General features: G+C 47.9%; 3 protein-coding genes across 5 annotated transcripts; 1 reads left to right on the top strand and 2 right to left on the bottom strand.

The window, feature by feature from the left end:
- Positions 1-73758: 73758 nt before the first annotated feature.
- CST7 (cystatin F) lies at positions 73759-78796 on the top strand. The gene is made up of 4 exons (XM_054196054.1): positions 73759-73902; positions 77379-77551; positions 77859-77975; positions 78460-78796. Exons 1-4 carry the CDS (start codon positions 73827-73829, stop codon positions 78535-78537), a joined length of 444 nt encoding a protein of 147 aa, XP_054052029.1. The 5' UTR covers positions 73759-73826; the 3' UTR covers positions 78538-78796.
- Positions 78797-78946: 150 nt separating this feature from the next.
- APMAP (adipocyte plasma membrane associated protein) lies at positions 78947-101364 on the bottom strand. Of its 3 annotated transcripts, none has more exons than XM_054196052.1 (10): positions 101227-101345; positions 99810-99915; positions 97203-97319; positions 94294-94409; positions 92439-92531; positions 90433-90549; positions 88991-89165; positions 88401-88535; positions 87828-88020; positions 78947-86746 (listed from the first exon to the last, which is right to left on the bottom strand). In XM_054196052.1, the coding sequence occupies exons 1-10, from the start codon at positions 101312-101314 to the stop codon at positions 86537-86539; spliced, it is 1350 nt and encodes a 449-aa protein (XP_054052027.1). In that variant the 5' UTR covers positions 101315-101345; the 3' UTR covers positions 78947-86536. The 3 variants fall into 3 exon arrangements, with proteins under 3 accessions (XP_054052027.1, XP_054052026.1, XP_054052028.1); XM_054196051.1 differs by having other exon boundaries at positions 101155-101329; XM_054196053.1 differs by lacking the exon at positions 99810-99915 and having other exon boundaries at positions 101227-101364.
- A 2539-nt stretch (positions 101365-103903) lies between these two features.
- Positions 103904-142737, bottom strand: ACSS1 (acyl-CoA synthetase short chain family member 1). The gene is made up of 14 exons (XM_054195368.1): positions 142389-142737; positions 138785-138881; positions 127681-127880; positions 126024-126199; positions 123182-123334; positions 121315-121462; positions 120873-121010; positions 120218-120310; positions 115314-115426; positions 114287-114413; positions 112505-112632; positions 110882-110945; positions 110186-110304; positions 103904-108397 (listed from the first exon to the last, which is right to left on the bottom strand). The coding sequence occupies exons 1-14, from the start codon at positions 142708-142710 to the stop codon at positions 108224-108226; spliced, it is 2052 nt and encodes a 683-aa protein (XP_054051343.1). The 5' UTR covers positions 142711-142737; the 3' UTR covers positions 103904-108223.
- Positions 142738-143205: the final 468 nt, after the last annotated feature.

The raw sequence follows: 143205 nt of genomic DNA, 5'->3' as shown, positions 1-143205 counted from the left end.
CTCTATTGAAACACTGGAAAGCCAGAAGGGGTTGACCTGTTGGATTTCAGTCAGAAGGCTGGGAATCCCAAGCCCCGGTTCCCTGTGCCCCTGAGGACTGGTCCCAGGGACTATGGGCTCCAGTAGCCCCAAGAAACTCCCATGAAACTCCCCACACCATACAGGTGCGCAAGGAACAAATATTGTCGGTAGCCAAAGGCAACTCACAAAACTGCGCCATGAAACAAGTAACCCAAAACATCCCGTGAAGGCTGAACACTTGCTTGTTTGCAAGAGGAAAAGAATTTTTAAGATGACATCTAACAGTGGCACTTCCGGAACAGTCGATTAAGTAGAAGAAGCTGCAGAAAAAGGTCATGTCTGAAAGTAATTAGGTGACCTGAGCCTTGAGAACGATGGTTGGCATTGGATCTGGTAGCAGACTGGGGTACCTCAAATCCTTGTTATGCCAACTTCCCTCATCACATCAGAGCTGTGGACACCCTCTCTAACCAAGAAAGGAGACATATGAAAATGCAGGCAGTCCTTGGTTGAGCAAATTGCGACCTGTCCTCCCCTTCCTTTATTATTTCATGTGATTAATTAATTCATTTGACCACTTCTGGAGCTTTGCCTGTGAACTCTTACCAGGGACTTTCGAGCAGCCAGTGACTTGTTGAATCACCAAATAAAAAAAAGCCCACACAACCTCCCTTTTCCTGCTGCCCTCCAAAAAAGGGACCTGTTGGCATACTCTTGGCACATAGCAGCAATTAGAGCTGGTCACATTTTCTAATCATTTTATGTTTGCTTAGAACATTTTCCATTAGAAAAATGTCATTTAATCAAAAGGAAAGCTTGGCTGCAGGAAGATGATTGTTTCAAGGACATTTTATAATTAAGAAAATAACAAGCGAAACCCTTTCAGAATGGCAGAATATTTCACACTGACCTTTGTGAGATGTAACACAGACTATTTTATTTTGAAATTATTTGTCTCCAAAACATTTGATACTGATCAGACTGCAGTCCAGCTGGCAAGAGCACATCTTGGATTTTCTTTTAATTAAAACTTTGTTTGACATATCCAAACTGAAAATGTTGAAAATATTTTGTTTATTTTTTTTTTTTGAGAGAGAGAACTGCCAAAATGCAATATTTTGCTCTGTTTCAAGCCAGAAACAGATGTTCAGATCGAAATATTACCTATCACACAGGATGTCCCATTCCTAGATTTTTATATTCCATTGTTCTGCAGAGAAATTCTCCCTGGCCCCTTGAAGAATAGCTGCCCGAAGCCCTCTCCATTGAGTAATCTATCCTTGGAAGCACATATTTCTCTTTTTCTGCAGTGAAGACCATGGTCCTGGAGTTGAAGGGTGAGACAGTCTAGTAGACTGATGCACAGATGCCCTCCTGATACAGTCAGGCAGAAAGAGGACAGGTGAAAAATGTTGAACCAACACAGACACGGTTACATCAAGAGGCAGCAGAGCGTGTCCCGAGCCACCTATATCAGATCCTGCGTGTGCTGTGTGTCCCTATCAGCAGGGACATGGAGCTGGGTTTCTGTTATGGCTCCTTTTACCCTCCTTGTGCCACCGTGGTGCAGACCACGGGATGGTCTCCTAACACCTTGGATTGTGCATTAAACTGTGGAAGGGAAGCAAAGACAGCACATCTGGCCACGTTACCCAGGCTCAGCCTGCACCTGGTGGAGAGACAGGCAGGGGCTCGGAAGGGAAAGAAAGAGCAATGGAGTGAGCTTCTCGGTCCGTGGAAGATGTAAAGGGGAAATCAGGCTACTTCCAACCCAAAACGCGTCTTGAGGCAGCATCAGCTGGCCCCATTCAGCAGCAGTGTGAAAGAAGGACTGAGAAGCCTGCCCGTGCCAAGATTTGGCCTCTGTTACCTATGTCTGCAGGAGTATTTGCTTCTGCCTGGGAAAGATGTCCCAGTTGTGTGATAGCAGAACCTCTTTGTGTGCTATCATATACCTCACACACTTTCCCCTACCCTAAAGACTCCCCAGGTTTGAAGGGGAGGACCTAGCCCTGCCAGCAGGGGCTTGAGCGCCATCTGTATGGGGAAAAGTCTCTAAGCTGAACCCTTTGCTTATGTCCTTCTCCTCATCTGGTCTTCTCATCCCCTGGTCTCCCCTCACAGAAGCTGCTCCCACACAACTGGAGTGAAAACAGAAGCTCAGAGAAACAAAACCTCAGTGCTGGTTGATGGGGCTCGTGATGGACAGAGCCTCATGGCACTGAGGACACGGTGGACCTGCTCCATGCTGGTGCTCTCAGAACAGACACCAGGACACACACTCCCTCTGTGCAGCCCACGCTGCCCAAGCCCCTGGCTCCCATTCAGTCCTGACATCAGTCTTCTTTTGAAGGTTAGACACGATGCCCTCAGCTGATCTGGCTCTGCAAGGTCATAGAATCATAGAATCATTGAATGGTTTGGGTTAGAAGGGACCTTAAAGATCATCTAGTTCCAACCCCCCCTGCCCTGGGCAGGGACACTTCCCACTAGACCAGGCTGCCCAAAGCCCCATCCAGCCTGGCCTGGAACACTTCCAGGGATGGCGCATCCACAACTTCTCTGGGTCAACAGGCAGAAGCCTTTTTCCTGCCTTTGGGATCTCGCCAGACCCTGAATTCCAAAGACTTGCAACTATATCAGGAACTAGTTCAGCATCCTTAGAGCTGAGATGAAGATCATGCCTGTGTCTCCGGCACCTGCACTGCAGCAGAACCTGTTGGACTCCTGTTGGACTCAATCAGGGAAAGGGATTCCTGACAACTAGCTTCAGCCTGGGAGGGGTAGTCTCTGCTGACTTCTGCATTAGGTAACAGATAGAAACCAGTGCCTCCTGAAGGAAATTCAGAGCAAGTGATTAATGCTCTGAATTACGTGTTGGAGGGCTGTGATTCTCTGCTGGCTAGAGAGGAAGCCTTGGGAGACGTGCCCTAGTGTGCTCAAGTTGGGCTCTGTGCATCTGCAGCACCATCGAGATACTTCCTCTCATTTCCTGTGACCTGTGCTGTAGTCCTTCCCGAGCCCCATGCCCAGGTGTGTTTTCAGACTGTTCTTCCCACCACATATGCCTGGGCCTTCCCATTCCAGCCATTTCTGCAGCTCAAAGTTGCCCCTGCAACACTGCAGTTACCTGGGGACTATTGGGTGCAACTGGTTAGGAACCCATTCCCAAATTCCCGTGCCAAGGTGCCGTTGGCATGCGGAGGAAGGCACTGAAGTGCCATCATTGCTTGTCATCGTCAAGGGATTGTCAGCTGGGAGGCAGCTTAGGGAGGTCCCTTTGGGCATAGTAAGAGGCATGAGCATTTGGGAGGGACTCAGGGCAGGGTGTGACAGGTCAGAGTGGAGTATCCTCCAAGAACCGAGCTGCGGAGCTATGACTATCGCTTAGAGGATCTTTTAAAATTGCATTCTTGTTTTCTTTGGCAAGGGAGTTCTCTTGAAAATCAATTTCCTGTTATTTTCACTTCTTCCCTTATCCATCAGCACAAATTAGCTTTTCTTCTTTCTTCCTTGGCTTTCCTCACCACACACACTGTTGGCCAGCTTATTCATCTGGAATCTGCCATTTGCTAACTGATCTGATTAGAGTTAATTACTAATTATTTGTATTACTACAACCCTGATGTTATACGCACCATGGGAATATAATTTAATTACAGCATAATATCAATCAGATGCATAAATTAAAATGTTCACATTTTAATATAAGCCCATTTTCTACTTTCAGCCGTACGAGCTGCCAAGCTTGGAGGAGAAAAAAAGCTGTTGCTCCAGGCTGTTGCGCAGTGAGAGATGGGCAGTTCTCCCAAACCACGTGGAGGAGTGCGGCTCACAGTTCCCAGGTGCGGTCACCTTTAAGAAGAAGTCTTTCTGGAAGGATTTTTAACAAGAAAAGCTGTGATTGTACACCATTTAAGTTCTACAGTGTCCAGGAGCAAATAGTTTAACTACATGGTCTATGAAGAACGACCTCTTTGTGTTCACTCTGACCTAGACAACAGCTGGGTCTTTCGCTGGAAGTAGAAATGCAGGTCGGTCCCTTCATGGCCTCTCCTTGACATTCATCATTCTTCAGATCCCTGGCATGTCTTCCCTCAGCCATTTTTTTTCCCAGCTGAAGGGATCTAGGCAAGTTAGCTTATTCTTTGTGCATGAGCTGGTCTGTGGCTTTGTTCCCCTTTCTGAGCTGTTTCCAGAGAGAGGAGCAGCACTGCAGGCACTTTGTAAGACAGTGGACACGCCACCCACCCACACCTTACACAAAAACCAACAAGCCTCAAGGAAGCCAAATTTTTCCTGGTGCTTTTAAACTGTCACGCTTGAGCAGGGAGAAGAGAAAACCTGGGAGGCGTCTGTGTGTTGGAGGGGGGGTGGTATCTTGTCTATATGGATATATATAAACATGATGGGAGGGAGGGAATGAAGATGAGGGCACCAGGCCCTTCTCAAGAATGTGAACCAAGAGGACCAGAGGAAACGGGCACAAATTAACACACATGATATTCCAGCTGCATATGAGAAAACAACTTTTTCCTGTCGGGATGGTTAAACCCTGGTACAGGTTGCCCAGGGAGGTTGCCTTGGAGATGTTCAAAACCCAAGGGGAGATGGTCCTGGGCAACCTGCTGTAGGTGACCCTGCTTGAGCAGGCAGGTTGGACCAGATGAACTGCGCAGGCCCCTCCCAACCTCAGCCGTTCTGTGTGATTCTATGCTTTGGTTTGGCTCCTAAAGCTTCTGAACTCAGTCCTGATGCCTGCTGGAAAGGATTCTGGGACGAGGGATGATCCCAAAGTCCTCCCTGAGGATTCATCGCAAAACAGCAGCTCTTGACTCCAGAATAGTCTACGGCAGACACAGTCAGAAGAGAGAAAACATAATTTTACTGGGAACAGCAAGCACGGGAGCCCGAGAGTCACGGGGGTTCAGCCACTAAGAGGCAACTGGCACCTACAATGACAGAGTCAGAAAGCACTGATAAACCCACAAAGGCAGGAAGAGGCATGACTTGGTTCCCCTTTCTTTGGGAAGCACAGTTGACAAGCTGTTTTCCCTGGAAATACGCACCGTGGCTAAAGACGGAGTCCTCTCGGTGGACACCAACCAAGCTGGGGGAATGTCTCTAGCACGCATGCTGTGCCAGCTTTCCATCCCCAAGGCGCTGGAAGTAAGGCAGGTCCAACAGGAAGACAATTTGCTGGTTTTCCTGAAAGAGGGAAGGAACCTCCAGCACTGAAGAGCCGTTCGTATCCTGCCAAGAGCCTCATGGGAACGGAATGAGTGACGGGCTTAGGCAGGAATGCTCAAGAGCAACACAATTGGGTGTTAAAGCTTTATCACGCTCAGGTGTTAAGGCTTTATCATTGGCATACACAGCTGGAGGAGCACCAGAAAGGAGTCCTGCCCTGTTACCTATGACCTTCACCCACCGAGCGTCCAACACATCCGGGGACATGTTTGTGCGCACGGCCCTCCCCGTGGCAAAAAAAAAAAAAAGGATCCAAAGCCAGCTTTTGATGTCATGTGCTGGGTTTAATTGTTGACACTGAGCAATGCCTTGATTAAAATAGAAGCGATTAAGGGCATTAAAAACCTGCCCTTTTCAGGAAAAACGCAGGAAATCAGAGACGTTTACAAAAGTATTTTTTTGGTATTTCACACCCCAGCGAGAAACAGCATGGGGTCTGGTGGTGAATGCTCTAAAGGAAATTCAACACTTTGGGAAAAGGGGTGTAAAACCACTCTCCTGGGCAGCAAGTCACACACACACGGGGTCAGGCTGGGACTGGAGAGCCTTGGAGGGTCTCCAGGATCCCAGCTTTCCCGCAGTGCTGACTGCTGTGGCCGCTGCCTGTTCTTTCTACAACGCTGACTGCAGCCACCCGGTGGGGCCGTCCTTGGGGAGGGCACCAGAGCTGAGAAAGCCCCTGCGAGAGGTGGGGAGACAAGCTCTTCTCCAGAGATTTGCCAGAAACTCTCCAGAGCACCCCTTGTCCAGCCTATGAGATGCTTTGTGTGACAAGGGGAGGTGCCCAGTGGTCCAATGTATGACACTCTGCAGGGCTTCCATCAGGGTCCTTTGACCTACCCATCCTCCAGCCGCCACTTCAGGGGCTGGGGGTCTCATGCAGGTCCCCTGACACATTCCATAGCCCCACTCAAGGTCTCACGCCTCACAATGTGCTAGCAGGGCATGTTTCCTTCCCGCTGGCAAGGGCTGAATTCCAACTAAATGCCCCTGGGCAATCTGGAGCTAAGCGAACCTTTTTTCTACGGGTCACATTGCTTTGCAATCCATGTACGTGATTCCTCTCCTGCATGGGAGCCGAGGACACGAGCTGACCTAGTTTGGAAACTGGCCTTTCTCCAGGCAACTCCAGTCCCCTGCTTTTCCCATTGGCTTCTCCGTCTTTGTGATTTCCATCATCATCTTCTACCTATCCTACGTTAAGTGTCTCTATCACAGCTATTACTACAGTGACGCAGCACTAAAAATTGCACCAAAATTCAAATCACTAGTAAAGAAGAAGAAGGACACAGGAAAATAAAAGTTCTATTTTTCGAAATAGAAAAATCCCTTTTTTTCTACCAGTGGATGAGGAAAAGGGGGAAAAAAATCAGGTCAGCAACAATGCTTGGTTTTAACTCTGAGCTTGTAATTTTGTGGCTGTTCTGGAATGTCTTACAGTGAAAGAAGATTTTTAAATTAAAACTGGCTTCCAACTTCCCTAGAAATGACTTTTGATTTATTTTGATGCCCTCGAACCTAGAATGGTTTCGGATGCCTTGATTAATTTTCCTCTAACACAGCAAAAGAAGAAAAAAGTGACGGAGTCACAAAAGCCTTTAGAGTCACTAAAAATGTATTCTCCTCCTCAACACGGGCAGCAAGAAAGACAAGGTTTGCCTGGCTTTTCTGGTTATGTCAGCCCTTGAAGAGCTGAGCACTGCACTGTTTCCTTTCTGGTTTGTGCCAGTAGGGAACCAAAAGATCAGACAGGAAAGCCAAGGGACTGCTAAGCGACCTGGCTGGGATGAGAGGAGGAACCTGCAGCTGAATTCACAATTAGGCACAGGCTTTCTAAATGTGAGCCCAGGAGAGAGCCGGAGCACTGGCCTTTCTCTTCTAACTGTCAACTTTGACGAGCCGTTACGTCTCGCTATAACAGTTACCACAGCTCAATACCAAGTGGTGTTAGCATCCCAGATAGCAGACCACAAGTTATTTATGGAACAGATGGTCAATGGGTTGTTTCCTGCTCAGGTTCTCCCCGTAGCCACAGTTTTACAGGGCTCCACCATGTTTCCCAGCCCTGGGTGCTGCCGGGACAGCTGAGAATCCATCTCTGAAGACCACCCCATCTCAGCACTGCAGTGATTCAGAGCAGCACTGGGCCCCCACAGTTGCTCCAGTACAACCAAATTATTTAAGAGTACGCCCCACTGGGGGAAGAGAGAAAGATCCTGTCTTCCAGGGCTGGGGACAGCCCCAAGTTAGGCTCAAATGAACCATCACACCAGTGTCACATCTTTAACACCATCTCCACTCATCGGCTCCATCTGGCTCCTTTCTCTTCTCAGCGAGGCAACTGAAGGCGGTCAGTGGCCAGGCAAGTTACAGACCACCTCAAATAGGGGTCCCCAGCCACTCCACTATCTCTTAGCAGGATACACGATGGGTTAAAAACTTATTATTCTGAGAAAGATTGCAATGAGAACAGAAAATGGCATTGCATGGATCCATTCTTTTGATAAAGGTTGCAATGAGAAAGACAGGAGCGTTCAGGGTTGCTGTGTTAGTGCTGCAGGTCTGTCCTCCTTGTCCTTGTCAGCATTAAGAAAGAAAATAACAGTCGCAACTTCTTTGGAGCAAAACAGATTTCTGGTTAGTTTCGCCATGAAGGAAATGTAAATATCTACAGATTTCTTTCCACAGAACTGTGGAAACACTCCTGCAGTACAGCTGAAAGCCACCGATGTACTGGCAAAGCCAAAGGAAATACAAACTCCAAAGAGAAGCTGTGCAGCAGGCATCAAGCCTACCTAAGCAGCACCGTTTGCCAGACACCCACTTTTCTGCCTCCTCTGTGACGTCATGTAATTATATGACTCGGTGAATGACATCATCTTTCCCTGTTGTTTCCCTGCTTGGAGTGTGGAGCTGGCACCTCTCTCGCTTTCTGCAGCTCTCTTCCCCCCACCACGGCCCACTACAGACCGCCAGGTACAACTGCGGCCGCGTTCTCAGCCAGCTCCTCTGCCCCTGCCCGTCCCCTTCCACCGCACAAGCTGCAGGCACGCTGCCTGCCTGTGACGTCCTCCAAGCTGTGGCAGACCCAGTTCGTGGCAGGGTGGACTGTAACCCTCTTACCACAGCGGTCGCGGGAGCTGAGACTAGGAACGGCACGCCAGGGTGTAGTGAGAAGACTAGATACAGGAGAAAATAAATACAGAAAGCGCGATGACGAGATGTGAATCCAGAACGAGAAGAAGGAAAGCTGGTAGAGGTCCATTCCTTTCCCCCATCTCTATGCCCCCAGTGAAACATAGCCAGTTTTAGATGGCGCCCAAGACATATTGCACGGTATATTGTAGAAATAGTGTCACGCACTTGATGGTACAGGCTCCTACTCCTTAGTGGCAGTTTTCCAAAAAAAGGCAGCTGGTTTTGCTAGCTATCAGACTGCTGGAAAGGCTTGTAAAAAATCTCTCTGCGCCTGCCTGAACACACCCGGAAGCCCTGACTCTTAAATTTTAAGGAAAAACTGGAAAACACAGCCGAAGTCAGTACAACTTTTCCTTAAGTATGGACAGATTTCAGAGAACCCGGATTGTTGTACAAATACCTCCTGCAGGCTGAAAAGATATCAAGACAGGACTCTGGGCTGTAATCCAGAAGCATGGGGAGCGGAGTGATGCTGGTATAAGGCTGTGGGTGGGAGTCTCGCACGCTCTTGCACTCGCCTAGGGCAAGGTTTGCATTGAAACCCACGCCTGGGGCAAGCTGGGTGAACAGCCACGGGTCAGGGAATGGGCCAGTTCAGTGGCCCCCTTTCCAACCACGCTTTTTGCACCCAAAAGCCAGTGCAACAGCTAAAGCAGGTTCCCAGCTTCTCCTGGGAACGGGGCAGCCTTTGCAATGCTCTGACCCCATCTGCGCTCCCAGTCTTTTCGGAAATGCGGAAACCCGTCCTTCCAGTTGACTTCCACTGACAGTTTGCTTAGGGAGTTAGCAAATCTACATAACCACGTGAACACCAATTTACCTTTATTGTATATTGCACTGTTCGTGTCTATTGACGAAAGGGGCTATGGAACAATACCAGGTAATGAATATATTGAACCCAGCAGTAGATATATCTGGAATGTATAACTAGATTCTGCTTTGACTGTTCAATTTTTCTGCACAAGCGTGGGAGTGCGGTGTGCATTCATCATGTACAATAGAACTAATACCAAGAACTGTCTGTTTGCAACATTTGTTACCTCTGGAGAATTTAAAAATTGAGTGAACGGAAATGTACTTTTGTTTGTAGAGTGTCAGCTGAGTCCTTCTGAATTTCAAAAGCTCAGACACAGGCAGGACCCGAAACATCAGCAACTCCTGCCTCTTTCTATACCTTGTTCCTTTCTTCAGAATTCAGATTTTTCTTTCTTCCTTTGTGGCTGTTGATTTCCTCCGCTGTTGCTGATGTGGGTTTCATCAGCAAGAAAGCTTTGAAAGCACCAGCATGGAGCTTGGATAGCCAAACACTCCAACCAGGGTACCTGTAGGATACGAGTGCCTGGCAAGAAATAGATTGTTCCACGCAAGTACACATCAACTGTGATACCTTGTTTTCTCTGGGTTTCAGAGGGCTGGGTTTTTTTTTTTAAATAACAAGTTTTTGTCCTTTGGGCAAAAAAATAACGTTCCTCTGTTATGAAAACAAAGTATTTCCTGAGCAGCTTCCACTTAGCTGGAAAGCCATTTGCCACTGAGCAGTATTTAGATGGTCATCTGTCCTGCTCTGCCAGAGAGCTCATGGCCTGGGTTTTTCCTGCTGTTCCTGGCTTACGTGAGCCACTCAAGCACAGCAGTACAGAAAGGGATCCGTTTGCTGCCATCCCTCGCTGGCCCCGGGAAGGAGGACAAACAGGTTCCACTTGCTGTGCCTTCCCTCCTGCGAGCCAGAGATGAGGAGAAGCACATCTGGGGAGGAAGCCAAAGCCGTGCTTCCCACCCCCAGCCTGCGGAAGGGATGAAGAGGAGGCTTTGTGGGTCATGCTCACAGGAGGATAAGGAGAAAAGGGAGAGAGGATGAGTAGGACCAAGGGCACGGCCTGCATTTTATCCCTGGGACAAGTACATCAGTGCCTTTAAAGGCTCCAGAAAGCCTCAGTGGGGCTTGTATCAGTTTCACACCCCCACCATCAACCTGAAATACTAGAAAGGGGCTCTTTGGCAGCTGTCTCGATTTGGATGAGGCACTAACCCATGTCAGACAGTGCTGGGCATGGCCAAAGTAAGCTCAGGCCGGCTGCTAAAAGCCCTGCGCAGCAATCACCGCTCTCCGGTTCCTGCTCTCTTCCCCGCCTTTTGTCTCTCGCCTTCATAGTGCCAACCCCAGACCCACAGGATGGGTGCTCTGCTGCACGCCCCGCTGTCAGCAACACTTGCCAAGCTAATAGAAATAAGAAACGTCTCTTTGCCTGGGGGTTTGGATCTGGTCACTCAAGAACCCAAGTTATCATTATTTAGGAAAAACAAACAAAGCAACCAAGGAAGCAGAAAGAGAGTCAAGCAATAGCAAGGCTCTGGGAATTTTGAGTAAACCACCTGGTATCAGACACGGGGAGAGCTGTCTTCCTCTCCAGCCATCAGCTCTGTGGCGAAAACCTCAGGGAGCTTCTGAGCATCCTTATATCCTGCACGCTGCAAATTCCAAAGCTAAAACAGCCCACGCTTGCAGAGGACTTTGAAACGCTCGGGTTTATTTCCATGCGCTTGTGCTAAGTGTTTTTACTCTTGAAGATAATGGCTATTCATCCCAACGCAATTTTGTAGAAATCCAGTCATGGGAGGCAATCTTATCTCCAAGGATACATAGGTTTTTGTTTGAATACGATAAAACTACAGAGAAATTGATTTATTCTCTTGAAATAGTCTCTCTTTCTGTGTATATATGTACAGATATATATATATGTATGTATGTATTTTTAGCTAATGAAACAAAAAGTACAAAGTTAGTTTAAAAATTCAGCTAACAGCATTATATGGTTTTATGAAGAGACAGAGCTTTTCAGCTCCTGCTGATTAGCATATCTCTGACTCTGATGGGGCAGTTTCAACTGGCTGAAAAACTAGCCCAAAAAAAGTGGCATTTAATTTTCTAACTTAATTTCAAGCTACAAATAGGACTCTCTGTTAGATTATTTACTTTTATTTTTAAATGATAAAGGAGTATTAAGGACTCGCGTTTTCCAAAATTTGTGGCTGCAGAAGTTCCTGAGACAAGGAGGCTTGGTTTTATCCTGATTCCTTCATGCGTTGCTTCTTGAAGGAAAAAAAAAGACACAGGGAAACGAAGTTACTGAGGATAAAGCTTGAAGTGAAGATGAACACGCAACAAACGCCAAACAAAATAAGCAGAGTACGGCAAAGGAACTGCCAAGGTTGCCTTCTACAGGTTCTTAACATAAATAAAAAAGAGAAGTTTTTGCATCCTTACCTATTTCTTCTCCATGCTCTCTGTGGTGTTCCTTTGTGCCCAAAAGTTATACTTCTCAAACATCTCCCAAAATAACTTATTTCCCTAAGTTTCTCCAACTTTGGAGCTGCCAAGTAATCTTGTTCTCAGTATTAGATAAATTTTCAAAGTTTAGATATTTGAAGTCATAGAGTTCACCATGATTTTGTTGCAAAACTTCAAACTGCACGAAAATCTGCAAAACCCTCTGGTAACTCAGACCAGTAGAGGGGAGCGTGGACAGAAGCGCCCACCAAGATCTGAGCACTTGGTGCTGTGTATGTGTTTAGGAGAGACCGTATCTTCCTCCAAATAGACAGGAAAAGCAAAATAGTGATGGATCCAAGGACGTAATACCGCAGCTTTGTAGACAGGGCTTAGAGACACCAGTCACAAATAGGCTTCTCAGAAATATGAAGTTTGAAACCAAAGCCTCAGTCTCAGGAGTCTGGAAAACAGAGACTCCAAAATCACCCAGATTCTGCTGTAAAATGTCACCCCAAAGTGGTCCTCCTTTGCTTTACTACTCAGATGCAACACAAGCAAACAGGCTGTGAAGGCTTCCAGTCAAACCAATTCCACTTTCCAAAACAATAAAATACATTATGAACACACTTATATTCCCCCACCTTTCTTTCATGAAAGGTCATAAAGGTCTGGCTGTGCAAAGTCGGTTGAGGACTTGCTCCACCACCCAGTTTCTGAGGACCGCTGCCAAGAAAACAAGCAGAACTGCAGTTGTTTTGGTTAAACCATGCCTTTCTGATGCCAAGAGACGCTGCAAATTAGCTAAGCCTCATTCAGAGGAAATTTGTATCAATTTTCTGTCTCCAATGAGACCTGCGTGAGCAATTCCGGCTACATGAAAAGGATGTTTGGCTGACAAATATCGTGGGAAGACAAGGGCCAAATGGAGCTGGCTCAGGCACCAGGTGAGGTGGTGGAAATATCTTCCCATAACACAGGCTAGCTGGAGTCCCACCAGGCTTTCCCCCTGGTTCTACAGCTGCCACGCGTGAACACGGCAAGGAGCAGACCCTGTGTCAGTGCCACTAAAGCAGACAAAACGCTTAAGAGATATTAGCTAATGTGCATGGGCAGCAGTGTGAAGAGCTGGGGCAGAAGTGTGCAGGGAAAGAGGGACATTCCCAAGCAAGGACAGTCTCCAGATTTTCTCACACAAGGTGGTAGATAGGGTATAAATACCACAGACGTCTAGATATCTGTATAGATGTGGATATCAACACAAAACACACAGCATGGATGCTGCAGGCCTCCCCCCACTGCCTGAGGGATAAGGAGAAAAGCTGTGTCCCCTGTGGCGGTGACACCCAGCTCTGATGTATTTGGCCACCAAGGCTGGGCTGAAGACAGGCACGAAGCATTTAACAACAGAGACAATTAGTGATTTGGGGGGAGATATAAAAAAAAAAGGTCATTCGAGGAATTTGAAGTCACCTGCAGCTCCGTTTCCTAAATTGGTCTTGGGAAATTTGGCTGAAGTTACAGTTACTGCATCCAAAAGATGAACAAACGGGATTTCTGAGGTTGAAGGGAGGTGGTCTCCGAGGTGTTACCCACAAACATCAGCCTGTTCCTCTCCCTCCAGCTCCGCTATTCCCATGGGGCAGACTTCTGCTGAGTGAGAGATCACAAGCCCTCCAACCAGGCCAGGGAAGAAACCTGGATGTAGATGGGTACATGACAACAGGGTTAACTGGCTGGAGGCACTGCTGACCCATGGTTTTCAGTAATATCCACAAACAAGAAGGAAAATGGGTTTTAAAGTCCTGAGCTAAGGTAGCAGCCTCAAATTGTAGCCCTGCAGCTCCTGCAGGAAGAGGGGCTCGTAGCTGGTCAAAACCCCCATGTCTCGGGGGCAGCTGCCCCAGTTCCAGCTGTTCTTGGTGGCATGTTTTCCTCCCATATGTCCTCTAGCTCTGGTGTTTGCGGCTGCTGCCCAAGTTAGGACGTACAGGTCATTAAAACTGAGCTCAGCATCATCAATATAAACCATCTGACAGTAATTTAGGCCATGTTCATCAGCAGTGGAGAACAATCGGTCATAGTCAGGTTATGTCTCACCCTGCAGACAGGGTGTCCTCTGCAGTCAAGTGCCTTTCCTCTCTCCCAGGCTCTCCCTACGCCCTGTGGGAAGCTCTGCTCCTTCTCAACTCCATGTGACATCTCCTGTTTGCTGAATAGGTGAAAGTGGGGAGAACTCTGTGCTGACCTCCACGACGCCACATTCAGCTGCCTCTGACTGATGCAGGATAAGCCACCTCCTCACCTGTGAGAAGAGGCAGCTGTGGGGCACAAATTCCTCTCATCCCTCCAAGTGGCATGGCTGAGGCCACCTACACAAGACAGACCCTCTCCATCTAACGTGTTTCCACCTCTGTAAGTTGGCTGAACCTCTTAGAAGGGGACCCTGTCAGCATTCAGGTCCGACCCAGCCCACCTGATCAAGCTACGGGGGAGGCTGAATAGCAAAAGCCTTTGACTCCAGCATGAACATCAGCTCCAGCCTCCAGCGCAGCACTGCTGCAAGACATTTCCCTCTAATGTCTCCTCTACTGTGCGCCTTTCTCCTTCCCTAAGCTGCATGTCTGGAAATTTTGACAGCCCACTTGCAATGAGAGAAGGTTATAACATACGAGACCATTCCAGTAAATAAGATGGGCAAAACCTGACCTCCTTTTGGCAAAAAAAAAAATAAAATCCACAAAGTTCTTCTATGGGAGACAGCCATCCCTGGTTAGCCTCCTGAGTGAATTTCCACCTTTCCCATAGCATCTTTTCCTCTCCCCTTCTTGAAAGGTGAAGGTATCTACCTGCCCTGCAGCCATTACCTCTGGTCAGAGGAGACTGCAGGCAGCGACACTAAGGAGGGTGAGAAGCTGCTCCGCTGAAGCAGCCGTGCCATGCGTCAGTATCTCAGCTGCCGCGTTAGAGCACATCAGCCTTCCTCATCTTTTTAACCACTGACACTGTGTACAGTGAGGAAGGCAACCTCTCTGCTCAGCCCTAGGAGGCATTATCCCAACGCTGGCATTTTTATGTAGCTTAGGGAGTAATCCAAAAGGATAATAGCACAAGTGGACAAAATAGCAGATTGGAAGAGGTCAGGTTAACAAGGGATTTCCAGGGAAACCTGGGGAAAAAAAAAAAGACATGGTCACAGGTGAACTTAGGGAAGTCTACACAGTAATAGAGGGGTGTGTAAACTCACCAAGCCTCCCTATACTGCTTATCAAAGCTGTCTTGCATCAGACAGCTGGGCAGTCTGCATCGATCGGGGTATTACTTTTGAACACACTGTGATCTTCCCTGTGCTGACTTATCATCCGGCAGGCAGGCAGAGAGCACATTATCCGTGAGGCATTACAACAGGTAATCTTTATTGACAGCTTTTAGAAGAAGGTCTCCTTAAGGCTGGCTTCCTACTGTCACTGCTAATGTGTTGGGCTTGGCTTTATTCTGGGCAGGTAATAAAGGTAAAGATGATGAGAAACTGCATTTAGCGCCTTGGTTCCCATCAAAGTGAGCACCTTCATCTGGGTTTTTCTGGTTCACGCACTCCAAGAGACTAAGGACAGCTACAAATTGAAGAGCAGTCACATGAGTTGTCGATAATGCAGTAACCACCCATCATCCCCATCCCACCCCAAAGCCCCCGGGTTCTCAGTGCTATAAAAACACATCTCTGAATTTCTATTTCCTGCAAAACAACTGGCTTCAGTTCGGTTCCTTTCCATTCTCGGTGAGCATGAAACAGGTCAGATCACGATTCCACCGCCTAACTAAGCCAGTCTCCTGATGCGTCTGTTTGTCTTTCTAAGCGTCCGTTCATAGGTTACGTGACAAAGTCTTACCTCCAGCTCACAGAGGAAGAGTGGCAATAGGAAACACCAAAAGATACCCTTCCCCAGTTCCTCCCAGGGCTGTCGCAGGAGAGCCATCAGCTGGGGGGCAACCATCTCTGGGAGTCATAAGGGGGCTTACTGCCCAGGGGTACGGGACTCATTCAGGGTTGCAGAGAAAGAGCATTACCTGCTCTGTGAGGAGCCACCTGGCTCCTAGTGCCTTGGTGGGAGGTGCCCTGTGGGTCCCTAATATCAGGATGGACCATTCTTGCACCTGGAGGACGCTGTACTTCAAGACATGTCACCTTTCCTAAGCTCCTTTGCTCTTCAAACTGCCTCCCATGGCATCCCTTGTTCCGCTGCTCCGAGGCACTTCAGGGAGTCTGGTTTCTGAGAAATTACTTCTTCTGTCATCTCAGAGCAGCCCAGCCCACCCAGCAGCCTTGGAGGGAAGTAACGTCTTGCCAATGTTGCAAAAACACGAGCAGAGTGAAAGGGGTATGTAACATCAATCCAGGACAATGTTGTAGAAATCTCCACACAGGAGCCATTCTCTGAAGAATTAAAGAAGGGAATACAAGGAGGCAAATCAATCTGTTTTCATGGAAAATAGGGCTTGTCAAACAAACCCAATTTCACTCTGTGATGAGATTACAAATTTGGTTGATAAAGGGAACTGTCCAGATGTAATAGGCTTACATATTCTGAGGGCCTTTGACTTAGCATCAAATGACATTTGGTTTTAAAAAATTTGTACTATATAGCATCAATAAAGCATGAACTAAACAGATTAAGAACTGCCTACCTGACAGATATCAAGGAGCAACCAGCCAGGGGAAACCAGCATTAAAGAGGAACGGCGCTAGTGAGGTGGCACGAGGAGCAAGACTATGCCCGGAATGATTTGCTGCTTTCAGCTGTGCTCGGGGTGTCGATGCAGATAAAATTGGCCGGTGATGCAAATGCCAGCAGCTCAGCTGCTGATGATGACAACAAGGCTGCCATGCCAAGCCACCTGGGTCACTGGGGGAGCAGGGACCACTCACACAGAGGTGGTTTGAATACGCAAAGTCATGTGTCTAGCAAGCAGACACACTTAGGACTGGGACCGTACCCCAAAAGAGGGATTGCAATGACACGGGACTGAATGTGACCTCCCAGTGTGAGGAATTGGCAAAGAGACAGAATCCTTGTCTACCGATAGACCACATGTGACTTTTCATGCTGTGATGAGGAGACCAGTCCTGGGACACTATGCAGCCTTCTGGCATCTGGAGATCAAGACAGCACAGAAAAGTCAAAGACAAGGTGGAAAAGAAGTCCAGGGGCTGGGGGACAGGGAGAGGAGTGCACTAGCAGAGAGCACATACAGCTCAAGCTGCCAAGACCTTTGTGGCAGGCCCTCACCCTCACCATACGCATCCTCATTTCTTCTGAGCATTGCCCTTCAGCTTCAAGGACTCCTCTTTCTTCCTGATGGACAGCCAAGACGGTGACCAAAGGCCGTGTCCACCCACAGCCCTGTGACCATATGGAGTCTGCAGACCAGACCCAGCCTGTCACACACAGCTCCTTGCTGCAGGTAGGGGAGATCTACGGACGTCACTCGGAGCGCCTTGGTGATATTCAAGCATCAGCAGTGCCCAGTGTCACACAAGCAGGACTGGGAATAATGGGCTGTGCTACGTCTCTCTAATTTGCAGCATCGTAGCCATTCTAATTTGCAATTTTCCCCAAATGAGACACTTGCATGTCAATTGTCTGCTACCAATTACAAGATGGGCAGTGTCTGCCTTGAAAATGTAGCATCAGCCTCTACTGGGATCGTTAAAAGACAGCGTTGTAATCTCACCCAGGCATTTTAGGTGCTTAACAAACCAAAAAGGGCAGACTTTCCTGAAGAAAAGCAGCAAGAAGCTGCCAAATGTGTCTTTTAACCGAGTGGAGCTTGCCAAGGTGAGTTTAGCAGTGCTGTCTTGAGACCGCCAGACTGAATTACTTTGAAGGTTTCGTTGTTCCTTTGCTTTTGTTACTTTTCTAAGGAAAAGGAAAAAAAAAAAGATTAAGATAAAAGAGGAAATACAGTAAGAAAAGAGAAGGAGAATAGCAACCTACAGCCCTTCACTAAGAGAGCTGCAGCTCTTTGTTAAAAATACAAGCAGGAGGCTTTCTGGAGGACGCACAACAGCATCACAAGCTTGGACCCTGCAAATCGTTGTGTCCCTTATGTCATTCCATCCTTGCCATCCAGCTTCTTTACTTCACTTCTCCCACACACTCGTCATATCTATGTGCCCTTCAGGAAGAGTTTTCCCTGCCTCAAGGCCATGAGGAGAGTGGAAAAGCCACCCTCTTGCTGCAGGTAGCAGAACAGGCTGCGGGGCAGGCAGGATGGTGTGCGCTTGGGTCACCTTCCAACACAGAGCCTGCTCACTTTGGTTGTTTGGGATGTCATTGCCCCTTTCTGCTAGATGAAAACTCAGCTGTGAGGAGGCATCCCTCTTCCCACATGGATGGCCCTACCTGGGGAGCAGCCTTCTCTCCTTCTCCAGCTGCTGCAGGGAACAAGCCTTTAAGGTCCCCATGTGTGACGTGAGTCTTCCACTCCACTGGGCAGACCTCATGGATGCAATACGAAGCTCCTGGACCCTTGTTCTGCCAGAGAAGATGACATAAGGGAAATTAGGACCTCTGTGCTCCTCTTTACAGAAGTAGAACACTTCATGGATAGGGAGGCTGGTAATCAGCACATTTAAAAGGACAAGATGATTTTTCAGAGCATCACCCATGCATGGCTCGAGCTCATAGAATCATAGAATGGTTCAGGTTGGAAGCGACCTTAAAGGTCATCTAGTTCCAACCCCCTGCCCTGGGCAGGGACACCTCCCACTAGACCAGGCTGCTCAAAGCCCCATCCAGCCTGGCCTTGAACACTTCCAGGGATGGGGCATCCACAGCTTCTCTGGGCAACCTGTTCCAGTGTCTCACCACCCTCACAGTAAAGAATTTCTTCCTAATATCTTATCTAAATCTCCCCTCTTCCAGTTTGAGGCTGTTCCCCCTTGTCCTATCGCTCCACTCCCTGATAAAGAGTCCCTACCCATCCTTCCTGTAGACTCCCTTTAGGTACTCACCAAAGTCCTGGGCTGTGAGTCATTCCTGCTGGGCCAGCTGCTCCCCCAAGAGTCTGCGGGTCAGCGTGGCAATAACACTACAGTTCTTCTCCTTCTGGGCACAAAACATGCAACTCATGCACAGCAAACAAAGCTGAATGAGGTCTCCAGCAGCTCAAGCAATCACTGCTGCAAACTGTCCCCAACAACCGAAATGACTTGGAGCAACCCAAAGGAGGCTGAAATAAAACAATTGCAAGTGAAGGAAAAACGGGCACTATAAAGCCAAGTGGCTGCTTCTTCAAATATTTGAGAATTAACCTCCTTGTCACAGAGTCGGACAACAGAAGAGGTGAAACAGCAGAGGAACTTTGCTACCAAGCAGACCATGCCCAAATTTTGGCAGCTCTTCTTAACTGCACAACCAGGGACAAGGTCCTTCAGGAAGCTTTCATGTTTGGCCCTTCCTCATCAGCTCGCTGTTTGGTACCAAGCTGTCTGCCGTCCATATCTTTCTCTCATTTCCCCCTCCAGCACCCAGGCTGCAGTCAGCATTACTTATGCAGGCCATGTTTTGCAGCAGACACCGACAACAGTTACTGTCTCAGGGAAGGCTAAATTGCAGTGGATCTGCGGAAACAAACACGCTTGCTGCCCCGCAGTAATTATCAGGCATCACATCTTCATTATAATCAGGCCTTCATTGTTGGTGAACAATGAACTCATCACACTAGGGCACGTGTAGAAAATATCTCTGTTATGTCGGAGATCAAGAGGCTTTATTAAAAAAAAAAAAAAAAACAAAAAACAAAAAAACATTAGAAATCCGACAGTTGCATTATCCCTGTCCGCGTGATTCAGGAGGGAATCGCATCAGGACTGGGCAGGTCACAGGACTGTCCATCAGGAGGAGTCTGGGTGGGATCTGCCAGAATTCAAATTCTAAATCACACGGTGGGGAAAAGCTGTCTATGGAGATGGCCAGGATGTTCTTCCTGCATATGGGTCAGCAGGGTTGAAATGGCAGCTGTATGGGATGATGCGGCAAGCTACGTCTGCATGCTCATAACCTGAAGCATCGCTTGGATGAAATCTTTTTTTTAATCATACTTCTCATGAGAACAAACAGCTGCCCTATCGCCAGCCCTTGGACTTCCAAAACACGTGGCACAGATCTTCCCTCAGGAACCTAAAGTGTAGAGCGCACAACACTGAAACTAGATGTTGGCCTGTACTTTCAAAATTCTGATTACAAATCCACCAAAACATTTACAGAGGAAATTCTGAACATAATTATCACTGTAACCCAGGTCTCTTCTTGTTTCACTCATTTCTTGCTCAGTTTTAAATCTAGCCAACAATATTCACATTAGAAAAACCATTTAGAGCCATATTGGAAGTAAAAATATTACATTTTAATAGGGGACAAACAGGAGGAAACTTATTTTTCTTTACTTAATTCAGCGTGTGAAATCTATCATGCATAAAAGTCTTAAACCACTGTATGGTTTCGTATACTTAATAGGCAGCAACAGTAGACACTCCTGCAGGCTGGGACGGGTTTTTTTGACACCTCAAAGAAAAAGAACCTGAAAATATGAAAAATAGCTCTGAATTACAATAGCTTTTTAATGCACACTTCTCTCGCAAGTAGATGGCATTTATGAAACATGAGTAAATACACACATCAAAAAAGCCTGCCTACTTCAGTCGTCGAGACTGAGCACGATTGCTTGTGAAAAGACCCTGCAAATCTTCCTCAGATGTTTGGCGGCCGATCGGCCTGAGAGTCAGCCCAGATTTCAAGTTTGAAAGCGATTTATAGGATGCTCGTAGAAGCTAAAGAAAGCGGAGTGCTAATTAAGTGCCTTTAACTGTCTGAACGACAGGTAGAACACAAAGCGACTGCACTGCAGACTTGTTCCCTGCAATGGCCCACTGACACCTCCTGAAGGCTCCGGATACAGCCAAGCTGAAAAACATATTTCTGCCTTTTGTGTTGTTCTTCGCTGGCTGAAGTGGCGGGGGCTGTGCAAAGCTGCGGCGTGCGTAAAACTGACTGATGCTCACCTACAAGCACAAAGGGCGGCAATTGCTCCTGAGCCATCGCGGATGGATTTCCCCTGCCGGAAACAAACAGCATCTCTATAGGTCTGAATTGCTATTAATAATGCGGAGAAGTCTCATTGTACACCATAAGGGCTCATTTGATCATGATAAAGACAGTGATGAAAGGAAGCACAGAGGCTTCTGAGCTCAGTGTGAATGCTGCGCTTTAAATCACTAGAACAAATTAAATTCTAAGGGAAAAAAGCTATAAGGCACTCGGCCAGGGTGCCTGAGCTGGAGGGTTATTTACACAGTTTCTTTCTTTCAACAAGTAAGTTTTCTGAGTGAAGCTAAGGCAAATATTCCCTGGAGAAACTAATTTGTAGTAGATCTTGAACACTAAAAAAAAAAGGAAGGCAAAGGAGATCAGACCTGCCAGAAAGAGATAGCTTCATCCATGTTTAAATTATTGAACCACTTTCTTCTGAATAAGCTCTCAAGAACAAGGCACAAAAGTTCAAACCAGGAAATCCAGACATGGGGGACACATGCCCCTCACACCATACTCTATCCACAACCAACACGCTGCATTAGTGTATAGGAACTGAAGAAAGCGGGTGACACTCTTATCTTCAAAAAAGAAAAGAAGGGGGCTCCAGGGAACAACAGGTCAGCCTCACCTCAGGGGTGTTCCAGCCACCAGAGTGGATGTTCCCTTGTAGCCTGTGGAGAGGACCTCCGTGGAGCAGGTATTTTCCCTGCACCCCGTGAAGGGGGCCACGCTGGAGCAGATATCCACACCGCATCCCATGGAGGACCCCACATTGGAGCAGATGGATATCCCCTGAAGGAACTGCAGCCTGTGGAGGCCCCATGCTGGAAAAGGTTCTCCTGACAGGAACTGTGGCCCATGGAGGAGCCCACACTACAGCAGATTTTTCGCGAAGGATTGCAGCCCATGAAGAGGGCTCATGCAGGAGCAGCAGGAAAGCGTGAGGCGGAATGAGGGGCAGAGAGGAGCTGTTATGACCACCACAACCCCATTCTCCATCCCCCCTGCACTGCTCTGGGAGACGGGGGAGGCAGACGAGTCAGAAGCTGCAGTAAATTAGTTTTCATAAATTTGAGTCTATTTTGCCCGAAATGGTAACTGGTAAGCAATCTTCCTGTCTTTATCTCGACACACGAGCTTTCTTTCTAGTTCCTGGGGGTTTTGTTCTATTTTCTCCCTTATCCTGTTGGGGTTGGTGGGGGGCGAGCGCTGGGTGGGAGTTAGTCTGGGAGATCTGAAAGAGCAAAACTACCATCCCCTTCCTCACTTCAGAAAGAAGCGGATTATGACAAAAACACAACCTAAAACAGGACCGCTTGCAGGCTGCCTCTGAGGAACAAAAAGTCAGGGGCAAATAAACATGGTCTTCACAGGAGATCGAATAAGAAAGACCAAGGGCTGGACCAGTACACACACGTAAAGCAGATTGTCTCTGGATTTGAGCGATCCACATTGAAGAAAAGGGAGACCCAACCTGGATCTCAAAGGTTCCCTCTGTTTCAGTGTTTCAGACAGCATTGGTTCAGGTCACACAGCATTGAGCACCTTGGTCATTTTATCGTTTGGCACGGGGCAGGGCTCCGTTCTGTAAGTTATCCGTTTGGGTTTTTTAAAATCGGTCTTCATCGGTTTGCTAAGGCACTTGAAAAAAATAAGTTGAAACTATTAAAAAATGTCAAGCCAGCTGCTTAAGTGAATCCAGCAACTACAACTGTCAGCCTCAGAATAAAAACATGCTAACATGTTAAAACAACAACACAGCCTCAAATGACTCATATTCATAGAATTTTAGAACAGTTTAGGTTGGAAGGGACCTCCAGAGGTCAGCTAGCCCATCCATCTGCTCAAAACATGTCTAATCAGATCAAGGAATGCTTGTCAGCTCCTCATGCATATGCATTAGAGTCTATGTTTTCTAAAGTCTTTTCCACCCTCTAACTTCTAAGTTCATTACCAAGGAGAAGTCAGATACTATCCCTGCTATTTACAAGAGGAAACTGAGGAAATTTGGAAGAAACACAGTTTGTCTCATCAGAGCTGTAAACTAAACACAGGCTCTCCCCATGGTTTTATGTATCATCTCAGTATCTGGTTGTTCTGGGTCATCCTTCCAAGATGACTGCTCAACATAAGATGGAGCTCAACACGGGGTGGATGCAATGACACTGGAGATGCTCTCTGGTTCTGCACCTTCTACATGCCTATCATCAGGCCGTGACATGACACCCAATGCAAGGCCTAGCACTCTTTGTGACCAGAGAAGATGACGGAGAAGAAAATCCAGACGTCAGCCTTTCATTTGATCAGAGCATCTCTCTCAGGTGCTGGTAACCACTAAGTGGGGTCCCAGAGCACAAAGGACTGAGACAAGAACTAGTGCTGCGATCACATGCAGCAATTCAATCTCCATCTTCTCCAGAAGAACTCAAGGTCATTAGCTAGTGTTGTCAAGGTTGTTAATGAGCTATTTACTTTCTTTGGTAATATGCCTCCCCACCTCAAAGACAGACTGGCAAAATGAATGGATCAAGAGAGGGAAAACAATGACCCAGTTATTTCACTTTTCTAATAGACAATGTCTTGCAAACCATGAGAGAAACAGAAAGGAGATAGAGAAGAGCAAAGAGCTCACCAAAAATAACCCTGTCTTCACAGAATGACAGTTTTCAGCAAAAACTTTGGCTGCCCTCAGATGAATTTTTGACTACAGAAGAAATAAATTCAAATCCAAACAAACAAAAAAAAAAAGAAAACACAAAACCCCAAACAATTTCCTGCTACTTCAGGCAAAATGGTTCTTGTCCAGCCGTAGGGAATACCAGATAGGAACAAAGCAGTTCTTCTAAATTATAACATATCCTGTATCTGTGTTTCCAGATGGAGGTTAAAGAAGAAAGAATTATTCACAAAAGAGCAAAAAAGCTCGTCAGACTTCTGGAAAAGATGCTGTATAAAGAAAAATGTAGACCAAAGCTCTTGCCTGTATTAAATTATTTCGATGTGGATTATAAAAGTTACTGAGAAGTATGGATTCTTCCCTCTCCAAAAAAAAAACCAACCCCAAAATACAGGTCAATACTGAAAGCTGAACACATCTAACAGTGAGGTAAATTGCTCCCTTGGCAGCTTCCCTCGGGACACAGCAGAATCACCATCACCTGAGGTCTACAGCCCGCTGGCTAAAGGATGCGTCCTAACTAAACCAGGAGCTATGGGCTGGACAGAGAAATTCCTGGGTAAAGTTTCAAGGCTTGAATCACTGTAGAAGGGCAGGATACAGACTCACAATGACCCCGTCCAGCCTTGAGATCTATGAACAATGCAATTACTTCTGCTTTCGTTTTAGCAGCTGCCATTGTCTTGGATGCAAGTCCCCAGCGCTCCACCGCGTAGACTGGATCTAAGCTGTGCAAGTGAGGATACCAGCTGAGGATACAGCTCATGGGATGGAAATTTACAGAAACGAAACAAATTAACAGCTTCCCAAGCTCAGCAGTATTCATCTGACTCTTCTGCTCTGAGTGCGCCGAGAAACACTTGCACTTTTATGGCTGTAATTATGCAGCCCTGCTCGTTGCTTCACTGCCTAGCCCAAGGTTTATAGAGCAACACGACATTTTTAGTTGTTAATCCTGGCTGTTAGTTACTGCTTTCATTTCATCTTACCACACTCACAACTGACGTTTATATTTACTACGTGCTTTATGAGGGTTTCGCAGTACTTTTTTAGGCACGGTTTCGATCTGGCAGCATTGCAGGCAAACCATCGTCCTTCTCACTTGGTCGGACCCTTTGACTCAAAGACAGGTTTGGAACCACAAGTTGGGGAGATCAGCACAGATACCCCATTCCTCAGGCCAACCTTGCTGGGCAAGGGAAGGTAATTCACCCTCTTTCCCATAGTCCAGTGTCTCTGACACTTCCTTTGGACCTTCTCCTTTCACCTAGCAGTTCCACAAGGTGATCTTCAAGGCACCCAGGACTGCTTCATCATTGCTTTGTAAATGGACACTTATCTTTTAATATCATGTGGTGATTGTACTGCAAACATGCATTACTCTTACATTATCAGCTGCCTCTGATTTATCAGCACATTTATTGCAGATCCATAACGGGCTCAGATTTATGCTTTCATCTACTTTTATGGCTTAAAGAGACCAGTGCAGGTTTCGTTTTGCTCCGCTCCTGCTCTTCAACTGAGAGGCACTTCTTTCCTGCCTTCCAACCAGAGTTCTCTTCCAACCAAAATTTCCCTTGCTGCACAGGTAGCAGCAAGAGAAACACAGCAACTTACCCTCTCAAACAAAATTTTGACTTTACTAACTTCAGTATACGCCACCGAAAGCAGTGCTTTTCTACACTGGGCAAATACTTTTGCCAAGAGACAAAAAAAAAAAAAAAAAAAAAAAAAAAAGGAAAAAAAGGGAAAGGAAAAAGAGTCAAATGAGGAAAAATCCCAGTCACCACCACCCTACAGGCTAATGCGCCTAAGATCAGATTTGGGAGCCGCCTTAATTAACCACATCCGTAACAGTATTAATACCTCTAATTCAGCAGCTATTTTTTCACACATAAACCCCTACCCCTCTAAACTTGGCAAGAGAAACCCAACACAAAGCCAGGGAGGGTTTTCACAACACATCTTCATCCATCGTCTCACGTAGCTCCTCAGCGTGAATTGCATCGGGAACCTCTGCTTGTTCCCATTTCCCCACAGTCTCACCTGAAACCTCATTTCAGCTGGGAACGGAAAAGAGAGCATAAAGCAACGGAGACACAAGCCCCTTCCTGGATGTTCCTGGATGAAGCCAAGAGCTGCCAGGAAAGGAATGTCTTAGTGCTGCATCTAACAAGACTGTACAACATCAATTCCGGGAGAGACTGCAAAGTTATCCATCTCACACCGCTAGAGCACAACTGACTGCCCTTGGTAAGCTTAGGTTATGGTTAATAGACTCCTCTTTATTAAAGTATTGGAAATTTGTCTTCATTGCGCTTCCAAAATGGAGAATGCCTTGATCGGAGTTTCTTCTCTGGCTTTAAACACTTCAGCATCTATTTCCAAGCACAGTTTGCTCCTCTTTCCCTAGTGATTTCTCACTTGAGAAACACTAAATGCCTCCCCATGCTGCTCCCTCCATCAGCTGAATCTTTTTTATATGAGCATCCATCATTTCTCCCGTTTGCTAGATGGGTTCGAAGTCAAAAGGCTCACTGCCTGCCTGACAATGGAAGGCATTTGGGTTTTTTGAGAAGAAGCACCAGGGCAGCAGCACTGGGGCCCCATTTCAGCCCCGGATCCTGCTTATCCTGGGTGCTGCCCACACGGTCCCCTTGCCCCGTTGGGCAGCGACTCTGAACATCACCACCGAGCTCCCCACGTACGTGCGGATTTTTGTGCACCCGTGGCTGCTGAACATGGAGAGGAGACGGCAGCGTGTTGGGCCCATTCCTGGGCACCAGCAGGAGATGTCCTGATCTTTGCTGGGCAATGCCAGATCACAAAGACTGCTTTTAGCATAGAAAGCACCTCCAAATTCAATACCATTGGGCACGGCTGTGCTCCAGGACCCGTGAGCATTGCAATGAAATTAAGTTTACTCTTGCACAAGAAGGCTCACCACCGCTGCAGGCTCAGCAGTAATACCCAGCCCTGAAAGAGAGTTTGGAAAATGCATTTACTCAGGGTCCCAGATGGGCCACGAGCCTCACCTCTGCGACGTCTCTGCTCTAGCAAAACTGACGTATTCCAAACCCACAAACCCTCCTGGCCCCTGCAAGGGACTGCCAGACCATTGCCACATCTACCAGCTGGTTCATACCGTTCCCTACCACTCAAACTGATACCGTTAACCCCCAGCTGGACACTATGGGCCACAGCAATCAGGACAACCCTTCCAATTCAGCTGACAGTGGTCCACCAGGCCATACACAACACCATGGCCACAGGTCTCTTGCCTGGTCTCCATTAGCTAGCAGCTGGCCCGCTTTCCCGGAGCATGGGGTATTTATGAGTCTGAGAAGGGAAGACTTCAGTGGCCTATCATTTTACACATCTGGGGCTTCGTAAAATTCTAGGCTGAAGGCTGATTGCCTCCAATCACCCTAGACATCTATTATTGGTCCATAAAAACACACAGTGCACCGCCCCGGAGTTGCTAATAGCAGCTCAATTATGAAGGAATTTGCACTGGAAGCAGAGAATCAGTCTCATTCTTGTGTGTGCCTCCACCCCAAAATTAAAGCACTTACTCGTGGCGCCCAGAATACATTTCCAGAGGCAGTCTATTCATTGGCATCTTACGGAAAGATTAAGAAGCTGCCTCTTTTGGGTCTTTCACTTGAACAAAGCATTCCCTCACTCTTGCTTAAAGCAAGCTGTGATGTGGGGAGCTGTCGTTTGAAATAGGACAGGTTCTAAGCACAAGAGACGAGGTAGGGCGTTTTGTCCACCCTCTGAGCTGCAATGCGCCGGGTGGAGGAAGCACATAACCAAACTGACAATAACCTCTGCAGCCGCCACCCTGAGACACAACCAATTGCACCCCATTGGGCTTCTGCTCTTCACCACCACTGCTGGCACCGGTGACAGACAGAAGTGTGAGGAGCAGGCAGCAGGCAACCACAAAGGAAAGGAAAACTAGCCAGAAATACCAATGTGGCAAGGAAGGAGAAAACAGTGACAACGAAGAGCACAACAAAGAAGTTTCTCCTGGGAGCACAGCAATGCAATACACTTTTTAGATGGACATCCGTAAGGCACATTGACCAGGTCCCTCTCTGAGGTCTCTCTCCACCAGAACAACAATAAGAGATAGGCAGGACATTATTTTCATACTCTTCCCTCCACCAAAAAAAAATTAGAGTTTATAACAAACCAAAAGTATTCTTAGGGAAAGAGGCTGTTTTGATAACACAACTGCCATGTGCTATACCCACTCCTCCCCTTCCATCCTTTGCTTTCCAATTTGGGATTGTTTCGAAATCAAAATGGATTAAGCTTCCTTTTTTAATCAAAGGGCAGGGGGGGGGGAATCAATGGCCAATTCCATAGCTAATTGATTTGGGGTGATTCAGACAACAGCTGCAAAAATCCTCCACATTTCATATACAGAAATACAGATACTTCGGGTATTTTCAGAAAACCTTTTCTCACCTTGTTTTATTTCCTACTTCTAAATAGAGGTTAGATTAGTTAAAATCAATAACACAGAACAAATATGAAGCGTTATCACCTTTCTTCAGCTGGCCTGAGCAATCCCTTGCCCTATTTCAAGGTGACAGGGAGTCCCCAAATAGCCCAGAGGGGGAGTGAAGATTGCTTCACCTTCTGAAGGGCTCACGCGTATACCTAACAGTGTGTATAACAAACTGTTGGATTTTACAGATGTTTGCATGCCGTACTGCGGCAGACACACAGAAGCTGTGCTTTCACAGGTGAGGATGCTGAAGCATGCAAAAACGCGTTTTCTTTCAACTATCTTTCCCTGCTGCACAAAACTCAGAGCAGAGTCATGGCACCCATGCAGGGCTTAATAGCTTCAAACAAAGCAGCTCCGGTGGCGGTCCCTTGCAGTGCCAATTTATTTACGGCGTGACGACACAGGTTCTGGGAGGTATGCGCTCCGCAGCCCAGGAAACGTAACCTGTCTCTCAACACCCCTGCGTTCCCGCTCCCCTCTGGCCCACGAGCACGTGCACCCTCACGTCTGTTCGCCTGTACAAGCTGCCACCAGGCTGTTCAGCCCCCTCTCCTCCTCCAGAAATCCTTAGCACAGTTCTTCCTTATTGCTGTTTTGGGGTCGGGGGAGAAAATTTTTGCCTGGCCCCCCCCCCTTATTTTTTTTTTTTTCTTATGCTTTGGTGTGTGTTTGTTTCAGTGTGTTTTGCTCACTGCTCAATCGAGCCCAGAGAAGCATCGGGACAAGCCATGGCAGAACTGGAAAAGAACTGCCCGTTGCACAGGAACGCTCTCGGGAGCCTGTATTTTACAGTGGCTGCGATCCTCGACAGGCACAATTAAATCCTGGGGAAGCATAAGGCTTCCCTGGCTTCATGAGAAACTGGGAAATACTGAGTTTACTACCACAGGTTAATAGGAAGCTGGATTCTGATGAGACTACAGCCTTCCCTGAAACAAAAACAGGGGATGATACAATACAACCCCATTTACGGAAACCAGATAACACCCAAGTCAAGTCAGAAGTCATGAAACGGGGACACTGCTGACAAGGGTAATATCCAGCACTGCTGTTAGTGTGCAGCAACTTGATGCTTTTGGAGCCCAGAAAAGCAAAGGGCCTGGGACATGGCCGTTTCCCAGAGCTCCCGTGAAGTCAGGCTGTTCCTCAGAACCTGTCAGCTACAGGAGCTACCAGAGGCTTTCCATTTTCAATCCTGCAGTCTGCCTTTCTCTCCCAGATCTTCAACCCCTCACCAAAACTCCCACAGCGGTGTTGTCCAGAGCCCCTGGGGCAAGATTTTCCACCTGATTTTTCTATCCTGTTGTTCCCATGGTTTTGCATGCTCCAATGTTATGAAGGGTTCCTCCTTACAAGCAATTGCCACTGGTGTGAGAATTACTCCCTCTGCCCCCCCTTTTTATTTGCCCCTTGTTTTGTTGCTTTTAGCTTACATTACATTAACACAAAAAATAAATCTTCGTCAGTAATAGTCATTTAAATCATAGAGTCATAGAATGGTTTGAGTTGGAAGGGACCTTAAAGACCACCTAGTTCCAACCCCCCTGCCCTGGGCAGGGACACCTCCCACTAGACCAGGCTGCCCAAAGCCCCATCCAGCCTGGCCTTGAACACCTCCAGGGATGGGGCAGCCACAGCTTCCCTGGGCAACCTCTTCCAGTGCCTCAGCACCCTCAGACTAAAAAATTTCTTCCTAATATCCAATCTAAATCTACCCTCTTTCAGTTTAAAGCTGTTACCCCTCGTCCTATTGCTCCACTCCCTGATAAAGAGTGTCCCCCCATCTTTCCTGTTGGCCCCTAAAGGTCAGTACCTATAGGTCCTAGAAGGCTGCTATAACTCTGTCAGCCTGTCATCGCAGAAGAGGTGCTCCAACCCTTTGATCACCTTCATGGCCCTCCTCTGGACTTGCTCCAACAGGTCCGTGTCCTTCTTCTGTTGGGGGCTCCAGAGCCGGACGCAGGACTGCAGGTGGGGTCTCACAAGAGCAGAGTAGAGGGGGAGAATCGCCTCCCTTGATCTGCTGGCCACGCTTCTTTCGATGCGGCACAGGATACGGCTGGCTTTCTCTGCTGCAAAAATATCAAATGTTTATGTTGCCAGCTTTTCCTGCAGGGTCACCCACACTTGCCCCTGTCTCCTGCCGCACGCTACGGCTAACGGGGAGTCAGCACCGGGATGAGAGTGGGATGAGACTTGGGGGCTGCAGTCCATAGCTTGGCTGTCATTGCTAAAAGCTGACAACACTCAGTTTAGCACTTGGCCAGCAGGTAAGTGTCAGCGTCCATTGACTTTCACAGGCTAATTCCCTGCCACAAGCCAACGCAAGAATTAAAATTCAACAGCGGATCTGAGCTTTGCCTTTCCTTTTTCACCGTGTGAATAGCCTTTCAATAGCCTGTGAAAGGAGAGGCTGAGAAAGCCTCACTGCGATCTGAGGGGCAGCACGGAGGCAGCAAGAGGAAATCAGAGAAAACAAACAACAACTAAAAAGCCAGTAATGACCAAGGAGCGCAGGGGTTGGAAAGGAACTGCTGGTTTGCTGAGGGAACGGGGGTTGTTTAGCCTGGAGAAAAGGAGGCTGAGGGGAGACCTTATCGCTCCCTACAACGACCTGAAAGGAGGGTGTAGAGAGGTGGTGGTCGGTCTCTTCTCCCAAGTAACAGGCGATAGGACAAGAGGAAATGGCCTCAGGTTGCGCCAGGAGAGGTTTAGACTGGGTATTAGGAAAAATTTTTACACTGAAAGGGTTATCAAGCATTGGAACAGGCTGCCCAGGGAAGTCATTGAGTCACCATCCCTGGCAGTATTTAAAAGACATTTAGATGTAGTGCTGAGTGACACGGTTTAGTGGTAACTTGCCCTCGCTATGTTAACGGTTGGACACAATGATCTTAAAGGTCTCTTCCAACCAAAACGATTCTATGGTCCTGGGTACCAACTTGACTGACATCCAGGCCATGCTGTGTCAAGCCCAGAGAGGTGAAAGTCAATGAGCAAAGGGCGTCTGAAAGCCAGTTTAGCCAACAGATGCAGAACATTGATCCCCAGTTCACCCCAGGCCTAAGAAAGCACCCTGCTTTGCTGAGACCACGGCTGCCTGGAGCACCTCTATGAGGAAGCGAGCCCTCATCTCAAAATGTCTGCTAACAGGGAGGAGCATCAAAAGGCCATACAGACAGCAGGGAACAACACTAATAGGGAGGAGGATGGTTCAAATCCTCCTCGGCCATCAGCGGATGCAAAGCACTGCAGGATTATTGGTGAAATACAGCAGCCGGGAAAGGGCAGGAGGGCCCATCAGGCAAAAGGGAAACACCGCTGGGTTGGGCAGAGGGCTGGAGTTGTGCCTGGCCCCATCTGATGGGACACACTGCTTGAAGAGGATGAAGGCCTTCCATCTTCTGCACCTTCTCCTCCCTCCCCTACCTGCAAAACCTTGCCCCAGGCAATGGCTGATTAAACACCGCATACTGCATTATTTAAGACACTGTTGCCGTGATACAAACCTAACTTCTTTCAGAGGCAACACTTGACAAAAACAAGCATACAGAGATACTTAGAGCTCCTGGAGAAGGAATTTAAATTGGCCAGAAAGAGCCTCCGAAAAATAAAAATCAATGACAAAATCCATTTTGAAAAGCAACCCCATGGAGAACTCTGTTTTTACTCACACGATCCTCTCCATTGGCCTAAAATACACCCAAATATATTTTTTGTTATTGATAAGAAAAGCTAACTCAAAAAAGCCCATTTGCTTATGATTTTCTGGGTTTTCTGTAACTACCTAGAAATGAGGGAGGATACCCAAAAAAGGGACATACACCAATTTTTTTATTTTTTTTTTTTTTTACTATGTCCACTTCATAATGCCAGTATTTTGGGAAAAAAAAACCCAAAAAACTTCAAGGTGAACCGACTAAATAAACTGCAAAGATTGCTGCAGGATTTATGATCCAAAACCCTTGGGGTAATTGCCAGGCGTGAAGGATGAATTCTTCCCTGATGTTAGGACAGGTCTGTTTGCTTCTGTGTGACCCACAGTCAAAGGGCAAAGGAAAGCTTATAAGGGCCAGGGTCTGCGCAGGACAGGATGAAGATGGGAAGCTGATATGGAGAAAAGGAGGGTAAGAGGGAAGGTGGTCTCCCATTTTTGTTGTGGGTATATTCTGAAAATCAAGCTGTCTAAAGGTTTACTACCCACCAGAAACAGCATGAGTAGCTTAAACAAATTTCAGTTCTGCTTTCCTGCCATTTCCCCATTACTAGTGGGCTAGCAGTCTCCCTGGAGGGGTAATCCCAGGAGACCAGCTCCTCAGGAACGGGGAATGCCAGCTGCACTTTTCCTCACCAGAAGTTAAGAAAATACATCAGACTATTTCTTTAAATCATAAGCTTTCCTTGGGTCACGACTGTCCCATCCTGAGCCTGCACAGCACTTATCACCCAGCTGCTAATTGCTAGTTTTGATTTGGGTCCAATAGAGACAGTTTGGAGGGGAAAAAAAAAAAAAAGTATTGAGAAGACAGTCACATTAAATTAGTTAGGTCAGCCTCTGAGAAGGGGCTGTAGCGCGCTCTGCACGGGTAATCGTGCCTCCCTCTCTCTTCTCCCTTTAACAGTTTTATTTTGTGGAGCTACAAGCCTTTTTTTCTCCTGCTGAGTGCTGGGTTAACAAATGCAGGAGGCATATATTAACAGTATTCTTTGGAGACCACCTACAGCACTGGGATGAACAATGGGCTTCGAACCGTTACTAATTTATAGCCCAGAAATATGGTGTATGAATATTTTTTAAATGTAAAACCATTAGTCACACTTAATAGTTTATTTGAACTAAAACCGTATTATTATCCCCTCATTATTTTACCTGGTATATTTTAGACCACTTATCTCAGGGGTTGCCATAGCTACCTGCTGAGTGCCTTTGACTGGAGTGTTTGCAGTAATCAAAATTAAAGACTTCTTACAAAAAGAAGTACGCTCTGACTAAAGAGGAACCTGGGCAAGATTGCCCATAACGGCATTCTTTCACTCAGTGCTGCAGCTGTTGGGTGAGCGGTAGCTTGGTCCCCTCATTAGTCTCTGAAGAAGTATCCTTAAGGTACCATCCTTAGGCACTGCCATAAAAATCACATGAAAATGGAAGTTCGGAAGGGCCTCTGGAAGTCTCTGGTCCAACCTCCAGCTCAAAGTGCGTCCAGCCAGGATCATGGCCTTGTCCAGACAGGTGTTGGAGATCTCCAAGGACAGAAAGGGTGCAAAGAAGATAGAGCCAGGCTCTCCTCAGTGATGCCCAATGACAGGAAAAGAGGCAATGGGCACAAACTGAAACACAGAAGGTTATGACCGAACATCAGTAAACACTTTTTCACTATGAGGGTGACCAAGCCCTGGCACAGTTTGCCCTGAGAGGTTGTGGAGTCTCCATCCTTGGGGATATTCAAAAGCCACCTGGATGTGGTCCTATGCAACCAGCTCTAGGTGACCCTACTTAAGCAAGGGAGTTGGACCAGATGGCTCCAGAGGTCCCTTCCAACCTCAAGCATTCTAAAATTCTGTGAGACTTCTAGAAACCCAAGAAGTCTATGTGAAGCTCTGCTCTGCTTTCTGAACTGACACAAAAAACACAGACATCTGATTTCCGGGAACACCTGCAAAGCAGCCTACACTCTCCAAACCACATTCAGCCTCTCCCCGCGCCACCCACCACATATGCAAGGACACAGTGCAGGCCAGTTCCCGGCAAGACCCTCTCCAAACATCATATTCCCGTCCCCTAACGCTAGAACTGAGCATCTGGGAACCTTTGTCTCTGCAGGAGCCGAGCGAGGTAACTACACCAGCAGAGGCGGTGGCCTCACCAACAAGGATGCAGTCCCACATCTCCTAGTAAGGCTGGTAGGACAGACCCGGTGAGACCTTCAGCTTAAAAGCCAAATCCAACCAAAGGCATGGGGAGTCCCCACTGAGCTTCTTAACAGCACCTCCTCCAACAGCTCTCTTCAAAGCCGAATGCCTGCACCTTACCTATGATGACCCTGAACCAGGTAGCCGAACCCCGAGGAAGAGGGGGATGGACTCAAGCCCTGCCACTGCCCTCTGACACAGGGTAGGTCCCGGCCCTCCTCTCTCCTTCCGTTTCCTCATCTGGCTAGCAGAGTGGACACCTCCCTGAGCCCTGATCAGTCAGCAAGCACTTGTGGGCATAGTGGGCAACTGCTTTTTTAGGCAGGGATTCCTGATGGTGTCCTGCCATCTGCCAGCTGAAACCAGCACCCTTCTTCAGGTTTAGAGCAGAGGGTCAGAAGTTCAACCCCCATCACTTGATGTCTTCCCCTGTCCCTTGGAGCGCTGGCTCTAGGACAGCCCAGCCCAGGGGAAGTGCACCACTCGCTTTGCTGAAGTGCCATCCCCTCTTCCTGCTCCCTTTGCTTCAGCCACCCCTGCCCAGAGCATTCCCCGTGCAACATGAGCTGGGAAGTGCTGGAGCCCAGTATCACAGGTCAGGGACCTGGAGATAGCAACAACCAACCTCAAGTCCCCCAAGGCAGTAAGAAGTGAGGTGCCTCAGCTCTTCAATCCATCCCATAGCAGCGTTTCAGGATACCCCAGCATTTCACTCATGCAAAGAAGCAAGAGGAAGAAACTTAACACTTTTGGAAAGAAACCAGTCTTAATCAGAGCTAGCAGGCACTACTGGAATCATCCAAATGAACTGCAAGCAATTAGACAATCAAAGTGAAGGTCACTAGAAGTACACACTAAGCAGACATCCTGACAGAGCATTTAAATACAGAAGAGCTGGATACTGCAATTAAAACACTTTGCACAAACACAGCTCTGTTGGATTAGGGACTGGCTTCCCTAAACCCTACAGGAACAAATCAACAAGGCAACAGGATTCACACTGGTCGTACGCAGAAGACAGACTCCTTCCCTGCTGTGGCTAACAGCAGGTCTAGGATTTAGTGGATTTGAATGCCAGCAGCTTCTCCCTCCTTTACACACCCGGTTCCTGCACTGCTGGAACATCGTTTCCTTAGACAGAGTCATACGAGAAACCTGCCAGAGCGAAAGGCATTTGTCCCTTCACAGTTAACCAGTCCTATTCTACCACGCGGAAGAGCAGGGTGGCCTTTCAAAAAAAGGGAAGATCGGGGCGTGGGACGCCAATGTTAAAGAGACGCTTTATCTCAAGTTTCACAGCAGACACCACTCCCCTGTTTGACCAGAGCACTTCTTCCCTTTTGCCTGGGGGGAGTGGCTTTGCACCCCCCCCCCCCCCCCGGTTTATCAGGAGGGGGTAAGTTCCCAGAATAACATGTAGGAAGACATGGAGAAGGAAAACTCTGTAAAATCACAGTCACTCTCTTCTGGAGGTGCCCTAACTTGGGATTGCTGACCCTGGATCCAGGCATCCGAGTAGCAAAAGAAACCACCATCTACAAATTCTCTTCATCCTGCCCTGCAAAGATGTGACTAAACACCCAATCACTGTGACAAAGGGCAGTGAAAGGACACCCCAGCTCCTGATTTTGTTCAGCCACCCTGCTTGGAGCTGTGATATACTCCATGGAGACAACAAAGCTCCCAAGAACAGGCAGACTTGACAAAGAGGAAATAATGTCAACACTTTTATAATTTTCCTTTGCAACATGGTTGCTTTGCACTATAAAAGTCCAGTTTTCACCATCATGGGTTATCAGAGGAAACACCAGTCAGGCACCAGGATGCTGTTGTGCTAAACACCACACGCATGCACCCCGAAACAAGACACATGGCTTGCTATGATTCCCCTTGGACAAACAAAACTGATATCCTCAGGAATACTTCCACCGACAGTGCCTGGATCCATTCACCCAGCAAGATGTGGGGCTGGATTCCACCCTTTCCCATCCAAACCAGCTTGCACTTGTCAGAACTGACATGCTGCCAAAGCACCTCTGAAATTCTCCCGCGGAAGCTGCAGAGCCCTGCTGTTTCCCCCTCTCAACTTGAAACCTCTCCGCACATCCTCGCTAGCGTCAAGGGAGCCGGGAGCAGATTCTCAGCTGGCAGATTCTCATTGCAAGAAACAAAATCTTCATTGCCGTCTGTCTCCTTTCCATCCCACAGGATTTAGAGCAGTCAGTGACACAGGGTTCAGATTGGGTATATATGTGAAGCCATGCCTGCTACCTGCGCCTATAGCACTGTCTGGGCAGCTGGCGCTCTGGCACGGGAAAGAGAAGACAATCCGTGTTTCTCCCCAGGAACTTCAAGGTGCATCTTAAATGGAGACCGAGCAAGAACCCAGGGGTCTTGGCTGGCCCCTCCAGAGGGAGCCTGTCTGCCAGCGGTCAGGACATCCAGTCCCAGTTAATGTTGTACATCGAGAAACTGTTAATCTCAGAGGCTGAAGAGTTCAGGCAAAGCTCCTGCTCACCAGTGTGACCCATTCAAGGAACCTCTCCTTGTTGCTGGAAGTCCCGCTTGTTCGTAGGTGCTAGGTGACCTATTGATTTTAGCACATCTGAATGTATCAGAGAGCCCACACTCCTGGAGAAGTGTCAGAACCCTTTTGTATGCCCACCACGCACCAGGCAGCACAGTGAAGGGAAGCCTGCATGGAGAGCTAACATTGATAGGCGACCCTGCATGGCGTTCACCTCGGGGAGCCCTGGCCAGTACCGAGGAGAAAGCAGCCTCCGGAAACATACCCTTACCCAGAGCAGGAGACATTAAAAGTTTCCTTAATTTTACCAGATAAAACGCTTCACGCAAACCATGACAAAGCAGCCAGCTGGCAATGTGGGCAAGCAGGGGATTGTGACTCCCTTGGGGGAGAGCAGTCCCAGCTTGGAATACTCGACAGGTCCCTTGGCAGAGAACCGGACCCAGGACTACACAGCGCTGCCTCTCTCTGCCTTGTTCTGGAAGGAGCCACTTGTTCTTTACCTCCATTCAGCCTTTTGGAAATTTAAACAAAAACAAAAAAACCCAAACCACAAAACAAAACCCAACACCTCTGCAGATTGTGTAGTTATGGGGCCTGACACATTAATAAGGCAGAAAAACATTTTCTGCTCTAAAAATCCGGAGCACATTTGTCTCCCGCCCACGTTAACAACCATTGTACCAGAAACAAACTATCTCCTGAAAGTCCTCTCCTCTGTGTGGAGTTTAGCAGCCCCAGCCACCTCTCCAGACTTGCAATCCCCAGCCGTCCTGGTCTCTAGACTGCCTGAAATTCCACTTTCCTCAGGCTTCTTAGATTACTTGCTTTAAAATTAATCTGAAGAGCACTACTGTGAATTACTCCTTGAAATGAGCTTTTTTGGAAAGTTAAATGTCAGCCTTTCCCAGTGCCCACTTCAGCACAGACTTTAAGAAGAGTTATCGCCTCCCCATACCAACGTAAAAAGCTAATAATCCTCATTCGGTTAACCCCTGCCATGTTGCCAAAGAGCCTGTTTGAGGGATTGTCCCAGTGAGGAAACCCTGGCACGTTCCCCAGGTCTTGTAGAGATCTATGTCCAAGGTACAGCTTGGTCCCAACAGCCGGGCGGAGGTTGTCACCCTGGCTGCCACACAAGTGCAAGCCAAGCGTGCAGCCCAAGCAGGAGTTCCAGCGCCCTCCCGTGTCCCCTTGGTCCGGGTGACCAAGGCAGAAGCAGCCAAAGGCCCAACCCTGCACATGTCCAGATTTACTAAAAGAACCCACTGACCTGGTTCTTTATTTCACAGCCTGTTTGCAAGAAGCTCGTATACCCTTTGCACAGAGGAGAAGAGGACTCATTCATGAGTCTTTCTGCTCCCCGGTTGGTCAAAGAGCCCAGGGCCAGACGCTCATTAATTTGTCCTCTGCAGAGTCACGTCTAGACTTGCAAACCAGCTGTGCTTTGCCTGTGACACACCAACTTCAACAATCTTGCTGGAAAGCTCAACCCATTTGGCTCACTCATGCCCCTTGAAGCAAAGGAACTTGCGCTTCTACCTTCTGACAGATCCCATTGACTAGGTGACCGACAGAAACTCCAGCCGAGCCTCCCAACGTGCGCGGTGGCGCTGTCGAAACCATCCTGCTCTGTAACGTAACAGCAACCCCGTGCTCAGCAAAGGAAACTGGGGTGCAGACTGCTACAGGGCATTTCAACAACGAAAGCAAGGCAGGGAAACCACAGCCAGCTGCTCCCTGTCTGGCATCCCTGAACCTCCCAGACCCACCTCTGCTTGCTTGTGCCAAATCGTGCACGGCTGCGCAACACAAACAGCCAGTGAACCATCAGCACGGAGCTGCCTGCTCTTTGCAAACAGCATCAACACACATGCAGCCAGTAAGACTTCAAACGGTGCCTGAAAATCCAGCCCAGGACGTAGCAGTGCTAGGGATGCCTTCTCATCCTACTTCTTCCTGAAAGCAAGGCACTGTCCCAAGCACAAGACCGATCTAGAAAGGTTTCTCTTCTCATCGTGCTCCAAAGCGTATTTCTTTGCTCGCTCACTGCGAAGAGCACAGCTCACTTGCTTCACATAATGGGATTATATGGAAAGACTGACACGTCGCAGGAGATGGATTTTCGGCACGTGCTCAGAGACGCAATTTGTCCTGTCATAATCAGGAGCTGCTCTACCACATCTCTCAGCCCCGCCACTGAAATGCTGTTGTGCACCGTGCAAAATCCAATTAGCCACAGCAGAAAGTGAACTGCAACAGGCGCTGAAAGGGCTTCATCCTGATGAAGGGGGATGAGCAAAGGAGACTTGAGAACTCATTTGCCGGTGGAAAGGTGCCTAATTAGTGTGCAGTACCAACGCAGGGAAGGGAGGCCGGACTGCATTTTCTAGCCTTGTGTACCAGGACTGCATGATAATCCCGATGGCTCATCCAGCTGCTGGCCAAAACCCGCTCCATGCAGGAGCTGGTGGGTCAATACTTCTGCTCGCCACGCTTAATGGCTGTGGGGCATAGGGATATTACTTGAGGGGTAGAAAACATCCCATTGCTATCCCATGCTTTTACCTCCCTAGACTATTGGAGCCACTGCTGAGGGAGCAGGAAAGCAACATTTTGAGAGCACTGCTGTCACTGTGGGATGGTAGGAAGAGCGTATTTCCACAGCTCCCACCAACTTCTGAGCCCTGCCCTGTCCACCTCAGCTGGACTTGCCCAAATTACTAGAAAAAAGTAATTCATTCATCTTCTCCACCATGGAGAAATGCACTTCCAGCCGCCAGTTCAGCTGGTACCAGCCGGACCCTGAACCACTGCAGGGGATTTCCATCTGTAAGGGCAAAGCTTGGGGCTGCATGCAGGAGATTCAGCTTTTGTCACTTTTGTCCCAGGCCTGGGTCTCACCAGCAGAAACAAGCATCTTCTAACTCACTCTCCATCACGGGTGTCAGGAGCTACCAGTGTCCAAAAGGAAAAGAAAGGACACTGAAAGAAAGGGCATCAGGAAGATTAGGGAAGTTTTCCTTCCGGCACAACCTCAGTGAGTGAATCAAAGAGGCAGTGAGGAAAAGACCCCAGGAGCCTTGAGCTGAATTTTTCAGCCTCCACATCCTAGAGAAATTGTTCATGACCACAGGGCAGGCTCAGAGGACAACCCCAGGCCACTGAAGTGGCTACAGAACTGATTGCTATCACTGAGAGTGCGAGGCTGGGTCAAAAGTATGGTCAAAAACTTCAGAACAGAAAAAAAACCCCAACACTGCAGCTTAAGTATTGATGGCCTTGCTTTTCCTCAAGTTGTCTTCCCCCTTCAGCCCAAGAGAGATTTGGAGATTACATTTTGTTAGGGCAGGAAGGTTGATCTATTCTGGTCAAGCCTGGGACCCACGACACCTGGGGGGGGGGTGTTTGATCCTGCTGCTGAGAAGATGAACTCAGATGCTCACGGGTGCTCGGAGGCTAGCCCTTGCTAACAGAGGGATCTCCAAAAGAAACCAACAAGGCTGGTCCCTTTTGGCTTGCCCCAAGAGAGATTTGGATGGAAATCTCCAAGAAGGGTCTTAATCCCTACAACACATAAGGAAAACAACAACAGCAAAACCCAGTCTGAGTTTTCACCTGAATATAAGGGAAAGGAGGTAACACTCAGGCCCTAAAGCAATAGTCATTCCAGCGGTCCATGCACACGACAAGAGTATTTCATGAAGATAAATGAAACGAGCCAGTGAGAAAAACTATAAATTTGTTCCTCTCAAAAATGTATACCTTGGATTCCCAAAGAAAAGTTCTCTTCACAGTTCAGAAATCACCCAGGCTAGCCTCAGGCACTGAGAGCATAAATCAAGATTTCTCCACTTCCAGGGTTTACACTCTTGAAACAGCTGGATCTAATGGCTAATCCCTAAAGCAACCTTATGTATTTCTCTTAGGACACATCATCACAAGTACTGAAAAAAATCACTTTGGAGTGAAACAGAGAGCAACTAAAATAAGAAAAACTGAGTTTGGTAAACTGCCAAGTGACATTACCATTACACTGATCTAGAGAACATTAGTTTCCAGCAGTACCACCACTGTAACCTCATCTTCAGCTGTTGGTTTTGTTCCACTTCTTGGCTCCCAAGGACAGACACACATCAAAGTAACTCGCAAAAACAGCGACGGAGGAAGAAATACTGAGCTACAAATAGATGGTAAACAAGCACATTTTTCTGGGGTGCTTTCCCAGGAGCTAAGGGTGTTCAGGCTTGGGATCTGACCCCAGCAAGCCCATGATCTGCAGTCCACATACCATGCAGTTGAGTTTCAGCCTTGCTTATCCATTCCCACACTTTCGAAACTGCCCCTTGCGCTACACTGGCCATCAATCTCTCCTTAGCCCTTGTACCTTACACAGACACAACTGTGCGTTTAGGCACCGTGGAAATCAGCCCCTTCTTACCCCCAACACAGCAAGGCAGCCACCCCCTGCACTCCATGGAGGCCCATGGCTTCCAACGCACACCCACCCTGAGCCCCAGCTTTGAGACTGCTGCAAAAGTCTTTTACCCTTGACTTCTAGAGAACGGTGGCCATGAATTGTCCCTGCAGGAATCATGAAGGAACAGATGCAGATGAAGAAGGATGAGTCCAGGCTTTGGCATACGTTTGGTCTCACTCTTAGGTGTCATAAGGTAGAGATAATAAAGCTGGTCTCCAACTCTGGAAAAGATCAGAGGAGAGGAAGAGTGTGAGCATAGGCTCACAGAAGCATTGGTGGGAAGGACATCTGCCAGGTCTCTAGTCCATTGTCTCTCTCAAAGCAGCACTAGCACCAAAACTAGATTGGATCAGTTGCAGCTTTGCCCAACAGAGTCCTGAAAACCTCCAAGGAAGGAGATCCCACCCCCTTACTCCCAGTCACCTGCCCCCAGGCTGATCCTGAAACCGACGCAACCTCTCACATCTCAACTTGTGGACACTGTGGACATTTTCACGTTGTCCGGCACTGCCTAAACAATTTAGCCCCATCATCCATGTAACTGCCCTTCAAGTAGCTGGTGGGGAAAATAAGACAGCAATCAGAAACTGATGTATATCAACAATCCTTATTATGAATAAACTATTCTTCACCTGTCACGGGTGAAAGTAGGACAGGGGTTCAGGAGAAAAAATTAGTCTTTAGTGAGCAATGATTTAAAGTAGCTAATAATTGTGACAGGCAATCCGCATATACACAAAGTATTTTGTATGTATTCAAGCATCAGCTGTTGGAAAACAGTGTTTTGTTTTCCACACAGGAGGAGGAAAAGATAAACCTGCGCAGTCTGTTAAGCGCCTCCATTATAGCATGAAAACAGCACGGCAAGAGAGATTGTTTATTTAAAACAGCTTAACTGTAACATAACACCCAAATCTTTTTAGCTGATAATGGAAATGGCTTGGGCATGAATATCCATTTTAAACATGTTTATGTCACACTTCACAGAAAGGTCAAAATTAATGTTATACCAAAAGAATTTTTCAAAGTACAATTATCTTGACTCTTGGAGCAAAGAACATTCCTATTAGGTTTACCACCTGGGGTTTAAATTTCACATTTTTTATATTTTTTTTTTTTTAAACTAGGTACCTCACAGATTATATTGGGAGCTGCATTAAAGAGATTTTATAGCTTCTAGCTATAAATGCCCACTAGCTGCTTTTCCCCACTAACCCACCAACCCTAATTCTCTGGGCGTTCACAAAATGATGTCTCCAAAGACCATGTGGAAGTTATTTTTTTGTCTGATTAGTCTGCCAGTCTCATTGCCACATTTCTTTTAGTTTAACTCAAAGACTCACATCTCTCCTCTTGTAGGCATTTCCCCAGAAACAGTGGGAAGGGAGCAGATTGAAAAACCAGACGAACCAATCTCACGAACGCAACAGCCACACAGAAAAATCGTCATTTTTTCCTACACCCTGGAGCTTGCTGTTTCCCTCCTCATTTTCACAAGCTTCTCAAGACTATTTGTTGACATTCTTACAGCGATCCAATGCTCTCTGTGAGCAGATGGCATCAAGCTCAGAAATCTTACACATGCCATGTTACATTAAGCCCTGGCTGACTCGAAGCTAATCCCAGCGCGATATTATTGACTTTCTTGGAGGAAGCAGTAAACCCATCTTCGGAGTTTTTCAGGCTGTTGTATTAGCAAGAGCAAGCAAACTCATAAGCCAGATTTTTCTTGGATGCTGATCTGTTTACAAAGAGCGTATCTCAACATCTTCCTTCTTCAAAGCATGGTTCAGAGAGAAAACAGTTTGTCTGCTAATTCCAAGCCTGCTTTTCCATCCCGTCCTCTGCCCAAAGAGTACGGTTGTCTTTCTCCGCTCGTTACTACCAGAAGGATTCTTCCTTGCCTGTCCTCCACCTCTCTCTCCAGATGAGTTGTCTCTTCTCTCCCTCCTCACCCAAACAGACATGAAGATCATTGTGACCCGCTCAGTCCTCAGCTCCCACACCTTCATCCAGCCTAGCCTCTGGGTAGTAGCTTTCACTCATTCGGCCGCCACTGTGCAGAAAAGAATTTCATTGCTCCTTGCTGTCTGTGAAAGATACCCACAGGGACACATCAATATCAGCAAGGTCTACATTTGCAGATGGAAGAGAGCTGTTCTAGTTGGGACCCCACCACGACAGAGATACCTCTAAAACAGGCCAAACAAGTAATTGAGATACTTCAGCACACCCCAGCCAGGAATGAGCCCGAATATAGCACAGAAACATCTCCTTCTTTCTCACAGCTCTGGATGCGACTGCTTCTTAACCCATCAAACGCCATCTCAGATGTTGCACTTGCCTGCATTTTGGCACAGGAGTCATCAGTGTAATGCTCTCAGGAGCTAGGCATAGCGGAAGAAGAAAACTACTCCAGGCCTCTGCCCTACTGCAGTTAGTGCCTTACCAGTAAAGCAGCTACAACCATGCCGTGTTTGACCTGAGGAGGCCTGGCCAAGGTTTTGTGTGCCAGATGAGCATCTAGGCCTGGGCTTTTATCAGCTGCATTGAAATGCAAGTAACGAAAAGGTGGTGAAGTTCCACATAGAGGCATCTACGCAGCCAGGAGGAGGTTGGAGGAGAACAAACCTGTGTTTGAGTCTTCCTCCTGCTCCATGATTTCCCTGCTCACAAACTTGGAAAAAGAAAGGCTTTCCATCTCCACCACTTGGAGTTTACATAACACCAAAAAAATCAGTCCCAGCTGCTGTAACAGAAGGTGCAAACAGATGTTCCAGTTTGCACAGAAGAGCACACAGAAGGGAGCCAGAAATTCTGCTGAGGACAGCGTATGTGTGCTCAGCAGTGGTGGTGATGCACCCCAGGGCACAGCCCAACACCAACAGCAACAACTACTCCTGGCACATCAGAGGCCTCAACACAGGCTGAGCTCCCAAGGAAGGATGCAGCACCACAGCACGTGCCTGGGGCCCCTCAACGAGGCTGAGGCAGGGGAAATTGTCGTCTTGCCTGCAGAAAGTGAGCGTTTGTTGAGGAGCTGCAGGAGGAGGTGGGAAGTCTGCACAGCATCAGAGATTATGAAAGAGGACAGGATCTTCTCAAAGATCCTGCAAGGGCCTGAACACCCAACTGTACAGATGGAGGAGCATTCAGAGTCTGTATTCATTGGGTTGGGAAAGGGAGACTCCCGTGATGGAAAAGGATGGAAGCTGGTGATTTCTGATACCAGGAGGGAGGCTGCTGCTCCACCTGCAGATCAGCAACTACAGAGTAGATTTGATGCCATGGTAGCAGGTGAGGGGCTGGGAGCTCTGTTCAGAGCAGCATTGGAGCCACCTGAGCCCAAATCACATGGCAGCACCAGGAGAAAGTGGTGAGTAATAGCAATAGGAGACTCCCTGCTGTGCAGGACGGAGGCCTCCATCTGCCAGCCTGACGCTACCTAGGGAGATTTGGTAGGATCCAGGACTTTGAGGATATTCGGAAGGCCAGAAAAGGCTCAGAAATCTATTATCCCCGCTGCTTATCCATGTGGGCAGCGACAAAATTGCCTCTGGAGACCTGGAAAGTATCACGCAATACTACATGGATCTGGGAGTGATGGCCAAGGACATGGGTGCTGAAGTGGCATTCTCCTCGATCTCGCCTCTAAAAGGGAATGAGGAGAGGGGGGAAAAGCTTGAGGAAGAATGGATTGATACTGCAAATCAACAGCTTGTTGCAAAGCTGGAGATGACAACAGGGATTTGGCTTTTATGATCATGGACCCTATCTGAGGATAAAGGGCTGCTAGAGAGAGGTTGAACCCACCTAAGTGGAACAAAAGCATCTGTGCCAACAGGTTGGTCAACCTGCTGATGAGAGCTTTAAACTAGGAAGGATCGGGGAAAGGGGGGAATGACAACCTGCAGCTAAGAAAGTGGTGTAGTGGGTTGACCCCAAAGTCTGCAGGGTCATACAGACAAGAAAGACCTTATAATTAACAGTGCAGGGCTGAAGAGGGCTCAGTCCCAGAGTATGCACACAGTGAAGGAAGTTTCTACAGGACAGTATCATGGAGAAAACTCTTACACATTCTCCCTTGAAATCAGCATGATGGGGTTCTTCTCTGAAGTGCCTGAACACTAATCCATGCAGCGTAAGGAATTAGAAGTCTGTGTGCAGTTACAGGGCTACAATCTCATTGGATCATGGAGAGACGGTGCCTCATGTGGTGCCTCAAGGCTCACGTGCCTGGAGGATCGTGATGGATGGATACAGCTCTTTAGCCTGATCTGGCCAGAACAGCAAGAATGAGGAGATGCCTTTTCATAGAATGTGTTGAGTTGGAAGGTACCTTTAAAGGTTATCTAGTCCAACCCCCCTGCAGTAAGCAGGGACATCTTTAACTAGATCAGGTTGCTCAGAGCCTCATCAGGCCTGGCCTTGAATGTCTCCAGGGATGGGGCTTCCACCACCTCTCTGGGCAACCTGTGCCAGTGCCTCACCACCCTCATTGTAAAGAACTTCTTCTGAATGTCTAATCTAAACCTACCCTGCTCTAGCTTAAAACTATTGCCCCTCGTCCTATTGCTACGTGCCCTTGCAAACAGCCCCTCCCCGTCTCTCCTGTAGGCCTCCTTTAAGTACTGGAAGGCTGCTATAACGTCTCCCCGGCGTCTTCTCTTCTCCAGGCTGAACAACCCCAACTCTCTCAGCCTGTCTTTGTAGGAGAGGTGCTCCAGCCCTCTGATCATCCTCGTGGCCCTTTTATACAAGAGGAAAGCAGGAATGTATGAAGTTGTGCTTTGGGATGGATGATGAGCCAGCTGAGAGCTAATGGGTCAGGCCCTGAGCGACCTGATCTAGTTGATCCTGTTTTGGGACTTGGACTGGATAGTCTTCAGAGGTGCCTTCTGTGACTCTCTGATCTGTCAGCACATACTCCTGCATATTTGTCTAGGAGAAAGGCCATACACAGAAAATGAGACTTAGCTTCTCCCTACATACAGCACACGTGAGCCTTAACCTCCTTTTCTCCCCTCGTTCATAGGCTTTTTTTCTCTTTGGCTCCTTTCTGCTCAGAAAGGGAGAAAATTAAAGAACATGCCGTACCTGCTGAAAGAGAGGACTCCAGGGGACTCATTAACCATCCAAACCTGGGCATATCACACAGAGTTCTGCAAATGACGAAGGACAGTAGGTGTTCAATTAATTTGATCACAGGCTCAGAGAGTGTTCCCTACACAATACAAAGGTGAGGCCGAACACGTCATTTTAATGACCATGCCATGTGCGAACAATACTGTCTATTAGTTACACAAATCACAAACACGCCTACAATTTTACAGAGAGTTTTCAGAAGTCATTTTTTTGCGGGGTTTTCTGAGAGGTCTCTGTAACTGTATTCTTTACCCACCAGGTGCTACTGTCTGGCTAATGGACCATAAGAGTTATTTAAAGGCTGCTCTTTGTTACTTTGGCCTTGGCTTTTACACGTACAGTATGTACCTATTTCCCATTGCGCACGAAGCGTGTTACAGTAAAGCTAATGCTCCTTGTCAATAACGAAGCAGAGGAGCCAGCTAAGAAATCCTAATTCTCCAGGGACATTCATGTAAAAGTCTTCCACCTAATGGCTTTTGGATAAAATAGACCAAAAAGAACAAAATCACCAACCCCCCAGTTCAGATCCAGGAGCTTAGAACAGGTGGATATTTTAAGGAAAGGTTTTTAAGATCTGGGGTTCAGTGAAAAACAATGAGTGATGCAATATTTGCTGGTTGGAAGGTTTGAACTGCTAGCCCAAGACACACAAAATGGTAGTAATTTCACCTCATGTATATTGTCAGGGAATCTGCTCCTGGAAAAACAAACCAAGATGGACAGATGACCTTTGAATTCACGAGACATGCAAGAAAGGGGAGTTATTCAGAGTTATTTGGCACACAAAGGCCTACAGTAATCACTACACTGAGAGAAGACAGGCTAACGAACGCCTACCTGGTACAGCCGTACCATCTGTCTCAACAGGTCCTACCCTAACTGCCAGAAACTGGGAAGAACCTTCAAAGAGAAATGACTGTTTGTGCACCTCGTTTCTTCTAGCCACTTCTGGTCAGAAAGAGAAGGTCCGGTCCACAAGAGCTCCCTTTCCTCAATATCCTTTTTTAACAAGGACAGTCCCACAATACCTGACGAAGGAGAGGAGAGCACATCCAATGAGAGCAACCAGGGACACCAGTGATTACCAGACACATCTGTAGCGATGAGAGAGGTTCAAGGTCAAGCAGGGAAGTCAAGTCAACATGGTGAGGTCAGGATCAGCAAGGTACAGGACCAGGCATAGGCACACCTACAGCACAGCTCAAGGAAAGGCCAAGGCAAAGAGCCCGAGCTTAAATATAACCCCTAGACAAAGGAGTGGTCTTTCCTACTCAGCTGTTTTCCCAACGGCATGATCCCTGGTGGCAGCTGCAGCGTATTGGAGCTGCTCTTGAGAACAAGCAGTCACACTCCCAGGAGGAGGTGCAGAGTTTGCAGAGCCCATTTCTGTTTGCTCAGGGCAGCACTAGAAGCAAGAGAGAGTAACGATACAGACGGCATTATGCAGTGCCCAGGTAGGAGATATTCTGCAGAGGTGAGAGTGACCCCAGATCTCCCGAATCCTGATTTTGCCCCTCTACCAGGGCCTCTGCCACAGTACTATCTTAGCCAACTGGTACTGGTTAGAAAGAACAAAATAATGGTTCTTAAGATAAGGAAGTACAGGGAAAAAATTCACCTCACTTTTCTTGTCCCACCCCTTCACAGAGGGTGAAGTTATACTGCTTTGCATAGGGAGAATGGTACTTTAAGAGTACTTTGAAGTTCCTTTTATTATTAATGTATCAAAAAAGAAGTGTGAGAACTTCAAAGAGAGAAGACTGCAGGGCTGAAAGGACTAATTGGAGACAGATGGTCAGACATAGGCTCTTAAAAGCATGAAGACCAGCTAAGAACATCAGTCAGTCATCTGAAAATAGCTTGAAATACTGAAAGAGGGAAATCACATCTTTCACCATCAGTGCCTTGAATCCAGCTGCAGCCTCCAGTTGTAAAACCCAATGCAGCCCAGTAGATACGAATTTGGTCCTAACTAGCAAAGGACCACAGACTTTATGCTGACCTGCCAGTGCAGGGTCTCAGCAAGAAACCCGTGAAAGAGCCAGCTGCTGTTGTTATTCCCTACTTCACCCCACCATTACCATTTTTAGCTGTATGTTTATATACCCGCCTAAAACTTCTTTCACTTTTCTTTCACAGTTAGCTTTTGGTTCAGATCTGTTCAGAATGACTTTAAAAGGACCAAAAGCTGTCACCTCTCGCCTTCTCTGAGCCAAGTCGCAGGGTGGGGGGAGCAAAGGACGGGGGGAGTCACCTGAAAAAGCAGCCAGCCGTGAAGTAAGCCCCAGATGCCTCCCTCGGTGCATGGCAGCACGGCTGTCTCCAGCATGCCTCACAATAGCCTTTGCACCGAATTTGGGTCTCCTCCAACTTGAAGTTAACTTAAGGGCACTGCTTCAGGCCTCACATTTTTCATTTGCTGTCACATGAGCTCGCCCTCTCCCATGGAGCCAAAAAAATTTCCCACTTAAATAAAGGCAGGCACAGCCTAAGGACATTGTGTGGCTTTTTGGGTCTCGGAAAACGGTTAGACACAACTCTGCACACTGGCTTTTCATTTAGCTATAAATTCTCCATGCTCTTTTGTTCCCCTGCACATAACCTTTCTTATTCTGGGGCCGAGTTAGTAGAAATACTTCAAGAGCATTTGGCACGAGCCCAGGAGCCTCATGTGCGATGTCTGTGTGAAGCATTCAGCCACCGGGACTGCGGTGCTGAGACTTTCAACCCCTGATGCTCTGTGCTTTCCCAGAGAGCCCTAAACCCGCAGCAGGTCACAGTTGTCTCTCGCGGTCTGTACCTCCTCCTCAGCAAAGCTGCACCCTGCTATCCACCACTGCCACCGTGGCCTGATTCGAAAGGTCCACCCAACTTTTACACATCTGCTCATTGGAGAAGGGGTGACAGCAGGCCAGTGTGGACTGACCGTCCACCAGCCAAGGGAAGCACTTCCCAAGTGGATTAAGACCCAGCCTCATGGGCAATACAGTGCGTGTGGAGACTGTGATAGCCCCCATCAGTAACCCCATAACCTCCTGGTCCCAGTCACCCTTCTGGTCCCAACCATGAGCACAAGGCTAGCTCTACATTGAGACAACCACACGGTCTGGGACAGATGATATAGACTCACTCCTCCAGAGGAAGGTCAGATCCGCCCTCTCCGCTCCCAGTCTTGCTGCTGCTCCGCTGTCCTGGTTTGAGGTAAAACAGAACCAACTTTCTGTTCAGTAATTTCACTTCTTAGCTAAGCCTCTTCTAACGCTCTGAAAGTAACAGCATGTTGTGTCAAAAATGGTCCGTTCTCAGAGTGATAAGACCAATGTTTACAGTTTGTGCCAGGGAACGGCACGCAGAGAGGCTCTTGCTTACACTTATTGCTATAACAACCAAGGTCAGCTAATTTCGTTATTTGCCCCATTGGAGGGTCAGAAATGGAAAAGCGTAGAGGGGTCCCACCTGCGGGGAGGAGCAGACAGGACAGGGGACCCAAAATTGACCAACAGGGATATTGCATCCCATCTGCCCCATGCTCAGTATAAAAGCTGAGGGATAAAGGGTCAGCTCTCTCTTCAATGGCTGACACCCGAGGAGGACCCTGTCTGTTCATCTGCCTTTGATCCCAGTCTGTGGGTTCCTGACTCCAGCTCTGGAACCCAGTTCCCACCCGTCGCTGAGTCCAGCCCAGGACTTCCCCAGTGCCTGCCGGTGACGTAATCCTGGGAGCTTAATACGGTTTTGTATATACTGTATCTATTTCATTATTTTCCTTTTTATTTTATTATTAATATTTCATTAAAGTAGTTTAGCTTCTTCTAAACTCGTAAACTCCTCCCCTCCGCGTACAACAGATTGGGGGGGAGCATCTGTCGACAGCCACTGGCCAATTTCGCCAAAGCCACAACATCCCTGCAGACAACACCCGTACGGGACTGGGATTGCACAGCCAAGCACGAGGGATCCCAAAATGAAGGATCCCCACAGGCACTCAGTCACTGGACCAGTGGAAGAGAGGGCTGCAAGCGTCCCCACAAGCAGCACAGGAGGTGTGAGGCTGCCCACGTCCCCAGCACGATGCCCAGCTACGGGAGAGCAGGCTCCCCCCCAGCACTGCCGCGCAGGCAGCTGCCTGACGCCTCCACAGCAGCCATAACCCCAGAGACGGGAGACCTTCGCGGCTGCAAATGGCATGGATCTTTCATGCTCCGAATGGGACAATCAATCTTGGGCTAACGTGGCTTGTTAAACCAGCAGCCATCGCTGATGAAGCAGCACAGCTTGCGTCCCGAAAGACTCAAAAGCGAGAATGTAGTTTCCTAGCTGCCACATTGCGGGGGATGAGCCCAGAGGTCCCAGATAATTAGGCTACTATACAAATCCTAAAACACAGCAGACAAGCCTTACCCCAGCATCCCTGCCTACTCCCAAGGCTTTTTTTCCTCCTCCTTGTATTTCTTTGGCTATGAGCACACGCTATACTCCCTCCTTCCTTCTCCTGTGTTTAGTACAATTTCAGAAGCAGCATCTGTCAAGTTCACAAGTCAAATCCATCCTGGCAGAAATCTATAGCTCTTTGTAGCACATAAGACACACTGGAAAATCCTGTGTATTAGATTACCCCAGTTATCCCATACTACACTGAGCTTAGGGAAGTGATGCTGATCCTTTGGAGCCAGGCGGCCAAAGACCCAAATATGAGAAAGAAATATTACCAGGGAAATATGACCACAGCACAGGCAGGGGATGAAACCAGAGCAAAAGGTATTCGGACATATAGACAGATCTGCTCTTTCTTGGTAGGGACACTGTGCCTGCCTGCCTGATGCTAATGCCTCTGCCATCCAAGATTTCTCTCCCCTCTCACTCCTCCTTCAATGTTTTCCTTTTGCTTGAGACTCCGTGCCATCAGACTTCCAATAGCGTGAGTTTCTTCGCAAACACACTGCTTGTCATGCTTCTTTTTGAAGCTCCTGTTAAGGATGTGACACAGCTCTGAACTTCTTCTTTTCTTTTGGGGGTGGGGGTTAATCATCAGATTTCAGATCTTTGCTGTTAAAATCCATCAAACAACAAATGAATCTAGGTAATGAGACAAGACTGTCACTTTGTTGGAAATCAATGTCATGGTGTTTTAGAAGCGAAATCCATTTACAATTACATTCCAAGAAAGAATATATCTGGGCCACTTATTTCAGCGTCGGTAATGCAAAACATTGCCTTCCCAAGACACGCACCGTCAAACACCAGGTATACAGCACGTGCAGAAGATGAATATGAGCACACCATTTAGGTTTGGAAAATACAGTGCTAGACTGCCCTCCCCAAGATTTTCGGATGTGGACTTCCTGGGTTTTGTAGCTTACCAGTCAAGCTCAAAATTTTAACTGCAAATGGTCCGTGTTTAGTCTGGTTCCACAGGTCAGCTGGACTTGTTACCTTGTCCCGTAGCTGCAGCAAGTTGCTGACTCCACCTTGGAAAGGCCTGTTCTGCAGAAGTCTGCAGTTCTTGCAACAAATCCTCCGTGAAAGCCACTACGGTACCAGGCTGAAATACATTCCCCAAGTGAGGAACTGGATTTTCCAAAGCTGATTCTAACAAGCATCACCTTAGGAGAAGCTGAACGCAGCGGGCTTGAAGACCCAAGGAGTTCCTCCTCACCAGTCTGCTTGCCACTTCACCAATTGGTGAGTGTCTCCACACAGCAAAGCACGTGGTGTCCCAAAGAGGCAGATGCACACAAAACACACACAACGGGGCACACCGACCAAGAGGGACAAAGAAGAGTGCCTTTACTGGCCCCCAGCAAACCATCAGCAGTACTCACATGAGCACAAACACGAGCAGCCCCACCTGTTCCTCCCTTCCCCGGTCCCCCAGTCGGGACTGAAGGTCACCAGTGGACACGCACGGTTCCTCACTCTCCTGATCCACAGGCGCTCGTGCATCAGCAGAAACCTCCGACCCCAGACACTTACTCCATCCAGGCTCCATACCAGGATCACGAGTCTCACTTTCCCTGTGTCCAGCCTTGGGCTTTCACATTCTGCTCTTTACTCACCAGTTAGTCGAGCTTGAAGTCTGCCAGTGAAACGTACACATATTCACACGTACTGAGACAGAGAGAGAAAGGAAAAAAACTATGATTCAGGTTTAATATGAGGCCAGGCCAGGCTGAAGTGCAGACACAGGGCTCAGCCAGAAAAGCACACTGATCAGCAGCCTGCTTACACACAGTTGGACCTTTTTATCCCCTCTACTACCCATTCTCCCATGCTCGTTCCCCCCCAGTTTGCTTTGACCCCTCCTTTCCCCATCTCTGACCCTTCCCTTAAACATCCCATAATGTTCTGTACATTCTTACAATCCCCTTTAAGCATTCAATAATAAGCTTTACGCGATCCCGCTCGCCTCCTGAAACGGCCCATCACAGGTTTACTCTTTCCGTGAGACCCACGATAATCTTCTTCCCCCTTTTTTTCAGTTACCAGGCTCGTGACTGAGAATTAAGCGCTAGGTTGGCCTTGGTCAAAAACCACATTGGGAATGTTAAAAATGTAATAGTAAGAGTGCCGGGAGAGTGCCTGGGAGCGTTGCCTTGCGCCGTTCCATTTATTAGTCTGCCCACGTGGCCTCTGTGCCTACGGCAGCCTGGGAGTTTCGCCTCTCAGTCGAGCTGGGAGACGGCGCGTGCGGACGGCCACCAGCGAACTTCCCAGCACCGCCGAGGGCAGCAGGCGTGTTCCTGCGTCACTGTAAATCCGTGTAGCCCCACTGAAATCATGGAGCAAGCTCTGGAGCGAACTGATGCGTCTTCAATAACCTCGACAGCATCTGGGCACCAAGCCCTGAGCTGCTCTGTGGACAGGCTTGCCTTTTCACCGAAACTGCAGGGAAGTAGCACCCCAGGCAGGGACTGACACCCACAGCCACCCACCCACCTCGCCTTGTCCCTGCAGAAGGCCAAACAATGTTTTCCTGTGTCAGCAGGCACCACGAGCAGAGTTTCACAATCCCACAGTCAGTGAAAGTCAGCTAGTTATTCCTAGGACACTCCACTTCTTCCCTGCAGCACCATCTTTGGGTCTAGTAGCATGATTTTGGCTGGAGTCCTCCATCCCAGGGGCTGGTGCAAGATGTTGTGCAATCTGGGATTCAAGAGGTGGTTGCAGACAGGCTGAGCAAAGGCAGAAGCGGTGGCTCTCGACCTGCTGGGCACCAGCTGCCTCCGTCACCCAAACAAACACAGTGCGCCAAGCGGAAAAAAGAGCTTCTCTCCTTCCTGCCTTCATTCCCAAAAGCGACAACCATTTCAGGACAACCCCGGCTTCACAGGGAACGTCCGTGGGTCAGCAGGCACACTCCTCCAGCAAAGCCGCCTTGACCTCAGTACAGACCGTGGAGAACATGAGCCCCGCAGACACGCTTGGGGCAGGCAAACAGCCCGAATGCTGAAGCCAAATCTCAGTCCTGACGATAAACCGCCGTTCATTCGCCAGCAGCCTGCCTTGCTTTTCCAGCCTCCCGGTACAGCCTGCAGTTTTCCCACATCCATCAAATTTAACGGCTTGAAATTCAGCCGCGTCTGACAGGAGGAGATGCTGTGCACATGGATCCCAGGGTCCCAGTTAACGGCATAAATTGTTGCCACCTCTCCGGCTTGCCGAGCAATCACAGTCGGAAAGCTATGAAAGGGACATAACTCTCAGCAGGCGCGCCCTTCGCAGAGCCCGGCGTTTGGGTTGTCCTGGTCTCCTCCTAGCAACGGCAAAACAGTAGTAGATGGCTTAGTTCAAGGCCACGTGAGTTCCCCACTGTTTGCTTTACCTCCCTGCCACCCACTTGTGGTCTGCCTTGGTAGCACAGAGTTCACTCCCGTTTCGCTACAGAAGAAATCACAAAGAACTTTTGGAAGTCCACAAGAGGGGTCAGGGTCTTTTCTTCTTTTGGATTTATTGCTGTTGCTGTTGTTGCTTTGCTTGTTTCGTTCTTCTGAGCCAAATATCCACTAAGAGAAGTTCTCGGTATCCTTTGCAGCAGCGTGTGATTTTTGCAAGTCACCTTTAAAGTCTTCGGGGATGGATGTCTACTCTCCACCCGCCTGCAAACCTACAGCCCGGCTCACCAGATGGCCTGTGAAACGGGCTGCAAAGAACCGCGAAAGCTTGGTTGGTTATTAGCCACGCTATTACGGGAGTCTAACAGCCTGGGTCAGGAAGCGTTTGCCGCTCCAGTGAGCAAACACAACGTTATCGCCAGGGGCAGTAACTGCAGCAGCACCGAGCGTGAGGCTGCCCGTTCCCTGCACGACTGCTGGCGACGAGGGACGCTGCCACTCCAGGCGCCGATGCAGACAAAATCCCAGGAAACAGCTGGGTGCAGGGAAGCATCTCGTCTTTTCCCCAGCCTGGTCTGCTGCTGGGCTGAAGCCCGCGGGAGAGGACTGCCGTTTCACTGAAGGGAGACTGAGGAAAGAAGAGGCAGGTCGGCCTCTTGCCCCCGAGGTACACACACAACTTCATCTTAGAGCATCTTCACCGAGCACCCAGCGCGCTCTGCCCGGCCGAGGTGACAGTGCACGGAGGGTGCAGAGCAGCTGGGACCACCCGGGATCTCCTGGGAAAGAGTGGCCCTGCATGTTTGATGTTTAAAATCCACATCTTCCTGACAGTCCCAGTTACCTGTAGTAAAGAGGCTTTGCTTTTAGCAGCTTTCGGAAAAGAACCTGTTGATTTGCTGTCTGTGAGATACAGCCATCAGCCCAAGGACCATCCAACATTGAGAAGGACTATAAGACAGTTCTTTCTTGTGCCACGTAGACTGATTGATTTAGTGTAAGCACTAAGAAATATAGCTGCTCCTCCGCAGTGGCATTTTGGACCCATGCTTTGGCTTCATCTCTTTGGAAACTACACAGAATTATTAAAAAAACAGACACAAACCCTATGGCCAGTGCAAAACGTTCTGTGTCTTTGATGAGCCAGCAGTGTGCCCAGGTGGCCAAGAAGGCCAACAGCATTCTGGCTTGTATCAGGAATAGCGTGGCCAGCAGGAGCAGGGAAGTGATGGTGCCTCTGTACTCGGCACTGGTGAGGCCTCACCTCGAGTACTGTGTTCAGTTCTGGGCCCCTCTGTACAAGAGGGACATTGAAGTGCTGGAGCGGGTCCAGAGGAGAGCTACCAGGCTGGTGAGGGGTCTGGAGACCAGGTCATGTGAGGAGAGGCTGAGGGAGCTGGGCATGTTTAGCTTGGAGAAGAGGAGGCTGAGGGGAGGGAGACCTCATTGACCTCTACAACTCCCTGAAAGGTGCTTGTAGAGAGGTGGGTGTTGGCCTCTTCTCCCAGGTGAGTAATGACAGGACCAGAGGAAATGGTCTGAAGCTGCGGCAGGGGAGGTTTAGATTAGATATCAGGAAGAATTACTTTACTGAAAGAGTGGTCAGGCACTGGAACAGCCTGCCCAGGGAGGTGGTGGAGTCACCGTCCCTAGAGGTGTTTAAGAAACGTCTAGATGTGGCACTTCAGGGCATGCTCTGAAGGGCAGAGATTGTAGGTCGTTGGGTTGGACTCGATGCTCTTAAGGGTCCTTTCCACCCATGAAGATTCTGTGATTCTGTAATATTCATGGCCCTCACGCTTCCTTTGCCCAGGGCTTTGCACTGCAGCTGAATTTAGATCAGCCGCCTGCCCACCACGATCAGCGAGTCAAACTAACCACTGCTGCCCCCCTGGACTTCCCTGCTGTCAGCCTGCCGGCTGCGAGGGAGTCCCTTTGGGCCAGATGCTGATGTTTTTATTCACAGCCATTTCCTCTGCCCACAGCTTGCTGCAGGCTCAGTGTAAAACCCGCTTCTGCTTCTGCACCACCTCCAATAGCATCTGACTCGCTTACAGCCCAAACGAAACCTCGGGGTCTGCTCGTGCAAGGAAGTCCCCCAAAAAGCTGATTAAAGCCCCACACAGGCTTATGCAGTCAAGCCACCTTTCTCCTGGAAGGGAACTTGTAAAGATCACAGGATTGTCCCCTCTCCATGAAACGACGTGTGTCCCCAGTGCGGAATCTGCCTGGATTTAAGTTCCCAGAACTGTGTCAGCATGCCCTCTGTCGTCAGAAGCAGCGCGTTTGTCATCTGCAGACGGGCAGAACCATTTAGCTGCTAATGGAAGCAATTTTTGCTTCCCTGATGCTGATGTTTGTCCAGCCACGTGCTGCCCGAGGCTCTGACAGAGCAATGCTCCTTCATGGCTGCCCCGGCAGAGCAGCTCCCACCTGCACGGCAACACCCCCAGGAGTTTCCCGGCTAAATTTAATTACTGCAGAGCAGTGACCCAGAATTGCTTGCTAAGCTGAAGGTCTGCAGGGTCAGAGACACAGCCCTATTTACACAGACTAGGTGTCTGCAGCAGTGTCTCCACGCTCAGCCGCAGTCTAAACATCTCCTGGGGTGTCGTCTGCGTGCATCCTAGCACTTGGTTTACCCAAGGAATGTCTCTGTGTCACCCACCCTCACCTCAGCAGCCTGACTGCCAAATGCAACAGGAAAGCTGGAGATGCTCAAGATGTGAGCCAGGAGGCTGGTCTCCTTTTCCATGCCCTCTCCAGGGAGAGAAAGGCAGGCACCTTTCAAGAAAGGAGTGCGTCTGGAGGCACACACAACCCTCCCCCCCCTCCACTGGTGGCAGCAAGATGGTCGGGGCAAGGCTTTACAAATAAGCACCGGAGAGGTCTGGATTTAGCATTTTAGCATTAGTCACATCTCTAGGGTTGTGGTCCTCTTCTGTTCCAGGAATTAAGTGGTTGTTTAGACCCACCATCCTAATGAGATGGAGTTGTCTAAGTAGAATCATACAATCATACAATCATTATAGCCGGTTTTTCAGCCAGTGGAAACGGCAGCAATTCTCTGTGTGCCCCACTTTACCCTTGCTGAAGGGCTCATTTATGGCCCAAGTGAGTTGGAAGAGACTTCATATTCTCCTCCCCTTGATGAAGTACTCCTCTTGAAAAGCAGGGTTAAGTGTTTATGAGCAGCATAGGACTTAAACTATTTCTCACATTCTACTACACTTTATGGCTTCCTGGACACAGCCAGAAGCAGCAATAAAAGCAAGGACCCTCCAGGAGGCATTCCTGCCAGCAGCAGAGACCATACATAGAATATTGTGCACGGACAGGCACGCATGGTCACGCAGAGCCCCACTGGTAAATTGCCAGTGCTGTCCCCATGCTTCGGCATGGGACAAGTGACAGTCCCAGACAAACCAACGCATGGGGCTCGCAGGATCCTGGGTGTCTCTCTGCCGAAACCACTGCCAGGGAACAGAGAGACGGGGAGTGGGGGGGCGTGATTTGCAAATAAACACCGCTCTGACTTTCAGTGACCCTGATATGTACCTAACCACCGACATTTTAAGAGGCGCTATATAACTAGTGAGTAAAAGTAACTTCTTTTAGGCCTATTGCCATGAAAAATGTGAAGGGACTTTATTGACTGGTGATTAAAATCTTATCCCTTCTGGTAGCATATGGCAACCAAGGAACAGGCATTTTTGTTAAGGGTACGGAAGCCAAACTGCATTAGCAATAACTCTGTTTTGCCTTCCTGGGAATGCACAATAAAAGATTGAGATCTTATAGCCGAACTCTGTAAAAGGCACCAGTAATCAAAAGTCAACACGGAATCTTATCAAACATTAATTTTAAAGCTGCTAATATTTGAAGACGGGCGTTTGTGTCTGTCATTTTTATTCTGAGATGTTTTACTTGTCCCGTTTTAATGATCTGATGGTGAAACGGAGATGAAAATGGAGATGAAAATTGCCCAGAATTTCTCTTGACGTTTGCCCAGTGTGACTAGCAAAAACACGCTCTGTGCTGCGTGTGCATGTGGGTCAGAGTGAGTTTTGGGGGATTATTGTTCTCAATGTGGATGGATCAAAAGATGAGAAAGAAAACTGTGGAAGGGATGGAAAAATTACAATAACTAGTGTTCCCAGTGCCGTGCTTAGTTTGAATGAGGAAACCATACATCAGTAAGAGCCCATTCCGAAGGCCGTCAGCAGCTATGCGAAGGCTCCTGCAGCATCGGAAGAGAAGGGGAAGGTCACAAATTGGGTTGGAGCCACTGCTTGTTGACAAGGCTGAAATAGCCACTACGCTTGGCCCTTCAGGATCTGAGTCTCGTGCCATCTGCACTTTTCAAGGCATCATTTGGCTGATCAGATGTCCTAAACTTTCACAGAGAGAAGGGTTTCATCCTGCTCTCCATCCCCTACACCCCCTTATGGCCTTATTGGGGAATGAATTTTGCCACGTTCAGCAAAAAAAAAAAAAGCGAGTTCTCTGCAGCAGTCCAATTTAAACTTTCCCAAATGCATTTCTACTTTTATTAAGCAAGCCTTTCCTAAGACTCTGCCAGAAGAGCCCAGATCTTACATTCGTAAAGCTAAGATATTGCTACCAATAAAAATAAATAGATGGCAATTACTAAGGAATTACGCTTAGACCAAAACCAACTGAATTTATTACCCTCTGAATGTGTGCAGCATAAAATGCAGCAATAGAGAAGTTTAAGGAGAAGGGGTGGGCAAAGAAACTTCCCTTTCTTTTAATAATAAAAAGCTCAAATAACTGAAACCTGAAGCTGTAAGTGAAGAGCACCTCTAAGTACAGAGCTCGCGTATGGACAGCAGAGCAGTTCAGCAAGCCGCACAATGCAAATAGATCAGAGACCACTACACATTAAGTGAGGACACCAGGCTGGGAAAGATCCTGTTGGAGACCTGTCTTCCGTTAAACTTTATGCTCTACAGCCAACAGGCTTTATCCAAAACCTACTGATGCTTACCCCACTGAGGTACCCAGGCTTTGGCTACGAAGCCTTATCGCAGGTCAAAGCTCTTCGCTTTGCCTGTTGAGTGTAATTCATGTGGGACGCCCTTGAAGGGCAGAGCGGGTTATCAAGCCCAAAAGTACTTTCAGGGGTATACGGGTCCCACCACTTCAGGAGGCAAAATCAACTGCCCTGGTGTAAAAGTGCTCTTCTACCTTTATCACTGCGTTTCTGCCTGTGGGCACCGTACGGTAAGCAGTAATGGGAACTGAGCGGTGGTATGCTCCCACACAGTACAGCCCAGACCGTTTCCAGATTAATAACACCAGCTTCTGACACTGCACGGGTTCTTTTAATACAACATTGCTAAAATACTATAGAAATATTATTATTTCTTTTAAAAAAAGACCATCTGAAAGCTGGGAAATTTTAAATGACAGTTCCCACAATTTATCTCTGAATTTGTACTCTCTGAAAACCTCGTATGACTTCCGTGGAAATGGCAGGTAAATATTTCTCTCCAAGTAGAATGGTTTCCTGGTTAGCAGTGGCAGTGCAATAGCTTATGAAAGACACAATAAAAGAGCTTCCAGTATGAAGAGGTCCTTGAAAAATCAAGAACTGTCCAAAAGCAAAGGTCGCACAGATTATTTTACATCTGCCCCTTTGACTGACCTTGTGTCCACCCACCCTATTCAACGGCCCCATTAAGCCATTTGCTGGATAACGGTGACTTTCAATGAATCTAGCAAACCCCGGCTCAGGCCCCCAGCTGGGAGTGGGAGAAGCCTTTATCTTCAGCGCTCAGCATGTTCAAGTTCTCATTTTTCCCATAACAAGTGTTATTTTCCCGAAACATGGAGTTCAGACGAGGAATTGGACAACCCTTTAGTCACACGGCTCTGCTACCTCTGCTGACAGCCTCCTCTGCCCTTGCTCCCACCCAGCTGACCCAGGGATGTGTCCGTGGGGAAGCCTGATGTGCAGGTCTTCCCTTGCTTTGTTAAACGCCCTCTGCTAAGCTTCCTCACCTGCTTGATCCTGTTGGTCTTTCTCTTCCAGATGCATCCAACCCAAGATGGGCTCTGTCCTAGGAGCCCTGCTGGAGAGATGCAGCACTCCACATGCATACACGCAGACTGACTGCTCGGTCCTGTTGTATCTAACGCCCTTGCATGAAGTCCCAAAGTTCTCCTGCCATGGTCCTTGCAAGTTGTTAAAGACTCACAGTGATGGAGAACCCGGTCCCTTGAAAATCAGTGTCAATGACCGATTACTCTCACTCTTAAAAATCTACATTGTATTTCCAGGTTGGTTTTTGCTGACTTTAATTTCTAGACACTTGATATTGCATCTTTTCCTATTAAGCAGCCCTCTAAAACCTCCTCTACCTGGGTAGACATTTCATCAGACTTTTTTTTGACACAGTAAATAGGCTTGCAGTCATTGAGACACCACAACACAGAGGGTCCCAGTCCTGGCCCAGCTCCTCCTGCTCCTCTAGTTGCGCTCTAGCTCCAGGAATATATCTATCTCCCATTTGGCAAGGACTAGGGCAGAAAAGGCCACATGAAGTACAAATGAACCACAAAAATGTGCTTTGTAATCAGACTATTGTTTCCCTAAAAGCGCCTGATTGTTGAGAGTTGCATAGGAATCATACGTAAGGGAACATCTCCCACTGTTGCAATGGGAACAGAGTGGGAGGGCCTGAAAGTCCCCTACTGGCCTTCTTAGGAAGATGCTGGGGTTTGCAAGTTGTTTGGTTTGGCTGTGAACATGGATCTGTCTAGCTGATACAGAAGAACCGTGGTTTCCATGAAGAAACCTGTATTCCTGTATCGCCATGTGGATGCAGCTAAAGCGATGAAATGCTGCTTGGGTACTCCGGTACTTTCCCTCCATTCCCCCAGGCAGAGCTGTACATCTTGCCCTCCCACAGGCAGGACATGAAGTGTGCATTTGGGGGAGCACCCATGCTCCGCTGACCGCAATGCCACCAAGGTCCTGTGCTTGGGGCCTTTGTTCTGATGTCTTGTACACAGACAGAGCCTGAAGAAAGGCTTTCTTCAAGGACTGCGGACATCTAGGACTGGAAGGGTATGACAACTTCTTCATGTACCTAACAAAAAGTCTCTATTTGGCTTAGACTACCTACATACCAGCTTAACCTGCTCTCCCCAAAACTGCCTCAGCCACCTTCCTACCTTGGCATCTCTACACACCCGGGTATCTCAAGTTCTTCCTGGACCGGACAGCTGAAGACCCTGTCCCCAGCATTCCCCATCACACTGGGCTGAAGTGAGGTTCGAGGCCAACATCTGCAGCAGCATGATCAGGATGTTCTTACAGACAAGGACCGACACGCAGCAAGTGAAAAATGCTTCCTAAGAACACAGTGCCCTGCTGATTCAACCCACAATGGCACTGCAGGCTCCAGATCTCCTTCCCTATGGGCTTATCTGCACCAACTCCACCCACGTTCAACCTCTCCAACTTTCCAAAGACTTTCAGAAAGACCTGTTGACCACATCCTGCAGGGTCAGGAGGATTGAAAGCCTTATTAGAGACTTTGGCTTGCGTGGGCTTTCATGGTGTCCCCACAAGCCTGTGCCAAGGAGCACCAAGAGTGGGGCTCACCCTTCCATAGACGAGCTTGTGCACCAAACCTTTCAGGCCCTTATTGCACAAGTGCCGGACATATACACTTACCAGACACAGCATTTCTGTAACCCCTTTCTCCTGCTCTCCAGCAAGGCATTTTTAGGAGAGCTGGCCTCCTCCCAAGAGCATCCAAGGTCAGAAGGCCCCCAGATACGCTCCAATTCTTCCTCCAGCAGTGACATCCTCTCTGCCCTGCGGATCCAGCCTCAGATTTCCTCTCTAAATCAGCGTGCTCCCCCATTCCTGCTCACAGCTCCATGCAGATTTTCTCGAGGTTATTTTACAGCTGGGCTTTGTGCGATCTGACCCTCCGTAGGCAAAACTCCCTCTGTGCAAAAACCATCCCCGCTTCCCCTGCTCCACCGCAGGGGAGCAGCTCACAGCCCTGGATCCCTGAAGGATCAGAGCGCCTGGAAAGAGGGGGAGCTGGGGAGAGCCGCTGGCTGTGACTTTCTTAGGGGAGAAAGAGCAGGCGGGAGATATGGGCATGGAAAACATTCAGCCTGTTTGCTCAGAGCGCTGGTGCGGACATTGCTTTCAGACAGGGTTGCTCCTGGTTTGGTTTCCCAGCCTTTCCTCCTGCTGTTTTTCAGTAGTCAGGCCACACGGGCAGCACTTGCTGCTTGTCAGGGCACAGCTCGCCTGATTCCAGAGTCAGGCTGTTCCCAGTGTCCACCTTGTTCCCCCTTTCCAGCGACAGCACACACCCACCAGGTTTACAATTCCTCCTAGCAGGAACCAGTGTTGTCCCAGCCTCTGGATTTCTCTAGGTCACTTTTTTCCTTGCTTGGCCCTTGCTGGTGACAGTAACCTGCAGCTCTGCCCTCCCTGACTTATTGTCGGTCTTCCCAGCCCAAGTGGTGGTGATTTGGCTTCACCCCTTCCAGATGAGCCGAGTCAGGGATAGGGTTTACTGCCATCCCCCAGCACACGTTTACTCCAGCCCAAGAGATATCCCTGACACGCTGTCCCACAGGCATTTATATACGGCCTGGATATTGCTTGGGAGAAGGTTTTCAAGCCTAATCCGGTGTCAGGGCAATCAGCGGGAGTTGTCAATGTGTTCACACTGTCTGCAACTGCTAATAACAGAGCTCAGGCCTCCGGACGGGGTTTTGTGTGCGCTAGGACTGAAACACCAGGCATCCCAGTAGTTTGACATCTGGCTGCCCCGTTCCCGAAAGCTCCTCGTTAATAGCTGCACTTTCCGCGTAACAAAACGAAACAAATCCAAAACAAAAGCAAAAAGATTTCCTGTTTGCACACGCACGCAAGAGCCCTTCATGAACTGGCTTTCAGTACTCAGTCGCTTCTCCCATTTAAACTGATCTACAGGAGACAGGCAATAAAACAGAATTAAATAGGTACTGACTTGCAGGTCACAGGCCCTGTAAATCAAGAGAAAGCTCTCCTAGTCACTGACTCTGGCTTTCTTGCAGGTCTGCAGAGCTTAGCAGTGTGGTCCCAGAGCTGAGGTTGGGCAGACGCATCAAGCTATTGGAGATGATTTACCATTTGACACTAATTAAATCTAAAGGAAGCTCTAGGATGGAAACTGCATTTGCATCCCGAGGAGGTTCACGTTCGGCTCAGCATTGAGTGCTTTCGCAGGCGATGCAGTTCCCGTTCCACACCTGGGAGTCCAGAGGGAGGGAAACGAACTCCTTGGCTGCTGGCTGAATCCCAAAAGGGTCTAGCCTTCTGTGTCAAGCTCTGCCTGCTCCAAGGTTAACATGTATCGTCTTTTATCAACGCCAGGAGGGACCCCTGTCCACAGAGCAGCGTGGGGCACACAGGGTCCTGGACTCTCAGCTCCGTTCTGGGCAGAAGTGCAGCTTACAGACTCCGAGTTCAGCTCTGCTCCACCTTTTTCTTCTTACCCTGCTGTTTTACCAAGAAAAATGTATTCACAGGAGGGAGAAAAGATAAACGTTCCCAGCTCTTCAGTGACGCAACTGCTTCCCTGAGTTTTCCTGCAAGTCTTTTGGTTCCTTGGCTTTCTGAATGATGCCTTCCTACCAATAAGCAGCCCTTGACAAGAGAGCATGTGCTCAGGTTAATGGACGAGGCCTCTCATTAGGCAAAGCCATACACATCCTGCAGGATGAGGGTACTTACGCAAAAGACACGTATACTTCCATAGGCCAAAGCTACTCTTGTTTAAGCCTCTCTAATGCTTGTAAACCTACCTTGTAAATCTCCAAGTTTGGGGTTTTTTTTCCCCAGGGTACTGCTGAACAAATTGGTAGCTGCACCTTGCTGCCCTGCCGTGGCAGATCCCTTGTTGTCTCTGCTGTCCCTCACCTTCGCAGGCTTCTAATGACGGACAACTCCTTTCTTCTCTCAGGATCTTCATCTCTGGAGCCTTTCGCCTAAGTATGCGCTGATGGCATTATGAGACAACACTCATTCAGTGCCTCAAACCTGGCTGACGCTCCCCTCACCACTTCTCTTCAGTGCCAGCAGACACAGACTCACTGCCATGACATTACCCCGACCCTGAGTTCCCTCTGGGCAGTGTAAGTCCCACTCGCTGTCCCTTCTGTTAGCCATCCCCATCCCTCTCCCATCCTTTCTATTGGCCAAGTGCCGCTGGCACAAGTGTGGCGAGAAAGCGATGGGGACCAAGCCTCTGGCCCAGCACTGAGAGAAACTGCTGACTGGTGGAAGCATCCCATAGCTGTTGTCCCCATTTCGTCTGGCTCCTTAGGACACCAGGGTGGAGATGCCGGGCTGCCCAGCATAGGGAGGAGAAGTGCAATCTCCCTGAGCATCCAGGGGATTTTTCTCACATCTCAGCATTCACTTGAGATTCTCCAGCTCTTTTCTTCTCGCACAGAAACTCTGCAGAGTCTCAATCTCATTTTGCCTCGTTGCGTTGGCAATGGGTCTTCTCAGGCAGCTTGTGACAAAGTAATTGTGTTCTGCAGGGAAAAGCTGGTTATGACAGAGAAAGCCACTCACTGATCTCTGCTGAAATGCTCTAAGCCTGACATCCCGCTGTCTCAGAAAGGTCCGCAGTCGGAAGAAAGATATGGGGACACCTGGTCACCACAGCTGCTGAGGAGGCTGGAGAAGGTGAGCTTCAAGGAGGTCTGTTCCCCCCTTGCAGCTTTGCTCCCATTGCCAGAGATGGCTCCTCACATTTTAGCACCTTTCACCCCCAGACACAGCCCAACAAAGCCAACGTGAAGGACCATAGGGCAACACTTCCACCACTGACACACAGGTTCCCACCACGTTGGTCTTGTACAGAAGAGACGTCCTTGAGCCAAAGCAGGGCCTGGGAGGAAGCGATGGAGCTCGGCTGCACCCAGGGCACGTACTGCAAAACGAGGTACCACTAGGTGTGCTGGGAAACTGAGACGGCCCCAGAGAGAGATCAAAGCTAATGCACAGCTTTACGCCTTCCCGCACGGGCTGCCCTGTCTCCGCTGGCCGGCACACGGCGTGTCTCGTCACAGCTCCCTCGATGCGCTGCGGCAGCCCCGTTTAACGGCAGCACAACACAGAGCACTCTGGTTTTCTCCGATTTTATATGTCTGGTGGAAAACAGAAGGGAAAAAAAAAATAAAATAAAAATCTAAGGTACCCGAAAGATCTCATTTCACAGGAATGTATTTTGGCATTGCAAAAAAACATTTTTCACAGAAAATTCCCAACCAGTGTCTCCGGCATGGCTAAATTCATTCTGCCAGTCTACAGCAGTGAGCAGCACTTTCTCCTTCCAAGAAAAGTGCAGAAATCCCATGGGACCTGAAGAGGGGGTAACCAAGCATCACGCTGTTCCCTGACCACCACTCCTCCACTCACACAGCGCCCTGCAGGCATGGAGGGTAGTGTCATTTCTGGATTCTTTTATAAAACTTAAGCACAGCTATTCCATCCTTGTTAACTACCTGGTTTGCTTCATCAACACTAATGAAGCAGGTGCCGTTCATGACTCTCAGCCCAGGTGGAGCTGGTTTTGAGAACTCCCTTTTCTCTGTTGACAAGGGCCTCGAAGCTCTAGCCTAGCGACAATGGTCAAAAACTTCCTCAAACTCTTCTCTGCGTCCTACTTCTGCGGGCAGCGGTCGGCAGAGGCCGTATCAGCAGCCCCACCGCGCTCTTTCCCAGAGAAAGATGTTACTGTTGATTCACACATCCCCCTCAGACTCCTCAAACTCCTCAAGTGCAAAACCAACAGTTTTGCTATATGTGAGCCGCGCCTTTTCTTTTTTCTTTTTCTCAAGGCAGATTTCTCTCCATTACGGCTCTTTTGTGTTGTAAGGACAATCTTTTCTCTATTAAGCTGATTATCTGCTGTTAAAGGGAAAAAAGCTGAACAAAGGAAAATATATACACCACCTTTCAGGGGGAGTGGAAGGGCAGGGATGAGAATTGCTGTGAAACGGCTCTTGTTGCGTTCCGAAAGATAATGAAGCCCTGATTGATTCTTCATTTCTGCTGCTATGGAACTGGCTTAACCACATTTCTCAGTAGATAACACTTGCTTTATGGGCCTTGGGTGGCAGTGTGGCTTTCCTGCCTCTGCCCAAACTGCAGAGAGATGCAGAGCGGCTGAGAAGGGAGAGAGACTTAATTTGCTGCCCTAATCCTGGGCACCCACGCGTACCTCTAATCGGAGAGGGGCAGCGCAAAGCTATCCCTCTGCCTGGGGCGTCGAGGCAATGGACACCGCTCCGCTTGGTTTAAATTAGGTTCAGGACACAACAGTTTTCTGCTCTCCCTGGGAGAACACCTCCGACACCATCCTCCTTGCCTGGGGAGCATGTGTTGGTGTTGCCAACCTGCGTGTGAAATCACAGCTCAGCAACCCTTGAATCAGCTGACGGTTGTCTCCTCACGGATCTGAAGCACCGGGTAAGCGCTGGCAGTGGTGGTGAAAGAGAACGCAGCACAGCAGAGGCAGACGGGGGCTGTCAGATCCAAGTCTCAGCAGCGCCGAGTACCCGGGCACCTGCCAGACGGAGAAGCTCCGTGGAGTTGGGTATGGGACCTTTAAGCACAGCTAGAGAGCACAGATTTGTCTCCCTTCGTAGCGGGAGACCTGCAGCCCGCGCTGCATTGCAGACACAGGCTTACGTTGCAGCACCAATATCCTCACTGTCTTGCACCTGCTTTTTCATAGCTTGTGCCAAGACTGAGCCTGAATGTAGAAGACCATGCCCCATCTGAAAAGCAATCCTAGACAGCTGCCAGCCTGGGACAGCCTCTCACTGTGACCCCTACTTTGGCCACCCCAATGGCTTTTTAGCAGCTCTGATCTCCTGCAGCGTGCCCCCCCCCCCCCGCCCTTGCCCACAGGACACCATGGCAAATACTTTCAGAGCCAGGAGGTTGGTCAATTTTCCCCATAGAAGAGACCCGATCATCTCATTTAAAGAGGTGGAGAGTGAGCGCAGCCCACCCTGTCTTGGCTGAACCCCTCTGCCCCGAGAGCAGATGTTCCTGCCAAGCGTGGTTTTGAGCGGGGCATACGGCAGAGCGCAGGGACCCTGCATTTCAACACCGCTTCCCGACACCCTGTTCTTAAACCAGAGCATAACACTTGCTGTTCTCTTGTCAACAACATCTGCCCTGTCCAGAGAGAACTATTGAACATGAGAGTGAGCAGTAAGGATGCCAGCAGATGTAAAGCGAGTGCAAGCAGAGCAGGGGACCCAGCAAAGGCCTGGACAATGGACTAACTGGTCCCAAGTCCCCAAAACACGCTGCATCATTTCCCAAATGTCCAGTGGAGGCTGGGTGAATACACAAGACGTTTGCAAGGCATCTAGGAAGAGAAATACCAAATCATCTGAAGCCACCCTTGCATCATACCCTTAGAGGACAAGAAGGGGCTTTCAGAGCGTCCCTCAGCCTTAACATGGCTTTAGCGGCAAGACACAACAAAGTCACCTTTATGCTTGTGTGTGCGTTCCCATGCAGACGCACCTGGAAGCAAAATCCAAGCAGACCGCGCTTCCCCTTTTTTCCAGCGTTAGCCACCCCTGTGGAGCTCATCTACCATCCCACAACCTCCCCCCTCCGCCGCTGAGACAACCCCTTCCCTCTTGGCAGAGGAACAACAGCGTCCCACTTCCTCCAGGGTTACGGGAGGGGAGGAAAAGCAGCGGTCACCCGGAGCTGCGGGTGTTACCACCAGCAAACTAGACTTGCTAATTACTTTTGAATTGCCCACCGCGGTAGCTGGCGTCTAACAGGAAGAGTTCACAAGTTCATTTGGTTTGTGTCTTCCACGGACCTCTTGCCCAATAGACCCCAGCCCATGGCAGGGACCTCCAGCACTACTGAAACACAAGCCATTAGCAACACCAAGTGTCTGCCTAAGCCTACGCGCCTCTGCCCAGGCGCTTTCCAACGTGATAAAAAAAAAAAAAAAAAAGAAGATCCATTTAACTAGTGGATTTCCTTCAGACAGGCCTCCAGGTCATTGGGTGGGCCAGTGCTTCTCTCAGTCACCTCTCAAGCCTTAATTAATTTGTGAAGGGGCCTGCACAGCTGTCTGTGGGTGGGGGCAACAGAGTGGAGTGAGAAGACACTGCATGAGGACAGGCATTTGAGAAAACAAGGTGCCACAGGGGCAAGAGATAAACCAGCAGCGCTTCATCGTTACTCATCTAAGTTATGATCTTGCCAAGAGGCTCCATCAAAAAGCAGGATCTACCGGGTGCCAGGTGCTGTACAGAGTCCTCAAAAGAGATGGCCATTAGCAAAACAAGCAAAATGCAGAAAGGGTCAGTGGGGAAACTGAGGCAGGGAACATCTGCAGGGTCACCAACCTCTCTGATCAGGAGCTCCCAGAAAAAAATGTGGTCCCCAAATGGGACTGAGATCAAGGTAATTAACTGTATTTTAAATCCTTTCGGGGGGGCTTAGGAGAACAATAATCCTCCCCTCCAGGCTGTGCTCCAAGAGAAGGTTCAGGGTTAAAGGGACCTTTGCTCTGGGCATCTGTATGTCACGTTCCCATTAGAAACAGAGGATTTGTTCTTACTGAGGTAATCAGGCTCTTGCTGATTTTAAATTCAAGTCGCCAACCTTGGATGCTGCAGTGGGAACAGCACCGGGATCTTAGTGAAACACGTGTCTCCTTTCATTGCAGTGGTTGTAGAGGGGAGCAAGTTTGCCGCGGAAGATGACTACTTCAAATCTTCAGATGGAGAGGTAGGGAACGGGAGGTTCGTTCATCTCCAAATGAGCAGAACAGCCACAAGGTAAAATACGGAGGGGTTCTTACATGCATCCATCCCTTATAAACACCCCATAGTGCAAACTGTAGGCAATCTCTGCACACCAGTCGACAGTGCCGCTGGCAGACAGGCTAGACAATGCCACAGTTGTGCTCCCCACCTCAGCCCAGCCGTTCATTCGGGTCTCTCTTCTTTTCTTTAGAAACGTATGGTAAACAGATTATCCTCAAGTCTTCCAGCCCGCTTTCATGTTTGATTGAAATTCATCAGTTCAAAAGTTATTGCCGCTAGAAAAAACAGTTGCAACTGCATAAGCCTCGATCCCTTTGAAAAATCAGAGCCACTTCAGCTCTGGAAGTGGAGGCACAGGTGGGGTGTTGGTGAGCTCCAGAGCACCTGGCAGAAGAGACAAGGGAGCATAAGGAGACAAATTGCCCAGGTGAGGCCAACCTACCAGTGCCAAACCGCAAAAACGCCAACTGAACGCCAAAAACTGAAGTGTGGCGATTTCTCTCTTCCAGATGAGAGCGAAAAAAAGCATCCCCCTGCTCAGATCCTTCATTACAACACGGCCAACTAAATTAGCTGTCCTGGGGATCAGATGAAGGCCTGGAAAATGTAAAAAAGATTAAAGGGGGAAGAAAACCCAAGTATTGACACTGGTAAAAGTGTCTTAAATAAAAATTTTGAAAGCACGATTCAAACACACTCCGGTCATTCTCCAAGCCCCTGCAAAAGTCAACGAGATGAATTTTCTTACAGTCCCCCAATGATCCGTGAAGTGCAAAGAGAGAGTCAGAACTGCAAATGAAAAACTGTGGGTGCAGGGCTAGATGCTGATTGCGTTTACAGGAGTGTAATTCCACCATGACCCCTTGCAGACCCCGCTGGCATTATTCCAGGAAGCCACGGTGGCAACTGCTGGGCTGGGCTGCGTGCCCAAAGGTCTGCCTTGAATGACAGAAGCAAAAAGCGATGCTGAAAAAAGTCCACCTCGTGCAGCAAATGTCACGAAAAAAATCAAACTTCAGGTACTGTGGTTTTGCTTCTTCAATAGAAAAGGAGGAGATAATTACATCTTTGATTTATGGATAATAAAAGTTGGGGGGGAGGGGGCATTTTTAATTTAAAAAAAAAAAATAATCCCTCCAGACTTGCACACTGTTTCCAAGCCTCTAATAACCCAGCCCAACAGTGAAAGAATAACCAGGCTTTGCAAAACTCCCTTGCAGGAAAAGGGCACGGACTTGGTCTCTCACAACTTGCAAGAAACGTTCCCTACTCACACAAAAACAAACACAAGGGTTCTTCAGGCGGGCAAGTCTTTTAAGATCTATTTAACCCAGCTTAATGCAGAAAGATCCCAAGCTTGATTTCGACTGGGTCAGGGCTAGCTATTTGCTTAAAGCAAACGTTCTGTTTACCCTGGGATAATCAGCGAGCCTTTCCTCGCCCATTTAGTTTCATCTTCTCCCTGTTCAGGATTCCTGCTCACGCAGGGACAGCCACAGAGTGGGAAATTTAGAGAGTGAAAACCACCCCTCGTGCCCCGCGCTGGTCTGGAGGAGGTGGTCTACGTGTGCGTTCCAGGGAAAGTGGGAGAAATTCCCATCAGTGACCTTGAGGGGGCTTCAGTGTTTTCCTGGGTTGGATGTCAGATGAGACATCATGCTGCTCCACGCTCCACGCCTCCTCCGGATGGATTTGGGGCACAGAGCAGCGTCCCAGGAGATGGCACCTGCTTGGAATGAGACATGTCAGGGGGACAACAGTCCCAGTCTCCAGACACAGAAATTCCCAAAGAAAAATAACAAGTATTTGCATATTATGAGCTTGGAGAAGTTTGCTATTGTTTGACAGTTATCGGGGGAGAAGGGGAGTTTTTTGGTGGGATTTTTGGTGGGTTTTGTTGGGCTTTTTTTTTACATAATAGTACCTAGCACTATTGATACTATGGCTTATTAATGAGCACTCTGTTACTTCCTAGGAGAAAAGAAGTGGAGAAACTACAAAAAAGACATTACAAAAAAAACTTGGAGATGCTGGAGCAGGTCCAGAGAAGGGCGATGAAGCTGGTGAGGGGTCTGGAGAACAAGTCTTATGAGGAGCGGCTGAGGGAATGGGGGTTGTTTAGCCTGGAGAAAAGGAGGCTGCGGGGAGACCTTATCGCTCTCTACAACTACCTGAAAGGAGGGCGTTGAGTGGTGGGGGTCGGTCTCTTCTCCCAAGTAACAGGTGATAGGACAAGAGAAAATGGTCTCAAGTTGCACCAGGGGAGGTTTAGACTGGATATTAGGACAAATTTTTTACACTGAAAGGGTTATTAAGCATTGGAACAGGCTGCCCAGGGAAGTGGTTGAGGCACCATCCCTGGAGGTATTTAAAAGATGAGTAGACATAGTGCTTAGAAATATGGTTTAGTGATGGTTTTTGTCAGTGTTAGGTTGATGGTTGGACTAGATGATCTGAAAGGTTCCTTCCAAAATAGGCAATTCTATGATTCTATGAAACTTCCCAGCGGAGTCATAAAAGGGTCATTAAGAAAAGTTGATTTGGAAGAGCTGTAAATGAGCAATTTTACGGAAAGAAGGGGAGAGGGAAGAAGGCAGGAAAAATGTGCCTGCCTCTGCAGATACACCCTGCTTTCTTAAGTCACTGCTGGGAGTTATAAACCCTGTTAACAGTGAAACCGTGCTCTTCAGGAAAGAGCCAGTCCTAGAGCAGGTCCTGAGCTCCCCAGGAGAAAGTCAGTGGCAGCACAGATGCCACCACAGCAGGACAGCAGAAGGCAGAACAAGCCAGGTTTGCATCAGAGCATGGGCAGTCCCCTCTGCCCTGGGGCACCAACTCTCAGGCACCCAAGAGCTGATCTGTGAAAGCCACAGGCAACCTCCTAGGTAAGATGAGAGCCCAGGACATCACTAGTTTTGGATGAGGCTGAATCAGGGCCAGCGTCCCTGGGCGTCTGTCCCTACTCCACTGGGGACAACTGCGCTCTGCGTGAGGTTTGCTCTTGCCTTTGGCTTCTGTGCAGAGGAAGGGGCTCCACACAAGGGCACCCCAGTCTCCCCGGCACTCAGCTGCTACTCGAGGTGCTCTGTGGGTGCCTGGACCAGGCAAGCTTGGGCTCCGGCACCGTGAATTACCTTCTGGTGCCCTCTAGTGCCACCAGCGAAGTTAGGTGGCCTCGCACAGAGCCGGGTGGGAGGAGGGCTGCGGGTGCTGGAGCTGCATCTCGCCACCTTCTCTGCCTCCATTAGTCATGCTCCCAGCTCACACCAAACCCTGTCAAAGGGCTGCTAGGAGTGTCCCACAGTGCTCGTTTTAAGCAAGGAAAGAATCTACACTCTAGAAAAGTCCCCTACCCTCTAAAAAAATCCCCACAAATGCCTGAGTGGACCCTCACACCGGGCCCCTTTCGACACAAATCAAAAGGCTGTGAGCTCACCAGGAAGAAAAGAGAGCAGGGATTGAGCTCCTGCAGGAAGCCTGAACCCCCTTCTGGTGCATCATGTGACAGGGTGACAAACAGGCTCTTGCAGCACACCAGAGATGTGTTGGGATCCAGTGACGAGAGTCCTGACCAACCCCTCTCTTGCGTGTTGCAGGAGAACTCAACTATAGGCTTACAAAGACACTCCCCCAGAGTCCCTCAGTGAGGTAGAAGTACAGAGTACCGTTCTTGAGGAGAAAGGGGAGGGCTGAACATACCCGATTCAGCCATCTGTGCCACAGTGGAGGGTTAGGACATCGTGTGAGCTCAAAAAAAGGGGGGAGGAGGGCAAAAATGTCTCAAAGTTTTCCACAGGCTTTGGAGTTATTCAGAAGCTCTATACAAGTAGGACTGATGATAAATATGACTCACCATGTTTGCCCCATTCCTTCTTGATGGGATGTTTCAACAGAGGGTTTACCTAATCCCTTCCTACAAGGAAACACTAAGATTATTTTCCTCCAGCTTCTTATGCATCACCTACACTGGCCTACATTAGGCCTTTCCTTCTTTGCTCAGAAAGGAGCACAGTTCACTGCTGGGGCAAGTGAGAAGGCAACCACCATCTTCCTGCTCCCCAGAAACAAATGCCCACACGCAGTCCACCACACTCAGCCCTTCAGTGAGACATCAGTTCACCTCCCCAGTCTCCTGAATCTGGCAGCTGGTGATTTCACGTGCATGGCAAGGTCTGGCAACACACGCATGTCCCCAGACTTGTGAACTCCTCAGCATGGACCAACACTGCCTGGAGTTGACCCCTCTGGGATCCAACCCCAGAGCTGAAAATCTCTGCACTTCCCAGAGAGCCAAACTACCCCTCTCCGTGTGTTTCTCTTGCTCTCTGGGGAGTCCCTAGAGAAAACCTCACCTCCTCTGAGCCTAACACAGCCCTTCCCTGTTGTCGAAACACCTCTTGCTAATGTGGGGCACAATGTTCTCCTCTACCACCAAAACCAAAATCCTCTTCCTACTGGCTCTGTTCCACACAGCGCCCTCAGATAGGGACCCCTAAAACTTCCTTGTCTCTCTCACCTAAACCCCACATCTCCATGTCAGGGGAGTCAAGGCATTGGGCCCATCTTCTCTGTCAGAGGCTTCTCCACACACAGACACCCATACACAAGTCAAGAACTACATCCCCAGGGCTCACCGCCCAGTTCTCGGGGAATAAATTTCCCCATAAATATTAAAGCACATGAACGTTACTCTCCTCACCCCCACACCACTCCCCAGTGTTTCATCACACATATCTGCCCACGCTTCTGCACAGCCCCTGAGGACCAGGAAGCAAAAATCCCCGCCTGATGCAGGACGGTGCTACTATCACCAAGCAAGAGTTTTGTGGTGGTGCTTCGAGGCGTGTGGTCATCAGCAGGAGACAAAGTCTGCATCAGAGCTGTGATGATTCAGGGGGTTTTAGGGTGATTTTTTTTTTCTTTGCTGCTAGCCAATAAGAGCACTCAAAGAGGCACATCTTCCCCTGCAGGAAGCAGGGCTGTCACTCCTCTCGCTGGCGGGCTCCTCTTCTGAAGCGGTGGAGATGGCGGTGAAGTTCACCTGCAGCCTCACCGCACTTTGCTGTTTAGCATTCTGGAGCTTCACCAGGACTTCAGATGGTAAGAGCGCAAAATAATTTCTGTTTTCCTTGTGCTTTAGGTCGTGCGGGTGCTGCTCTCTAACGCACCGGTAAATAAGAGCCCTTCTCCAACTGCTGCCCCCGCTGGCTCAGCGCCGCAGGGTTCAGACGGCAGCTGAAAATCCAACCGCTTAAAAGACTTTCTCCCCCCGTAGCGCCCCGTGTTATCCGGGGAGAGCATCTAAGGATTTTAAAGTCAACTTTTGGTTTTAACTTATTTGTCAGCGTTTAAACTCTGCATGACCTTGATTATTAAATCTAAAGGCTGTGGGTAACAATTTGACTGCTAAGTACAGATGGGCACTTGAGCGCTGATTAGCTGACTTTAATGAAACATTACTCAGTATCGTTTCTTTCTTTGCTGAGCAAGGAAACTCTCTTGATTGCAGCTGGCCTTAAATCTTCGGAATGGGAGATGCAGACAGGAATTTTTTCTCTCTGAAGGTTTTAGCTCTACTTCAGTTTTACTTTGGCTCCTCCACACAGAAAGTACTAATCCACCCAGGGATCGGGGCTGGTTAGCCAGTAGCTTTTTGTTTCGGCTGCGGTTTCCTTTGGGGGTTGCAGAGGCACGCAGGAACTCTGCTGCGTCTTAAACGTAAAGATAAAGCCTAGCCTTGCTCCTAGTAACGGGGAGGAGGTTTTGAAACCACCCCGTGGAAAAAAAAATGAAAAGAAAACAAAAACACAACAAACCAATGACCTGTTGCGATCTGCCTATTTGCTTCGCTGCAGATTGGGAGAGGATTTCTCTCATACTGCAAGAACGGGGCCCCCAAATTATTCCTCAATGAGGAAAGCGCAAGAGAGAGCCTCTTAACATTCAACTCACCTCTGCAAGAACAGCTCTCTCTTCCTTAATAATGGGCAGTGGCCTGTTAACTCAGAGCAAGAAAAGTCTACCCTACTACCGTCCAACAGAAGGGAAGAGGAGAAGGGACAGATTTTTGCCCTCTCTTCACATTTTCAAACTCAGAAGCAAGGATGGGGTCTGAAATACAAATGCAAGAGCTGTTTTCCCAGGTCATGAGACCACATCCTCTGGGCCTCCGAGTATTGTAGGTGCCTGGCAGGTCATGCAGTACCTCTGATCCCACCCAGGCACGGACAACAAGCGTTTCACCAGGCACTGGAGTCAGGAACAAGGGCACTTTGGACTCTGCCTCTTGCTTTGAGGAACACATTTCATAGTTTTCTTCCCATGCACATGGTGTGACTTCAGCCAGCCTCACTCACCCTACCATCCCATGCCTAAAAAAAATGGAAAAAAAAAAAAAAAAAGACGTCACCATGACTCAGGTGGTGTTGAGGGCTATTAAGCCACAAAGTGACTTTGAGCTAAGACTGAAAAAGCCTGCGGTTATCTCCTCCTACTACAAAGGACAATATCTGCTGTCAACATCCCCACCACTGCCACATCTCACGTTCCAAGACGTATAAGAGCACACATTCAAGCAAGGTCCTGGAGAGCAGACAGAAGAGCCCAAGCCAGTGTGCACACCACCGTAACCCCCAGGCAAAGTCCCTGATCAGGGCAAGAGGACAAACAGATGCTTTGGAAAGTCTTATCCACGAGCTGAGCACTGGATAAGATGTGCTGCCTGAGAAATGCCCTCAGTCCTCGGCTGCATGGTCATGAGTTTCCCACCTTTGCTGCAGGGGGAAAATATCTCATAGAGAAGAGTCTCAGGACATATAAGTGGATTCTGGGCTGTTAGGTGAAAAAACACTGCCAGGTTGCCCAGCACTGGCTGCACACTCAGTCCCAACATAGATCAGAGATGTGGGACAAGAAAGCTTGTCACCTACACACCAGTCACAAAGCCACTTGCAGAACATCCGCTCCTCTCAGACGCATGGCCTGGGTCTCTTGGCTCCCACCTGCAAGAAAACATGGGGGTCATTACTAATCAAAGATTACTAATCATTAAGGAAGCTGGGCTATCAGCCAGGAAAAGATGTGAATTTGGACATCCTTGGGTTGAGGAAGGACGTGGAACCAAGTCTCTCCTTTGCAGGTCAACACTCTAATCCCTGAGCAGTGTTACAAGACGGTGCAGCCATTACCACCTGCGGGGGAAGACGTAGTAGCGTAACTAGGACGAACGTCAGCAACCTGAAAGTTGAATTTTTGCAGCCTCTTATGCCAATGATGGCACGTAATGCTGGGGTTTTGGTTTTTTTAAAATAGATTCTAGGTCACCAGGTTGCCCCTCTCTCTTCTACTTGGGTTTCTCAGTACGAACTGGCTTAAATACACAGTCTGTGCTCTGTGCTTGGCTGTAAGTGAGAGATGTAGCTGTGAAAAAAAAAAATGGAGGTGATAAAAAGCTTGACTTTCACAGCAAATTTAGTATAAGCTCTCTGTGCACATGCTGGCTCACTACCTACACACACACATAGCGTGAACACCAAGGGCCACCTCCCGCACTGGCAGGTCTTGGCATCAGCAGTGGCTCCACGGCAACCTGCGCAGGTTGAGGATTTCTTCCTTGTGTTTGTATTTCAGAAGTGGAAAAATGGAGAGGAAGGCAAAAATAAAGGGGGAGGAAATAATGGCATCAACTGTAAGCTTCGAGCTTCTTTTAAATTATTGAATAACCAAGCAGGGCATGAGGAAATTAGCTACACAACCAAGTAAGAATATATAGTAATAAAGGCTGTGCAGCAAGAACTGCTCAAACTTGAAAGCTCACGGGTCCCGTCCTCCCCCGCAACCTCCATTTCCCCTACACTTTGCTCCTCCACTTAATGGCTGTGATAATAAGATGGTCCTTGGCATTTGGGTCAGGGCAGCAGCGCTTCAGCACCCAAAGCAGCCCGTTCTCCAGGGCAGTGGGGAGCCAGTCCAAGTTCTGCCCCAGGCCCTTCCCTGCCCAGTTGGAGAACAGGGACAGCCTCTCCTTTGTCAGCATGTAGAGGGAGGGTATCTTCCCCCAAACTTTATCACCACCTAAATCCCTCTAGAGGGTTTCATTTTAGATGCCGTCAAAGGATTAAAGGGGGGGTGGGAAAGACTAATGCCTGCGAATAAAACTTGGCATGCCAACTAAGAGCAGCAGGGTTCTGCCAGCCAGTGTTCAATAAGTTATCAAAGTTATACTGTACTTTGAGCAACATGACCTAGCTTTATAACTCGATTCAAAGTTGGGCCTTCTATGAGCCGGGAGTCGTACCAGAGATGTTCTAAATAACATTCATGATACCCTGGCTTCTTCTAAGTCAGTTTGAGCTCTGCTGCCACTTCTAGCAGCATCTGTTTCTGTCACTTCATTCCGCAGGATTGTTTCACCATTTCAAACACATAAAGCAAAATTACGTTGCAGCGGATGTTAGCAGAGTTCTTCTGAAGCACAAGTGCGTGGGACAAGTAAGAAGGTTTAGCATGGTTTCAGCTTCACTCCCACCATTTCAGGCATCTGATGTGTTTTGCACTCATGTTTTGTGTTGTTTCAGCTACGTATGTACCACCACCTCATTCGACCACGAAACCTGGCTTCCCTGTCCCGATGAACACGGACAATCCTGGTGTTCGCAAGGCAGCTCGCTTTGGGGTTTACAGATACAACAACAGTTCCAATGACCTCTTTCTGTTTAAGGAATCACAAATAACCAAAGCCATGGTACAGGTAAGAAGAGTCCAGACTACTGGTGGGCCTCCAAACCATTTACCAATTGACCTTCCTATAGAGCACACAAGACATGGGAGCCTTGATCCTCCTCAGGACTGATATGCATGCCTAAAGATAAACAGCACACGTCCCTCTGTCCCATTCAATTGCTCCAGAAGAGCACACGCACCCCAGTAATTCAGCATAACACACTTCTATTCACGCCACCACGCACAAATCACAGGTGTAGCATTTGACTCCTAGCCAAAATTTTGGCATCCCCTTCCCCTGCCCTTACTTCAAAGGAGGAAACTACTTTCTCTAGATTGTCAGAGGGCTGAAATACATGCTCCACGTTGAAATCAGACGCACCGTGTGTGAGAAGAGGGAGCACTCCAACCTGGACAGCTGTCACTTCCAGAAGAAAAAAAGCCTGCAACAGGTATGTGTCCAATTCCTTCAGGGTACCCAGTAACCACCGGTGATTCTTGGCCATCTCTAGCTGCATAGTCACCTTCAGACCAACTCTGTGATGTCCCCACAGATGTACGAGCCTCCTCTGTGTAGAACCAGCTGGGGTGAGGCAGGGTTATCAGTATAAGCAGCACAGGACCTCTCGTGCATCCAGGACCAGGTCCCATCTGCAAGGAATTGAACCAGACCCAGCCATCCAGCCCATATTCCTGGATAAACGAATAAAATTGTGCAGAAATAGAGTATGTGCTAAATAGAGAGATTTCCTGGGCAGAGGAAATCCTTACAGGGGCTTTCCCACTAAGACATGATTACTTAGCAAACAATACTTTTCCCAGGATAAAGGGGGGAGACAAAAAGATGCTGTTCTCTCCTACTCCGTCATGATCCACAATGCTGAGAACAACCAGCAGCCACCTGAACTTCATCACCAATTCCCCTTTTATTTGCAGATACTGAGGTGCTATTTTGAGGTCTGGATAACGCCTTGGTTACATAAAGCATCTGTCCCCACTGCTGTCTGTGACTGACTCTCCTTTCCCATGAGAGCCTGACTTACGGGAGATCTACCACCGTGAGTTTTTCCTTGCCTGGACTGTTGAGGCCAAAACTGAAGCAAGGAATGGCTGTACAGAACTGCCACAGAACTTTTCTCTCAAATCACATGGTTGTTTTTCTCTCTTGGAAAGATGCTCAAAATCTGAGTGACAGAGAAAAGACCTGCCTTGACTGCATTTATTGCTATCCAGTTGTGTATCTGTTTTTTCGAAAACTAAACTGCAGATGAGAGCGTGTTGTCATTCATTCAGTAGACAGCCATCCATGCTCTGGCTGAATTTCCGAGCAGTGTGAACACACCCGGGAAGTTCTGTTGGACTCGCTTTATTCTGTGATGAATCTTCATGCAGCTATTACATAAACAATTGTACATGTGACTGCAACATTGAGGAAAGCTTTACAACAATGGGATGTTTTGCCTGGGGACACAGACAGACAGACACACACAAAACCTTAAGAGTCTCCAGTGCCAGATAAAAGGTTAGACATATCTGTCACGAATGTGTGAAGTAGAGTTGTTCTTTCTTCAAGTCGAGAGTATGGATAAGGCTGTCTTGAAACACATCCGCAGCCCAGAAATTACACAAACTAGTGCTTCTACTTTAACCAAAAGCTAACCTATACCATGAAAGGGCATGATTGCAAAGGTAGCCCAGCAGCGTTCAATTTCAACATCCACTGCTGGAGAGACAGCTGTGCTGCATCTTAGCTTTAGGGGCAGCAGTCTCTTAGCTAGAAAAAAAGAAGCGCTCAAAAGAAACCTCTGGAAGGGCCACGGATGGATGTAGTGTGGTACTACATTCATCTATCACACAAGCCACCAGACAGCCTGATGCCAAAGACAAGGAAAAAGAAAGCCAACTACGGCGTCTTGAGTTGTCCGCAAAGCAGGAAAGCCAAGCCGCCGCTAGATTTGTAAGAGGGCAAGAGGAGTCAGGAGGAGCTGCTCTCCGCATCTCAAGGGGTTAGCAACGGTCTCAGTCCCTCTTCCACTTCAGCTTGGCGTTTCACATGATGCCAAGGGCTTCCAACCAGGCTGTCAGCTCCAGGCAGCCTGGGCCCAGAACAGGCCAGACAGATCCACGTTTCTTCCTTCAGCCAGCAGGACAGCCTGGTGCTCAGTAACAGATGCCATCAGCCTTTCCACTTGCCACAGTGAGGGCAAGATGGCAGCACACAATCAGCTTAGGTCTGTGCAGAGATTCACGCACACCACAGAAGTCTCCCGCGGGTGACCCATCAAGCCCCTAGCATAAAGGGCTTCCTCTCAGCCCCCTCGCCGAGGCAATTCCCCATTTGTCAAAGAAACAAAAAAGTTAAAGCTAGGCGAACCTGGCATCATGCAGACTGACAAACCCAACGTGCTCTTGCTGCTCTCTCAATTAAAATGCAGCAGGATTGTTTGGAAGCATGTTTTACATAAAACTGTTGCCAGCGTTTACTGCAACACAGATGACCTCACTGCAAACAACACAGTGGGAAAGGAGATGAGCACCTTCTGAGAAAGGCAGATTAGCCTTATGTTTGCAGCTGCAGCAAAGCGTTTACTATAGCATTACAATAAGAAAGGCACACTGGAATAGCAGCATCCATCATCCTGCCCCAGGTAACGGAGTCATGAGCACCAAAGAAAGGAGCAGAGCTAAAGTCAACTGAGCTCTTTGTACCACTCCAGAGCACTTCCTTCAGGAAGGATTTGGGCAATTAAAAGAGTCTTGCATCAGGAGAACACTGCTAGCACTGACCTAAAGAACTGCAGCTAAGTACCATTTAATCACAATGACACGCAGCAGTCACGAAACCAGTCTCTGCTCTCCGCATCCTTGCTAGAACTCACAACAAGGTTAACTATTCACCAGTTCACTCCAGGGAGTTCATATCCTTGCAGAGCGTGCTGAGGCTCTGACTTCTCTTCCAGGCCACAAAGGCAATTAAATAAAGATTTCTAGTAAAGATTTGGGGCATAAGGAGAGAAGGGAAAGTTGTTCCTGCCAGCCCCAGACGCTGGAGAAAAAGGAACAATCCCAGCAGTGACACTAGGAGCTTCTGGGACACGCAAAGCTGATGCTTCAGAGGTTCATGCAGGAGTGCTACAAACAAGCTGGAGGAGCATCTTCCTTCAGCTTCAAATCTCTCTCCAGTGTGCTGGAAGCACTGGGCTCAGTGCATGACATAGTTTCTTGGCTCACCTGCTTATGGGGATACCTCGCCTCATCTGAACAAGAGTTCCCTGACAGTCTGCCGGAGGGACTGGCTGCACACTGAGATCTCCGTGCACACAGCGCTACTCAAACCAAGCCAGCCCACATTTCATCAGAGCTTCACGGGGCCAGTGATCCTCAGACAGAGATCTGCATTTCCTCAAAAGCTTTGCTATGCAAATATTTCTTCTCACACTCCTACTTTTTAAATTGCATAGGAAACAAACTGCCTGCCACCAAAATATAAAGCATTGCTGACTGACAGACTTCCCACTTCACATTCTCTTCACATCAGCCGCTCCACATTAAGGACCTGCGAAGGACCTTTCTGTACCAGTTGTACCCAATTTCACAATATGACTGAATTTTGGGACCCAGTGACAGCTGGGGGAGTCACGCATGCAGCTGCACAGAACCAAGACAAGGTTTAACTGTCAGCAGCTAGATAAGGAGACTTCTGCTGGCTGGGAGGAAAAAACTTGTATATGGCTAAGTACAATCACCTACTGCTAAAATTTTCAGTCCTTACCTCAAACAGAGCAGCAAAATGAACTGCCCCATGTGCTTATTCTTTTACAGCACTCCGTTTTCTAAGCAAGATAGATGAGAAGGTCCGAGAGTCAGCATCATCAGATCTCTGTTGTGAACACCGAGCAGACAGACCCAGAAGCTTAGACGCTCATTATATCATCTGCAAAGGTTACTGACACAAAGCAGATTCATGTTTAAAAGAACGGGATTTACACTTTGCAGTCACTTTCATCAGCTGTTTACAGTGAAATACCAACCTTTGTGTAAAAGTGTCAGGGGCATACATGAGCGATCTTCCAGCAGCTCTACTACAGAAGTTTGCTCCAGAAAAGGGACAGGGCAGTTAGCTGTGTAACAGCATTTTAAATAGCTTCAGCAACACCTTCTTGATACTTGTACTGTGCAGAAACATCTGTTCCACCAACAAGGCAAAACAAAACATATCTTTAAAATGCACAGCTGTAGCGTACTCCAGCTCAGTTTCTTTTCCTTAGGCTGTTTTACTGCAGGGCTTTACACTAAAGCAAAGATTTCTCCAAGCCCTTCAGGAGACCAGGCACTGTTCTCCAATTCCACATCCCAAAAGAAGTTTGGGTAAGACACGGGAAGTACCCTCAGGCTCTGCTGGAAGTTGTGCAGAGAAGGTTTCCTCCCTTCCTAAGGAGCCACAACCCCTTTCTCCTGCCACCAAAAAACCAATCTCGCCCTAACAAGATCTTTGGATACTGATGTAAATGCTCCTGCTTCTTCCAGTGTGGGCAAAGAGAAGAGCCAGCCTCAGAGCTGCAAGTGTCATGTCCCTGCACTGATACCATCAAGCAAGAAGACAGAGCTGGTTTTTTTCCAAGGCTGACTTGTTCCAGCTTTCCCCATTGCTCAAGGCAGATGTGTCACCATCCATCTGAAACTGTAACATGCCACTGACTCACGCTTCTGTGGAAGCGGAACGAGCCCGTAAAAGCAGTCTTCACAGGAGCACCAAGAGGAGTTTATGCCCGTTTGTTCATTCCACAGGCATTTTAATGCTGCTGCATCACTCTGGGAGGATTGCATTTGAGAAACCATCAGGGATTAAAAGCACGTGAGCTTCTATGGCAATACTGTTCTTAGGCATCCCTTATGCTTAGTAATGAAAGAGCTGCGTGTCAGTCAACCTGTTCTACAGCAGACCACCCCACTTCTGCATACAAAGGATGGACTATCAGGATCCAGCACAGTGCCAGGAATGGGAGCCAACACCATCTGAGCTCAGGAAAGACACTCCTTTCGGCCTCTGCAGACTTTGGGTCTCCTTGGACTGGAGGTATGCAGACCCTGCATTCAGATAAATGTCATAAGATCATTAAACTGCACAATGAGACCGGGTACTGCAGTTCCACCCTGGTCCCCCACCAACGTCGCAGACATCATGACAGTAACTGGCCTCCTTTCAATTTTAGTGGCCATGGGGGCATCAGCAGTCTTGAGGCAGATATCTCTCTCACCAGAAAACATCAAGCATACTGACTTTCTCTTAGACCTTGGTGCCTCACATGCCACCACCTCTAACTTGCAGGGCCGAGCACAGCACTGAAAAACCATGCAGACAAGTTTCAGGTCATAATCAAAACACAGGAGACAGCCAGATCACCTCCTTCTGAGGAAAAGACTGACCCATATTTATGTCCATAAAGCTCCAGCTAAAATGAAGTATTACGGTTCTTATGACAAATAAAATAGCAATGGGCTGGTTAAGTAACCTGTCATCATGCAAAGTTTGTTGCTTAGAATGATATTAAGTTGTGCCACCTACCACAGTTTACATTTGGTGCTTTACAGATTTCAGTGGTCTTTATTTTTTTTTTTTTAAGGGAACTGCTGACTGACTGGACCTGTACCCAGTGAACTCTATTTGTACAGCCTGGACAGACAGGCTTTATTCATTCTGAGAAATTAAATTGAGAACTGCACACACTGTCCAAAGGCTTAACCTTTAGACAAACTCATTTAGACTGACAGCTACTCAGCTATTTTCCAACAAAGCACAGCCAAGAACAATGAAAAATTTCTATTGCCCAAGGCAAACACAATGACAGGCAGGGCAAGACATCAGAAACTATGATGACTTCTATGGGCACAAATTCCTTCTTGCCTCTGAACCTTACTGCCAGAATTCACCTCCTGCCCTCAGTGCAGAGCCTGCCTTTTGTCTGCCTGTGCTTATTTCTAAAGCGGCTGTATCTAGGAGCCCACTCTGCACAGCTGGAGAGGTCCATCCAGCAAAGAACCCAAAGCACTAGCCAGGAAGGAGAAGTAGTGACTGAACTCTCATGAGACACCAGGGCCAACAAAGAACTCAAGTGCCTAAGGCATCAGCTCAGCTTCCTCTGTGCTACAGCACTGGCCTTCACCACTCTCTTGCTGCATTTTATACGCAAATTGCTCCCCATAGGAAGACTCTTGTGCAGACAGCTCCGATATCTTCATGGTGTCCAGCTGCCTTTCCTTACCGTGGCACTTATCAGAACAACCCTCCCTGCTATCACAGGATTAAGAGAAGTGCTCAGGAGGCAAGAGCCCCAGTGAATAAGGACATTAGCTATCTTCAGGTTTGGGAAAGCTGCATCTAGGCTTCAATTCTGCCACGATTAACCATTTCTAGTCTTCTTGCACCTGATCCCGAGACACTTATGCCTGGCCACTGTCTGACAATTTGGACTAGACTGCTCAAAAGTCACACCACGCAAAGCCACACTCTATTAGATATCTCTCATATTTGGCATTCTCTTTTCCCCTTACCCAAGAAAAGCAATTTATTCACATGACCTCTATGTCTGCTGTACTTGCTTCAGAGCTCAGAGAGACGTAAAGACTCAAGAACTTCCTGGTGGGACCACAGGATCATCAGTGTACTAAGTTAGTCTCCAACAGCGGCCAGGAAAGAGTGAGGGGGTGGAAATGTAGAAAAAGAGATCAGAACCAAAAAACTCTCAAGAGACAGCTCTTCATGCATCTTGTCCCTATTGAGCATCAGCAGCACTACAACGTATTTTCTTTCCCACTTCATAACTACAGGGACAGTGTCTTGAAAGCGAATCAGTCGCGCAAAACCCATCACATTTGGCAGGCCAAACCAGCCAAGGTCTACTTAACTACAAAAGACAGCAGAAGTTATTCAGTTAGATACTTTGGCAAATGAATCACCAGAGGTAACTATGCGACAACAGGCAAAGAGCCGTGCTTGCCCCAAGGTTACCAAAGCAGCAGCATGGAACAAGCCCCACAACAAACTTGCTTTTACAACCTCAATTTAAGAACCCATCAAGTTCAACTTTCATATCCTACCAGAATGTGACAAATAGCTGCAAAGGCTGGCAGAGCAACGCTAACCAGCTGCTGTTTAAACAGCCTGCCCTGTGCTGGGTTTCCCCAGAAAGAGATGTTGCATGTCCCATTCTCAGCCCTTCAGAGTTCCAATAGCAAAAAGTCTGCCCCCCACCAGGCAGGTCACACCTCTCCAGCCTTTCAGACTTACCACAGTATCACTCCATCTCTGTCCACAAGCTATTAAGGGCTCATTAAGGGCTCCAGAGGGCTCAGCTGGACCTAAGGTCAGAGCCTGCAGCAACTCATCTACTAGGCTTCTTTTGTCTTTTACTGAGCTCCCTCCCAAATCCAGTGACCACCAGGCCAAGCAAAAGGGTTTGCAGCCCCTGTTCTGTACCGAACAAGTCAGCCTGATCCAGCAACCATCAGACGCAGGGCTGCTGCAGCCCGGTAGTAACATAGAACAAGGTGACAAAAGCACTGACAGAAACGCATCACTTTCATTTTCATATGCCTCCATTAATAAAGACACACACAGAAGGCCTGTGAAGCAGATAACGTTTTTAACATTATCTTCTCTTCTCTGGTGCTTTTCACTATTTATCAAGCAAGCCTTGATTATTTCCTCTTCAAAGGAGAGGAAATTAAGCAATAGTGGAAGTTTATGTTTGACTATCACCCAGTGGCAGAAAAAGAGAGAGCAGCAAAGTCTTCAGTCCCAGAGCATGAATCAATCCAGTAAATCACACAGCTGCTGAAGTAACCCCTTTATTTCTTCAAGACACAAAACCTCTTATTTAAGATGTAGCAGCACAGCCTTTCCTTTGTAGTAGTTGACAGAAAAGCATTTTCTGGATTTACCATGCAGAGTATCTGTTAACTGAGGAAGTAAACCGAACCATTTCTTCTGAAGATGCCAGAAAGGATCCATGAGCTCCTACCGCATTCCAAGACTTTCCACCAAAGCCTTCCTTGTCCGCTATTACTATACTTTACAGGGGCCCTTTCAGTCCACATCTACCTTCAGACAACAATCTTCTCCAAAACCTTTACCAGTTCTCCATAAAAAGCACGCTGAAGAGGATTGCTGCAGCTGTCCCTCTTCCCTCCCACGTCTGTCAGGAATGGCAACCTACATAATGAGCAGGAGACTTACAGAACCTGGTAAACACGGAAGAAATACTACAGGTGACCCTTTTTAAACCCGCTGGAACTAGTCTTTAATAACATAGAAAATGCAACTTTCATTCATCATCTGACTACATTTCTATAAAGAAACACAGGAGTCCACAGATAATGATCAAATTTGATTCTGCATGTTGATTAACAGTTAATTGTAGTGTCTGATGTTGATTACACAGGCTGGAATTGAAGAAACCCAAATGGTGTAACTAGATTTCTAGGCATGTTCTGGATGTTGCTGCCTCTACCACAGCACTATGGTATGACATTAGAACATGCACTGTAATCACTCCTAAACAGGAGGTTCCAAAACAGAAATAAACACATGCAAGACATCCTCTTCAATCCAAATCATACACAATTAAATTCCATACACCACAAATCCTTCCAGTGCAAGAAGACATCCAGTTGCATTAAAGGTGACAGATGATGTCTGTTTAAGACGGCTCCAAACAGGCCTGGGCATGGAAAAGCAATGGATTTTCTTTAAGGAGCACATAACCGTATGAAGATGCCCCACCATACTCCTCAGATATTAACAATTATGCATGCCAACTCCAAAGCAAGAGATGTCAAACCAAGTAAGAGGACAGGTACCGCAAGCTGTACATTTTCCTATGGCAACAGAACAGTGCTACTGCATGTTAACAGACTGTCTTTCGCTTTCTTGTCCTTGGTCACACACTGCACGTTTTTTCTTCATACCTCTGGAGTATTATAAGGACAGTGGCACTTTATCGTGGATGGACAGTTAAACATGCTGAAGATTAAGTCTGCAAATAAATGGAGACCGGAAGGAGCCCAGGTAAAGATATCCATTGTGCTCATGTGCCTCGCTAACATAGGCTACCGTCACTCCATTGGGATCATGAAAGCTTCTTCTGTAGGATCCTGTCTCACTAAGTTCAACCACAAGGCTGTATTTGGGCACAAACTTTGTCACGGTTTCCTGACTCAGCAACTAAAAGAAAAAGAAAAGAAAAAAAAGAAAATTAACAAAAAGATTTTGCACTCCACAGTTAGATCTCAAGACACTTACACAATCAAAGACCATTCCACGCTCCTTGGACGAAGCGGCTAAGAACATAAGCACACGTTTTGAGTAAACACTATTACACAGGCTTAATACATTAACAACTGAAAAGCCAACTTTAAAAACAAAACCAAAACAAAACAAAAAAGACCAGCAGAAACATACTCTACTTCAGCGCTAGGCTGAAAGGATGTCCACACAGGAGACACCACCTTGTTCTGGTGCAGCTGATGTCAAGCAGGAGACATCGTGCTCTGCTCCCCATAGCATCGGTTTGTTAAAGCTCCTGCACTGCACCAGGAGAGACAACAGGTTTTACAGGAACAACAAAGTTTGTTCAGCTGAAATGGCACTTCCATCCTAAACACTGCTTGTTGATTTTATTATTTCTTTTTTGAGAACAGACGTATTTTCAAGTCTTTGTATTGTTTAAAAAGCACCATGCTGTTTCTTTAGTATCAGATAGCCCTTACAAAATACATTACTCTTGCTCATCCTCATCCTATAGGGGGGTGTGACATAACGACAGGCATATTAAGTCAGAACCAAGTGTCACCTAGCAGCAGACATAACATACACATTCTCTCCTAGGATGCCTAGGGTAGTCATTAGAACAGGTCAGACTTCCCAGATGCTCTCCGGACACCTGGCAATAAGTAGTTTAGGCACTTCGGGTACAAAGGTGAAGTCTTCACATATCCAAATGGAGATCCTGTGTTGCTGCATGGCTAGGGCAGAGATAGTCTCTTTTTCTTTCCTGAGATCAAGGTGAAAGGCAACTTAAGAGATGTGTACCTGTTACTCAGAGAAGCAAATGTTAGTTTTACTACCTATGAATACAAAAGGACTGTTCTACCTGCAGACAGCCACAAGAGTTTTAACCACAACACTAAAAAAATTTTTAAAATCTTCCTGCAAAGAGTAAGAAACAGGACGAACATTTATCACTTCCATTCCTATACTAACGGTGATTTTTTTAAAAATTCTTTCTAATTTTTTTTTTTTTTACCTTAAATATCATCCTTTTAATCCATGGTTTTTCAGACAAGAAATCCAACAAAGAAAATCCAGGATTGGGCCGGACAGCTGACATAGCTACCCAATATCCTCCAGAGCTGCTTAACCTGATATTATCTGGAAGACCAGGCATATTCTCAACAAACATATCTGCTCCACCTTTCATCAGCCCAGACACATAATACCTGAAAGTTATAGACAGTAGGATTAGGACACCTTAAATCAAGCAGTCTAAGTAATAAATAAAAGGCTCAAAAGGAATTAACTTTTAAAAAATAATTTTTTTTTTTTCCTTATTTTGGTACAGGGAAATACAGCATAGCCACATTCCTCTCCCGAGAAAAAGTCAGCGTACTCCACTATGCTCAAGGAGCCCATGATGGAAAGATTATGCAGTCCAGATGTTTACAGTGACAGAAAAAAATTAAGTATTGAGGAAGGCCACCTTCTTTGCCATTGATAACCAGGCATGAGTAGAGTGTAGTGTTTCTTCTGTCATTCAACTCATTTATTTAAACAATCTCTAAACAGAGAGTAGTAATAATTTCAGCAAAGTCATACTCACCTTCTGATTCTGGCCATGGTTGTCTCCTGCACCAGGACAAAGTCTTCTGCAGGAGAGAGCTGGACACCATTGGGAAACCTCAGCCCCACCATTAAGACTTTCACTTCTTTTGTTACCGTGTCATATTCAAGCAGGCTAAAAAGAAAGCATTGTATACGGTTTTGAGTGAAAACAAATATTTATTCATCTTGGTTTCATTCTCCAGGCATTCTATCTTCTCTCACATGCACTTAACCTAAGTTAAAAGTGCAGAATAGTGAGGAAGCATTTGTTTATGAACACAGGAGAAATACTAAGCCACTTGAGATTGGCAGCATCCATGAACGATTTAGGCTGAATGGAAGGCTAACACTTTCTCTTTTCATACAGATGTTCCATGCAAGCCCTCTTGAAGGAAAATAGGAATCTCATTTATTTTACTGCAGGTCTCGTTAGCAACATCCACACATTCTCTTACCCTCTCCTGCGCACTGCAGTGCTTGCACAGGTGGTTTATAAAGAGAAAAAACTTGAAGACCAAGGAAGTGGTGAAGTCCATTTCTACAGCTGAGCTTACAATAAGTTAAATGCCTTGGGGAAGTGATACTTGCCGCCCATCATCTGTGCCTTCCATAATCAAGAATAAGTAGTCCCGTCTTTGCCATTTGCTGCTGGAGTCAGTGAAGTAGATTTTCCTCCCATCCCGGGTCACTGTAAGATCATTCACAAATGACAACTTCTGACCTTCAATTAGTGTTTTGGATGACACAAGCATTTTCGTTTCACCTGGTTACAAAAAGAAATTAAAAGAAAAGACACACAAGACAAGCTTTTGTATGTCTTGCCATGGAAATGGCTTAAATACTAACATGAAATTAGCAAGCACTTCACAATTTTTTCCATTCGTGCTTCTATTAAGTAGTAAGGTTTCGGGTTGTAATGGAACAACTCAACATCAAATGTGAATGACCAGAACAAAAAACTCTTCAGAAAAACCGAAACAGTAGATGATGTTCCCTATTGATAAGTGCCAGACTTTTCACATTTCTGAAGCTCATACGCAGCCAAGTGCAAACTCAGGTCCCAACCTCATAGAAGGATGCAGGCAAGCCAATCACTACTACCTCTTTCCCCATAAATCTGTACGAAAAAGGAGTAGTACCTTCTAAACATTAAAACACCAGCAAGTTCATTAAACAGCTCTGCCACAGTCAGCTCTGCCACCTACTACCAGGCAAATTATTAAGGTCACATCTCTAAAAATGAACCAAAATCTGTTTAAGTCATCTTTAGGCACGGGGTTTGGGTTGGTTCATCTGCTTGGTTTTTGTCATGACTGAGCTAATACGGCAGCTGCATCATACCCTCCCAGGGCCACGCAGTCTGAGCCCTTCAGTTGCGTCTCACCTAGCATTTGGCCAGCCTCCCTCTCCCCAGCGGAAACCAATTTGGAGATGTAAACTGTCAGAAAATCAACCCTACATGAAAGCAACTATGGCTTTCTGACAGCACAGCTCCTAAAACTGAGATCTGGGTCAGGAACATACAACAAAGGGCATGATGCAACAGTGCCTTTTCAGCAGGAACAAGCCACTTGATCTTCAGCTGCACCAAAATACATCTTTTTTCACTTTCTATAGATTGGGGTTACAGGGAAGTTAAGAGCTCTTTACTACGACACAGCGAGATCAAGCCAGAAACAAAAGTACAGAAACAGAAAGTTTATGTAACAGCAATACTTTTTCCCCTTTATGAAAACTGAAACAGCTACGCAGAACTTTATTCGTGGATCTTGAGGTACCAATTTTGACAACGAAAAGCATATGTCAACAGCAGATAAGCCACTGGTAACCCTGATCGAGACAGACAGATATAGAAAGGAAGTGATCGCTACAAGAAAATAAATACCAAGTTCGTGCATGGCATATTTCACCCAGACAGCTCCCAACCACTTTACAAAGGCAAGCATGGTTTTGCCTGCAGTGTCCGGCAAAATTGCAAATAAAGGCCAGATTTGTCAGTGGAAGAGAACTTCTAAGCATAAAAGTCATACCTGTACCAGGATTAACTTCATAGAGTCCATAATAAGCATCTGCCACAAAAAGGGTATTATTTGGCCCCACTCTGATGCCAAGTGGTCTTCCACACGTTGGTTCATCTTCACGTGTTCCTTAGGAAACAATTTTAATATGGTTTTCCAAGTAGAAATAAATACAAGGCTACCTACATAGGTCAAACTCTAACAAAACTCTACAACCGGCACCACACACACTCATTAAAGAAATGATTCTTACTTTCCTAGGTGTGAGTGAAACAGGTATCCCCATGTTTTCACCAGTCTGGAGATAATCCTATCATTTGCCAGGCTGGTAGCTGGCTAACAGCTGGCCTGAGTAGGGATGAATGTCAGAAAATTGGATTTAACTAAATGCTTCTTCTCAGAAGGAATCAGTTTTCCTGCAGGTTTCTTTTTCTTTTCTTTTTTAAATAAAAACAAACCACACCACACACCACCACCACCCCACCACCATCACCTTGGAACTTCCTTTTTTTGGAGCGGTCTAACGCTGTCATGAAACAGCCAGTTTCTCAAGACATAGACACTAAAGACTTCTACATGAGGAAGAAGGGGAATACTGCAAACCTGAAAAATGTGTGTCTATTTGAGTCCGGAAGAACTAAGAACTTCAGAACATCTGTAGTTTGAAAGATAGCAAGAGAAGCTTCTGGACAGCATAATCCTCCCACCTCTCCCAAGCTATACAAGTCGAATGGAGATGAGCAATGGAAAGATGATTCTTCATATCCATCCCAACCCACGTTCATACCTAAGCAGCAGCTGGAAGTCCAGCTTCCTACCAACTAGCAGCAGGCTTCATTGGCTGTCCTACCTGTTAGGTAGCCAAGAGAGTGCTTCCAAATAAGCCTAATCATGTGAACATCCAAAAATTACACAGCTAAAACATTGAACGTGTCAACAAGAGATACATAAAGACAGCAATAGTTCCTGCCCATAATTTCTGTCTAACTGGCAACCAGAGCAGGGCTGCAAAACCTCATGCAAGTTTCTACATTGTTACCGTAAACAAAACCACCCACAGTCCCCACAAACACCAGCCAGGCTTCTCAGGCTGCCCAGGCAGTACTGAGATGCCTGATGTTAAGCTTCCCCATAGAAATAGTTCTGTTAATAAACAAGCCACTACCAGGTTTTCTCACTCAGTTCCAGAAATCTCATTAAATGAAGCAAATAAGTGGTTCAGAAAGAGGAGGGAAATTCAACAAGAAACAACTGCAGGCCACTGGTGAGAAAACAGAAACATCATGACCAATGGAAGATCTCTGCTAAAGCAGGTGCAGCCACCACAACCCCCACACTGTACTCACAAACAGAGGAAGGGAAATTAGCACAAAAAAATGCAAGGCAGAGTTCTGTAGATGGCGAAGGTGATTTTTATTTTCAAAAATCTTTCCCACTCACACGTTATCTCAGAGTTCATTCACTCACACTTGGTTAGAAGTCCTCAGTTTTTATGGGGTGGCCCTTCAACTCAGAATCTTGCTGACTTCACTTTCCATAAATATTAGGCCAGGTTGCTGCCCATTTTTTTCTTATTTAGGATACGTGCTTTTTCTGGATGGACTAACAGGAAAAGGAACGTTATTTGTGATGCACTTCCACCTCGTCTTCCTCCCAGCGTTAAGATGCAGGATCTTCTACTGACAGATCACCCATGCTGCAGCCTTACAGGAGTGCAGGCCTCGTAGTCATGACATGAAACACCCACATTCCCAAATTTTACTCCTGGGAACACTGTCCTTTGTTATCAAAAGCACCCATTCCCATTCCTTTGGGCCTTTGTTCTGCTGTTCCTTCCAGTGCTTATATACATATTTCCACTCGTACTTCATCCATACAAATATTAATATTTCTGTTACAAATCTCTACAGAAGAATATACGCACTTCCATGAGCGATCCAGACAGAACACCAGTTTAATCAACATAAGCCCTGACCCAGATGTTTTTAGGTACGCTATATTCAGGAGCTGTCACTCACCACAAGGACCATGGCCAATCCTGGCTATAGTTTGTATTTCCCCATCTTCAATTTTGATAATCTTCCCATCAGCTGTCCCAGTAAATAGCACATCTGCGAAAACAACGGGTGTGATTAGCTTGATCACAAAACCGTAGTGGTAAACATCCTTCTACGTGATCCTTCTACTAGCACGAAGTAGAATTCATGCTTAAGATACAGTAAAGTAGCAGTCTTCATTCATAACAAAAGAATAAAGAGGTGAGGGGAAAGATGAAGGCAAATAAGCGTATTTAGTTAGATTTCTTCCAACTCAAAAAGAAGAGGAAGGATTTAAGCCTTAGGAGTTACAAATATGGAATATGGAGCTTTTTACCCATAAGTGGTCCAAACCTTTGCTTAACGGCAGACATAACTTAATGGCCAGTCACTGGATTGATCCCTCTGGGCAAATTTCTACATCATAGTAAAGTGTGATCAGTACTGCATCCATCTTGCCACTCTTCAAAGAGAGACTGACTAAATAAAACTTCTTATTCTGATGCAGTCCATATAGGCTGCTGGACACCTGCCAACGCTCACATTGTATTGGTTCTGGAGAAGAATTACAAAAACTGTAGCAACTGAACAATCAACAAGACCAAAAGCATTGCCAAATTACTGTATTCATGCCAAGCCATGTGATAGCATAAGACAGATTCACTGAATACAAACAAAACACAAACTTTTCCATATAACCAAATTAAAGACTGTTGAATTAGCAGAGCCCATCGCTTGGACTTTTCCATCTCCATTTTAACTGAAGTTTTAAGTTTGCTAATTACACTTTTAAAAGGGAATAAGCAGACTTCAACATTTATTCATACAAAACTTATTCCCAGTCAGGTTGATTATTTCACCCATGGCTGTCCCTTGCAGGAAGGTTTCCTTAAAGAGTTTCCAATGAGACTTTTCTGAGGTAACAGAAAAGAATCAGTGGCTTCAGGTAATCACTTCAGCACATTGATAACAGAGATAGGCAGAAAAAGCATAATCTGAGGAAGGCATTTACAGTAGTTTCTTGCTGTAAAATAATTATAAAAGATATTTTACAGAAGGAAAATAAGTGATATGGCTACTGAGCACCTCTTGTACTGAAGGATGTTTCAGTAAGGGCCTTGCTTGCAACTCCCAGACCCTTTTCTTTTCACATTAAAACAGTCAAGAACTCATGTCAAGAGTAATTTCTAGCCTTATCCCCTTCAGGAGACACAGGAACAACCCCTGCACAAAGCTGGTTTCCTACTGAGTGTCATGCCATTACAAGTCCCATTAAGAAACCCTTTAAGAAACTGCTCAGAGATGGAATAGGTTGGTGATTTGGTGAGAACACACATGCCATAATAGAGAAGTATAGGATGGCACCTGTAGTGCATGCAACAGCAGTAAAATGTAAATTTGTTATTCATCAATTTAAGATCTTTTACCGTCATATAAGTAAAAATTAACACCACAAAACGCGGCTCCCTCAGAGGCAATGAGTATTAAAAGCATAGGTATTACCCTGTAAATATTAATTCCCACTTAAGAGCTAGTCAAATGAAAAATGGGACCACTTCCTCCAAACAAAAGTAGCCCCTGACTCCATTGCTGATGCTTTCAGTCCTGGAAGAATGGATTTTTTTAATCTGGCAACAAGGTTTAATTTATACTGGGGAAAGAGGAGAAGAGCAGTATATAGCAGCCAGGTTTTGCTGCATAACATAGTTATTTTAAAAAAAACTGCATATTCAAGAGAGCTTCCCGAGTTTATTACTTAAGAGCTATATTGCTGAACAAACCCTTATCGATGGAGCAACACTTAAAGACTTTAAAAGCTTATTTAGGCAGTGCTTACCCCCAATATTGGCAATGGACTCTGGTCCGACCAGCTGATTTTCCCATAACCGCTCAGCTTTTCGTAACTCGATATTGGGCTCTAGCACACCCGTCAGGAGGGGAGGTTCCTTCAAACTGCGAAACAGAACGCAGACCTCATGATCTTTTGCACAAATCTGCAAACACTCTTGAGCAACATATTGGATCGTTTTTTCCCTAGTTTGCCAGCTCCTGCAAACCTGACCTATGCTTAACATACAGCGTATTTCGAAAAGAGACATCACAGCTGACAAGCTGAAAGACTGACTCTTGTTCATCAAGGTTCATAATTTTCCGGTTTTGCTGATCAGAAAAGTTGTAGTTACGCATTCATAAGACATGTCTGGAAATCTATACAGCTTCAAGGCCAACAATACATTCCCAGTTCATTTATTTTACACAAGCGCAAAGGATTTCAGCATTGCCACAACACAAAAGAATAACTGCTTTCTTACTGAGCTGAATTAATTGTTTGTACCAGAATATTTTTCTTAAGTAGATATATGCATATTCCTAAACAAAAAGGTTTGAAAATGCAAAAGGCTAGCATTTTACAATACACCAAGATCTGACACCGCCTAACATTTTCATCATGGAGAAAAAATATTTTTTAATTACTAATTAGCACACAACTTGTGAAAAAAGTGTTCCAGTAGTTTGAGCACTAGGACACACATGCTTTCATACCATATTGAAACCTGTATTCTCATTGATGACTTGAATGCATTCCCATATAGAAAGACCAACTCAAAGGAATAAGTTGCACATAAACTTAAAGGGTATTGAACTGAAATCTCAAAATGACAAAATAAGGTCCAATCTTGCAAGTCCTTATCCACATAAATAGCCAGGTCCAAGCCAACGGCAGTTCCAATCAACTACAGAGATATGGAGAAGGGAAGTAGTAAGATGCCTACACAGCTTCAACTTAAATACCAGGCTCCAAAGCACTGTGCTTAAAAAATAGATTTAGCTGTGCTGACAAACCTGAACATATTTCAGTCTCTTACCTTCTTAAAAACACCCACATAAACCACCTCAGTCTCCATGAGTTAAGAATTTCAAGTTATTACTAAAGCTGCATACACAGCCAGGGCGGTAAGCTCATTAGGTGTTCGTTCAGAAGAGTATGCTAAAGCTCCCTAGGCCAAGTTTTGAAATGTGACCCTAAGCAAATGCCTTCCACCTGTAGAATTTTAAAAAGCCAAGGTTTGACTCCAAAACTTGCCCAGCTTCACAGCATCCAGGACCGATTTGTCACCAACAACACTGCAACCCTACTGCTCATATGGTGAAAATCATTACAATTTCTAGAGCTTCAGCGACCGAGGGAAAAAGCAAACTGAAATTGCAAACTATAAAAGCCATGACAATTGAGAAAAACAGGTTCACACCACAAATGATTCAGAAGGAGAAAAAAAACACATACTTTTATCTGTCTGGTTACGGACAGTAAACTTTCCTTTAAGCATGTATTACTGCAGTTGCAAAGCCAACTGAATTACTAGCTCCTGTCCACAGCAGATTTATAGCAGAGTTATCTTCACAATGCTAACACAAATACATTTTCCACCTCTTCTTCCAAGCATTAGAGAGTTCCAGATGAGGGTAACAGGCTTTAGATATGGAACTCATTTGCTGGGAACTTTGGACAGTTGTGTTTGCAAGCAGAAAATCCTCCCTGGGATCAATATTATCCGAGACGGGCTCATAGAGAAAGAACTTGAAATAAACCACAGTTGCAGGAGTTTCACAGATCACATCTGCTTTTTTCTCCACCCTCTTATTCCTCATTATTTCTAGTGGCTTACAGGAACAATATCACTATTGGAAAATGAGATTTCTATGTGTTCTTTTACTGAAGGGACTGGTTGAGACAGCATCTACCTCTCGAGCTTTTTCAAAAGATTTCATAAACACACAGAATCATCCTATCTACTGTACAGGCTGAGGCTGAACCACTTCTGGCAGTGAAACTAAGAAGCTAATTAAGAATGTACAGTAATGTAAGTCAGTAATTTGGGCAACTTATGTCTAATAGCCTATTGGCAAGACTTGTAAGTACCACCCTACCACATTACCAGTTTCTTTCAACTCTAGGGATATTTACAGTGTTGTTGTTCCTTTTCATTAAAGAATTATCAAGTTGATCACAAATATTTAGCAGACTGAGCATTTTCACTTACATCAAAATGCCAGGAGCACCACACAGCCTGACTCCACCCCATGCTAGCAGTCAAAGTGTCTCTCACACAACTTCACCCAACACAGGTCACACCTCGCATAGCTGATTCACTGTTATGCTAGAGATTTGATACAGACCTCGATTCAGATGTCTAAGAATTCAGGCACGGCAGAAATCACCTAGCTGCACTGCTTTATGACATCTGCATTTAAATATAACATCACCATATGGTTCCACTGGTACAAAGCACCAAATCAACCCGGTCAGGTTATCCATTTCAATTTTCATCCTCAGACAAACAGGCTGTCTTTGACAGAACTATAATAGCTGGGGTACTGCTTAGTCCTTAGTGAAAATGCAGTTATCTCACAGAAGGCAAGAGTGCCCATAAGTAATCACAAGCTCCACTGGCAGTTTAGACAGCAGAAAATCATTTTCTAGATTAACGATCAAAGTAATTCAGCTCCTTCAATGATCAGTAGTGACACACAACTGCACAAGATGGCTCAGAAACAGACTGGGTATACAAAGCAAGCCATGGCAATGGACAATACTGGAATCACTCCCCAATTTCTTAATCCAGTTAGAACCACTTTACACAGCTGACTCTTGTTTGCTGAAAAAAAAAAAACCAGCCCCACCACAGAACACATACGAGTGTTATGCTTCAACAATATTTATTTCAAAACAAAGCAATAATTTACCTTATAGGCTGAGGGTCTATAGGACAATCCAGTAGAACAGTTACTCCGAGCAGGGGCACAGTGAGAGACGCAGCCAAAGTCAAGAAGGTAACACGGAACACCTTGCTGCTGTAAGTACTGCCAAAACCAGACAAGAAATAGAATTAACATGCTAAGCTGTTTTAATATACAATAGTCTTTAACAATTCTTTAACAGCCTATTTTCTTCACAAACAGAACCAGAGATACTTTTCCCCAACCACCATCTTGAATGACCCTTAGGGTCCAGTTTGAACTCATTAGGATAAGAGAAAAGGATATTTATCCAGTCTCAGCCTATTGGCATCATATGAGGCAGAGTATTCTCATGTACAGGTTTCATGCATGCTACAAGTTACAGATAACTAAAAAAAAAACAAACCAAACGCAACCTCCAAGAAACTGGGTTGGGGGGGGGGGGGGTTGGTGCTGTTTGGTTGAGGGTTTTTTAACTTGATCTTCAGTTTTGGCAATGGTTTCCATACCAGTGCAAACGCTCAACAAACATTAGAGGAAGTTAAATGAATGCTTGCTTAACTTAGTGAACATTGGTTTGAAATTCAAGCCCCAGCACACAGAAGAAATTAAGTATGTTCTATTTACCCATCAAAACACTCAACAAAAAAAGCAAGAAATGTTATTCCACAGGAGAAAACCAGGTTTTGTTCTCAACAAGTTCAGAGGCATCAATCGGGCATTTACAGAGAGGAAGGCACAGGGCCATGCTTAACAAATCCTAGCCTTGAACAGGAAAGGCAGCTCCCACAATTTTAGCTGCTCTGAACCACGCACTGGCACAGCCAGCTGGTCTCCTTGCAGTATCAATTAAATAAAGAGAAACAGTGCCTGATGGTTCCGTAATAACCCTTGGACCACTTCCACTGTTTTGCCCTTCATTAGCCAATCATCCAGCCAGTAGGAAATATGAACTGCTGCCCAGAGCACAAACATCACAACTGGGGAACTAATGACATGTACTTACAGTACTGACAACAGCATCAAGGTAACCTTTGGGATTATCAGCTGGAACAGCTAGGGCAGAACTAGGCCTGGATTTGGTCACTGCCTGCATGCACAGAAGTTGGAATATTCATAATCCATCACAGCTTTTCCCTGGCGGCACAACTGCCGCCACCCCTTCTCTTCTGGCAGCAGACAGAGGTGGTTAGGATGGAGGCCTGCCCCAGTTTCCCCGGCTCTGCGTGCTACCCAACGGGCCACTGCAAGCCACTGCGCAAATCACCAGGCTGCGCCGAGGTGACTGCTACAAGGATGCCAACAGCCTGCCACGACAAGAGCTGCCGCTGCCACTAGCCCAAAGCCACACAGTTCAGCCCCCTCCAAGAAATGTTGTTAGCGCTGCTGCTGTTGGTCACCAAGCGTTCCCCAGCTCTCCCAAAGCACTCGCCACCTGAGACTACTTCCTTTCCACCAGCATGCTCAAGTATTCCTGCTCTCAGATAAATTAAGAAACAAATTTTATTTCTCACACTCAAGAGCGCAGCATTCCCATCACAAACTTCGGCAGTGTTACAGCACTAAGACTGTCTCCGCCTGAGCTGGACTAGGCTGGGAGACTGCTTCAAACAAGCCTTCTCATCTGCACTGACCTCTTCATACTTCCCAAGAGCCAGACTGCCCTTGTAATTAATTAGAAGAATTCTGCACTTGCTGCTCTAACAGCAGATGTCTCGAGGAAGCAACAACCTCCCAGTCTGTCTCCCCTTGGATTTGGAATCAAGAGCGGGTGCTAGAGATATGAGGCAATCCCCAAGTTTACACAAAGACAAAGACTTCAGCTGGCAGCCTTGTCCTTCCACTGTCCTTCAAAAGATGAAGGCTCTATACTGTAAGATTAAAAGTACTGTCAGCAGACACCTAAGCATCCTTGTGACAGCTGAGAACAGCTCACACAAAAGAAGTGGATGAAGATGAATGGGAATTCATCTGCCAAAGCCAAGTTAATTAAAGCTCCTGAAAGCACGATTTAAGTAAAGGTCACATTTCTGATCCTCATTCAAACTTGCAAGGATTTGACAATAAAGGAAAAAGGCAGGAAGAATGAGGTGACAAGCAAACTCACACTTCAAGCTTGCAAACTGCAAGGCCTATTTTACACACTGCTGAAACCACAAGAATTTAAATAAAACACAAAAGCTTAAAAAAAAAGTCAGCTTCTCAGAATCCTTCTAAAAGCAAACAAACAAAATATACTCTAATATAGAATACAGACAACTGTAAGTTACTGACTGGTCACTGGAAAGAATCACTGAAGTAATGGTTCCCCAATACTGGTTATCAAAACAGAAATCCTTAGTTAATTGTGTCTCCGATAATTAATCCTACACGGACTCCAGCCACAGTCTCAGTAATGCAACTTACCAGGACTCCAGCTATGATAAAGGCAATTTAGTTGTCACTAAGAACTTAAAAGAGAAGGCACTGCACCAATTCTTGAAGACAGACAGAAGGCTGGCAAGACGACACTACGGGCCACCATAGCGAGGAGTCCAGGCTGCCTCATCCTCTTGGCAGAACTACTGGGGGGCTGGAGGGGAAAGCAACTGTCATCAAGAGTTTCTGCCACACCTCCCAGCCAGAAAAAGGGCAGCCTCCAGAATGTCTTCCACTGGTTTCATGCAGGACAGTCTCATGAGAACAGAACCTGGGGATACTCTGGACCATTGCTGGAGCCCTAGAAATTCAAGTGATTTGAACAAAGTTACCAGGAGAGAATGAAACCAGGAAGAAGAGTCTCTCAAGCTGTGAGATGCTGATGCTGTCCTTCAAAAACGGGGCTATGTATGCAAGCCACCATACACAGTCTTTCATTCTGATGACCCTGAAGGGCAGATATAAGAATCTGCAAGGTACACAAGTCAGAAGAGACATAATAGATGGCGAACCAAAGTATTACAAGTCATCAACCACTTTATTCAGTGGTTTTCTTCAGCAAAGCAAACACCACCACTTTCTCGTTGCAGCTATTGCCTTTACTTACACCGAAGCTAATTTTGTATAAAATTCCTAAACAGAAAATTGTAAATGGAATCTTGTTTAACTTAGAATAAACTTAGCCGCAATCAAATAAACTGTTTATATCTCAGACACATATTGACTAGGCTTTAAAATGCAGATTACTCTTTAAACTATTGCCAAATATAAACAGACTAACCAGAGTCATACAGGACTTAAATCACACCCACAATAAGCCTGTGCAAGCCATAATGGCATAACTGTGGTTTCTTGACTAGAAAAAGATAAACTGTACTTAGACCCACTGGATAAAAGAAAACAACAACAAGCCAAATACCACGACCAACCCCAAACAGCCACAAATTAAGCCATTTTGGAGGTTAAAAGGTCTCCCTGCAGCTCAGCAGAAGCAGGTGTGCAGGCCCTGCCCAGAACCCTCCTCCCTCTGCCAGCCGCCCCCAGCAGAAGCGCCAGCACTGGGGAGAGAAGCCCCCGCCGGGGTGCTGGGAGGCCGGGGGTCCCCACAGGCTGACACCCAGGGGTGCCCCAGCATCAACCTGTGCCGCCGACCAAGAGAGGGGCACCGGGGCCTCGGCTCCCCACGCCCGCGGTAGCCTGCTCAGCCCCGGGACAGCCAGCCTGCCCCTTCCACCCGCTCTCGCCCAGGACAGCCTCTCCCACGCCCAAACCAGGGCCTCCCTCACCCGGGTGAGGCCAGGCCGGCGGAGCCCCTTCCCCTCCCAGCCAGGTTTCCCTCAGGCCGGGCCCAATCGCCGCCCTACAGCCCCAGGCCAGGCCGGGCCCCCCAGACCACCCCACCTCGGCCATAGCGGCCCCTTCCCTCGGGTCAAACCGAACAGCCCTCCTCACCCCAGCCCGGCCCGGCCCCTCAGCACTGTCCGTCAACCGGCCACCGGGCCCTCCTCTCCTCACAGGCCGGGCCTGCCCTAACACTCACGGTCACGGCAGGCCCCTCTTCCCTCCCCGTCGAGGCCGGGTGGGGCGGACACACCACCGCGCCGGGCCCCACCTGCCCTCCTTGGCTTCCTGCGCCGGGCTGTCCTCGGTGATGACCTGCGGGCGAAAGGGCCGGCGCTGCCGCAGGCCCTCCGCCTCATTCATCCTGCCGCCGCCGCGCACCGGCGCTGCCGCCGCCGGCCACGCCCCCCTCCCGACACACACCCATGGCCACGCCCCCCGCTCCGCACACCCCCATGGCCACGCCCCCGTGCGTTAGGCCACGCCCTCCACGGATTAGGTCGCGCCCCCGATGGCACAGGCCACGCCCCCGACCGTCCCTCAGGCGGAAGGCGGCCCCGCTCCGCGGCGGGCGTGAGGCAAAGGGCGGCTTGATCCTTCCGCCGGGTCCGTGCCCGCCGTCACGGGGGGGCTCGGCGAGCTTCTACCGTGGCCTCCTGACCCCTTGAGGCTCCCGTGGGTGGTGGTCGGTGCTGCAGCCGTCCCTCCCCCGGGCGCGGCGTGGGCAGGCCGAGGCGCAGGGCCCGCAAGATGGCGCCAGGAGACCGCCAGGGAGCGATGGAGGGAGCGGTTTTCCCTCGGAGGGGCGGGGGAGATGGTCTCTCCGGTGGGACAGCGAGGCAGAAGGCAGCCCGGGGTGGGGGGGGGGGTGGCTCTGGGACGGGGAAGGCAAATCCCCCTGCCTTTGTCATCCCACGGGCTCGCAGAACATCACCTTTGCGCCTCTCTTGGTGCAAAGAGATAGGTAACACAAAAAAAAAGGGTAGCACAACGTGCTGAGATTTTTCTGTCGTCTTTGCCTTGCTCGGGAGCAGGAGCGTTAGAAAAAGGAGCCTGGGTGCCAACGCCAAGGTGGGACCCCCGGCTTTGTCAACACCGCAAAAAAACAGCGTTTCGCAAGCGTAACTCGACAGACAGGGGCTGGAACAGGGGACCACCCCAGCTGCGCAGTGCCAAGGAGCGGGAAAGGCTCTTTGGCATCACGCCTAGTAAAGAAACTTGTGCGTTTTCCACAGAGACGGGCTACAGCCAGGCAAAGAGGGGGGGCATGGGGGGGGGGGGGGGGGGGCCTTTTCTCTTTGTTTGGGTTGAATTCAGGCAACAGGCTCAGCAGCTGCCAAAAAGCTTAGCAGCACTGTTCCCTAAAGGCACCCGCTTTCCTGAACAACCATTTCCCCCCAGGACCTTGTGAGTAGTAGTCCACAACCTCTCCTCCCAACTCTGCTGTGAGGTTACCGCTGTTCCCGGGGGTGTTGAGGGCTGAGGCACAGAGAAGTCAAATAGCATCCCTAAGGTCCGACAGGTAGAGAAAGAAACTTAATCGAGTCTTCTGCATCCCAGGTGCAGGACAAGCACTAAAAAGCTCTGGGGTTTCCACTCTCCCACCCTCAACAGACCAAAAAGCCAAAGCTTTGTCGCTACAGACGCTGTGAGTCCAGGCAGATACATACCAGCTACAGAGGAACAGATGCAAGAGTGAAAAAGCTGCTGCAGCAGGTTCATTAACAGTGTTTGTAGGCTGGTAATTTTGCATAGCTGTGATCATTTCCACCCCAAAAGGTGGTTACATCCCCAGATCCTTCTATCCAGGACAAAGCAGGGATAGGCTCACTGCCATGAAAAACATGCTGTGCCTCTAGACTCAGCCAGAAGACAATTCCCTGTCTGGAATTGTCTTTTTTCAAGCTGAAAAAGAATCGTCTGTTCCTGCTTAGTTTAAAAGCAGAAACTTGGTGCTGAGATCAGATTCTGTGGTTTTAACTGTCCACGGAGACGGCCCCTGAATATAATTGTGCTAGGCTGGAAAACACAGCCTCCGTTTTACCAATAAATTCTCAGTAAATAAATCAGGGCTGCTGCAGTAGCAGAACACAAAGTGAGGAGCTGGGCACCTGCCTTTCTATCTAGCCTGTTCCGTGACTCGTCAGAGACACCTGCCAGAGGGTTGCAAGAGCCAAGTAAATTGGAAGCTTTCCAGAAGCAGCCGCTGGAGGTTAACAGGAGAAGTTGGCTAATGAGGATGTTCAGTGTCCGTCTCTGCATTGCAACTATGGTGTTATCCATGTGGTACACAGAGGGTGAAACGCAATCTTCCTCACTTCTTAATGGACAAGGCGCCCTGCAGAGGATGCGTTCCTGGCACTTACAAGCAATCCGTGGCACCTGGAAACAAATTTCTTCTCTCATCTGCTCAGGTCGGGGGCAGCTACACGCTCACTTTCTACATAATGCTGTCTCTTGTGTTTGACACGCACATCCTGTTTTCAGTCCTTTTCTACTCGTGCATGCTGTGCACAAGACAAGGAGATTAGTATCTGAACCATCCATATCAACTAATGGTAATTAATTGTTCCCACTAACTGTTCTCTGTTTGCATCTCCCGGGAAAACGAGCGTAGAGCACTGGGACCTCGGGACTTACAGGAGACATGCCTCTAACTGACACGCAAATGCTCCTTCTCCAACTTTTTTGAGTTGTTCTGCAGTGGCAGTTTTCTGGCAGTAACTCATTTCCTGTGAGCTACTGTTTAGAGAGAAGCAGCAAAGCAAAACAGCAATTTGGACCACAAGATGACTCATCCTGATCTCGAACTCCTTTGCCTTTCTTTGCTCTGCGCTGGCAGACTAAAATAATCAGAACTGGCAGAAGCAGGTTGAAAGAACTGAAAGAGTCCCAGACCCTGCAGGGGATGGAGGGCCGGGCACCTATGACGCAAAGCCAACCCATCGCACAGAGAAAGATACTTCCTTTAATGAAAATATGAATACAGAGGTCATTGAAGAAGCTGGTTTTGGTCAAGGACAATAAAAGTGTGTAAAGCATGATTACAAGAATACAAAATGAAATTAAAGGCTTAACATTAGACCGTACAACATACACCTCATCTCTAGAAAGAGGGATTTTCCCATCCTAAAATTAAGAAAATCATGGTGTGTCTCCAGTGGGGGAGAAGGCACCACGACTGGGTCTCGCTCGCAAAACTGAGTGAGGAAAAAAGCAAGCACATTTGCACTTTGCAACAAACTGCAAGCAGTGAATGTGACTCTGGCTCTCTTTTAATGAAGCTACAAAGGCAATGTGGCAAATAACCTGCACATTACTCATAGACACACAAAGGTTTAGAACAATTCAACAGTTTTGCTTTTCTAAACGAAGCAATTACCCCCAAGTTTGTCCCGCGATCCCACTGTAAAGTATTCCACGTATCATTACCTCCTTCGCTGATTAGTAAAGATCAGCTCTTAAGACTGCAGGCCCCGGCGTCTTTCGGACGCTACCTCCAGCCTGGCATTTCAAGAACTGAGGACATCGGTGCCAGTTCTGCAGGCTGAACCCCACACTGATCCACGAGCCTGGTGGGGGCATGAAATTGCTGCATGCGAAGCAGAAAGCACCGTCGCCACGCACCAGTGCTGATGTTCGTGACATCCAGGGAGTAACGAAAATGCAAAGCTCAACTCAGGCTTGCACTGAAGATGCAACCGCTGCAGTTAGTAAAGATGATGGGGGAAGAGAAGGAAGGGAGACTTCTCTGGCTGGAAAATTTCAGCTGTTTGGCAAAGCCTTCTATGAGTAGCCTACCCAGTGAAGCACAATATTCTTCTTTTTATAAGAAGTACCACTTCCAAGCCCTGTCTAGCTCTGTTTCCCAGGGTGGTATTAGAGAACTGAGCACAGGGTGTCAGCTCCAAGAGCGATGCTGCTATACTCGCAGAAGGGCAGTTTTACCAGGAGAGGTGGGGGATGAGGCTGCCCAGCAGGAGCCGTGTCCACTGCAGAACACCATGTGGGCAGCACAACAGCCCCACATCCTCTCTTTGAACACCTCGAGGTGGCCTCTGAGCAGATGGACATCCCAAGGACCACAGCTCAGCTGTGGAAATGCGCAAGGAAGAAACGGAGCAGCCATTGTGGTGGATGGCTGGCACATGGCACACGCTGGTGACATGATTTTAGCAAAGGTAGCTTGTAAGGCTTGAGAAGTTCACAGTGTGAAGCTTGGTCTGTCCACACCATGGCTGCAATGGCTGTCAGTTTATTGGGGTGCTGCAGGTACCTGGTCAGTCTGTAACCTCCCTGGCAGCTGTGGTCCTTAAGCTCGTGCAAGTTGAGACAGCAGGGATGCAGGTGAGGGAGTGGACCTAGCTCTCGTTTTCCCTGAGCAGAGGAACAGTATGACAAACGTCTCAAGGCACACTGCTCCTCACATAGCTAGTCTTCGTGACACAGTTCAGCTGAATTAGACCATGGGTCTAATTAGATGAATTACACTGGGTCACACCTTGTCATGGAAATTTCAGGTCAACAGGACAAGGAAATTCTACATCCCTAATATAGGAAACGCTTTGTTGACTAAAAGGAAAGTGTGTAATCTTGTTCAAAAGTCATTTCTCTTCCTCCACGCTGTATTTCAGACTGCGTGGAGACAACTCATTTAAATAAGGGAGTCTACTTTTTCTGTCAAAAGCATTAACTCCTCACTGCTTCCCACTTGAAAATCACTTAAGGAATTGAGTTTTTTTTTCTTTTGCAATGGCAATAGAAGATGTATGTAGGGGCTGTCTCCTAAAATATTAACATCTTGTCAATTCTATCAAACCTTCTGATTTTCGACTTCCTACAAAGTCCAGAGGGTGTCTACTTACCTTAAGCAAAAATGGATTGCAGTCAGAAGGATGGGAATTTTAACGAAGCATAATATTCCCTACGGTATTACCCAGTCCCTAGAGACGTTTAAAATAAACTTAAAAAAAAACCCCAACAGCAAATGCAGCTAGTGTACTCAGAGGAACTCTGGATCTAAGACATGCCTGTTTCTGAGAACACATTGTACTGCGAGTAGTCTGCTTGCCTGTTTGGTACCAGAATCTCTGCTGGCCAAAGAACTCACCACTCCTCTCCCGGTCCTGCAGGATCACCTAGCCATTTCCTTCCTGCTTTTCCTGCCTCCAGTTAGGTGCACAGATTGTCTTTCCAGTACACAGCCCCACTGGAAAAGGCAGCGCTGCTCCCATTAAATTCAGCAATAAGTAACCCCTGTAAAACTACAGCAAAAATTGCCAATTCTGCCAATTACTCAGGGGTCTGGCGGGCCAAAACACACAGCTCCATGAAACTAAGCAGACTGTCACCTGAGAAAGAGGCAGGACTGCAAGGTTTGATGGAGTGACCCCAGCCACAGTGCTGGAATGGTGGTTAGCACTCCTTTGGCTTAGGCAGGTTAAGGTGGAGAAGCTCTGCCTGCGCCCTTGTGGCACACGCTCCCAGGATCAGCACTGTTGCACGCTACACTGGCGTATACCTTGAGCTTTTGCACCCAAGGAGAGGGGAGGAGTCCTCTACCATGCCTTCCTGGCATGCTCTGTGGCCCCTCCAACCACTCTGAACCCCTCAGCGAGCTTAAACCAAACTTAGCAGTGGCAGAACTCTCAAAGGCATCCAGCACCTACTGGCTTTTCCATGCCTTTCTGTGGCATAGGAGAGGACAGGAGATTTACTAGCAAATTCTTCCAAACAGCCCAAATATAAGGAGTGTTTCAATCAAAATGTGTTCGTGATAGAACAAGTCCAGAAATAAAACAGTGAATGTATTAGTTACAATTTTGAAAGCATATGAAAGCCAAAGGCTATTGTTCCCTGCTATTCTGAGGTTGCTGGTCTGGAATGCTATCATCGCTTTCCAGAAGGCATCTAAGAGGCACTTCCTTCTTCTTTGTAGATTGTGCAATTTGCGGGCACCCGCATTCAACTCTTTGGAAGATCAGCACGGCAGCATGTGGAAGGGGCAGACGTGGTAGGACCCAACTTGAAATGATAAGGATTAAGTCATAACTTCTGACAGGAGAACCAACCTACCTCCAAACTGGGTGCTTGTCTTTGCTGGAGCAAACGAGATTACAGGCCATTTGGGAGTGGGCTAAAATAACCACGCCTTGGTCAGAAATCACACAGCCCAGCAAGTCACAATGAACCCTCCAGCACATCTCTCTCGGCTTCAAACCTCTCTCGAGCACTTGAGGATTTCGTTTCCAAATGCTTCTCTGACAGACAGCAAGCAAACATCATCCCTTTTCATAGCAACTTCAAGAAACAAAGGCACCTACACCAATCACCAACTGGCAACAAAGATCTAGCAGTTGTAGACCACCGCTCCTAATATGCAGAAGTGAACCACAATGGACAACATTGATCCAGTTGTCATCACCGATGAGGAAGAGGACGGTTACTTTAAAAACCCAATTGGTGATCTCAGTTTCTCAAGGCAGAATAAAAACACGTGGGACCAGGCCCCTCCTATGCAACTGGCAACACATTGAGGACATGTAGGAAGCCCAGCGGTAGCAGGCTTTGTGGCTCAGTTTTGTGGCTGGAAGTGCTAGTGCTGGGTTGCCTAGGTGGGACATGAAGGGACATGGGCTCACCATCTCTGGCAAGTGCCATGACATATAGTGGTAGGAACAAATCCATATGAAGAAAGCCAAAGGAGTTTTTAGAACAACTGGGTAAACACAAGAAAGAATTGTCAGACTTCTCATTTCACTAATAACACACGTGGAACACCTACTAGAATACCCAGCACTGCTAAAAAGGCACCGGAGTCGCAATGAAATACAGCTACTTGAACTCGGAAATCCAAGCTGAAGGAAAAATTGGAAAAGCGTATTCCAGGGCTTCTTTTAAAACAGCAAAAATGTTGTATAAAAACATTTCCCTGTACAGTAACATTAAAATGAGAAACATTAACGTCTGCATCTTGCTTCAGCTAGCTAGCATTAATTTCATCATAGCTAATGGAAACCACCAATGGCTGCTCTGCAACAGCCCTAAAAGCAATGAAAGGGAGCTCACTGACTGTGCAAAACTGCACACTGCTCCTAGCTCTGTGCACCTCAAAATACGTTGTGGAGCGGAAAATCTTGTTCCCCTTGAAGGGGAGTTTTTTTTAAAAAACAGAGTTTTTAAAAAAACACCAAGACAGAACTATGTTGCTTGCATGACTATTCAGGACCTTCCACATTTCCAGACGAGAGAGATTCCAGACATGCCTGTTATGAGGAACCCTTCTCCTTGTATTTCTGGTAAGCCTCCAATATCTCCTTGACCACACTGGGATCATCAAGTGTGGTGACATCTCCCATGTCTCTTGACTGTTCAGTGACAACTTTCCTCAGCAGCCTTCTCATGATCTTCCCCGATCGGGTTTTAGGAAGGCGTTTCACCACCTGCAGAGAAGGGAAAGACATACCTATGTTAGAACCTGGGTCCTGCTGGAAACCACAAGGAAATCTGGCTGAACTGTCCTAAGCCTGGCACATTATCTCACAGCCACAGTTCCTTTGAGGCTCCTGGAAAATACCAGACCATTGAGCACACTGGTTTATGTCCAAGGAAAGGAGTGTCACTAGCATCAATTCCTTGTGCTACAAATTTTATTCTTATTTAAGTGGACTTTTGTTCCCCATTTACTCATTGCTGTGTATCTCCAGGCTGGGTGCTGCGGGACACACAGCTCTTTGGAGAATCAGGTCCTGAATAAGCTGTTAACTATTGAACTAGAAAGCTAGTTACACTTGAAAACTCAAGCGCTGATGATGACACACATCTCAACACATTACCAGAACAGACACTCATAGTCCCCTTTACAGGGCAGGAATATAAAGCACACAATACTGCACGCTAGCTACAGGGTCACCTACTCAAGGGATAACTCCTCTCTGCTGATGTATCTCTCTGCCTGATTGTATCTGTCAGCCTACACGCCTTCCTTCATAACCAGAAGAATGTTAAATGTCTCGGCTATGCTTCCTGCAAAGGACTTAGCAGCCGATTCAAAGGCTTTAGCATAGACTTGAGCCTGGCAAAGAGTTCTCAGGCACTGAACAGAGACGCTAGGCAGGTCTCGCGTTTTGCAACATGATCAGGCCAGTGGGCTACAAAACTCCAAAGCATTAACTAACACACAAGAGCTGTAGGACTTCTCTGCAGGACTGTCCCCAAACACAGGGAAACAGAGATGTTTCCTTGCAAACCTGCAAGTTCTGGGAGCTGCTCCAATCCACCGGGGATGTCTTGGGCTGTTCCAAGTTGAATGAGCCACCCTAGCCTGCTCCTGTTTGTAATTCTGTAACCTGTGTCTTGGTGTTCACCTTCCCAGGATGTGGCTAAAGCAGTGGAGAGTGCTCCACTCCTCAAAAAAGTGGAGAGTGGCCACTCTCCAAGAAGAGAGTGGAATGGATGCAGATGGGCCTTGAGGGACAAACACACAAAGGGAGCTGCTGAAAGGTGAGGAGGCTTGAAACAGAGCCTGGAGTTCATCAGTGCTCCCAGGGCCAGGCTGAACAGCGTCTGAGCTACACAACAGAAACAGCCAGTGGTTTGGGATCTAGGATTGATGCTAACTATCAGCACAAAATAGCTGGGCAGTGGGAAGTGTCACTCCGCCTCTCAATGACACTGAAGGTTGTGGCGTTTCTCTACGGTTTGGTGGGGTTTTATCTGACCCATTGCACAGGGCCACGGAGAGCAGAGCTACAGTGCTTCAGCAAGGGGTTAGCTGAGGGCGAGGGCTGTGCGGAGCAGTAATGCTGCCGCATGGTGAACAGGGACATCAAGTGCATCTTGAGGCACAGGGTGAAACCTGTGGTTCCCCTTTGCCAGGGCTCTTGCCAAGTATCATGCTCTCAACACCCTCTGCATCCCATTTAAAGGATTGTTCAGCATTCGGCCCAAATGGAGCAGCCTCAGGGTAGCTCTAAACCACGCTCTGTAACAGCCCCACCAACAAGCTGCTCTGCAGGCTGGAGCAGCTGTAATGTCCGTCCCAGTGACCCCCTGGGTCACTGCTGATCCTCAGGGATGGAGAAGGACCACTGCATCTGCCCTCCCCTGCCTAGGGATCCCTCCAGCTAGTTCTGTTTTTCTGCTTCTTCAGCAACACTGCAGGCAGGAAGGTGAGGCTTGCTCAATGTCACCATGCCTGCTCCTGGTCCCAGTTACAGTCTCCCACTTACCAGAATGTGGTCAGGCACGGCATATTTTGCTATCTTGGAAGCCACTATGGTTTTGAGCTCTTCCTTGACACGGTCTATATGAGCTGTCTGCTCCTTTAGCACTATGAAAGCAAAGGCACCTGGAAGACAAATGAGCAGAAGGCACATACCTCATATTAGATCCCGGCTGGCAAGACGAGGGATGCTGATTCAAATCCCAAGGCAAGTTTCAAATCGTTCCTATGCACAATCTAGGGACTGCCAAGAAAACTATAGATCCTGTTTACAAAACAGAGTCAGACTCCAGCCCTCAGATGATGGCCCAGCCTTGTCTTGGCATCTATGGACCAGACTGATCTCAGTGACAATGACAATTCAACATAAATTACCAAAGTGTCACTGGGATCAAAAGCTGGCCAATGCAAATCAGCTATTCCCGTTCTGTTCAAAGGACATCTCTGAGCACAATCCTTTTTTAAGGAAGCTCTACCACATACGTAAACACTGTGTGAAAACAGTTTAGAGGAGTGATACCTGCACCCAGCTTAGGAACATGCAGTTGTTTTTGTGGCTGTCTTTGCCTCTTGGGGCTGCAACACCGGTCAACCCAAGGATAACTGCCCTCCCGTTCCCTAGGCACCTCCTGCCACAGAGCCCAGGTTAGAAATTAAGGGAAGTGTATGTAGGTGTCATGTCAGGACACTGCTTTTCACGTACCTTCTCCTTTGATCTTGTGTGGATACCCAATCACAGCGGTCTCAGGGACCTCAGGGTGATCAGCCTTCACAAAAAGTGAAACAAAAGTACACAGAGCGTTAACAACTGCTTCAGGCCCTGCAGAGTTTGTGCCAACTGCTCTGGGAACAAAACACCTTGCCATATGTCACCCTCCCCTTGGCAGATCCTGCTGAAAGCACAACAGGAAAGCTGGATGCCGCCTTCCTACTGCATGGTCAGCTGGTGGCCACGGGCATGGCCACGGCTCTGGGGGCAGAATTTACTCACTGGACTGGCCCTGCTTTTAAACATGCAAATAAGTACTTCTAAATGCACTGCTAAGCCCGCTGCACACCAAGCTTGAATTTGCACCAGCTGGAAACCTGCTTTCTCTTTCTTTGTCTGTGCTCTTGTGTGTGCACGGCTACGGTCCCGAGCGGTGACTGGCCACGGCCAAATCACATGCAAAACCAGTCCTGCGTTGCTCTGTGCCACAGGGGACTGTTGCCAGCAGAGCAAAAGTGAAGCTGCCAACATCACAGTCTACGTTTGACTGGTGTTTAGAAGTGCCCAAAGCACACCAGAAGGCAGAAAGATCAGGCTTCTTCATCTTCCCAGAAGGGGAAAAGGGCTGTTTTGCTTAATGCATTTTTTTTATTATTATGCTACACAACAGTGATTTATTCTGTCACATTTCAGAGTTTAATTTAAGATTCTTCTGCAGCAAGAAGACAATTTGGGTGTACAGACCAGAAGAAATCGCATCTCCGAATCCCACACCAAAGACTGGATTATGCTATTTTAAACTAGATTAAAATATGAAAGAAAACATCACAGAGCAATTAACCATATAAATATATTTGCATCACATGTATACACATAGATAGAGTGGGAGAGGAACTGCATCCTATATCTACAATCATAAACCCACACATATTAAAAAATCCCTCACCGAGGAGAAAGGAGGATCCTGTGTGCCAGCAGACACAGCTCAGGTTTACCAAATGTTACATTTAAGTGCCATTTGCAGGCAAGGCACATAATATAGAAATAAATATTCTGGTCAAGCTTTGAAGATAAATGCTCTGAGGACTTTTTGTTTTCAATTCCCTGAGCTAATATTATTTTCTCTCAAAATGACAGGCAAGCTTTGCAGCTGACATGAATCAAGGCTGCTCCGTAGTTAACACTGCTGAATTCTCCGGCATACTCGGCTAGTTCGGACAAGCAAGAACCACAGGTTTGGGAAGGAGAGGTTAGGTGTTAGCAGAGGGGAAGGAAGAAACAGGAGAGGCAATCCCTTACGGAGACTCCACCAGCATCCAAAATTACAACTGCAACAGTAAAACAACACTGAGAGGAAACACAGGTCTGACAGCTCGACTGCAGGGGCTGCCCACGGTGCGACTCCTCTCTCACTTGCCCGTTCGTTGTCTCCTTATTAAGGGAGCCGTTTCCTTTTGCACATTTGCTATTCGTTACACATCAAGCTGTGTGTGTGCAGGGGCAGGGGTTTGAAGACAAGCGACCCTGCGCTTGTTTAATTCATAAAACTTCTTTGAAAGGGCCACCGTGCCCCACAAATATGCCCTGTCAAGGGACATCTACCTGCTTGGAACTTACCATCGCATCTTCTATCTCTGCCGTCCCGAGCCTGTGTCCGCTGATGTTAATGACATCATCCATGCGCCCCGTTATCTGGTAATAGCCTTTCTTGGTCCTGTAAGCACCATCCCCTGTGAAGTAGTAACCTACAGCAAAGACAGGTGGGTGCTCAGCAGCAGGAATTGCGCCAGCCTATTGCTTTGGGCTCTGACACAGCTCTAGGATGGCGAGTTGGGTAGCGTGGATCCGGCAGCTCGCAGGGCCTCCAAAGCTTACAGCTGCATGACTTGCCACACACCGTTTCCCACTTCCCTCTGCCATCTCCGACCTCCGTCTGCTCTGCCTGGGCTGCGCTGGCTCCTAGTAAGCACCTGAGCGGCACCAAGACAGTGGAGCTCAGATCTCTGCCAAGATGGGCAAAATCACTGTAGGCAATGAGCAGCAACCAGCGGCTGATGTCCCTGTAGTAAAGCCAAGTCCAGCAACACAACACGGTGATGCTTTGTCGGATTTATAAAACCAAGGGGGGCTCTCTGACCTCCCGAGGCTTTACATGCCTACAGCCGCACAGCAACTGTGTGCGCAGGCCTGGTGCGCTAAGAGAAAACCACTTCAAATGCCATTTGCCATCATGCCGCGGGCTATTGGTCAAACTCGGGTCTGCTGCTAGCTGCACCTCAGCGCTTGCGGAAAACTACAACTGTTCAGCTGAAAGGGAGCAGTTCTATTACATTTTGTACATGGGAACACTGCCAGTTTTTTTAATCACTTACACTGGGATGGATGAAAAGCCTCCTGGCTAACAAAGATTCACATCTCAGATAACAGTCCCTCTCCAGCATGTCAGCGTGGCAGAAATACTGCTATCAGATTAGCTGAAAAAAATAGGCTGAATACAACGAGCACGGTGTTTGGAGAGTCTAAAACACTTGATGGAAACTGAAAAAGACCCAGTGGTTCCAGGAAACTCCAGTGTCATTGAGGACACATCTGGTGATACAGACTGTGTTGGCTCTTCATCAAAGCCACGTCCGCATATGAATTGTTCCTGTGGCACTTCCGAGCAGCAGGAGGCACCTAGTGCTGTGAAATCCGAAGGTGGTTCTTGCCAGGACCCATTACTGGCCAATTCATAGTCTTTCAGTCATGCCTCCTGCCCTTCTAAATCAATTAAACAACTACCAACTACATATCAACAAGATTTCAGATGGGAACATGTAGTGCGTAATAAGGCACTATGGGCTCATTCAACTTCTACCAGCTTCCCATTCTTATTTTCCAACCCATTTTGTACAATTTGCAGGATTGTCTCTCTAATTCTTGTCTACCTTGTAGCTTTCAAATCCTCTTCAGTTGCTCCCCTGAGTGAAGACAGTGGTCTTGTCCAATCTCCTACAAAAAACGTTTCCCCGACACTTCTAATTACTTGCCAGGCACAACTTGACCATGTTTTAAAAAGGAAGGATGTAACACAGCCTGTGACAGCAGGGGTGAGATTCAGTGATGCAGGAGGTACTTTTCCATTCAATATGCTTATTTCCAAGTGATACACAAATGGCCCCAAAGAAAAGGTATTTGGACTTTCAAATCTAGGCATTAAACTTTCTAAAAAATACACTCCTTTTTGACAGTTAGAAAGGTCAACGCTATCTACGACCATTAGCGTGTGCTTGCAACACGTGACACACGACCCCAGGCAACCAAGATCTGTCTGGTACAGAAATAACACAAAGTGCTGCTGAAAATATTCAGTGTGCTTATACTGCAGCCCAAACTGCTTTCCCTTGGCACTTTCCTTACCTGGGTAAGTTTTGAAATAGGCATCAACAAATCGCTGGTGATCTCCATAGATTGTTCTTGCCATGCCAGGCCACGGCTGGGCGATGCAGAGCGCACCGGACACATCATTGCCCTCTATTACCTTTCCCTGCAGGTTCAAGCACAGGAAGGATGATCAGGTGAACAAAATACGAACAATAAGGGCTTTTTGTCAGTGATCTGGCAAGAGTCACCCTGTTGCTCACCGCAGGCTGCCAGTGGAGGGCCACGGGTGGAGAAAATTAATACACTCGTGGAGCTACTACGCACTGGCTGTATCCTGCCTTCCTCACCCCTTGAGGCCAGCAGCACAGCAGGTAAGACTAAAGGAAAAGTGAGTCCTGTGATTCTCCGGAGGGCAATGCCAGCAAAGATGACAGCAGAGATGTGCCGAGCAGCCAGAGGATGCCAGGGATGGGGCTAGCAGGGAAATGCCTGGACCCCTGCCTGCCACTTTCCCTTTCGTTCACTTCCACATTCCCTTACCAAACTGTATTTGGAGGAGAATTACATGCTTCACTGTTTAACAGAGCACTGGAGCGCAGATGGGGATCGCCCTGCACAGCTTCACAGAGCAGCGCCAGTTTTCTCACAGGCACACGCAGTTGCAGGGCCTCATGCCTTGCATTTCCCTTGGAAAACTCCACCAGTCCCATCGGCTGTTCCAGTCTTGCCACTTCACTGGACGTTGCATCCAACTGTTCAGCTCCCTGCTTCTCGGGAGCTGTGCGACAGCAGCAGCTCTTAATCAGAAGCAGGGTAAGACCATAAAAGAGGTGCTGAAAATGCAAACGCTCCTCTAGAGATTTGCAGACAGCTTGAAATGCCCAGGCGACAGTCTGTACGGACATTTGAGATATGCTGAATATATAAATTGATCATCTATTCTACCATTTTAATGGAGGAACAAACATCCTTCCGGATCCTATTCCTCTGCCATCAGAAAGGCAATTAAGGCAGAAACACACACCAGCTTCTCTTTTGGGCACCCAGCACACCCTCAACTCACATTCTCATCCATCAGCACGGGCACAATCCCAAAGAAAGGTCTCATAGCCATAGCCGGAACGATCTCAGCTTTCTCCTCTGAAGGCCGTGGGGCAATGCAGATGCCACCAGTTTCTGGAAGAATAATGAAAAACAAAATATGTAGGGTCCATCCGGTGCTGGATGAAAGCAAATTCCAGCTCTTTTTAGTTAAAGAAGAGAACAGCTAAGCCACCTTGCAAGAAAAAGCAACTGAGAAGGAATTACACAACACCACGTAGCACAGCCATCTGAAAGCAGCACAGATCTGATAAACCAAGAGCTCTTTGTGAATACAACAAAGACTTAAACATAGAAAAACATCTGGCAACCCAAGATGACACCACCAAGGCCTGTTCTGTCTACAGGGGACATTGCAGGTGGTAGAGAGCTGGGGAGAGCTGCTGGCAGGTCTCCCTTTGGTGAGCTCGGCTCAAGAACTACTCCTGCTCCCTGTTTGCATGTTCCCTTATTCAGTGCTGGCTGCAAAAATCACTGTCCCTTCTGTACACCGGTGACAAACCAGAGAGTGTGGCCAAGCAGCCACCACGGGGGAAGAGCAGCTTGCCATGCCCCAGAGCATGAGGATCGCTGGCATCCAGCTTAGCTCCTCGAAGGCTCAGAGGAGACCAGTACACGGTTCTACAGTAGTGGCTTTGCACCAGATGGCCTGCGGACCCTGCAGCAGGCGCCACAACGTCTACGTTCAACAGCCTTCCCACAGTCCCGTCCACGGCAAAGGAACCGGGCACAACGAAGACCCCATTGGTTCAGTCCACACGCTCTGATCCCTACGTCTGGCCCTCAGTCAGCTCACAGATAAACCCAGTCCTCCAGCCACCAACCAGCAACAGACACAGGCAGCTCTAACGCATAGGTACAGCCTTGCAGGTCTTTCTCACACTTAACACGGCTGCCTGGGGGCGGGGGCGGGACCCACCAGCCCCATTTCCGAATCCAGAAGTGTTTTTACAGGGAAAGTATAAGCATGTCAGGGGATTTATCTCCCGGCGCTGTTCTTACAGCTGCCTAAGGTTGGCATGAAAAGCACTTCAGGAGGTTGAATTACTATTATTACAGAGGATGAGACTAACCCACCCCTTACAGGTAGGTTGAGCTTATCTTCTATTCAAAATTGAACCTTTTAATCATCCTTTTTCATTCCTGCTGGGACGAACATTAAATAAGATTCCAACCTTAATCAGATCTTTTCTATTCTAAAACTAATCCAGAAACACAAGAGAGAGACAAAAGCAAAGGAGCATTAGGCTTTTAAAAATACAGCTCTATAAATGAAGGTATGTTCTGACACTTGGAAAGTGCATTCCTCTACGGGCTTTGCTGAGGTTGTGAAAACTGAAACCAGGGGTTGGAAAGGCTGACTTTGACCCTGAATTTGCATCCAGCTGCCCTGACGTAGCTATAAGGAAGGGTCTCTTCGGGGATCCCTAAGCTTCAAACCTGCAGAAAATAGTTTCAGATGTGGCTTACACACAAAATTATTTCGCATTTCATTGATGGGCATGCATCCACTTCACAATGTTTCTGCTTATTTTGAAAGGGTCATCTTGAATTTTTTCAGAAAAAGAAAAAAGCACCCAGACACCTGGTGGTCTCTGTTTGCACAGACAAAAACCGCACCACAGCAGGGAACCTGATCAAAGCGCTGGTTGCTCTTCCTAAGCCAGTACTCATTCTGAATACAGCACTGCAAGCTACGTTTCAACATGGGTTTTGACACTTCCTACACATCCTGCAGCCAGCTGCCCGTAAGGCAGTGAAGTCACATTCCAGAGGGAGCTGCATGGTGGAAAGGGTGCTTGAAAAATTATTTGCATGGTAAAGACCTATTTTAAACTGCTTTAAAAGTACTGACTTTAGCCACTGATAGATGACAGCTATCAAGACTTCTAAGCTCTGCCCTGTCTTTACAAAGTCTGTCTCTTTAGAGGCAGAGCTGGCAGAAGAAAAGCCGTGCTTCAACATTACCTGTGCCCACGCCGTCACCATGTCTCAAATCCACCCCAGACTTCAAGCAAGGACAGCAGAGTCTGAGTGGGGAGGGTGATGCGTGGAACCAGGCTCCCCTCCGCCGTGGGTGAATCACCGCTGGCAGCAGGGTGGAGCACCTACTCTCTGCCACCATGGTCTTCACCACCACAGACAGACTGGACTGACTACTGTGGGAGGGAATCCACCTCAGAAACACCAGCCCAGTCTAAATCACTGTAAGATGATGCCAAAACCAAAAGCTTCCAGGGCCTATTCGGAGATGTCTTTCAAAACCAGCTTTTGTTCACAGCTGCATGCAACAGCTGTACTTTTTTTATAAAACCAAGGACAAAAGTAAAACTACCAAGTGTCTCGTCTGCACTGTGAAGAACTACATGTGAAACTCAAACACAGCTTTGATTCTATTACTGTCAATCGCAGCACAGCACTACCTCATATTTTAGCAGTAAGACCCACAGGGATTTTCCATCTCTCTCTCATCTGCACATACCGCACTACTTAAATTGCTTCTCATAATTACTATCTCACTCATTTGCTCATTCAAAGACTTTCAAGTGGATTCTTAAATCACCATTTGCTGATCTTTACGCCTACCAGGCTTTATTAGCTGGCAACAAGTTGCTGCTTCAGAGAGCAACATACCGTAGAGGACACTGCATACAACACCGCAATTAACAAGCTATACTGAAATTGGCTGTGAGAGGTGACACTGCAGGACCACAAGCAGCATCCATCAAACTGCTTCTATGATCTCCTGCCACGCTCCCTTTACATTCAAATGGCACATATAATGTTTCCAAGGTTAATCTGGCTTCCTCTTTATTGGAAGCATCATCTGTGGAGAAAGATTGATTCTATTTTCTAACAAAATCAATTTCATGAATATTTATCATTCTATTATGCTTCCAGGGGCTGGTGGCTGTTTACCTGCAAAACTATGCCCGGTTCAAGGTAAGATCAAGCACTCTGCACTTGCTCTCTGCAGCAAACGTTCTTCAACCTCTCACCTGACAGTGGTTGCTCCAAAAACCCAGGAGAAATACAGTTTAATATAAGATCTAACCCTGTACTTCAGAGGAAATAGGAGACACTGCATGCACACTGCACGCACCAGTTAACTGAAGACAAACAAACAAAAGCAATGTTAGGGCAAAAAAAGATTCTTCTCAACTCCGTCACTGTACAGTAATCAACTGCTGCTCCATGGTGTTTTATTTCAGAGCAGTGAAAAGGAAAGCGTATAGCACCCAGCCAGTCGGCTTTGCTTCTGCTCAGCATGAGAGAACCCAGGTGGTTTAAGAGTTCAGTAATCGAAGTAGACAGTAGTTAACATTGCTGCTCTGAATTCTGAGGTAGTTTTATTTCAAATCTGAAAATAAAAAGAGCCTGCAAGTCTGGTCTGGATTAAATGGAACTTGGTTGTATGCCAGAAGCTAATTCATCCCATTGAGATGGGGCATAGAGATCCTGAAGAGAGAGCCTGCGAGCAGGAATAAGGATGAAATCAGGAGCAGCTTGACTGGAAAAACAATGAATATTCTGGCCAATGGCAGCTAGAAATTTTAAGAGTAGGGTTGGATTTTTTTTCAGCAGACGCAGAATTATAGAATCATAGAATGGTTCGGGTTGGAAGGGACCTTAAAGATCCTCTAGTTCCAACCCCCCTGCCCTGGGCAGGGACATCTCCCACTACATCAGGTTGCTCAGAGCCCCATCCAGCCGGGCCTTAAAAACTTCCAGGGATGGGGCATCCACCACCTCTCTGGGCAACCTGTTCCAGTGTTTCATCATCCTCATGGTGAAGAACCTCTTCCTAACGTCCAGTCTGAATCGACCCATCAGCTGTGCTGCATCCTTTAAGTCCATTGCTCCGTGGCAAACTGTGGTTCATGACTTGAGAAGGACATATTGCAAGACACCTCTTGAATGCTGGTGCCCAGAAGAGAGGTCCGGCTGCTGAGGAAGGAGACGGGAAGGAGCTGCAGGACTCCTTCAACCACAGAGCTCCATCAGGCAGCACAGCCCCAGCCGGAATGCAGCGCCGTGGCCTCTCTCCGCTGCTGGCCACAGAGGGCAGGAGGCAGGGACCAGCTCTGCTCCAAACAGACAGGGACCTATGACAGCCAGTCACTCTGTCCAGCAGGTTGTAAATGGACAACAAGCCTCAACTGATGCGCACAGCTGGGCCAAGCACGTTGCCAAAACAGAAGCACGCTCCTTTTTGAGGCATCAAAGGTCCAGGGCCAACGCAAGTACCGCGTACTGCTTCTGGGAGAAGCTGCTCCCAGGCAGCCCTGCTGGGGGACAGCCACTGTCCCCTGCCCACCTGATGCACACACCTCCGCTCGCTCCTTCCCAATCCGCCACAGCAGCTGCGCTAGGTCCCTTTGACTACACAGCTTAGTTTTCCACCCTCCTCTGACCATTCCCAGGAAGGGAAACAAAGCACACCTACGTACAGATTGTGGCTATACGGTGCTGTAAATGCCTTCTCACGATAAGACCATATCAAGGTCAGTACAGTTGGATGAATAATTGAAAATGAAGTTTCCAATTCAAGCTGCCTACTCGCAGCTTTGCCCAGAAATTCAACCTCTGCCTCCTGTTTCTAGAACCAATTGAGATTTTCCGGCATTCAAAATATCAAAGAACATTTAGAGGGGAAAAGAAAAAAAAACAACCTAACATTGCTATTGCTTTTATATTCTGTTACACTGCTATTATGTGCTGAAACTCCCCGGTGACTTTCAAAAGCTGATCAAAATGCCAGGAGAGGGGTTTTTTTTTGACGGACTCGTTGGATCGAATTGGAATGTATTAATCCTCCTCTACCCACCAAGCAACCCGTCCGCGCTCCCCGCGGACGCCTTTTACCTGTCTGCCACCATGTGTCCACGAGGGTGCAGCGCCCTTCTCCCACCACGTGGTAGAACCACTGCCACGCTTCGTTGTTGATGGGCTCTCCCACTAGACCGAAATAAGAAAGGAAGCAGCCTGAGACTCAGGGGGTTGGCAGGCAGTTAGTTCTCCCTTTTGGTGCACAACAAGCAGAACGCTGGCAGCATTTTGGCTGGGATGCGCAAAGGACTGCAATGCACTCATGGAACTGAGGACTGACTACTTCCAGAAAGACCAAAAGGCAAGCAATAAATATCACTGAAAGTAACTAATCAATGCAGGTCATGTGTAAGAACCTCTAGAATCCTAAATAATAGAGGAAAACACTGTTTAGGTCACCTATGCCAGTAAAATTCAAAGTTATGTCATTTACCATTGGATAAATCTTTTTAGCAAAGAATGTCATCCTTCAAAATAAGCTAGGAAGCAGGCAATCACACTAAGGTTCAGTGACCCCAATTTCAGTTTGTTTCTCCTTCTGCTGAGAAGATATCTGAAAAGCCAGACAGGGAGCCTGTTTTATCATCTATTTTTAACCACATCCCATCTGGTCAGCCGAGCTCCTCTGGTACCTTCATTTCACCAGCTTGAACCCCCTGTCTTTTTCAGAAGAAGATTTCACGCCCCTTACCTGACCCCAAGGTCTTCAAGGAAGATCTGTCATATTTCTTCACCCACTCTTCTCCATAATTCAGCAGCAAGCGTATCGCCGTAGGTGCTCCATAAAACTGATTAATTTTCAACCTTTGTACCACTTCCCAGTAACGACCTGCAAGATCACAAACAGGCTTTTTTACCTGTCTAGCACTGACATACTGCCGCAAATGCGCAGGGGGAAGGTTAACAGCCAAAGCTAAAGCTGTGACTACTGTGAGTACACAGCAAAACCAATGGCAACTTTTTTTTTTTTTTTCCGCGCCCTGGATGCACAGATGTTCCTGAATGTCATAGACACACGGTCCAAAGAAATGGAGCTCACCTCCCCTGAGCAGGCAGATCACACCGGGCAGGTTTCTAAGTCACCTTTGTCACGCTGCCATATCTAGCCAAACCTTTGCCCGCCACTTCCTCACCTGGGTCAGGATACACTGGAGTGCTTTCGAACAGGACAGAGGTGGCTCCATTGCAGAGTGGTCCATACACAACATAGCTATGTCCCGTGATCCAGCCAATGTCAGCCACACAGCCGAAAACATCGCCTTGCTGGTAGTCAAATACATACTGCAAAGATAAATGTAAGGCCAGCTGACTTTCTGTTGGCAGGCTCAGAGCTTAAAGGTAAGCTGCTGGACCGGGCATCCACGCGGGAGCAAGAGAGCGCGCAGGGCGAGCGGAGCCAGGGACACAGGACACAGCAGTACAAAGGCCAGCCCAAGGCGAGGAAGCAAGTCAGAGGGACCAGTACCGGGGCTTCCAGGCTCCTGACTGCTTCTGCAAACATACAGGGAGAATGGCTATACCAGGAGCTGCTCAGATTTGAGCAACAAAGCTACAACCAAAGCCCAGAGCCCTGGATACCTAAGGTTGCCTACCTGAGGCAGTCCACATGGGAGAGCTAACCCTGAACCGCAAGGAAGCCGAAGGCCTCAGAAACTCAGACCCCTCACCAATGTCAACAGGTTTCCACAAGAAAGCTGGAGAAACTGGTATGTGCCCATGAAACATTTTCTGCAAACTGTTCTTAGCTGATCAGCTTCTCTATCAGTGTATCGCTTTCCAGATGCTCCCCTCTCCTTGCTTATCAAATTCAAGTTAAATATCTTGGAGAACTCGTTATCTTGTCTTGGTTATGGAAAATGCTTCCCACTGTAAATCTAACTCCTCAACCGTATAGCAAAGAGGTCCTGACTCATAAGGGAGAGTCAGTTTTGTGTTTTAAATGAAATAAAGTGGATCAGAACTAAAAGAAAACCCCAGGAGTACGGGACAAGAGTGTCACACACGAGTACAAAGACCACAGAGGCCACACAGGCCAGCTGATCACTCTACCTAGGAGAGCTAATTCTCACCTTACCTTTGCAAGTGCCTTTCCCTGCCTCTCCCAAGGCTCCGAAGCACCACTACAGGGAGCGCAGCTGCATACAGTGCCTCCCTGCATGTCTGCACCAGGGTGCAGGATCTACCTTCTGGACTAAGAAAGGGAGAGATGTCACTTAGAAAGGCTGACGCAACAAATACCTTTCATGCACATACCTTCACTCGTACATTCAAATCTTCTAAAAATTCCACTGTGTCAGGCTAAAGAAAAAAAAAACCCGCTGCCTGAATTGTGTGTGATTACAAACAGGGTGATACCGCTAAAGCCAGGCGGAGATCTTTCACTGCAGTCCTCTCCACATTTCACAGTTACCTTTTCATATGCAGAGCTGAGACCAGAAGTTTGAAGAAGCAGTGCCTTGACTTTTTTTTTCATGAGAAAGGGGGTTAAACCATTTAGCCTGGATCACACAGAAAAGCAGCACAAAGGTGCAACAACCACAGAGCACGAATATCATTTTTGATCTTCAGACAAGAAGTGCTCTGCAGAGGTTGTTTTAAGAGTTCAGATCCTCTCTGAAATAAAAAAGGCCAAACCACGACATACAGTAATATTCACATTACCAATGCCAGTAAGATACGTAGCAGAGTCTCCTCAACTGTATCACTTCAGTGTCTGCAAATTTTGACCTGCAACACTAGCACATTTTAAATGCAAAAGTAGCAGCAAGCGCAGTTTCCTTCCTTTCATAACTCTAGGCTCTGGTTTGCATAGTATTGTATTCCCCAGGAACAAATCCTGAAGATTAATTACATGTTCTCAGGTATTTTTCAGTTTGTTTACACCCAGTGAGCCAATTGGGCAGCGAACGGAGAATACAGCAACCCCCACCAGTCCAAGTCCCTCTGGTTAGTACTGCCGGAAGGTAAGCGAACCTTTTCCAGAGGATGCAGCGGAGTTACCTTGTGCGTGACAGCAGCGTACAGCAGGTATCCAGCCTGGCTGTGAACGATTCCTTTGGGTTTCCCAGTGCTGCCCGAGGTATACAGCATGAAAAGCGTGTCTTCGCTGTCCATGCTCTCTGGAGCGCATACAGAAGATGCCTTGGCCATCTCCTAAGGAAAAAAAGGTGGCAATGACAGGCAGACTTTGGCTATATGGAACCGATCAGTTTTCCATCTGTCAGCATGTCAGCAGTGTCCAGAGACAAGAATCACCGTTGCTGTTGCCCCCTCACAAACATCCGTAGATGCATCATAGGTTACACGTGCTCACCTGGTGGAAAGGCTCCTGTGGCTGCATAGCACCTCACCTCTCCGCCAATACCTCTGCTAGGCACGGAAGTCGAGGGGAATTGGCCAGATAAAACAACATTTCAGGAAAAAAATGGTTAAGTCATATAGCTTACATTTCCAGCCTTTGCAAGCTGCTGGTAGAAAACCAAAGTGTGACTGCAAACATGAACCACGCTTGACAGCAGCAGCAGGGCTGACTGGCTGCTGTTCAGGACCCTCCTTTTCCTTTTAAACCTGCGGTGCTACGGTTAAACTGTGTGTTCATCTCCCTTCCCTGGCCCCAGCGGTGGATGACTGTCCTGGCCATTCGATCATCAAATTCTAATTGCTTCTACCCATGAGAAGGAGAGTGCTTTACGCTCCTTCCCCTGTCACTCTCCTCATACTCCACTGTTTGGCCAGGTCGGGGAGATCCTCTCCTCACCCCTACGCTCAGAACCACAGGAGGGAAGGATGCAATGTCCTCCTAGGTCAGAGCAAACTTTTGGCCCAGCTTGTGTGCCCAGTCCGGCAGAGGAAGGGGAAATAATGTGCTTGGAAAGAGATGCCTGTGGTCACTGCACCTTGCAGCAGCAGAGGGCTTGTCTGCCCCGACCGTAGATTTTTCCGGAAGAGGTTGAACATTTTTCTTATGCGTGTACAGACTTAATTACACACAGTAATCACCATGCGTTCCAGATGCTCAACATATGGCTGCAAAAAAAGGACAGCTGGCTTGCTTCTCTCAAGCTCTGTACTGTCCTAGATGAATAATGATTCCTGCAAGGGTTATTAGGTGGCTCTTTGAAGGGATTTCTAGGTGCTGCCTTTCTACAAGCATACACTGTAAACATGTTATATTTACAAATGAACACCACCAACGGCAGGCCCAATTGTTTATAAGTGTCTGACAACAACGCTCAGTAAAATATGAAGAGTTGATAGGGTCAGATGTAATTCGTAGCCTCTGAGTTACAGCACTCCTGCTCATCTCAGGTATTTATTGTGACATTTCAGCCCTACCAATTCAGGCTGACTTGCCAGTTTTTGGAACTATGAAGGAGTTCTCCTATGCTCCATTACAACATGAGGTCAAATTTTGCAGTAAGCCATTGCACAAAAGCTGGAAAGCACAACTGCCCTAAAGATCAGTAATGACAGAGTTAACAGCATTAATGGTTTAATTCTTGTTGTTTCAGACCCTACAACTGACAATGGGCTGAGCTCAGCTCTCAGACCACCAAAGCCTCTGGCTGATTGCAGACTAGGGAAAATCATTCAGAATATGCTTTGTGGAGTAAGGAGGAAGACAATTTCCATATAAAACCTGCCTTCTCTGTTTAACTTACCCTAGTAGCTGCTCCTATCTCATATGACCAGCACAGGGACTCCTGAGTAATTATCTTGGCCGCAGACGGTTGATTTCCAGGCATTACTGCGATGAGTACTTTCTGTTTACTGCTGCTGGCAAACTGATAAAACTACTTCTGCATTGGGCTGCAGTCCCGTGTGTACCAGCTAAACACATTAAAACGACTGCTGTTTTCTCCCCAGGAAGCACAGGTTCTAAATATTGCCAAGCCATCACTGTCCTCCCATCATGGGGTAACCACGACACTGTTCACAGGCTATGTTAAGTCTCTCCAGGAAGTTGATTGTTTCTGCACTGCCCTTCGACAGTGCCCACTCTGAGAGGACATATGACAAACCAGAACAGAGCGTCTGAACACAGTACAAGAGCAGCAGCAATGGTGTCAGTGCACTCTGGGCCTCAGGAAACACTCATTCCTTAAATCTCAGCACCGTTTGCAACATAGATTGAGCTGCTTCAACTCACAATCCCAGCAAATCCCAGTAAATACAGGCGATCCATTTGAGGAGGAAGATCCAGATGCCGTAAGGGGCATCTCCTCTTAATCTGCTGAAGTCGGGTCCAAAAGGCACAGATGGAGAGAAAGACGACCTAGCCAACACTCAGACCTATAAAGAGTTATGCGGCGCGCCAGTGAGCGTCTGCAGAGCTAGGTGACTGCAGGGACATACAGATGCTGTCACTGCAACTAGCTGTATCCATCAGCCCACTGGGGTACTGTGGCAGCATGGGAAGAGCAGCTCACACGGAAAACCTGCTCCAGGAACAGTGTAAAGGCCAGTCACTGCTGGCAGGTCTGGTGTGGCTGCACTAGGGGGCCAAGCTCCAGTGCGGCGGCTGCTTCACAGGCTTTTAGCTCAGCTCACATACGCAAGGAAAGTATGGAGACTGCCCGATCCTCCTTGTCTGCCGATTCCCAGTGTAGCCCACAGCAGATCGAAGACCAAAGCCAAATATTAGAGTGTGCGCGATCTACGCATTCAGCAAGACTCTCACACGTATGTTCTGCACAGCCCTGCATCGGGTCTCTCAGAGATGTCTCTATTAGCTGGTCCCTACATTTATTAGTGCCCTTATTTCTCTCCCCCAGCACAGTAAACATCACATACTTCAAGAAACATCAGGGGAAACAGGCAAGGTTTACCAACACCAACATACCTCCTCAAGGGGAATATCACGGTCACCCATCTGGACTTTGTTATCTGTCCTCTGAGCCACAAAGACGTGTTTCACGCTTGGACAGTTCTTCACAGCTTCATCCACAGTTGTCTTCAGCTCTATGATTCGGCCTCCCCTGACTCCCTGGTTGTAGGTGATAACTGCTTTGCATCCAGCTAAAAAGAGAAAAAAATATCAGGCACACCATCCATTTTTCAGGCTGGTATGTGCACCCTGCTTTCATTACTTTTGTGGATGACGTATAGTACAACATGTGTGACACATACACAGAACTTCTGTCCATCAAAAACAGCATCACTGACGAAAACACTTTAAAACCTGAGACACACAGAGATCAGGGGCAGCAGAAACCTCCATAGGTTGTCTAGGCCACCGCCTCCCAAGGCAGGGACCACTCTAGCTTAACCATTTCTGAGACATGTCAGTCCAGTCGTCCTAAAACACCCCAATGGTTGCTATTCTACCCCTTCCCACCAGACCAGACCACTCCACTGCCTATCACGAACATGAGAAAGTCTTTCACAATGTCTCTCCTATGCATCACTCGCTGCAATTTAAATGCCTCAATTCCAGCCTAGCAAAGCCGACATGCGGAACAGCTTCTTCCCAATTACTTGTGTTATAGCAAATACTGCTGCTGTAACCCAACAGCTCACACGTTGAAACCAGTGCAAGACTTCTTACGACCTTAGTGAACAAGGACCTTCTTTACCCTTTCCCATCCTCTCTCCAGGACTGTCCATTGCAAACCGAAGGGAACAGCACCAAGCTCAGCAGCCTCTCGGAGGCGTTACCCTGCTCTGAGATACCTGCAGCCTTCTGAAACTCACCCGTACCTTGAGGGGAAGCCTCCTGGAAGCCATAGCACATAGCAGCACTCTGGCAGAGCACTTCAAACCGTACCACACTGCGTTAAGTACAGAGCTGTGGCTGCAGAGAAATGGCTCTTTAGCCCATCACCTCCACACAAGTGGCGAAAAGCGAGGGATAACTGAAACATGTACTTGCTCTCTGTAAATTAACTCTACTGAAACAGAAAAAAAGCATGAAAATTTCTGTAAGACTTATTCCCTCACACTAGCCATAAAGAAACTGATGTGAATGCTAGGACATGAGCCACTTGCTGTTTTGTTCTTTTACTGGTATTTTTAGCATTACTTTTTACTTGATCATGCTACAAGCGCTTTGGGCTAAGAACATCTCTGTCTGTTGGTCCACGGGCTAACAGAGCCGGGGCAGGCTGCCAGCACTTCCAGTGCTGTGCATAAATCACAGTATCACCATCGAGACTGCAGCATTAGCACTGTGCAGGAGTATCAAAGGAACGCTGCGATTAGACTGGGAAAGAACAAATCAGGTCCCATGCCTAAGCTCTGGTTTTCCCTCCAGCTTCACTGCTGTCTGGCAGTAACCCAGCACAGGCTGAACTGTTAAGCAATTTATAAAGTATTGGACGGCCAGAGGATACTTCATCTGCCACTAAGGAAAAGGCTCTTCGCAGCACGTTGCAAAGGAGAGTGAATTATCCTGACAGCTGGGAATGAACCTTTTCTCTTTCTGCCAAGAAAACACAGAATTGGGATATGTCTTGAAGCCCCGTCCTGAGGGGTTCGTTCCCCAGTCTGCATCTACTTACAGTCCGTGATCCTCCCAGCCAAGGACTCCGCGCTGAATCCAGCGAAGACCACGGTGTGAACGGCACCAAGCCTGGCGCAAGCCAGCATGGCTGCCACAGACAAGGGAGACACGGACATGTAGATGGCCACCTTGTCCCCTTTCTGTATCCCATATTTCTTCAGGGTGTTGGCAAGACGGCAAGTCAGATCCAGAAGTTCCCTGCGGTACAGAAGCAACGTTGTCATGCAACCACATAATCTGTTTTATGTGGGAGAGCAAAAAAAGGATGAACTTGAACCGAGAAAGGCATCGCGACCACCTCTGCGCCTTGTCATCTCAGCAGTATAGGGTACACCAGGTTTTACATCTTAAAGAAGGGTGGCCTGGGGTGTGGTGAGAGCCAGACGGCTCCTGCCATTGGGGAGAGAAGAAGGATGAGCGAATGAGAGCTGCAGGCGCTGCCCGGAGCTGCCGGGCTCTGGCATGGGTAGAGCAGCCAGCAAGCCAGTGGCTCCAGAAGTCGGTGTCCATTTTAGCCATCCTTGATGCCTTTTTTACCCACGAGGCTCGGACAGAAGCAGCTACTGGGAACACGCGTGGGATAAACACAAGATGAAACGGAAGCCGTTGTCCAAAGACTCCCAGCACTGTTTATGTTGTGGAACTGCTGGAAGTGCTTCACAACTAGGAGCTTCTCTTTAAATTGCAAGGGTAAACACCGCATTTGCATGCATAAGGAAGAAAAGGAGAAGTCCCCAGACACTTGTGTGAGTGGCAGATTTTAAGAGGCTCCCATCAAAGCCGGATCGCCCGCAGCCCGAATTCCTTCCCTGTCACTTCACCCTGCCATGCCACAGAGCGCAACAGTCTCGCAGAACGGAGACAGTGCTCCGAGTAAAACTGCGGCCACTCTTGCATAGAGAAACTTGGGAACATCGAGAACAGGAACAAAGGCTCTTTTCACAGGGCCTGCCGCTGCGACGTGCTGACTTAATAGCAGAAATGTTCCTCTAAGGAACGAAAAAGCAGTTTGCGGGCAAGGACTCGCACATACGCTTATTCTGATGGCTGAACGGGGGATAACGCGATTGCAGGCGCGCCTGGGACCAAGACGCTGTCATGAACGGAACGGGTCCGTATGCCGGCAGTGGAAGGGCTTTGAGAAGAAGACAGGTAACCGTGCCAGGGGAGGAGTGGTCTCACACCAAGGAAGGAGGTGACCCTCACGAGGGGCAGCAGAGCACTCCTTACTGGTGGCAATCATCAGCTCAGAGGAGAAGACTCGCAGAGTCCGCCAGGAATAAAAATTGTCCTCTGGGTCCAGGAACCCGCTGAGTACTGAGACCCAGAGGAGAGAGGTATCTTCTACTCCTCAGCACGCTCATCTTCAACCTGTCACCTGTGAACCCTTAGGGGTCTGTAAGCTATGACACCAAGGACTCCAAAAATTGTTAACAAATGAATTTCAGGGGTCTGCATTCCATAATAAGCTGTAAAGCATGAGTCTACCAATGTATCTTTATCTCCCAGAACCGGCCATAGCTGTGGAAAAACAAACAAAAACAGTTTTCAGACAGTAGCTAAACTGCAAACAAAATGAAATGTAGTTTCTGGTCCATTAAAAAGCTGTTTAGCTTCTTTTTTTAAACCCACGCAAGTTGGAAATAGGCAAAACCCAAGTGCTCCACTTTGGAAATGTCGTTAAAAACACGGGGTGAGAATAACTTGGCATGTTATTTCTTTAGGATAAAACTCCATCTGCGCTATGAAGACAGTGAAGCGACACAGCCATAGAGAAAGTACAAAGAGGATACAGTGATGGCTGGAGGGATACCACTCCCCTGTCACCTTTGGAAGGTAAGAAAACGAGCCTTCAACCCCAGCCACGGCACCCTGTGTAATTTATTTTAAGACTATTCCTGTGGCATCAAGTGGATAGGCCACTCCTGAAGCACAGGCGCTCAGAGAGGTGGCCAGATGTGCTCAGCGCCTGCTCTCTGGCAGCAGCTGGTAACAGCTGCCACCGCAGAGAGACCACAACCCTGCAGAAAGCAGATATGGAGTGTCTTTACCCCAGACTGAATTTCCTCCTAATCCCTAACAGCTATCAGCCTAAACTCTGAAGCACTTTCAATACCTTTTCCCAAGCGCCTTATGACCATGCACGTTCCTGCTATCTACATAAGGGCACAGACTGTTAGATGTATGATTTTGCTTACTTTTACTAAGTTCCTGAACTGAGTGACTCTGTCCAATAATGCATTCCCACCCAACGTTTGTTTTTGTGCCTTGTCCTAAAAGGTCACATTCTCTGGTCCAGAATTCATCCCATGCTGCATTAGAGAAAAATCTCGATGTGGATAAATACTCAAGAGCCAAAACAAAGTTGAGCTCTGATAACTGCAGAGCACAGGAAGTGATACAACCCCCAGACAGGCAGTTGTGAGAAAGCAAAATAAAACCCACTTATCTGCGATGGAAAATACCCAAGTGCTTTCAGAGCTGCAGCCTCTTCCTCCCGAACAGAAATGCCAGAAGAGCTCTGGCTAGGGCGTCCTTCCTGACCAACTCCGTGGTTCGCTTGCTTACTTAGGACTCTGTGACCATGATGGCAGAAGCCCTCATTGTTTTTTTTACGATTAACCCCAACTTAACATTTGCTTAAGGAGAGCGCGTGAGCAAGCTGACCGACAATAAGGGCCAAGTCTTTACCCTCAGATCTATTCTCTTTGCTTTTTGCTCTGTGTTCTGAAAAGGCCTTGGAGGTCCCTTGGTGGTGCAACACATGGGGGAATGGACGTGAAGGCAAAGAGAAAGCCAAGAACTCCAACCAAGAAATACACAAATCCCTGAGCATCAGGTATGTCTTTTGGCTCCTGCAGCAGCAACTCAGGCTTCCCCTCCAGTTCAAGAAAGGGAGTTAGCAGAAATGCTGTGTTGGGAATCCTTCCCTTGACTCCCTCACTCCTTCACACACTTTTTGCTATCTAACGGGCAAGCAATTAGTCCATGCCAGCAAGTTACACATTTCCAGCACTTAACCTAGAGATGTCTCAGGGTGGAACGAGGACCCTGCAGAGTCGCTGCCCCGCAGAACTGGGTGGGACAGACCTAACCGAACCGAGCAGTAGGAAACCACGGTCATTACCCTCCCCACCCGCTACTGCTGCCAAGCTTGGCATTGTGGTCCCTCCATCACACAAGGTTAGAAGAACCAAAAGCAATTCTGGCCTCAATCCCAGCACTGCCCCACCCTTGTCACAGAGGCAATGCCATCCAATGCCGGCAGGCTGCACACAGGGAAGGATCTGCCTCCCGTCCACCCCCAGGAGGTGTGTTGGTAGCAAGGCACATCTACTGAAAATATACATCATAGAATCACAGAATTGTCTAGGTTGGAAGGGACCCTAAAGATCATCGAGTCCAACCATCAGCCTAACACTGACAAAAGCACCACGTCTACCCATCTTTTAAATACCTCCAAGGATGGTGATCCCGCCACTTCCCTGGGCAGCCTGTTCCAATGTCTGACAACCGTTTCAGTGAAGAAATTCTTCCTAATATCCAATCTAAACCTCCCACGGCGCAACTTGAGCATGAGACGCTGAATAGAGCCAGACACTGTCACCCTGGAGCCTATGAGACGGTGCAAAAGGCGGCATCTTCACTTGGCTTCTTGTGGTCCCCTGTGCGTAAGCCAGGCAGACAACAGGAAGATCTCAGCAGAGCCGGTGAGGAGAAGGAAATGTGCTGCAACCAAAGGAAGTGCCCAGCCCCTCTGGAGAGAGACAGCCAAGAATCTACAAAGTCAGTTCACGGCACAACGGTCTGCAGCAACTCTGCAAAAGGTTTAGATTAGATATTATGAAGAATTACTTTACTGAAAGAGTGGTCAGGCACTGGAACAGCCTGCCCAGGGAGGTGGTTGAGTCACCGTCCCTAGAGGTATTTAAGAAACATCTAGATGTGGCACTTCAGGGCATGCTCTAGTGGCAGAGATTGTAGGTTGATGGGGTTTTTTTTGTTTTCTTTAGGGTTTGGGGTGGGTTTTTTTGGGTTTTTTTTTTGTGTGTATGGTTGGACTCGATGATCTCAAAGGTCCTTTCCAACCATGAAGATTCTGTGATTCTATGAGTCTATGAAAAGCAGATCGTAAGAGCTGAGAGCAAATAAGAGAGCAAATCTGGCAGCAAGACGCCACTCCAGTGGGTAAAGTATCAGGGTGGAGCTGAGAAATGGGGAGGCAGCGACCAGTTGGACCCAGGAGGCAAGGCCGTTTGCACAGGAGAAAGAACAGTATCTGTAGTATGTGCTTTTAAAACAAAGCAAGCCAAGGAGATGGTAGGTGCATTAATGAACACGGGCAGGGAAGGTGAAAAATTACGATACATGGAAGAGATTCTGGACTTGCTTTCAGAAAACGTTATCTTTCAACTTAAATGCAGACAAGTCCAACCCATTCATTGTACTGCAGGTGTGTGGGTAGATAGCTGCTGAAGGTGGGTTTCCCGTGAAATTACCCCTCCCAACCCTGTACCTCCAAAATCAGAGGGAAGCACTGCCTGACCTCTGCTCACAGTGCAGGTGACACACTGACAGGCTTTAAACGCCACGCATGAGAGTTCTGCGGAGAGAGCTGGCTCTCCCCCCGTGCCAGCAGGCAACGTGAGCAGGGAGAGGCTGGGTTGCACGTAAATCCCCCCTTCCCTCCACATCCGTAACAACCACCCTGTCACAGAGCCACTCTCGGATTTGCTCTTCTGACCTGCTGTCCGCTGACTTCCGCCAGCTCTGCAGCAAGCCCTTCACGTAGCTGTTCCATGTCATGACCTGATGGAAAACCATCTCTTTTGCGGGACAGAGCAGTCTGCTCCTGTTGCGTCCCTGCAGCCCTGTAACATGGTACAGCCGTGGTGAGCTACATGTCACAGGCTTTGTAGTGAGTTTGCAAGGTCTCAGGAATGCAGCCTGCGATGCTCGCTCTGCCTGAGCGCTTCTTGACCTACCTGAAGATTTGTTTTGCTTGCTTTAGCTGCAACAGCAATTCTTTTACTTGATCCCGTAACCATGGCTAATTTTTTTTTTATGCTTCTTTATCTTTTTATGCTACTGTCATAGGTTTACAACCCCAGCATAATGAGGTAGTATAAAGAAATACAAGCTTGGTATGGTAAGAGGCCTTGAGAAGTGGAGGCACAGGACGTGGTGATAAGGAGAACAGGCATGGGATGACAAGAGATAGAGCACAGGCTGGCACTGGTGGCCCCACGCTGTGAACGACAAGAAATGTGGACCTGATGCTGGAAGTGGTAACCAACAGGACCTCTTTCTTTCTTTTTCTGTAATAATTACATCTTGACTAATAAGCTTAGAATGTTAAGGGCTCAGTTATACTAAGAATAAACTCTTTGCTCTCTCTATAAGGTGTGCTTCCTTTTTGCCCACAAACAAGACTTTGAGCATCAACAGTGTTGTCTGCTACAGACTCATCACCCTTTACGCAGGCATCTCCTCGGCTACCACAGCACCACTTCTAAGCGCAAGACCTGCAAGGCTGAACCCTCAGCAGAGCCAGCAGATCGCTGTTCAGGCCAGTACTTCTGTTTAATCTAACACACTCAGTGCTTCTATCCCTATCTTTACATCTCTATTCAGAAACCACCAGACCATATTTCTCCCAGATATAGTGGTGCATGTGTTTCCAAAGCCCATCGCTCAATGTCTGGAACAACAACTCCTGTAAAACCCATCACCGACACATGGCACTTCTCTGACGCGTTTCAGGGACGCCTGGCAGAAACATTTTCCCAAGAAGTCTGATGCCATCTTTCACCACAGCAAGACAGCCTGCAGCTCCCTAAACAAAGGCAGGCAGCTCTTTTTGCATCCAAAAAAATAGCACCAAGACCTTCTCTGGGAAGCAGCCTCTTGCAAAGCATTTCTAGACATTTTCCTAATATATCCAATGCCGTGGGGGGGCTTTGACGGTGCCTGTTTAGGAGGTTCGGCACAAGCCACGTTCTCTCCTGTCCCACCACTACAGCTGGGTTGAGTATTTCTTGCAGCAACCTGTTTATTGCCTGGAAGCATAGTTTGTATCAGGCTGAAACCATCTGAAAATTTGGGTCAAATGTCCCAAAAAGGTTAGTGTTAAAAAAAAAAAACAAAACAAAAAAACCCAACAAACAACTCAGATCTGGGCATCTCAGAGTCCAACACCCTCATATCTCACCTCCTAGCTGTTGCTCTACGTGAACTACTGTGGGGCAGGAGAGTTCGAAGCCCACCTCTGTACCTAGCGATCACAGCGCCATGGGTGGGTTCAAGTCCCCTGGGACACAGTAGGTCTTCCCACCCATCCCTCCTTCCTGGGTCTATGTTCTGGACACAAGGATAACGCACAAACCTGTTCACGCCTCACTGCAGCTTCTGTGACAGTGCCTCAGTTTAACCCTCCATTTCCCTCACTTTTTGCTAAATACAGAAAACGTGTGTTTCCTTTTTTTTCACCAAACGGAAAACTCAACATTTTTTCCATTGTAGTGAGAATAATTGAAGAATATAAAGCTCAACAAGAGGCTTTTTGGCTGTAGGTTCAATTGCTAAGCCGAGCACAATTGTCCAGTCTTCCTGCAGACATCCTGAACCCAAGGCAAGGAAAACCCCTTGTGACCTTTTTCAGCTAAGAAAGTGAAAAGTCCCTGAGCTGTCTTGGACGGAGAAAGCCAAAAGCCTGGGCAAGATTTACGTGCAGCTTCAACTTAGAAAGCCAACACTGGAAAAGAAAGAAAAGAGTTTGCTGTCAATGAGAAACACTTTCCGCATTGCACAGCCTGGTGAGAACCCACGTGGCTTCTAGCTGCAGTTGTCGCTGTGATCTCTAATACAATTTCAACTATTTCAGCTCGGGTTGAGGAACCACCATCCGTCGTCGGCTTGTTAAAGGGATAGCTGTGATGTGGCTAACGAAGATGTCCAACCGATTCTCTCCCACCTACCCAGGACCCTACGAAAAGCTACCTAGGACCCTAATTTCTGGCCTCTCAGCTTCTGCTTTCCTCTTCCTACTTTGTATTTTGCATTTTGGACGTTCCCTTGGCCCGCAACATTTTCCGCACCGGAGTGAGCTCCTTCGTAAACTAAAACCCTTCTGTTGAGACCCAGCCCGCAATCCTTTGCAAAACCAGGTTAGCTAACACGTCCTGCTGCCCACTTCTTTGCACAGCTCCCTTTGGCAACATCCATAGGATTTTGCAGTGCTAGGAAATACTGGCTCACAGGTGGCTAAATAGTAGAGACCGTGGTTAACAAGGGAACAGCAGGGAGAATTAATAACCTCCATGTCAGACAGGGGGAGGTCTGGCTTAACTTTAGCTGCTGTCTTTAACATTCCCTGTTGCTGAGATTACAGAGGCTGCAACCCGACAGCTCCAGCCACCAGCTCCGCCGGCTTATATAAGGCACTTGATAATATAGTGCCCTTTAAAACCCAGGCTCAGGAACGCTTTGGGGAATTCCTCTGCAAGGTTTCAGAGCTCCTGGGCCCTGACAACCTCCACAGAGCAGGACAAAACACTCCCAGCCGGGTTGGACCCTTCTGCCAATAAATTCAGCCGGCTGCTCACAGCACCACGCTCCTGGGGGTTAACTGCTACGTCGCCGCTGCCCTACCAATGAGTTTATGGTGGTTCAGCCTCCGGAGAGCCAGACCTCTTTTGGTAACAGACTGGCATGATCTGTCCCCACTTTGCTGACTGCAGACACGAGGGTTGCGTCCCTGTTGTCACAAAGCAGTAAAAAAAACAAGTCTCCTGCCTTCCCTTTTGAAGAGATAGTTTGAAAGAGATAGTGGAGATAGTTTGAAACTTAGCTGAATTCCTACTTAACAAAAATGAAAACCAGAGTTGGGGAAAAAGCACAAGAGGAGCCAGGGAACTTTTTATTCCCCCAAAAGGCTGAATTGCATCAGCTGGAGAGACAGGACAAAGCTCTTCAGTGAAAAAGATCATCACAACGAACTGAGCTGGTAAGGGAAGCAATCGTCATTCAAGCGAAACTGCAACGTTTCACCCATGGCTTTGTGTGTCTTTGCCAATGCGGAGACGTCTGGAGTCCTTTCCTCGTGCAGAGCACTTGAACTCAGCTGCAGCAACCGAACCCGCCTTGCTGACCAGCATGTGTAGGGACGTAGGACGTCCCTTACGGCACGGCCCCACCAGCTCTTTGCCCACAGCAAGCTAGGCGCTTAGTGGGGCAGCAGAGGCAAACGGAGGCTCTTCTGCCTCCCAAGGATGAGCACGCCGGGACAGCACTTTGCAATGCAGCTGCGTTTCTTGCCAATGCGTGGAGGAGGTCCCACTGATCGAGGCCCTTCCCTTCCTCAGGGAGGAGGAAGCCTGTTCCAGCCCTTTTCCTGCACAGCCACCTGCTTCCTTTGCAGGCTGTGATGGGAATGGGGCCAGCGCTCAGCTGGTTTCTTACCCCTGACGGCTCCCCAGAGGAGAAGGGAAAGCACCCATGTCTTTCCTTGTGCCACCCAAGACTTAACTACAAGGAGAAGAAGCTCACAGCAGCAAGCTTTGCAAAGAAGGTAATATAAAAAACTGGCGCCTTGTACTTCTCTGCACATAAGCCCTGGACACACCCCTCAGCGGAGATTCCAGGACCTTCCTCAAGGCTGGTCCATAAGGCAGTGGCCATATTAAAGTCTTCACCTCCCTAGCGCATGACTTTAAGGTTGCTGCCCCATTACCAGCACATCCAGAACCTAAGCAAAGGGGCACATCTCTTCTGGCACAGACACCAGAGTTTGGGTCCTCCTGATATCCAGCATCCCTCTCATTCCCTCTGTATGCTGGGGCTGTCCTGCACTGAGACCAGCATGCAGAGACCACCCTGCTACAGAAGGCTCTTGGAGGATTACTCAAGCAGCATCACAGCTTCTGGGACACCTCTTTTTCTGATACGCTTTCTAGCTAAAAGAAGGCACTACTGCACAAAGATTTCAACTAAGCTCAGCCTCATAGGGAGGTCAGTGCCAACGCACCCTGGAAAACCCATTTAAAACCTTTAAAAATGCAGCCCAGAGATCACAGAAAAGGCAAAACTTTTGATTCTCTCCTTGCGTACACACCCACACAATATCGCTGTTTTCAACAAAGCTATTCCTGACTTAATGAGATAAGCAGAAAACCAAGTGACCTGTTTTACCACGTCTTAGGACCAAAGTCTCTTGTGGAACTGTGTCACTCAAACGCAGTCACACCTCACCAAGAGCATCAGGCGAAAACAGGACCATGGCTCTCAAATACAAGCAGAAGTTCGATAATAGAGATTGCCAGCTTGTCTTTCACTTGCGTGTTCTGTCTGGTTGCTGATTACCTTATCTTTGTAAGGCTGCACAAAGGGGGATTCAGTGGGTTACTTGTCTTCAAGCCACAGCAATCACAGATCCACAGGCTGAAATGAAAGTATGCTTTCTTCCAAATACATTTTGGCATGGCCAGGAAAAAAGCAGTTTTGTTGCTGTTCAGAAAGGCCTTCTCATATCTCCAGAGATCCTGAGAAGATGCTTTGAGGGTCTGGAGCAGCTCAGCACATTTCAAGTAGCGCCGCCTAAGGGGGAGGCTAGAGCTGCCTTGAATGAAGCTGTGCTATCTGATGGACTGTCCTCCTTCTCAGGTTAATCACAGAACAATTCCCGCCTCTGACTTACCCCCAGTTTCACACCTGGGACATGAAGAGAGCGGTAAAAAGTACATACACCACCCCAGCCTCGGGGAGGAAGCTTCGGTTCCGTCTCCTTTTCTACCACCAGGATGGCAAAAGCAAAACTCGAAGCATTTGGCCAAGCTGCCCGGTTGGTTACAACACATTTATATCATAACATGCCTACACAGCCCGTCAAATAACAATACCAAGATTAAAACCAATACACTTATTCCACAGCTTTATATGATAGTGTCTATCGTACACCCACTCCTACCTGCTGACTAGCTTCCTCACTCCAATGAATAATGTTGTCAGGAGCTTTAATAAATTCTGGAGGTGAACCAGACCACCAGAACCTTTTTAGACTCAAGGAGTTCCAGGAATCCCAACTATCAACAAGCTACAGAAAAACATTTTGTAAGAGAGTCAGATGCCAGGACTTCCTAGGTCTCCTCTGCTTTCTGACGCGGCAGATCAAACATGTGGCTCCCTGAGATCCAGCAGATCAAACATCTGGCTCCCTAAAAGACACACTGAGAAAGGTACAAGTCTGGGAAACCTTTAGCTCTTACTAGAGAGAGTGATGATGTAAAAGGCGTTTTTCCAGACAGGCCTGTGTCCTAAATGAGGGAGAATGACACGGGAACGACACGACACGACAGGGAGAAGAGAAATATGCTTGAAAACTGCCATATTCTAACAAACCCTACAATCTACAGCAGTAATTACAAGTTGGCATCACTCAGAGCAGCCATAAGGTTGTTCTAAACCGCACCGAGGATGGGGAAGAGGAACACGGGGAGCTTCAAACGCCCTCCAGCCAGGACTCGGTATCATGCTCTTGACCATCAACACAAGATGTTTGCACCAAGACATTTGCTGCTGTGCTGAAACCAAAAGCTGCTCACAGAAATTTTCCCATGAACGCATCTAACGAGCAAAAAGAAAACTGGCAGGTGAGAACATAAGCCGGGGAGAAAAAACCAGCATTTGTCTTCTAAAAGCCCCCACTTAGAGGGAATCTATAGGCAGGCCTGGTTAACGCCATAACCAGAAGATGATGCCAGATCTCAATCTGAAGTTTCCAGTAGCTGTCACTAATGCACATCCCCTGTGCCTCTCACCCTGTAAGATGTTTATTATACAGGTGCCTAAGGTCGGGGACCCCTCTCCATGAAGAGCCCAAGCGAAAAATAATTCCCATTTCTCGGAGGGAAGATGCCTCCGTTTTTCAGGAGCTACCTCACCATGACGCCACAACCTAGCTGCAGCACTGCAGCTGCATGCCCTACCTGCTGGAGTACCTTGGAAGAAAGCAGAGTTTCACAGAGGTCCGATTTCAGGGCAGCAGCTCTTCTCCCCACCCCACCACATTGCCCGGCATCATACAGCATCATGAGAAGGTGCCGTACCTGTACGTGACATGCACCGCAGTGCCAGGCTCATCTCTCTCCCAAATCAAAGCCACTCTGTTCGGAGACTTTTCGACGTGTCGATCCAAGCAATTCACTGTAAGAAAACAGAGGGTTAAACCAAGCCTGATCATACGCAAGGTGCTCCGTAAGCTTAGCCTGGCCAAGCGCAACAGCAAGCTAGAGTAAGATGAATCATCATTTGTCACTAGCTAGCCACACACTCGTTTATAACGCTGGGAGTGACAGCATCTGTAGCACTGGTAAAGCTGTCCTTCGCCATATCTGTAGTACGCAAATACGACAAATAGTATAGTTAATTGGCACGGCTGCCTTAGAGATGGCATCCCCACGAGAGGCCTCAGCTGATTCAGCTCAGCTTAGCTCCACCGGCTAAGCTTAAACCAGCCCAAATCTCTCCCCCGCTCCCCGCAGCACAAAGACAAGACACTCTCTTGACGTTTTTGCTCCCCAGAGCGCTTCACGACATAAATCTGACAGACTGTCTTCCCCAGCTTGCATCTTTAGCACTGCGTCGCTTGGATTTTCTAATTAAAGCTCACGTGAAACATTTTTATTCCAGGGTACAACAGAAGAGCTGAACCTCAGCTGACTGAAAATACCTAAAACTTTAGGATCTAGGGTAAACTCACAGAGCACAGACATCTACACGTTACTGGACACCGGGGAACGACGAACATGTCTCAAGCTGTGTACTACACCTCCTGAAACTTAAAGGTATAAAATCACCTTCTGAAGGTGCATCGCTCCCCCCAACAACTTGAGGTAGAGGAAACCCGAACAACTACGTGAGCTGCTCAAGCGGATCGAGGGAAAGCACCCACCCTGAAGAAAGTTATAGAGAATCAACCCAAGAAACCCGCCTGCATGCTCAACAGCAAGTTAGAAATTAACCTTGTAAAGTATTAATTTCAAGCCTAAACTATGCTTACTTATTTCATGACAGTCTTCCAAAGGCAGTTACTTTATTCCAATAGACAACTATTAAAAACCAGGCAGGCACACTGCTGTATAACTCAGAGAAAGCCCTTAAAATTACTGCTGAGTTTCAGATCATATTTTGTGGAAACGTTAATACTGGGGGGGAAGGATTTCATTTCTCCAGATAAACCAAAGGCAACAGAAGCTGCCTATTGCCGTCACAATTTGTGAAGTTTAAGGGAACTGCAGCACGGGAGTAAGCTCCGGCTGTTCTGTGATCGCTTCTCTGATCGGAGCTGATTTGCACCACCGCAGGGTGGAATAAGCCCCCGAAGGTGTACAAAGAGAGAAATCCCTCAGAATTTGGTGTATTTCATTTCATTTCAAGACAACTGTCCATCTCAAAAATATAAACAAGCGCTCTTCAGCTGTTTAAAGTCTTTTACTTTTTAATGTAAATTCCTGCAGCGATACTATAAAAATAAAGGTGATACAGAGCCATTTCTTAGGCCATCCTAAGACGATATGGGAAGACAAAAGCTCTAATGGGGAATGCTTTAAGCAGCTAAACACTGGTTTCCTCCGCCATCCCTCCACAGGTAACTGGATCTGCTGTGGCTTGGTCCGTGACCCTGAGCAACTCCCACCTCCCAGCTCGTTGCAGCAACGCCCTCACATATTGCGCCACACTGCAGTAAATCACATTAACGGGGATTCATTGCTCAAGCAGCATTTCTTACTCGTGAGCAGCCGTACTAGCTTTTCGGAGGGAATTTCTGTTGCAGAAAGCCCCAGCTGAGCCAAGTCATAGCTTTAGCTCTTGGCACAGTAAGAACCAGCAGGTGAACCGGGGCCAAATGCTGTTATTTCCTTCCTGATCTGAGGCTTACAAGAGCGTTTTGGTCATTTTACAAAATAGAAGTTAGTGACCTTCCCCTTACTGTTATACCCTAATGGTTTCTCCATACGTTTCTTGCCTCCTCAACAACGCTTGGAAACGATTCATTTCAGTAGGACATGCTCCCGAGAACCCACTGGTTGGAAGCGCAGTCATTTTTCAGGTTATTCTGCTGGCCAGGAGTTATGGTACAATAAACCCAGAAGTGCTGAAGCTCACAGCTCCCCCAAATCCTACTGCAAGGTCTCCCCAGGCACAAAGCAGCAGATGACTTGGTTGCCTGTGGTCCAGCCGTGCTGGGAGACGGGCACACAGGATGCTCTGGATCAGGGACCTGAACTGTTGCCGTGTTTCTGTAACCAGTGTTCAAATCAAGAGAGCAAGGGACAAAACCAGAGCCTCTTAGCAGAAAACCAGCCACTCGACTGTGGTCGAGTACCATCTTCATCGCGCTTTAAAAGAACAAAACCAACAATAGCAAAACGGTTTAATCCTGTGCATCTATGTTTCAGAGGTCTGAGATTTCCTTTTACCTATGCAAAGAAAACTCAGTGGCACTTAGTGCCTGCTGAAGAACCAGACCCAAGACATGATCTAAAATCGGGCCCAGCAATATCTGGATTTCAGACACTTGACCCATGTGGGATCCAGAAAGCGGTGATGATCCCACTCTACAGAGGAAAGAAACAGATCCCTGAAAGTCTCTGTGCTCAGCCAAGATCCTCCTTTCAACAGGAATCAATGAAAACAGAAATCTGGCTAAAATCCCCCTGACTGCTGGGTGCTGGAAGCAGGGCTGTACACACACCCCTGTCAACTTGGGATCCACTGCTGGGAACCATCTCCTGGGACGAGATGCTCCCCTATGTTCTCTGGAAGACCTGATGGTTTGCCCTTTTGCCGTGTAAAAAGGTGTCCAGAGATGTTCCAGTTCCTGCACTACCGAACTGGTGATTCAAGCACTCTCCCAGGGATGAGACATGAAGGCAAGAAACATACATCACTGTTAAAAGACTTCACCACCAAGCTGTACCCTGGACGGGGCTGGGGTTTACTCCCACTGGATGAAGCAGGGTCACAGCACAGAAGAGGCGAGATATGGCCAGGAAGAAACTCAGAGGTGGTCAGGACTGTCATGGCAATTTTTTTCTTCCTTCATGTAAGTGGTGAAGTTGGAGGAAAAGGCCCAGCTCCTCGTTTAAGACAGAAAAGAGGCTGCAGCCTCCACCATAAAAGACTGGGATTCGCACCGTCCCCCACCTTTGGTTCATCTTCTCATCGGCGCTGTGGACCCCACCACGGGACCAAGCAGCACCCGGCCACCGGGGCTGAGGGTGGCAAAGCCAAGGTCAAGCCATCCCTGCCGGCATGGCGCCGGGGATGCCGCGTGCCAGCCCTTCGGCAGGCCTTCGCTCGCCTTCACCCTGCTCACACCCGAGGGCCACGTCGGGGCTGCGGCCGGCTCTCGGCCAAAGCCATGGGCGGCCGGCGGGGAAGCAGCGCCATGGGCGAGAGGCTTCGCCCGCCTCATCCCTGGCTTGGGATCTTTCTCCCCGCTTCCCAGCAGGTCGCAACGCCCGGCGGATTTTCTCCGAGCGCTGCCCAACCGAAATCCTCGTGGGGCTGGTTTGGTTTTGGTTTTTTCCCCTCTCAAAAAATGAGGGGCGAGGGTGGAAACGATCCCAGTGGGAAACCTCCCGGCCGGCCCGAGGGCGGGAGCCGGGCAGCACCGGCGGGGGATGCGGGGGCCGGGGGACGCCTTACCGGAGACGTTGAGGCGGCCGCCGAGGAACCAGCGGGTGTCGCCGGCGGCCGGGCCGGCCCGGCAGGCCGCGTGGAAGGGGCTGTCCCAGCGCAGGGCCCCCCGCGCCACCTCCGCCCAGAAACCGGCGGGGTCGCGGGCCGCCCGCTCCCGCCAGACCCGGTACTCGCCGGGCGGCAGCTCAGCGGGGCCCTCCGCCTGGCGGCTGCTGCTGCTGCTGCTGCTGCTGCTGCAGCGAGCCCGGGGGGCCACCGGCAGCCCTCCCGCCGGCAGTGGGCGGCGGAGGGACCGCAGCACCCGCGCTCGGGCCCCCGCCAGCGCCATGGGGCAACGGCCCGCCGTCGGGGCCCCGCCGCGCCCGGGCCCGGCGCCGCCCCCGCCTCCGCCCGGCACAGGGAGGGAGAGAGACAGAGAGAGAGAGAGAGAGAGAGAGAGAGAGACCGCCTGCGGGGAGGGGCTGCCCCCAGCGGGGCGGCTCCGGGAGACACCCGCCGCCCCCACGGACACCCGGCGGCGTCTCACACCCACGGGGGCGCCCCAAGGGAAGCCCCCAGCACTGCACCCGCGCGGCCCCGGGATCGCCCCGCTGCCGGGGACACCCCTGGTAGCATCCCACGCACCGAGACACCACCCCCCCGCAGGGCGCCCCGGGATCGCCCCGCGGCCAGGGAGACCCTTGGGAGCATCCCGCACCCAGAGACACCCCTGCACCCCCCGGGACCGCCCCGCAGCCGGGGAGACCCCTGGCAGCATCCCACAGCCCGAGACACCCTCTAAGGGTGCCCCGGGAGCATCCCGCAGCCAGGGACACCCCTGGGA

This window comes from Rissa tridactyla, chromosome 3 (genome assembly GCF_028500815.1).
Source record: "Rissa tridactyla isolate bRisTri1 chromosome 3, bRisTri1.patW.cur.20221130, whole genome shotgun sequence".
Classification (NCBI taxonomy): domain Eukaryota; kingdom Metazoa; phylum Chordata; class Aves; order Charadriiformes; family Laridae; genus Rissa; species Rissa tridactyla.
Note: the sequence above shows the minus strand (reverse complement) of the source record. Positions and strands in the feature narration are given on the sequence as shown.

Bases quoted from the DNA above. Each gene is read 5' to 3' on its own strand.
- CST7 (XM_054196054.1), top strand. From the start codon at position 73,827: ATGGCGGTGAAGTTCACCTGCAGCCTCACCGCACTTTGCTGTTTAGCA. The intron at 77,552-77,858 runs GTAAGAAGAGTC...TACTTTCTCTAG, and splicing joins TAACCAAAGCCATGGTACAG to ATTGTCAGAGGGCTGAAATA. The intron at 77,976-78,459 runs GTATGTGTCCAA...TTTTATTTGCAG, and splicing joins AGAAAAAAAGCCTGCAACAG to ATACTGAGGTGCTATTTTGA.
- APMAP (XM_054196051.1), bottom strand. From the start codon at position 101,314: ATGAGGCGGAGGGCCTGCGGCAGCGCCGGCCCTTTCGCCCGCAGGTCA. The intron at 99,916-101,154 runs GTGAGTGTTAGG...TTGAATTTCTAG, and splicing joins AAGAGGGGCCTGCCGTGACC to GGCTCCAGCAATGGTCCAGA. The intron at 90,550-92,438 runs GTGAGTGACAGC...TTGTTTCCTAAG, and splicing joins GATTGGCCATGGTCCTTGTG to GAACACGTGAAGATGAACCA.
- ACSS1 (XM_054195368.1), bottom strand. From the start codon at position 142,710: ATGGCGCTGGCGGGGGCCCGAGCGCGGGTGCTGCGGTCCCTCCGCCGC. The intron at 121,011-121,314 runs GTGAGGAAGTGG...GTGATCTTGCAG, and splicing joins TCCAGTGTATCCTGACCCAG to GTCGTTACTGGGAAGTGGTA. The intron at 108,398-110,185 runs GTAAGTGGGAGA...CCTTCTCTGCAG, and splicing joins CCGTGCCTGACCACATTCTG to GTGGTGAAACGCCTTCCTAA.